This window comes from Mustela nivalis, assembly GCF_964662115.1.
Source record: "Mustela nivalis genome assembly, chromosome: 8".
In the NCBI taxonomy this organism is placed as follows: Eukaryota; Metazoa; Chordata; class Mammalia; order Carnivora; family Mustelidae; genus Mustela; species Mustela nivalis.
The window spans coordinates 48,277,591-48,420,839 of NC_139027.1; the positions used below are offsets into that span (position 1 = coordinate 48,277,591).

A 143,249-nucleotide genomic window follows, 5' to 3' on the forward strand; every position below is an offset into this window, starting at 1 on the left:
GTGGATGGAATTATAGAGTATTACGTTAAGCAAAGTAAGTCCATCAGAGAAAGACAATTATCATATGATCTCTGATATGAAGAATTTGAGAAACAGGGTGGGGGTTCGTGGGAGGAAGGGAATGAAACAAGATGGGACTGGGGAGGGAGACAAACCTAAGAGACTCTTATTATCAGGAAAATAATTGAGGGCTGCTGAGGGGGGTGGTTGTGAAGAGACAGGCTGGCTGAGTGATGGACATTGGGGAGTGATGGACATGGTGAGTACTGTGAATTGTGTAAGACTGATGATTCAGATCTGTACCCCTGAAATAAATAATACATTATATGTTTAAAAAAAAGAAAAAAAGAAAAAAAATTATTTAAAAGTATAAAAACCATGAAAAAGTGCTCCATATCACTCAGCATCAGGGAAATACAAATCAAAACCACAATGAGATATCACCTCACACCAGTCAGAATGGCTAAAATTAACAAGTCAGGAAATGACAGATGCTGGCAAGGATGCGGAGAAAGGGGAACCCTCCTACACTTTGGTGGGAATGCAAGCTGGTGCAACCACTCTGGAAAACAGCATGGAGGTTCCTCAAATTGTTGAAAATAGAACTACCCTATAACCCAGCAATTGCACAAGTGGGTATTTACCCTAAAGATACAAACGTAGTCATCCGAAGGGGCATGTGCACCCGAATGTTTATAGCAGCAATGTCTACAATAGCCAAACTATGGAAAGAACCTAGATATCCATCAACAGATGAATGGATAAAGAAGATGTGGTGTATATGCACAACAGAATACTATGCAGCCATCAAAAGAAATGAAAACTTACCATTTGCGACGACGTTGATGGAACCATGGTATCATGCTTAGCGAAATAAGACAATCAGAGAAAGACAACTATCATATGATCTCCCTGATATGAGGAAGTGGAGATACAACATGGGGGGTTAAGGGAGTAGGAGAAGAATAAATGAAACAAGATGGGATCGGGAGGGAGACAAACCATAAGTGACTCTTAATCTCACAAACCAAACTGAGGGTTGCTGGGGGAGGGGGGTTGGGAGAAGGGGGGTGGGGTTATGGACATTGGGGAGGGTATGTGCTATGGTGAGTGCTGTGAAATGTGTAAACCTGGAGATTCACAGACCTGTACCCCTGGGGATAAAAATATATGTTTATAGGGGCGCCTGCGTGGCTCAGTGGGTTAACCCTCTGCTTTCTGCTCAGGTCATGATCTCAGGATCCTGGGATTGAGCCCCGCATAGAGCTCTCTGCTCAGCAGGGAGCCTGCTTCCCCCTCTCTCTCTGTCAAATAAATAAATAAAACATTTTATATACATATATATATATATATATATATATATATATATATATAATTAAAAAATAAATAATTTTTAAAAAATAAAAAAAAGTGTAAAAACCTTAAAATACCCAAACCAGTCTTGGACACACTGCTGCTTATCTGATGTCAAAACTTACTATAAAGGGGGAGCCTGGCTGGCTCAGTTGAAAGAGCATGCCATCTTGATCTCAAGGTTGTAAGCTCGAAGTTAGAAAGTTAGAAAAGAATACATACCTTATGGTTCAACATAGCCTATATAAGAACAGACATAAACAACCATTTTGGATGTAGAGATTACTTAATAAACTTTAGAGAACAGAAAAAAAATTTAAATAATCAAGACTGGTATCAGAATGAGAATAGATTAATATATCATAATCAAGAGCCCAGAAACAGATCTACACATACACAATTTTTGACCAAGATGCCAAGTTAATTCAGTGGGAAAAGGAAAGTATAACTGTTGGTGGAACACTGAGTATCTCTGTGAAATAGAAAGCCTTGACCGCCACTTTCTACTCAGACATGCTTATGACATGCTTGTGCGCACACACACACACACACACACACACACACACACAATCATGGATTTAAATGTAAGACCTGGAAACAAAAGTAGAAAAAAAAATATCTTTGTCTTGAAGTAGATAAAGATTTCTTGGGTTGGACACAGAAAGCAATAACCAATAAAAAAAAATGGACAAGTTAGACTTCATCAAAATTCAAAATTTATGCAACATCTTAGATCCTCTGGAAAGTACAAATTAAAATCACACTCATACACCATTTCACACCCACTAGAACTGAAAAAGACTAACATCCACAAATGCCAAGAATGTGAAACCACTGAAACACTCCTACGTTGCTGCTGAAAGTATAAAATGGAACAACCACTTTGGAGAACTGTTTATCAGTCTCTTAGTAAAGTTAAAGATTTATTTACCCTCCAGTTCAGAATACCCATTCTAAGCATTTATGCAAGAAAATAAAAAATATGGTGGAAGGCCTGGGTGGCTCAGTCTAGCATCCCACTCTTGATTTCAGCTCAGGTCATGATCTCTGGGTCATGAGATCAAGCCCTGCATTGGGCTCTGTGCTGGGCATGGAGCCTGCTTAAGATTCTCTCCCTTTCCCTCTGCCCCACCTCTGGCTTGTACATTCATGCATGTTCTCTCACTTTCTCCAAAATAAATAACTAATGTCTTGAAAAATACGTTCACAAAAACATGGGCATACATAAGTATAACAGTGTTGATATGACCCTTAGTAATAGCTGAAAACAGAAAGGATAACTGGTGTATTCATAAAATAGAAAACTACTCAAGATTAGAAATGAGTAAGGCATATAAGAACTAAATCACAAAACATCATTAAATGAAAGAAGTTAGAAAAGAATACATGCCTTATGATTCAACATATAACAAATATAAGAACAGACATAACCAAAATAATGGAGGAATGAAAATAGGAATTTTCTGGTAGTGATGGAAATGCTCTATAACTTGATTTGTATGATGGGTACATGGGTATATTCAGTTTTTAACTAATTGAATGGAAAACCTAATATCTGTGTATTTTATTAAATGTTATAGTGATGCATCAATTTTTAAAAATACTTCATAGATCAGACAAGTGTAAAGAGTGAACAATCTCGGTTATCAACGGGCTGAGTACCATCGAAGCCCATACTAATGGCTCTTCATGATACTTTCAAAGGTCATTGGTCGATGTTAACCGAGGAAAACGAAGAGGGATATGCAGAGATCTTTTTGTTTTTGACCTATATAGTCCATTAGACTAGCAGTTTTTAAGCTCTTTGTACCAAAACAAACCTAAACCCAACAAATTTCCATCAAGAATAATGCCTTAAAACCACTGCCCTGAAGGATTTGCTGTTAGGGATTCAGGCTGATCTGCTAACCAGAAACGCCCGGGGAAGACTCTGTAAGACAATCAAAGACGAATTTATGTTGACAATATTCTCTCAAATAGTCAAGTCTCATGGAGTTAGTCTGGAGAAATGTGAATTAACATCAATAAAGGTTTACCAGGCTTTTTATTAAATGTAAAAGGAGGATTAAGTTTGACCATTCAATTGAGTACTTTCATGGAGATGGTATTGAGACAGAATTAAATAACTATAGACCCACAGTTCCCAAACTGAGCAGGAATGCCAGGGGCTCTGCTGTAACTCACAGGGCACTGCGGGGATTTTTAATTCTCAAGGGGGACAGCAGTACTCACCACCAGTCACCAACCACTGGGGCTTCCAGCTCAGGGTTGTTCAGTGTCAACATCAAATCATGTTACATTACTTATAAAACAGTACGTATTTGTTAGCTGGGTTACCAGAGGTTGCTCTTGTTAAAGGCAAATGAAGACCAGCCTTGAAAATTCCCTAAGCAGGCAAAACCAGTTTCGTTCTGCAAGCAAAACCTAAGTTAGCTTATTCTGCAAGACTGCCAAGACCTGTGCCAGTTTTTGTTTACACCTCTGGAAATCATAAACAAAACCTGAACTGTTCTAGGCTGATAGGAGGTCACCACTGACCAATTCACTATCATGTAAGAAAATTCTAATATAACAAATGACTGAGGAATAAAGCCACTGCTTTATCTATATAAACTGTTTACAACAACATACACCTGAGGGGTGCCTGGCTAACTCCCGCTGGAAGAGTATGCCAACTCTTGATCTTGGGATCATGAGTTCAAGCCCCACGATGGGTGTTGACGTTACTGAAATAAACAAACTTAAAAAAAAAAAAAAACCAGCATACACCTGAGCTTCATTGCGTGTTTTGGCTTAAGTGCTCCCAGTTCACAAACTATTTTTACTAATTACTACTTTGGTGATTCACTGGTTTTACTTCTGTTATTTCTGAACTTTTGATACTGTGATCAAGAGCAAGTACCCCATGAAATTCCATGTCGAACACAAAAGGAGTGATAGTGTCCAATCTGATTCCAAGGTTTGAGAAGTTGTGGCCAACAGACACAAACATCCCAAATAGTAATTATTATTTAAGGATGCAATTTTTTAAAAACATTTAAGTTATCTCTACACACACTATGGGGCTTGAACTCATGACCCTAAGATCAAGAATCAAACTCTTCTCACTGAGCCAGCCAGGTGCCCCTGTGTATTATTTTTAAATATCTGAACCTAATTGGTTAATAAATAGTGCTCAGTATTTCTTCTGGCCTAGGGGGTTATCTTTATTTATTTATTTTTTAAGATTTTATTTATTTGAGAGAGAGAGAGAGAGAGAGTGAACGCACATGAGAGAGGGGAGGTCAGAGCGAGAAGCAGACTTCCCATGGAGCTGGGAGCCTGATGTGGGACTTGATCCCAGGACTCCGGGATCATGACCTGAGCTGACAACAGTCAAGTGAGTCAACCAACTGAGCCACCCAGGGACCCAAGGGGGTGCCCTTTAAAAATTTCTAAAAAACTAAGTTCTCTGTTAAGTAAGGAAGAACCACTGAGAGTTTGTTCATTGAAAAAATGCAGAATCATCCTAAACACATTTGGGGTTATTTTTAAGATTTTACTTTTTAAGTAATTCCTACACCAACCATGGGGCTCAAACTTATAACCCTGAGATCAAGAGTCACAGGCACTACAGACTGAGCTAGCCAGGCACCCTCCTTTGGTCTTCTTAAAGCTAAAGAGAGAAACACATAGGGAAACCACTTCCCTACTGTGTTCAAATTTTCAGAAACACATCTAGGATTTTTTTTTTTTAAAGATTTTATTTATTTATTTATTTGACAGACAGAGATCACAAGTAGGCAGAAAGGCAGGCAGAAAGAGAGAGAGGAGGAAGCAGGCTCTCTGCGGAGCGGACAGCCCGATGCGGGGCTCGATCCCAGGACCCTGGGATCATGACTGGAGCCGAAGGCAGAGGCTTTAACCCACTGAGCCACCCAGGCGCCCCCACATCTAGGATTTTTAAGTCATAAAAGATTAGTACAGATCATTAAATTCCATAAGTATCTGCCTAGTAGGGTGACCAGCCATTGTGGTTTGTCAAGACCCAGGGGTTTTTCAAGATGCAGGACTTTTCATGCTAAAATTGGAGAAGTCCCCAGCAAACCAGGAAAAATTGGTCACTCTTCTGGCTTCACTGGAAATGACCCAAGCATTTTGGTTAGAGGCTGAAATTAGAGCAAAAATGACCTGCCTTGAATTTCACCTCAATTTTGCCGTTTCTATAAGAAGCAAAAGGTTAAGTGCACTGATTCTCAGAATCAGTACATTAAAATACCGGGAGCTTTTAAAAAACATCCCTTACCATCCCATCATATTCTGACATAATCTGGAGACTTTAAAAAAAAAAAAAAAAACTGATCTTACTTGTTCTGACTCAGGCAGTCCTAAGGTTTCACATTAGCCTCCCCACCTACCACCTGCTTACCTCTCTGAAGCCTTCTCATTTGTAAAATGGAGCAGAAGCACCCATCTCACTAGGTTTTGTGAACAAGAGGCCTGAAATGCCTTGCACAGTGTCTGGAACATAGCAGCCCTTCTAATGGGTCTGAGACTAGCCTATCCCTGAAAACTAAAAATTTAAATACATCATTTTTCTTTTCCTAATTAGAAAAACGTAACAGTTTGAATGCTGTGCATTATACAAAAGACTCAGGGAGTTACTTCTTTTAAGCAATTGTCCTACCACAACACTAATGGGAGATTTAAAAACAACACACACTTGGGCCACCTGGGTGGCTCAGTGGGTTAAAGCCTCTGCCTCGGCTCAGGTCATGATCCCAGGATCCTGGGATCGAGCCCCACATCGGGCTCTCTGCTCAGCGGGGAGCCTGCTTCTCCCTCTCTCTCTGCCTGCCTCTCTGCCTACTTGTGATCTGTCAAATAAATAAATTAAAAACAACAACAACACACACTTGAGCAAAATGGTAGAGTATGCAGAGTCAAGGTCTTGTCCTCCCACAGAACCATTAAATAACAAGCAGGAATGACCAAAACTTTTTCAGAACTCTAGAATCACTGCTTATAGCAACCAAGCAAACATGGAATCAAAAAAAAAAAAAAAGCAACTTAAAAAAGGCAGGAAGCCCCCAAAATACCAACTTAAGTCATCCCAGACTGTGTACCCCCTCACAAGAAGAATTAACAAGTACTCATGGAGAAGACACCAGTGAAGAATCCTAGGACATGGATTGGAGGCTGAGGCACCCCCTCCCCCACCCCACACAGAGACCAAGATCGCATTCAAAGAGGAAGGGGAGTATCTACATGCTCACCACGTTGCCCCCTCCTCAAGGGTGGGACAGAATCCCAACAAGAGGTCTTCCCTGAGCCTATGGTTCCCCCAGTGGGAAAAGTGAACACAAGGTGAATATCTGGCATCCCCCCAAAACTTTGGGTCACTTACTGGGAGTCCCACCCCATCTGACCTTACAGGAAAAGCCAGCTGAGAATCCCTGGAAGTTGTATATCCCAGCTGCGCTTGAGCAGAGAGCACGCAGGCAGAGCTGGTCATCCTCAGAGCAAAGCCAGAGGCACCATTCGACCAGAGAATTTGGGGTGCAAGTCAGCTTCAACCCTCTTGTTGAAACAGAACCGATTCTCTGGCTCTGCCCAGGAAGCTAATTTATACTGGCCCCTCCTGACCAGAGAGCCTGACTAGAAACATCTGAGAGGATGCTTAGAGCTGGCTTTCCTGCTTTGTCTAGACAGGGGGCTAAATCACAGGCCCAGTCACTGCTGTGTAACTTCTGGCTCCATCATAGTAGAAACGCTAAGTAGGAACACGTGGGAGGCTGCTTGGAGCTAGATCTCCTACTCTACCGGGGCAGTGAAGCTGGTGGATAGCCCTCCCCACTGCTGAGTGGAGCTCCTGAACCCCACCCGACCAGAAAGCGTGGCTGGAACACCAGGAAAGCTCCACAGCCTGTCAGCACTGATGCGGAGACTCTGGCAGGGTCTTCGGGCCCCATCTGGCCAGGGAATTCAGTGTACGGTCTTGCCTGATTTAGGTTCCCAAATAAGTTGCTGTGTAAGGACCTGGGTGGGACCTGTTCTGCTGCCCTGCGAGGACAGGGAAACTAATTTATAATCCTACCTCCTCCTGAGTATAACACCTAGTAATCCTGACCAGAGAACCCAGATGACCAAAGAACCTAGGCAATCATGGAGTCCTTCCTACATCTGCTTCATCAGAGTAATAAGCCAGCAGTCCTGACTATTCTTAGTCAGCACCCCACCCCCACCTCAGAGCTCCAGCAGCGGCCTCACCCCAAAATAGACCCTTACAGCAAGTCCCACCTGCCCAAGGATGTCACCAGTTGACAAGTCCAAACACCTAAACTGTGAAGACTAGTGAAGAATTTTCTCTGCTAAAGCAATCCTATAAAGTCTGGAAGAAAGATTACTTACTCAGACGTACAGATACTAAAAGAAAGAATCAAGGATTACAAAATACCAGATAAACTTGACAGAACCAAAGACTAGTAAAACGCTAATAACTGACCTAAAGAAACTGAGGTCTATGAACTGAACTCAGAATAATCCCCTTAAAGAAACTGAGTGAACTACAAGAATACCATATGACTAAAGGAAATTAGGGAAACAATGCATTAAAAAAAAAAAGAAGAAGAAAAAAAAAAAAGAAGAAGAAAAGAAAAAAGAGTAGTTCAACAAAGAAAGGCCAAACAGAAATCTTAGAGCTGAAAAATACAATGACTGAACGGAAGAATTCAATAGGAGCTTTAAGAGCAGACTCCACCACGCAAAAGAATCAGTGACTTTGAAGAGAGAACATTTGAAATTATCCACTCAGAGGAGCAAAAAAGAAAAAGGAATGAAAAAGAGTGAAGAAAGTCCATGGGGCTTATGGGATACAATCAAAAGAAACAGTATCTGTATTCTGGGAATTCCAAAAAAAGGAAAAAGCGATAGAAAGTATAGTTGACCATTTAACAATGCAGGGTTAGGGGTGGCAACCCCTATGCAGTTGAAAATCCACATAAAACTTTCCACTCCCCCAAAACATCACTACTTAAAACCCTACTTTGACTGGAAGCCTTACTGATAACATGTCGATTAACACATATTTTGTATACATTACATGTATTTAATACAATACATACATTGTGTTCTTCCAATAAAGTACACTAAAGAAGAACTACCATAAGATCCAACATTTCCAATTGTGGGTATATATCTGAAGGAAATAAAAACACTGTCAAAGAATTACTTGGGTGGCTCAGTGGGTTAAGCCTCTGTCTTCAGCTCTGGTCATCATCTTCAGGGTCCTGGGATTGAGCCCTGCAATGGGCTCTCTGCTCAGCGGGGATCCTGCTTCCCCCTCTCTCTGCCTGCCTCTCTGCCTACTTGTGATCTCTCTGTGTCAAATAAATAAATAAAAATCTTAAAAAATAGAAAAGAATTACCTGCACCCCTGCATTTATAGAAACATCATTGACAATAGCCAAGACATAAAACAAAAGGGCAAGTAAATGGATAAATGGATAAAGATAAATGGATAAAGAAATTATGTTATGTGTGTATACACACACACACACACACACACACACACACACACATCATACCCAGAGTATTATTCAGCAAAGGAAAGGATTACCTGCCATTTGTGACAATACATATGGACCTTGAAAGTACTATGCTAAGTGAAAAAGAGAAAGACAAATACTTAATACTTATCTCACTTAAAAGTAGAAGTGAAACAAACAGATACTTATAAGGAGATTGGATTCACCGTTACCAAAGGCAGGGGTGGGGAAATTTGATGAAGGTGGTCAAGTGTACAACCTTCCAGTTATAAGATAAATGGGTACAGGGGATATAATAATGTACCACACAATGGTTATAAACACTGAACTATGGTATACTTGAAAGTTGAAAGACGTTAAAATTTCTCATCACAAGGAAAAAAACAATTTTTTCCCCTTTTCTTTTTTTGGTATATGTATAAATTGATTGATATTAACTAAATTTGTTGTGGTAATTATTTCATAAAATATGAAAGTCGTATCATTATGCTGTATACCCTACACTTGCATAGTGCTGTATGTCAACTATATTTCAATAAAACTGAACAAAATAAAATGATAGGAAATCTTTGTGGCATTTTTACTTGCCCTTTTGATATGGCAGCAGTCTTGAAAATGGCAGCTATATTCTCAGCTTTCAACTTGGGCTACTGGACTTAGTGCAAGCCTGGATAAGTGTTGAGGGAAACCCAGAAAAGAGATAGTTGGCAAAGACTGGGAGAGGTATTTGTTCTAGCTCCTGCTTTCAAGGAAATGCTATCTAAACATAAGTTAAGAGATAGACTTCAGTGATCACACACAATAAGGGATCAATCCTTTGCAAAAATACTTTGGGAACATCAGTAAACAAATGGGCTATCGTCCAATAATCATAATAAAAGAAACTCTGGGGAAGGAAAGGGAATATCTGATTTCCAGAATCACATTATAATATTTACATGCCCAGTTTTCAAACAAAAAAGTCACAAGACATTCAAAGACACTGGAAAGTATGGCCATCAAAGAAACAAAGTAATTGAAAACATCCCTGGAGAACCACAGACATCAGAATTAAGACAAAAACTTCAAAACAACTGTCTTAAATATGCTTGAAGTGCTAAAGGAGCCACGGACAAGCAACTTAAAGTGATCTGAGAAGGGATATACACACAAAATGAGAGTATTCATAAACACAAAGAAATTATAAAAATGAACCAAACAAATTCTCACACTAGAAAGTACAAAAATTGAAACTAAAAGTTCACTAGTGGAGTTCAACAGCTAATTGGAGCAGGCAGGAAAAAGGCAAACTTGAAAACAGGACAATTACAGCGACCAAGTCTGAGACTGGAAAGAAAATAGAAGAAAAGCGAACAGAGCCTGAGAAACGGGTGGGCCACTGCCAAACAAACCAGCATATATGGATTACGAATGTCCCAGAAGGAAGCAGAAAGAATATTTAAAGAAATAATGGCCAAATACATTCAAAATTCAATGAAAACCATGAATTTGCAAATCCTGGAATCTCAATGAACACCAACTGGAATAAAGGCAGAGGACCGCACCAAGACCAAGTACAATGAAGCCGCTGAAAGACAAAGGCAGGGACAGTCCTGAGGGCAGCACAGGAGAAGCAGCCCCTCATAATCAAAATACCCCCAATAAAATTAACAGCCAATTCTTTTTTTTTTTTTTAAGATTTTATTTATTTATTTGACAGAGAGAGATCACAAGTAGGCAGAGAGGCAGGCAGAGAGAGAGAGAGGAGGAAGCAGGCTCCCTGCTGAGCAGAGAGCCCGATGCGGGACTTGATCCCAGGACCCTGAGATCATGACCTGAGCCGAAGGCAGTGGCTTAACCCACTGAGCCACCTAGGCGCCCTTAACAGCCAATTCTGATCAGACACCATAGAGGCCAGAATGCAGTAGATGCCATATGTAACATGTTCAAAGAATAATACAGCCAACCAATAATACAGTATCTGACAGAACTGTCCTTCAAAAATGAGGGAGAAATGAAGACTTTCCCAGGTAAACAAAACCCAAGGGCACTCACAGAAATCAGACCTACCCTATAAGAAATGCTAAAGGGAGTCCTTTAGGCAGAAATAAAAGAATAGTAGATAGTAACTGGAATCTGTGTGATACAAATAAAGATCTCCAGGAAAGGTAAATACAGGGGAAAATATAAGCTAATATTGTGTTGTATTTTGTTTTATCTCCTATATGATTTAAAAGACAAATGCACACAAAATAATTTTAAATCTGTTACTGAGCACACAATGTAGAAAGATGAAATTTGTGGCATCAGTGATATAAAGGGAGAACAGAACTTTATAGGAGTAGAGATTTTATATGCTATTAAAGTCCTTGGTATCAACTCAAAGTAGATTATTATAAATTTAGGATATTAAATGTAATCCCCACAGTAACTACCAAGAAAATATTTAACAAATACATACATAAAGAAATGAGAAGAGAATCAGTTCACTCCAGAAAATCAACTTAACACAGAAGGTGGCAGTAATGGAGAAAAGAAACAAAAATGGTATATTTAAAGGAAAAAAATAAGAAAATAGCAGAAGTCCACCCTTTCACTAACTGATTTAAATGTAAGCATATTCAGCTTGGCAAACAAAAGGCAGAGATTGTCAAAACAAATAAAAAGCAAACAAATGCACAAGATCCAGCCATATGCTGTCTACAAGAAACTCAGGATAGCACCAAAGACACAAATATGCTGAAAGTGAGAAGGATGTGTGTGTGTGTGTGTGTGTGTGTTTTCCAGTAAACTCTGCCCTCAGTGTGGGGCTTGAGCTCACGACCCTGAGATCAAGAGTCACACACTCTACTCAGCCAGGAGGTTCCCCAAGAAACTCTATGTAAACAGTATAGACGAGCAGAGGTAGCTTTTAGTATTACCAGATAAAATAGACCGAAAGCACAAAATTGTTAGAAGAAACAAAAGATATTACATATTGATAGAAATCAATTCATCAAAAAGATGATACAATAATTTATGCACTGAGCAGGGCCCCCAAAATCTTTGAAGCAGACATTGACATAATTAAAAGGAAAACTAGACAGTTCCGCAATAATTATTGGAAACATCAATATTTCACTGTGAAAAATGGATAAAACACTGAGAAGATCAATAAGGAAACAGAAGACTTGAACATTATAAATTAATCAGACCTAACAGTCATTTATAATACACTCCATCCAAATCAGATGAATCCAACACTCCATCTGATCACAATCCATACATTTTCCTCAAGTGCACAAAAAACACTCTCCAGGATATGTTAGGCTACAAGACTTTCAATAAATTTTTCAATAAATTTCAAAAGACATATGAAGTATCTTTCCTGACCATACCAGAAAGATGCTAGAAATCAGGAACAAGAGGGAAAGTGAAAAATTCACAATTATGCAGGAATTAAATAGCACCAATGGGTTAAAGAAGAAATTGGAAAGAACACTGAAAAACACATGAAGCAGTAATTACGTTCCAGAGTCTATAACTGGAGTATAAAGAGAACATGAACACAGCAGCTCAGAGAGATAACGTGCATGTCAGTATTCACTGCGGCATTACTCACAATAACCAAAGGGTTAAAATAATCCAAGTAGTCATCAATAGATGAATGAATAAACAAAAAATACAGTATATTACACAACAGAATATTATTTAGCCAAAAAAGAAAGGAAACTCTGTTATGTCACAACATGGATTAATATTGAAAACATATTTGGCAAAAGAAGCCAAACACAAAGTACAAACATTGCATGATTCCACTTAAAAGAAGTATCTAGAAGAGAATAATAAAACGTAGAGTGGGATTTACCAGGATCGTGGAGAAGGGATAGGAAGAGTTATTACCTGATGGTCAGAGTTTCTGTTTGGGATGAGGAGAAAGTTCTTGCATGACACAATGAAGGTAATTAATGCTGCAGAAATCGAACATTTAAAAATGGTTAAATAGCAAATTTTATGTTACATACACTTTAACAAAATTTGTATCCAATGCACATTAAATACATTAAGATTTGCTTTGTTTCTGGAGGAAAATTCGCAAGTATTTTAAAGATGATTTTTTAGAGTGAAAACCATGACTCACTGTGCTGTTATGAATGAGCACAGGTACTAATGAGTGGGTCCTATTTACACAGCTTTAGATCTTGAAATGGATTATTCACTTGCTCTTCTACCAAGTTGAAGTGTGTTTATTGAGGCAAAAAAATGAAAAGGCTTTTTAATGGTTGTCTTTTGACAAATTAAAGAGAAGAAAAATATTCAATATAGACTCCTGCTAAAATTTTATTTTGCAAAGCTATCTCAGCAAGTCAACCACGTATGTGGTACATACGCAGCTTCCTGAAAGGGGTCAGATGGCCACGGAACAACCATTCATGGAAAAGATCAAGGATGGGATGAATGTTAAGAGGCCCAAAGGTTAACACCTAAACATTTCTTTTGGAGAAGACATCTATTATTGAAAAAAAGGGTTACATAGGTTAATTTGTCAAATGAATTATTCAAATGACCATTAAAATATACCACAGGGAAAGAGACAGGACAAGAAAACAGACAAGATGCAACCAGTAGAAAACACTGCAAGGTTTTAATGAGACATAAAACCACAGGACAGAACAGTATAAGAAATAATCAGAACACAATTCTGAAAGTTGACAAAGCATATGGACTGATTGGCAGACTCAAAGAAAGGCCAATGAAGCCAGCAGTGGAGAAATGTGACAATCCACCTAATTCACCCTCTCAGAACTGTCCGGTCAGCAGATCCAGTCCCTTGGCAACGGGGGGTTAAGGACAGTGGTTAAAATAAGAACTTAATGAAAACTACTTGGAGGTTAAATCCCTAAAATCCTTTCCCCTACTCCTCACTGTGGCTTGGCAAGCCAAAGGAGGTTTTCTGTACTTCAGACACTGTGTGAGTAGCAAGCCAAAGTGTGCTGGTGAGGAGCAGGAAAGATGGCCAAGATGGCCACATACACATGCTGTGCCAGAAATTCCATCCTTCTTTCCCCATAAAGTTACACAACACTGGCAGAGAGCTCTTTCCCATCCAGGAAGGAGATGGAAGCCTTGACTTTGGAGAATCTGACCAAACCAAGACATTCACCTGGAGAATGGGCTCCCCCAAAAAGGTCCACCCAGATAACCCTGAAAACAGCCCTTCTCATGAGTCCAAGGCTCATAAGGAGCTTTTTAGTCCATTGTTCAACCAGAAGTAGACAGCTGATGTCCTGGCAACGCCTAAAACAGGAACACACACACACACACACAGGAGAAATCTGAAGAAAACAGATCCTGCAGAAAAACAATTAAAAAAAAAAAAAAGGAGCACACAAACACTATCATGAATATACTCAATGGTAACAGAACAAATCCACAGGCAGGGATACAGAATAAGAACGAAGAACTAATAAGAAAAGGAACAATCACAAATCAAAAAGGGATTTTCAGATTTAGAAATATGAGAGCAAAGCACAGTTGGAAGATTGAATTAAAGAGCTAAAAACCAAACAGATGGGGTTAGGGGTGGGATAGGGATAGGGATCCAGTCCTGGAGAGCCAACATCAAAGAGCAGCGGAGGGGAGGACATCATCAGTGAAGAAGATTCCGCACCCTCCTCCCCCCAGGAAGTGAAAGATACAAGTTAGCATACTGAAATGATACATCAAATGTCCACCATAATGGATAAATATAGATTCACACCAAGGCACATCTCTGTGAAACTGTATCACCTTGAGAAGTAAAACAGTCTACAAGCTTTCAAGTCACATACAAAGAACAGGAATCAAAATAGGTTTTAATTTCGCAACACAACTGGAAATAAGACAATGTTGCAATATATTCAAAATTCTTAAGATTACACCCCACCTAGAATTCTATAAAATATTAGATATGATAAACATGTAAGGTCTCAAAAGATTTATATTCGTACATACTTCCTCTAGAAGTTTTGGTAACAAAAGATATGTTCCAGAAAACAGTAACAACTAAACAGAAAGCCAAAAAATCCCGAAAACTGATCAGCACAGGAGAGAAGTGAATGCAAATCCCCAATTAGCCAAGCGCCAGAGGCTGGATCCACACAGCATGATTTAAGACGTCTTACAGGTCTTCATGAGCACTGCCCTTGTTAAGACCTGTGCTGGCCCTGTGTGGTACTGTACTCTTTTTAACCTGATGAACACCATGCTCAGGGAAGCCTAGCTCAAACTGCCCAGAGACTGATTTTCACCATGTCCTCACACGCCAGGTTTCCACTCCATTCAGCTACATGGACCAGCAAGGACACTCCCAGTATCCCACAGAAGTATTGTTTTGAGATGTCCTCTGAGCTGGAGTTTGATTCATCTTGAGGTGAAAACCAGAGCATATAGAGCAGTCTACTCCCTCCACATTTCTGCCAGGCATCTGTTACCCACACTCCGGCCTATCAGATGGCCTGCGGTGAGCCTTCTATTTAAGGACTCACGACCTTAGCCATGAACCACCTCAAAGTGATCTTATATATTCTCAGGGAAAATGCAGCCGGACTATGACAAGAAGACTTAGGTTCTCCCTGAAGCTTTCATGTAATAATGATATTGTCCTCTTGTATCTGCCAACAGGTTTCCCCAAACGAGGTATGTTGTTTTAGAGTGTATATGTAGGTAATAAACCAAAAGAAATGCAAGGGAATGACTGACACGGTCAGGATAGTGCTTACATCCAGGGGAGGAGAGAAAGATGTACTTACAGACACACAAATCCAAGTAAGTGTTCTATTTCTTAACCTTCTTGGAGATTACTAAATGTTTTACCTCTTGCCCTGAGGTATCAATGTTCACTTTATTATTATTCTTCATATCATCCCTTTCTTGTATTTACAATTTATTTCACAAACTTAAAAAAAATCATCCTACCACTTCCATGTTCAGGGTCCAAACTTGATGAAGAGCATTTGGTAATGATATAACTCTAAAGTAACAAACTGGTGTGCTCATTTTATTTATTTTTTTACAATAGTACTCGTAAACTAATGAATGCCGAGTTGATTTAATGACTATGTCCTCATATAAGAAATTAAATTGGTCCTTAAAGAAATCCTCCGGGAGTCAGCATCTCCTCTGCAAAGAACCGAACTGATTCTCAGAATCAGGACTTTTTCGATGCTTCAATTTCGTCCCATATTGCAGCTTCGATTTTTGAAGTATCATATTTCCGCATCATATCAAACTCGAGCCACGGCTGACTCCACTTCTGAGCTTCTTTGATTTGCTCTTCAGTTAAACAGAGATCAAATCTGATGCCTTTAATATTAAATTTGGGACGTTCCCAGCGTTTGGACCAGGGTTTAGGCTTCATTTTTACTTTCAGCTATGGAAGATATAAAAAAAATTAAAAAAAAAAAAACAATATTTTAAGCTGATAATCACAAGCAAATATTCTTCTAAAAGTTTTCGTTAAGATGACTCTTTCTTACAGGGAACTATCTTTCTACAGAGAACTTTCATTTCCAAAAGTACAGCTTATACCTGATTCACAGGAACATCGTGGCTAGGTTCATGTGGTACCGGCTTCATATCCATATCAAAAGTGCTGTATTCCGGAAGGGCGTCTCGTAAGTATAGCAAACTATCATCCAGCCGTTTCTCTAATTTGACTACCTGGATCTCCTGGATTCGGGGATTATAAAGTTCAAAGCAAATCTCAACACCTAAAAAGAGAAAGTATATTTTTACCCTCTAAACCCAGATGTCTGCATATGCCTCTTACAACAATAAGAATTACTTCATTACAGAACTTGCAGTTTTGCACATAGAAAATGTGACATAAATTTGTCATTTTTAAAATGATCAACAGAAAAAGAAACAAGCTAAAGTCCATGTAGACGGAAAAGTGAAAAAATCTGAGAATTTGATAGTTTAAAGAAAAATTCTTCTATAAACAGGCACACATCTCTTCACATCTGATAGTATTCACATGGAGAAAATTTGAGGAAATTCTTCACTGCCATGTTCTTGTTTATTGTTTAATTGCTTAAAAAAACCTTAATCTTTTGCATTAAGGGCAACAGGACTGATGACGTAAAAAAGAATAAATAAATTCTCAAGTTCTAACTTTGGTTTAGAAGCCCCTCTAAAGGATGGCCTGGGTTTTAAAACATGCCGGGGCCCTCTATATGAAGCAAGCTCGGAGCAGCTGAAGATATGTCTTCTGTAGTAACCAATGCTAAAGGGAAAGAGTATATTCTCAGGTTTCCTGAAATAAACTGAAGAGAAATACAAATATATGTGATCATCATTAACACCTTCTGTTTAATGCCAGGATCTAATCCATGATTTACTACACACCTGTTCTGTTCCACGTACTCGGGATTTAGGAACTGTACCTATAGTAAACCCAAAATAGGTCAAGATCCTTTTCTTCTCCTAATGCTTACATTCTAATGGATGACAAACAATAAACACACCATAATCTCATTTACAATTCATAATTTCACTTAATTTCATAGAGTCAAGACAAACAGTGATAACATGTGGCTGGGGGATAAGTAGAACAAAAATAGTTCAGTCAGGGAGAGCCTCTCTGAAAAGATGATCTAAACTGATGCGATAGGGGTGCCTGGCTGGCTCTGTCAGTAGAACATGCGACTCTTGCTCCGGGTTGCAGGTCTGAGCACCATGCTGGGTAAAGACTACTTAAAAATAAAATCCTACAAAAAAAAAAAAAAAAAAAAAAAAAAAACAAATAAACGGACACTATAAATAACCAAGAAAACTCCAGGCAGAAAAGACAGCAAATGTAAAGACCCTGGGGTCTTAACAAATTTGCCGTATTGGGACAAAACCAGAAAAAAGTCCTTCTGGCTGGAGCCTAGTGAGTTAGTGGGTCAGGAAAGTAAACCAGACACACAGCACAGGAAGTGGTGGCCATGGAGATGGAGATGGAGAAACAAAACAGGAGTATTTTTTTAGAGATTAAGCCAAGAAAAACCGATTGCCTGGATGTGGGTAAGAATGGAGAATAAATAAACTATTTACAAGCTCTTAATAAGCTATTTTTATATCTCCTAAATTTTTGGTTTCAGTAAACAGGTGGGCAGTGGTGCCGTTTCTAGACATAGAAAAAACAAAGAGGAACACACTGTGAGGAGACACAGAATCCTATTCGGAACTCATGCTTAAAAGATATCCAGTTGGAAATGTCGAAAAGCTAAATGTTCTTTTTTTTTTTTTTTTTTAAGATTTTATTTATTTATTTGAGAGAAAGAGTGTGTGAGAGAGATCAGCAGGAGAAGCAGACTCTCTGCTGAGCAGGGAGCCCGATGTGGGACTCAATCCCGGGACTCCAGGATCATGACCCGAGCCAAAGGCAGTTGCTTAACCAACTGAGCCACCCAGGCTCCCTCGAAAAGCTAACTGTATGTGCAAATCTGGAACTCAGAAAGGGTCAGTTCCCAAGATACAGATTTGGGGCCTGTCGTCATATGGATGGTATTTAAAGCCAATGGACTGAAAGAACCACCAAAGAAAGTTGTTTTTCCCTTCAACCTGTCCACAGAAAGTACTTTAGGAGAGGGTGACAGGGAGTGAACAGCCCTGAAGGAGTCGATGGCCAGTATCTCACACACAGTACTGCACACAGCTGACCACAATCCTGGGAGGTAGAATCTACTATTATCTCAATTTTAAGAAAGAGAATCAAACCAAGGTCCGTGTAAATTACACCTGTGTTTGTGTCTTTCTATTATAAGCATCTTCGAGCACATGACCTGATGGAAAGCACACATTTCTGCAACCAGCCTAGTCCTGCTGAGCCCCTCCACGCAGGGTGCCACAGGTCAGGAGAGAAGAGTCACGATTCTCACGTTGACTTTTCTTTTCTTAAAGATTTTAATTATTTATTTATTTGTCAGAGAGAGAGAAAGAGAGAGAGAGAGAGAGCACACAGGCAGGCAGAGGGGCAGCAGAGGCAGAGGGAGAAGCAGGCTCCCTGCTGAGCAAGGAGCCCAATGCGGGACTCGATCCCAGGACGCTGGGATCATGACCTGAGCCGAAGGCAGAGGCTTAACCAACTGAGCCACCCAGGCGTCCCCACTTTTCTTGAATACAATACTTCACCGTTGGGGATCATGTCCCCATAGCACACAACTCTGAAGAAGAAAACTTCACTGTCCTGCCATTTTGACTCATAGTCTTTCTAAGAGGCCACTTGGGCCTCTGTTTTACTAGGCATAAACAACAAATTCTGCCTTTTTAAAGATTCCTCTGATTCTTATCAAACTATGATGATTGTGGTGACCGTCACAATATAAAGCAAAGCAGGGGCATCCACTTTAGGACAAAGTGACTCATCCAGACATCACTGTGTTTATCTTAATGTTCTCATGAGTCATTTACTCCAGCAATGAATGTCCCCACACTGTGTATAGTCCCCTGTGTCCTCTTGTGAAGTGGCCAGAGGCTGGCAAGTCCGTTGTTCCCAGGTTGCACAAGAAGCCAACCTCCTGGGGAAGTGACTCGTGGACATCCATCCAGCGGCCTGTCCCAGTCCATTCTTGGGCCCCAGGCTCCACGGCAGAACCAGATGCCTCATCCCAGGATGCACAACACAAAATGGAATCCTGAGAGAACACCTCCCAAAAAATCAAACTAATGCAATGAAACCTACCTTGTCCTTCGATAGTATTTCTAAGGATAAAAGTAGCTCCAAGGCCAGCTCCTGATCTCTGGATACAGATCCCCAGAAACTGGCTGGTTTTCCCACTGGCGAACTGGTCGGCTGTGGTCACGCGAAGTATGCTTCCTACACATGCAGAGGAGAGGTGAACTTTGACGTGACATGCGAAACACATGAACAGCATAACCAGGCAACCTCGTAACTTCTTAAATATTTTAATACATTAGGAAGAGGTACCTCGTTTGGGCAAACCCAGAGAGGTGGAAAACAGCTCCCCTAAGTGAAGAAAAGGAGCCCTTCCCACCACTAATAATAAAAGCGCCCGGCTCTTACTGACCAACGTAGAACTCTGGAATATGGAGTACTTTTCTCCTTTCTAACATGTCTTTTCTTTCTATTTGAAATTTCAGAGGATTTGTTCTTCCCCTTGGAGGAATAAATTCAGGACTCAAGAATCTGTGAAAAATAAAAAATAAAAATAAAAGGCAAACTTAAAAGCAAACTGTTGCTTTACCAGAAAAATTAAAGACTATGATGTTGATGTGTTTTATTTGTTCTTCTCTAAAGAAAAGTCAATTCTTTATTCCTAAAATTGTTGTTAATGCCCATGAAAATAGCTAACAATTCCTGAGTACTCACCTGGCATTAAGGGCTTATGAAAACTAAAAGTATAGAATAATGCTTACAACAATCAGGCAGGTATAGGGTTATCATCCCCTCTTCACAGATGAAAATGAGGCTTGGAGAAGGTAAGTAACTGACATATTGTTATATTAACCATATACTTATCAAGTCAAGATTTAAATATAGGCATGTCTGTCAGGCTACAAAGCCTAGGGCCATAAACCACAGGCCTCATATTGAGTTGTACATGTTAAAACAAGTGACACTAGAAAAATATAAACCTAGAAATCATTAACTGCTAACTAACTTTAAAAGTAATCTCCCTATTCTCTTCTCTAAGCTAACTTCTTTAAAGCATAAATGGCATTACCCTGAAAATTCATGTCCTTATTACCCATCCCAAGAAATAAGTGATCAATATTCTTGAAGCCCCAGTGTACGCCTCCCTCCCCTCAGTTAATTACTACGGGTAATTCATTAAATTTGGTGATGATTATTCCTATGCATTTCTCCCATTTCTGTCATGTTGCTTCACTAGTCTCTCAGGAATTCCCAGGGGTACCCTGAAACTGGCCCCCGTATTCTTAAAGGAAAGGAGATACCAAAGAAGCAGGCCACTTCAGGTGAATAGGTGGCAGCTTCAGTAACAGCAAACAGAACTTACATATGGGCTTATTTTGGGCCGCAGCAAGACAAATGAATCTCCATACCCACTGCCAAATCTTAAAAAGTTATAAAGAGGCCCTAAGTGGGCTCCGTCACACATTCCAAGTAGTCATTTTCAACAACATCATCATATCAAGGCTTTGTCTTTGGAGCAGTCTCTGGGGGGCAGGAAAGGCAAGCAGAACCCACACTGCAAGAAGAGGAGAGGGGGCGAGGAGGTGGCTTCCAGCCCACATATCAATCAGTGGTCATGTCTTTTTTTTTTTTTTTTTAGTTTATTTTAAAGAGAGCCTGAAGCAGGGCTGGATCCCAGGACCCCAAGATCATTCCCTGAGCAGAAGTCAGATGCTTATTGAATGAGCCACCCAAAGTGCCCCAGTGGTCATGTCTTTTTGATGATGATGATCCCCAACACTCAATTTCCTCCTTTGAAAATTTTTAAAGCCACCAAAAATTGAAATGGTAATACAACAAACACCCATATATACATCACCTTGTTTCACCAACTGCCAACATTATGACATATGTGCTTCATATACACATGTAATTTTTTTCCTGAACTATTTGAAAATATCAAACATCAAGATGTTTCATCCCTGAATATTTTAGAAAGCTTCTAAGAATAGGGACTTTCTGCTACATTTACCATAATACCTTTATGACATCTAAGAATTTCTGCATTAATTCAATAATACAATGTTATATACTTTGCATTTAAACTGATTTATATCTATTTAAACTCATCTATCTAATTGTCCTGGAAAAGATCTTTTACAGCTGTTTGTTGCCCAGTCTAAACTATCAAAAGCTTCACACATTACACCTGGGTATTACTCCCTTTAGTCTCTTAAACTGGCACTGTTCCTCATCTTTGTATTTTTGTAACACTGACTGTTCTGAAAAGTCAAAGCCCATTGTATTATAGACAATCCAAGGATTCTGGATTTCTTGTTTCCACATGTGTAGACCAAGTTAAACATTTTGGGTAAAAATATTACACAGGTGATCATGTGACTGTCTTATTCTATCATATCAGGAGATATATAACGTCAGCTTGTATGGCTACTACGGAAGCTAGGTTTGATTACTTTGTGAAAGTGGAGAATTTCCCCTATAAATTTTATACTTTACATATGCATGTATGTCTGGGCAACATAAAAATGTTATCATACTGTATCAATTCTTCTGCAGGTTGCTTTTTTCCCTACACATCTTAATTGTGAAGTTCATCCATGTTAGCTCTAGTTCATTCATTTTTCACTGCTGCATAACACTCTATTACATAAATGTATTTGCCTATTCACCTACTGATAGATATCTCTGTGTTCATCCTTGTACATGTATCCTTAAGGGTACATATTTATTATTTTTTTCGTATTACTTTTAGTTGTGTACCAACCTGATGGAATGATATACACAACCTCAAACTTACTAAATTTTGCCCAGTTGTTTTCCAAAGTAGTTACATGATTTACATTCCTATTTATTTAACTGAATGGTATGAAGTTTTACCATTTAAAAGAGATATTCCTTTTCCACATTAAAAAAGGCTGTATAAGGAAATCTTTTTTGAATCTCTAGCTTCCATAAATTCTGTGTTATTTCGGCTTAGAACTGGATATTTGCAAAGTTAAACACACACACAGAGGCACACAGAGGTAATCCAATCAACAATAAAGAGCCCTTTCAGAAAGCCTTATATCACACCAAGTTTTTCCCGCTAAAACTGGCTTTTTATTAAGGTTGTTGTACAGTTCTATGCTTTCTGCAAATCCTAGGTTATCTAAATTTACAGGTACCTCCAAAGTTACCAGCATTCATTAAGTTGGCCAAGCTTTTAAATCATTGTTTTGCGGAAACAAAATTTAAGACGCAAATTAGCGGAAAATTTTATCGCTGCATCGCAGTTTCAGGAAACTAAAACAAGTGAGTTTGGGAAGGGAAAACAGGGTGAGTTCTGGCCAACCCATTTTTACTAAGCCAAGGAATAATCGACTGCTTAAACAGGTAAAATACGATGTGCTTCAGAGAAAAATTCTCAATACAGGCTAAAGGCCAAAGCAAAGAGCTTCAAATCGGGGGAATCCTTGATTGAAGTTCTGATTTAGTAGGAGTGCAGAGAAAGGTCAATCCTGGCTTGGAAAAAACGAGGAAGACAAAACTAAGTTGGTAGAGCTCTGCATGAGCTCATGAATTCCTGCACACAAGCTCGTGCACTGAGAGAGAGTTCCAGCTCGGCTTTAGAGTCCAGATCTCCAAAGCAAAGGCAGGTTCCCGAGCGCACAGACCCAAAACGCCCGGGCCTCACCTCCTTTCCTGAAGCGGCGGACGGCGTTTGTCCACAATGACAGGTTTCGGCGGCGGCTTGAACGCGCCGGGGTCAGCAGGTCTGGTGCTCTGCGGACGCTCCGGCCCCACGCGGGCCCCTGTAGTGCGGGCGACAGAGGTCAACAGAGCTCGCCCTGAGCTCCCGCTGAGCCCTGCAATCTCCCCCAACTCGCGGTCCCACGAGGGTTGCCCCTGACTTCTAGGCTCGCCTCCCTCGAACCTGGCCCTGAGCTCCTTCTTGGCCCCGGCTTGCAAGCCCCGCTCCACTTACGCCAGGCGATGGAGGCTGGAGCAGGGAGCAGCACCCTGGCGGCTCGAAAGCCTCGGGACAGCTCCATTGCGGCCCCGCAGGCCCCTGCAATGGAGGCCGCCATGTCGGTTCACTAAGGTCAAGACTACAACTCCCAATAATCAGTGCGACGAGGGGGTGGCTACTTGAGGTTGGATGGCGGCTGCTAGGGGACAAAATAGCCAAGATTCTCACTGCCACCCACCTTTTCCTCTGCACTCTCCCAAATAACCTCCAACCCCGGGAAGTATTTCAGGGAAAGTGCATATTTCTCTAGTTCCCTACAATGTGCCAAGTTTTGTCCCTCCATAAGGGTGTTCTCTCAGCCTAGAAAACTCCTTCTTCTTTGAATCAATTCTGTCTTCACTTTCTCAAGCTTAGCTACTTAAAAACCGCATTATAGGCTCCTAATCTTCTTAGGTAACTTCCATTAGCATCATCTACAATTCAATTTTTAATTTAATTTTTAATTACTTGTGTGATTATTGGATTATTGTCTTCTATTCCGGCTTCCTTGATTAGAACAGAATTTATCCTATAATAACAAGGAATTACACAATCAAAGTTTCATATTAGCTGAATTTTAGACTTTTTCTGCCCAGCCAAAGAGAAGAGAAAAAGGTGGAACAACTAAGGTGATTGTGACCAGTAGTGGTGAGGATTTCCTGGGCTAACTAAGCCCAAAACAGCTTGATCATCACTCTTGCTAGACTGGATCTATGGGCTAGGAGCAGAGAGATAAAAGACAGACTTTCACAGGAGGCAGGCAGGATATTCCCAAGTCATTCCTGGTGCCCCAACCTTCTAAGGATGAAAAAATGATTCTGTAGAGTTTTACAAAACTAGAAAAATGAGCCTGAAGAATCTTATCATCTTCTTCCATATTCCTATTTACCCAAAACCCCATCAGTTCACTCTGACATTATCTTAGAGTGAAGAAGAAGCTGTGGTTTTAATTATTCCCCCGAACAACTACGCAGAGCAAAATCAAAGAGCACGGAGCTGCCTCTACCATTTTGTGGGCTGATCCCAGGAATAGAACTTCAGTTATATTACTGCTATATTTTATGCCCACAGAAAGGAGAACATGAACAACATCACATGGTATTCAGCCAAGGAAGGAAAGTGTTCCAGACAAATGCCCCACTTCAGGTTATTGGTCATTATTTCATCCTCTATGCCTAGTATGGTGCCTGACACTCAATAAATATTTCCAAGGAAAATCAGAAGGATCATTCTAGTTGCAGTTAAAAAATGAATAGGAGGCAGGAAAGTACTCCAAAAGAGAGATATTGCTAACCTAAAAAAAAAAAAAAAGTTTCCAAAGTGTGGTCCGAGGATCAGCAGCATCAGCACGATGGGGGACATGTAAAAATGCAGATTCTCAGGCCCCACGCCAAACCTACTGAACCACAGACTTTGGGGGTGAAGCCCAGCATTCTGTGCTTTACGGAATCTTCCATGTGAGTCTGATGATTGTATAAGTTTGAGAACCACAGGTGTAGGGCAAGGAGATAGGAAATGGTGGTTAATAGAAATCGGTCTGAAGCAAATTCGGGCAAAGTTAGGGTCTGACATGTATTAGCTGTGAGATTTTGAATATCTTCTCTCTGTCCCAGTTTTTTTCTTGGTACTAGGATGTTGCTGTATGGATTACATTCAGACAATCCATAAATAAAGTTCTTAAATAGATGTCTGGATCACAGTATGTTCTTAATATAATTAGCATTAAACTTACCTTAAAGTTGACAAACAACTCCTAGACCCACAAGAAAAGACTATAAGTTAATCCACGTATTCACTCAAGCAAAGAAAAAAAATCTTACCTTCTGGAGAGGGTCTGGTCATCAGGGTAGTCTAGAAAACTGGTCATAACATAAAATGTTGGCCAGTCCCTGCCCACAAAAGGAAGGAGAATTCACCACGTGGTTTGGGGGAAATTCCAGGCCCATTGATGAGTTCCTCTTGGAATAAAGATGGACTCATGGGGGGTAGCCAACAATTTTGGAGTTGTCTGGTTCCACTGATGAATTATTCTTAGCATGACTTCGACTACTGCCACTAAACATTTGAAACGTATGCTTAGCTTCCATTGTTCTGATTCTACGTTCATCAAGCAACTCACTTGTTCTTATTTGACATGAAATTTTGCCTTCAGAGAAAGTGCTTGTCATAGAGACATAAGTGTTCTGGTATGCCGGCCAGCATGATTATCTTTTCTCTCATTCTAAATTAATAACTAGCATTTGGTGTTGTCATATAAGTCCCATAAATCTAGTTCATGTGAGCCTGATTAAAGATGAAGCTGTTTGCTGAGCTGACAAGTCTGTTTCTGGGCTTCCAAGTCAGAAGCCATGACACATTCTCCAAAGCAAACATATTACATGTGAAGTTCTTGTAGTATACGCCCTCCCTGGATAAAATACCCTGATATGGCCTCAGAAGCCACACAAACACACACACACACACACACACACACACACACACCCTGTATTAGCTATCTATTGCCATAGGAGAAAGTATTAAAAAATTTGGCAGCTTAAAACATTGACTGTCTCACGGTTCTGCAGGTCAGGATTCCAGCGGGGGCTTAGCTGAGTGATTCTGACTCTCCAGGCTGTAATCAAGTTGTGGGCTGGGGCTGCGCTGCTCTCACAGCCTGAGTGAGAGGGAGGAGGCCTGCTTCTAAGCTCACTCACAGGGCGGTGGCCGGTGGCAGGCCCTCGCTGGCTGTTGGCCGGAGACATCAGTTGTTCACCACATGGGCCTTTCTGCAAGGCGTCACATGGTGGCAGCTTTCCTCAGAGTCAGCAGGCGAGAGACAGAAAGTGAGCAAGGCAGAAGTCACCGTCCTCATTAGTTCTCTCATCTCCGAAGGGACGTCCCATCATTCTTACCATGCTCTACTCATTAGAAACAAGTCACTAGGCCCCGCTCACACTCCAGGGGAAAGGACCAAGGATCATAAACACCAGGAAGCGGGAATTATTAGAGGCTGCTTTAGAAGCTGCGCACCATTACATCATTTTTGTATTCAGTTGTGCAGAAGTATAATATTTGTCTTCTACAAGCAGCTCAATATTGCAGCTCAACTGAGCATGTTCCATCGGTTCCTGGAGAGCAAATGTGGAAGAAGACGCCATCCCATCTCCTGTCCATGTCCCAGTGGCCCTTCCTTGTTGCCTCCTCTAACGTCTTTCCGTCATAGATCCAATCAGGCGTGGTATTCAAATACTTAGCCATCTTATAGCAGGGGCATCAACCAGTCAGAGTGGATGTGCCAATTCTTTTTTTTTTTTTTTTACGATTATTTATTTGTTTATTTATTCATTTCAGAGAGAAAACACTTGAGTAGGGGGAGGGGCAGAAGGAGAGGGAGAAGCAGAAGCAGACTCCCTACTGAGCAGGGAGGCCAACATGAGGCTGGATCCCAGGACCCTGAGATCATGACCTGAGCCAGAAGGCAGACCCTTAATCGAGAGGGCCACCGAGGAGCCCCAGGAACATGCCAATTCTTGGTTGCTGCAGCTTCTATCAGCCTATTATCACTCCATATCAAAACCATAAGAGACTCTTAATCTCACAAAACAAACTGAGGGTTGCCAGACAAAGGGGGGTAGGGAGAGGGAGCTTGGGTTATGGACATTAGGGAGGGTATGTGCTGTGGTGAGTGCTGTGAAGTGCGTAAGCCTGACGATTCACAGACCTGTATCCCTGGGGCAAATAATACGTTATATGTTAATTAAAAAAAAAAAAGAAAAAGCTATTCAACCTATTCCCTTGAAACAATATTTGGAAAATCACTCTTTGGAAAAAAGGATGTCCTCAGGCAATGTGTTTTCTGTTTTCCAAATTTGAATTTGCTTTTCGGATGTTGCTAGGGCCAGAAGTAGGGCAGGCAACAGAATCCCGGCTGTCTCAGCTCCAAGGCAGTCCCATGATTGAGCTGTTCTGTGAACTACCCTTCCATGTTAAGACTCTGTTTCCAAAAAGGCACAGAGGCCAACTATGTTTAAGTCCACTGAGTTGTACACACTGATGTTGGGAGCTGAGACCCTGCACCAATGGAAACTTAACAGAAGACAAGACTGTGAACTAATTACTGTGTGCTTCAGAAAGTGTTGTAAACCAAGTTACCTGGGTGGTTTGCTATCTGGGCAAAAAGCCATCTTATCAAGAAACTTATTGTTTCCCTGGAAACGATAAGTCATTTATCAGGACAACATTTATCAGGACAGCTTGAGATCCTCACCTCGCCATGACCATCAATCCTAAACTATTATTATTTTTAAGATTTTTATTTATTTATTTGACAGACAGAGATTGCAAGAAGGCAGAGAGGCAGGCAGAGAGAGGAGGAAGCAGGCTCCCTGCTGAGCAGAGAGCCCACTATGGGACTCGATCCTGGGACCCTGGGATCATGACCTGAGCCAAAGGCAAAGGCTTTAACCCACTGAGCCCCCCAGGCACCCCAATCCTAAACTATTATGTCAGGAATTTTGCTCAATCCCAACCAGTTCTCTGCCTTGAAAAATCCACTTTAAGTCATGAAAGCATAGACTCCAGAACTCTGTAAGTATCTTCCCCTGCCTTTCCCTTTAACTCCATCGGGTGGTGTCTCCCTGTACTGCAGTGAGTAATAATCAGCTTTGCTTGGTCAGCAGGTTTTTAACGGAGGTCCTTGTGCAGTCAGCACTTGACCATCCATCACTCAACAAACATTTAGTAAGCTCTACTCTGTGCCAGGCACTATTCTAGGTGCTTGTCACACATCAATAAACCAAACAGGTAAGAAACTCTGTACTTCAAGGAACTTACGCTCTAATGGGAACAAAGACAATAAGCCACACATAAGTAAGTAAATAAACGATATTATGTACTAGATACCAACCAGTTCTATGAAAGGAAACAAGGCAGAAAGGAACAGGCAGGATGGGACCTGCAGTGGTGGGTTCAGTTTTAAGTGAGATGGTTTACAGGTCACCAAGAAGGTCAACTTTGTACAAAGACCTCAAGGAGCTGAGGGAATGAGCCATGTGGCTATGCGGGTGTCTAGAAGGAAAATTTTCTAGGCTTAAAAAACAGCAAGCACAAGGTCCCTGAGTTGAGAGGGTCCCTGCTCTGCTCGGTGCAGCGAGGAACAGAACAGCAAAGAGGACAGAGTCCGGCAGATGAGGCCAGAGAGAGAACGGGAGACCGAAATCTGTTCTGGCCTTGTGAGGACTTTGGTTTTGCTCTGAGTGAACAGGACAGCTGTAGAGGCACCTGAGTAGAGGGGCACCGCGATCTCACACAAGCACGATCACTCTGGCTGAAGCACGGAGCAGGGATATAGTCAAATTTATCTGTTGACTGTGCTTTTGGTCACATCCAAGAAATCATAGCCAAATCCAATATCATTATGTGTTTTTCCTGTGTGTTTTTCTAAGTTTCTTTTAGTTCTGACGTTTAGGTCTTTGGTCCACTTTGAGATAAATTGTCTCAAGAGTTTACGGTAAGAGCCCAATTTCATTCTTTTGCCCACGGATACCTGATTTGCCCTGCACCGTTTGTTGAAAGACTCTCCGTTTCTCCTTGAAAACAAAGGTTTCTGTTTGCTCCGGGTCCTGTCACAGTTCTCACCAGCAAATACACATTCCTCCTCCACCTCCTGCCACACACATCCGCCCAAACAAACGGGCCTGGGGGTGTTCTGCAGAATAGCATTAACAGCGTAGAGAGGCGAACTTGTGACTGCCTATCAACAACATGTTCGTGAGAAGCACCCCATCTTTAAAGACCGAAAAGTAATTCTCAACAGCATTCAGAATACCTCCTTGATCTCTGCTACCCGAATGGGGTGTTTTGACAAGCACCTCCCACTCCATCCCTTTAAGTCAGAGCAATGAAAAAAATTCCCTTCATTAGGGAAATGCAAATGAGTTTCCTTCCACTGAAAGGGTGCCTTGCATAATATGACCATACTTTCGGTGATATTTTTCTAATAGCGGGGAGTCAGCTTCTCCCTCTCCCTCCGCCTCTCCTGCCCCCTTCCCTCCCTCCAATAAATAAAATTTTAAAAAATGTAAAATCACGACTCTCATACAAATAGAAAATAAACATGGTGAAATGTCCTATTTAGCTGATTCATTACCGAGGAGAGCAACAGGATGCTAGGAACCAGCCCAAGGAGACCCACAGCCGCCCACATTCAGAGAAGTGCTGGAGGGAATTCGCAAACAGGTCCCATAGGGTGACCTCACGTTCCACCAAACTCTGTTTGTTTTCTGCGGACAAGAATTACTTGTAATACTAGCCCTTTTCTATAACTTGCAGGGCTGTAAAATACCACAGAGACAGGGAAGGGCGGAGGTAACGCTGATGGGTGAGCAAGTTTCAGTCTTTCCAATTTTCCTCCAGAAGAAAAGTGTACTTGAAGCTGCTCCGATGGCGGGAGATTTCACTTTTCCCTGAGCATGAAACGGCCTTTCTGACAGCCACTACTTGTCATGGATGATTTTCTTCTCTTTCCTTGGGATCAATAAGACGAAGAGAATGTGAGCTGAATGAGTACAACGGAGTTTCTAGCCTTTCTTATTTTATTTGTGAGCTTTCCAGTAAACTCTCTCGGATGTCTTGACACATGATAGCAACCTCACTCCATTGTTTGCCTTAAAAAAAAAAGTGTTTTTTCAATCACAAAGTAAAACTAAGGTTGATGACTCATACTCATCCTTTTTTCTTTTTCAAAATAGTATTTATCAAGCATCTCCTGTATTTTAAGACCTATTATAGGCATAGAGCTACAGCAGTGAGCAAAATAAATAAAATAAAAGGCCCCTACCCTTATTAAGCTTACCTTCTTGTGGGGGACACAGACAATAGGAATAACGTGATATCAGGGAAGACTAAGCACTCTGAAGGCTAAGAGAATGGAGTGGATAATGGGAGCAGGGAGGACCAGGCCACGTGAACACCTGAGAGAGGCCAGTAGCATTGGGACAAAAATTTATAAGAGCAACAGCAGCCCAGCAAAATCATTGAAGTTCATATCCATATACTTAACCACTACTGTGCCCCTACTGTGTACCAGGCACTGTTCTGGGTGCTTACAAGACAAACCATTGGGGAGGCCAGAATTGTGCTGTCCATACAGATATAGAAAGAGGAGGTATATTTCTGTCTGTTGATTTCTTGTTCCCTCTAACCACACCCTCCCCCATACATGATTTCTCAAAATCCGACTTCATTGTTCCTTCTTCCAAAAAGCATTTCCAATCACTCAAGCCAAAGTGGCCTCTACTGCATGCTCTCCAAGAACCTGGTGCCTATTCATGTTAAAGTGCTCATTATGCTTGGTTATAATCATTCCCTGCTTCCCCACAGGGCTGCCCACACCCTAGAAGCAAGCTCATCACTGTTTTCACCTTTGCACTTCTGAGGCCCACACAGAAAGCCTGCGATACCCTAGCTCTTGATAAGTACAGAAAAGCGGTGAGACTAAGGGGTTGGGGGTCTTCCCGCTTTTTAGATTTTTCCACTGAAATCTTCTGAAGTAAGTCTCTGTTGGTTTTCCAGTGAGAAAACAATCCACTTTATTTTTATTTTCCTTTTTTTATTTATTTAATAAAAGATTTTATTTATTTGACAGACAGAGATCACAAGTAGGCAGAGAGGCAGGCAGAGAGAGAGAGGAGGAAGCAGAGCAGAGAGCCCGATGTGGGGCTCCATCCCAGGACCCTGAGATCATGACCTGAGCCGAAGGCAGAGGCTTAACCCACTGAGCCACCCAGGAGCCCCTCTTTATTTTTATTTTTTAATAGATTTTTCCACTTTATTTCTAAAACATGAATGCATAGACTACATAGCTAGTTCTTACTTCCTTTACACAAATTCTTCTACAGAATAGCTGAAAAGAGGCATTGGTTTCAAATTAAGCTTATACCTACAGTGACAGGAAATGGTGAGGCTAACTCACAGGAAATCAGGATAACAATGTACTTATAATGGCTAGGGGATCATGGAATACATTTTATAGAGATTTTCATCCAAACGGCCAGGGTAGGGGGAGGAAAGTTAAGCCGCTTCTGAGCTCTCTGGAAAACAGGGCTCTGAAAGGCAAAACTCCGCAAGATTGGTGTTAGGCTGCCCTCTGGTGGATCCAGTGGCACACAGCAAGACTGGAAGTTCAAGGTCCACTCCGCAGTTCTTCAGGAGATTCCCTTCAGAAGCTTGTGTTCATTTTTTTGTTTGTTTGTTTGTTTGTTTTTGTTTTTTAAAGATTTCATTTATTTTATTTGACATACAGAGATCACAAGTAGGCAGAGAGGCAGCCAGAGAGAGAGGAAGGGAAGCAGGATCCCTGCTGAGCAGAGAGCCCGATGTGGGACTCAATCCCAGGATCCTGAGATCATGACCCAAGCCAAAGGCAGAGGCTTTAACCCACTGAGCCACCCAGGCGTCCCCGAAGGCTTGTGTTTTTACAGGTGAATGGTAGGCTCTGCAAACGCCCCAGAACAGAAGGTGGAGAAGAAACCCTGGAGTAAGTATACCAGGTTTTGATAATCCAGACAGTCCTTTGCTAACTAATCCTGTTCTTATTACTAATATGCCTAAGACACTTAGGTAAGTGATCTCACCATATCATGGGCTTGACTGACGAGAAAGCTGAGGCTAAAGGAAAGCAATGAAGGGTCAGAGGTCACACAGCACACGTGTTGGATGTTTGGTGTAGCCACTGATATTATGCACCTACTATGAGCCAGTCACGGACATGGACATAGAGAAATAATTTCCTCTGAAGAAAGCACAACAGTACAGAATGATGGCTGCTGGGATGGAGGCATACAACATGCATTTTGTCCAGACTAGGCCAGTTGGGAAAGTTTCCCAGCAGGACAGAGAACTGCACTGAGCCCTGAAGATACAATGTATATAATTGAAGAAGTCGGAAGACTAGATCAGTCAGGAGGCTAGGGAAGGATGTCATCCCCTCCCTGACACACACGCAAATATGAACTCCAGTTGGAAGGAGATTTCTGTTTCACAGGCAGTTCTAGAGTCTTCAACTGGACAAATTTTCTGGAAAGTACTGCTTTGGGCAACATAAGTATATTTTAAAACCAGTACCCCATACTTTAAAAATGTATTAGATGGCTATCTAGATGGCTATCTAGGCAACATGGAGTCACTCTGGCTAAGCAGGCCCAGGAAGGCCCTAGGGGTTTAACAGGTTTTAACGTGGAATCAGCCCCCAACACAACGGATTTGCTTTGCAGCTCAGGAACAGCGAACTGGGGGAATCCTTTGCTTTTATGGCAAACAGTAAACATGCCTGTTCTTTGTCCTGGTGAGACATGACCCTATCCCTCAAAGCAGTTTACTGCAAACTCAATTCTGAGCAATGATCTGGATAAAGAGCAGTCGGAGCTTCGCATTCTTGGCATGCCCAGTAAGACACGTAGGGGCTCCAGACACCCGTGATGGAAGATTACCCCTCCCAATAGCACTTTTTATAGGAAAGTTGAAAAAAATAAATACAGAGTAAAATATACCTCCTACTTACATTTCCCACCAACTTTGTTGTTAAGTTAGTTCTTCAGAGTGGACCCAGCTGCAGGAGGTTTATGGGCAACCATTGGAGTCACACATCTAATTCAGGGGATCATATTTTTGAAACCGTGACACAAACGCTCCTGTTAGGGATAGCTCAAACTCCTCATAAATTATCGGCCCTACTACTTGGGACTGGGATGATTCACTCAGGGAGGGTCCCTGAGGGGTCTCCATGTCCCCAATCTCAAGGATGAGATTCCAGGGGCCCCCTGAGATGGTGCTAATGTCCTTTGTCTCAGAGTGCGGTGGGAGCTTCCTCACAGACCCACGGTTGTCCACTTCCAAGCTCTTGCCTGCCACCAGCGTGCTGTCAAATTTCAGCCACTCTGCCCCAAGTGGCTTCGGATAAGGACTGATCTCTACAGCAGAACAGCACATTCAATTCTGAGCTCAGAAGTCCCCTGCTCCTCACACTTTGTCATCTTTCAGAGATCTTTACATTGCTCCATCATCTACTCATTATTTCCTTTTCATTTAGTTTATTAAATATATTTTGAGATGCTACCATACTGGGACTTCTGCTAGGCACTGAGAGCTCATGCTTCTGCTCTCAAGAAACCAAACCCGAGAAAATCTCAAGTAAGTGTATATATATATATATATTTAAAAGATTTTATTTACTTATTATTTGACAGACAGAGATCTCAAGTAGGCAGAAAGGCAGGCAGAGAGAGAGGAAGGGAAGCAGGCTCCCTGCTGAGCAGAGAGCCTGATGTGGGGCTCAATCCCAGGACCCTGAGATCATGATCTGAGCAGAAGGCAGAGGCTTTAACCCACTGAGCCACCTAGGCGCCCCTCAAGTAAGTATTTTTAAACCAAGTGTTCCTTATGATGGAGGTCAATGATGCCATGTGATTTTTGCGGGGTGGGGGGGTTGCTAAATAAGATGCTGTATCACTTTTCAAAATTAAAGTTGTGGAAAAAAATGATTGCTTGATCTGTGTAGAATCCTTGAGGGGAAACTACTGTGTATATCTTGATATTATTAGCAAAGATGCACATGTGGTGTTTAAAATGTAACAGAAAATGAATTGAGCAGAAAGTATACAAGAAACCATCCACCTCTCTCTGGATAATCTTACAAAGGAAGAAAATACTCAGATTGAGTCACTAAGTAAATAAACCAAGACAGGATCTGAGAAGACAACCACGACTTGGGTTGTGTTGTTTCCCTCTCACTTTCCCAAGGAAGAAAGTGGCCACTCACGGACAGCAAAGGCCAACCCAGCTGTCTCCTCTCAGTGTCTCCTCTCAGTCCTGGTACCCAGGGAGCTAGAGACCCAGAAATAGCAGTAACACACATTAGAAATAATCGTTCATGGGGTGGTCACGTCACTGTCCCCGACCTGGGTGACCTACTCTCCTAGCAAACACTTAACACTTTGAAACAAGATTTTTTGTGTGTGTTTTGTTTTCAAGAAAAAACTTCTTGGACTCTGTTGATTAGTATTTCTTAATGAAAATTTTAATCTCCTAGTTCCTCATTAGCAAAATCCCATTTCACAGTCAATTACAAGCCATTAGGTTTAGCCTACAGCACTAATAGTCCTTCCATTAATTTATCAAAAAGGACATGAAGGGCTGTGGATTATGGAGACAGAATTTTGTAGTGAATACCTCCATCTTTAAATGGGCAGAAATCTTATTAAATAGTAATTAATTAATGCCACTCCCAGCCCTTTCCTCTGATGGGCCTCAACATCAGTCAACAAAGGGAATGCCCTCAGGTCATGACCATACTTGCAAAAGCTGTGTGTTAGGGGTGACTGCTCCCTGTACAGGCATCCAACGCTGAGTTTAATGACTTGTTCAAAGTCCCTGTCCCTGTCACTCAGCAAAATGAGTGTTTCATTCAAGCCAGGCTGTCAAATCCCCAAATCTGTACTTTTTGGGACTTCGAGGAGAGAAAGTTTGCTGAACATGTGAGAATCTGAGGGTGAACGCCAGCCCTTACCCCTTCCCAACTCCAGCCATGGCCCCCACCAGCGATCCGGTCTACTGCATGTGTCGAGTATCTGACTGAGATTGTATTCAAAGAAATGCATCTGTTGGTTAAAAAGAAAGAAAAGAAAAGAAAAACACCAGGCATCGCACTACTCAGGAAATTTTGAGGCTGAGTTAAGTAAGACTGGATGATTTTTTTATCATCCAAACTCTCAGCCTCTAGTCATGGTTTTCAAGTCTTGGGTATGTAAGAAACAGCATAAGTATTTGTTCAGCCTGGAGATTTGTAAGTCCCAGCCTCAGAGATATGATTGAATGGTTTGGGGAGAAACACAGAAATTTGTGGTTTTAATGGGTGCTCCAGGAGAATTTGATGCAGGTGCCGAGAGAGATGCATTTTGAAAAACTAAGCAAAGATATTTTAAAATAAATACAAACTGTGAATGCAAGAAATTGTCCAATCTTCCCCATTTGATGGACGTGCCACTCCCTTGGGAAATCCCTCTTTGAATTGAAGGTCCAGCAAAGACCTGTCTTACATCCTGGAGGTCCGGATGATTTGAGGTTGGGGAGAAAATAGTAATGGCAATGGGAGAGAGAAGATGGGTCTTAGAATCCAGTATCAACTCCTTCATGTAAGACTGGGGGGCTAATGAACAAGGGACAGGTGATCAGGGTGTTCAAAGCCAGCAGAAAGGAGACCCCTCCCCCCAGTCAGAAGAACACGTGAAAGAAACAAAGGAAATGAATAAAGAAATTATCCTCCTGAATACTGCTGAGTAGATTTCTTAGAAACTCAGAGTCGGATGCATTTCTAATCTCAAATCATGGCCTGACAGCTGGCTACAGGCCAGTCCATCTCTGCTGGGAGCCATGTTCTGAGAAGCCTTTCTCCTTGGACTCGACATTGCTGACACATCCCAGGAAGGATGAAGAACGAGAATGGGAGGTGGGCGAAGCCGCTGTGAAGGGATTAGTGGCAGGCCCAGGGTTCGGTTGCAGGAGGAGTTCATGCAGCCGTGTGTAGGCAGGGGGAGCGTGAAGCTAGGTTTGCTGAGGACTTTATGAGACATTGACAAAAACTGTAATCTGCATCATATGTATCTCCCAGGTAGAGATAAGTGAGAAGGGTTTGTGTTTAAATGCCTCTCCCCAGCCACCCAACCACATGGGATGTAACTTGATGATTAGTTGATTTTATTATCTTTCCTCCCCCTGCTGTTTTCCCCAGGAGAGATGGCACTATGAAGGTTCTAGAGTTATTAAACTTGCACTTGCCAAGACTTGGTCCAGCTCACATCAGGAAGGGCGTACTGTTCCTGGGGCAGCCAGGACTATCAGCCACAGACCATCCATCCAGAGGATCCTCAAGGCCATAGGCAAGCTTCAGTGGGGGAGGCATGACTGACCTAGAATGACCAGTGGTCCGTGTGTGCTGACGGGTTGTTACCCACAGATCCTACTAGTCCCTGAGCGCCACTAGTCCCTAAAGCTGGCTGTTCCCGCTCAGTCTCTTGTGTGGGATTTTTCTCCATGTGTTTCATACATGTCCAGAGACTCCTGGCTGGCTGGGCGTCCTCATACAATCTCCCACAGGGACCTCAAATTCACCATGTTTCAAACTGAACTGATCATTTCCTACCTACCCAGATCCGCTTCTCTATTCTTACCTTGATGGATGAGATATTCAGCCACTCAGTGGCCCGAACTACAGTGTTTGGAATCCTCCTTGCCTCCTCCCTCTTGCCTACCCTGGGTCAGCCAACCAAGACCTTGTCTCGCTGGTCTTACTTCATAAATATTCCTTATACCCACCCCCTCCTCTGGATCCTTAGCCACTGCCCTGGCTTAGGTCTTCATCATTTTTTCAGTAGATGTGCATTTGCTTCCTTATTGAACATTCTTTCAAGGGTTTTCAAGGCAGGAGAGGCTATTGGCATTTGGGGAAGGACAGCTGTGCATTTGTGAAAAGTGGTTCCAGCACTCTATGACTTTCAGCTTGTGACATGTCAGTGCCCCCTCGTTGTAAGAACCAAGGTCTCCTCCCACACATGGCGCTAGAAAGGAGTTTAATGCTGCCCAGAGACCCAGGAATAGCGAGGGGGAAAGTGGAACTGTAGGAACCAGCAGGGGTGACCTGAGAGAAATCTGGAGGTGAGATCCTGTGCCCTGATGAGGCTTTTATACTCTCCTAGGGTAGGAATATGGCTCCTCGGAGGGCCTTAGATGCAGCCGACATCACATCTCTGCCTGTCTTCCTTCAACTGTCTCTTCAGTGCCCTTCTTGACCTCTGGTGATTCTATATATTAGCCCCCTGGAGACTGATTTTACTTGCAAGCCCCAGATGTCATGTAAATGTCGATTTCTGCCGCCTTTGCGTCTCTAGCCAAGCTATCTCTTTTGACTTCAGAATTGAGTATATGAAAGAGATGGCTATTCAAATCAACTTGAAAAGGTATGAACTACTCAATGAATTGTGTCTATTCTTATGGGAAAAGGTTGAAATAGGTCCATAACCAATCATAGATGTACACTCCTGAGGTCAAAGAAATTAATAGAAAAATTACAAAGTCATTGAAGAAAATAGAAAAGGCACATACCTTTTGATGGTTCAAGATGGCGACATAGGAAGATCCTGCCTTGGCTTCCTCCCACAGATGTACCAGCAGCACGGGCTGCGTAGGAAAAGAAACTCCTCTGAAAACAACCTGAAGGCTAACGAACATGACTGTGCATTGGGCAGATGAGAAGAAAATCACCTCAAAGAGGAGAGGGGTGGGGACACAATCTTGGCATAAACCTTACCCCCAGGGCAGCGACCAGCCACCGGCAGGGAACTCGAAATCTGGAGCTTTTCCTTGAGGAGAGAAGGGTTCCAACCCCACGTCAGCACTCTAAGTTTTAAGGCCTGCCTCTGAGAGATGAGCCCCCAAACATCTAGCTTTGAAAACCAACGGAGCTTGTGCAGATCAGCGATCCGACACTGGGCTCTTAAAGGGCCTGTAGGCGGAGACTGACCACCTGTGCGCCCAGGGCAAAGCAGCAGTGCTGCCCAGGCTGTAAGCCAAAGAGGCCCGTTTGCTCATATTTATATTATGTTATCTGGGTGGAGTGCTTGGGTGTGTTGGTGGGGAGTAAAGCGTGTTAGGAGTCCAGAGAGATCTAAAGGGACTTGCGCGGCCAGTGAGCTGGCCGTGATCCCCCAGGGGGGAATCGATGATCAATTCTCTCAACTGCAACAAGGAGGCAGAGGGGTCAGGAGGGGTGGGGAGGGACTGGGATATATTGGGATTCAATTTCTGCTCTTCCGATGGAACAGCAGTGCTACTGGTGGTGCGGGGTTTCCAAAGAGAAACTGAGTTAAAGCTGGATGAAGCTTTATCTGTTTCACATGAATCCGAAGACTGGCACTCTTCCCGCACAGCTCTTGTTTTCTTACCAATGCTTCACCGTCAGACTGACTTCCCGAGATACTCCTGGAAACATTCATGTTTATTCCATTATGAGATGGCCACATGGCTCCACTGTTTTCTGCATGAGGTCTGGGCGAAGAATTCTAGTTGTGGAAGGAAACAACACACTCGGTTTAAAACTATAAGCAGTAGAGGGGCAACAGGGCATGGGGGCTGGCTGCAAGTAGAGCATGTAGAAGCCTTCAATGAAGGGACCACACATCCACGCACTCTTTCCGCTTCAGTACCATCCAGAGAACCCCTCAGCGCACCCCAGAAGCCTTTCTCTTGCTTCTCTACAAGGATTTCCTGACCATGCTTCTAGACCAAATTCAAATCTTGCTTGCCCTATGAAACCCTGCCCAGCAGCTCTAGGGGAAAAAAAAAAAAAGTTATTTCTCCTCTTTGCTTCTAGAGTATTCTTTTAAATTTATGTTATTTTTGGGGGGCTTTATCGCTATGATTCGCTTCTATATTTGTCTTCCTCTGCAGAGCATGTATAAGAGAAATGCTTAGCATTGTTTAGATTGGACTCAGTTAGATTCATGATGTTAATTAAACTGTGCACGTTGACTCATGGGTAGGGTTTGAAAACAATAGATTGTAAGCAGTATATTTTAAAAATGGAGAAGAAAACAGAAACCATCAAAGTGATCCAGCCATTATAAGGATGAATAATGCCTCATGCAGTTTGTTTCTATTATCTATTTGGATGTTCCGAGTCGCAGTAAAATGTTCTTCTTATTGTGGATAATTTTAAAAAATCAAACCTTGAAGGCTCGGGCATTTGGGGGTAGATCGAGGAAGAAAGCGATGGCCAGAGAGTCTGAATCTTTCAAACTATGAGGGGATCTACACCATACAGAAAGCAATGAATCAATTGATACAAGTTCATAGCTTCAATGGGCAAATAAAATAGCTATGGGTCACATTACAGAGGTCAACGAGCTATGTCTGTGAAGACAATCAATATTTTAGGTTTTGTGGGCTATGAGGTGTTCGTCATAACTACTCCACTCTGCCATGTAGGACAAAAAAACCAGCCACAGATCATATGTAAATGAGTGTGGCTGGATTCCAATAAAATTTAAATTTCATATATATTCAGGTGTCATGAAATCTTCTTCTTCTTCTGATTTCTTCAACCGTTTAGAATGTAAAAGCCATTCTTAGCTAATGGTGTTTTAAAAATATATCTCATTAGGGGCGCCTGGGTGGCTCAGTGGGTTAAAGCCTCTGCCTTCGGCTCAGGTCTTGATCTCAGGGTCCTGGGATCGAGCCCCGCATCGGGCTCTCTGCTCAGCAGGGAGCCTGCTTCCCTCTCTCTCTCTCTCTCTGCCTGCCTCTCTGCCTACTTGTGATCTGTCAAATAAATAAAATCTTTAAAATATATATATATCTCATTAATAGAAAATTAGAGGTCTCATAAGGTCTATACATCAGATGATTGCCATTAACAAGATCGTTTGTTACTCACAGTTCCCAAGAGGCCAGGGCCCACCATGCCATGGGCTGGAGGGACACACAGGGAAGCTTTATAATCACTCTGGAGGAATGTGGGGAATTGTAGGCAAAAGCATTTACTGTGGTTTCTGTGGGAAAGAATGAGTGAGTCAGGGTAAGCAGGCTTAGGACTCGCTAGTGTGAATAATTTCAGCAGGCTCGGGGATATAGGGTCTGTCCTGGTTATCGAGTACTCGGTGCTGGGGTGATGGGGTCAGGTGGACTGTGGCCGGGAGTGTGAAAGCCCTATAAAGGGGGTGGTTGGGGCTGTAGGCTCTGGACTGGTTGGTTTACATTTGAAAAGTATGCTCATTTGTTTACTGTCTCTAAGAATTAATATATAATTCTCATATATTATAATTCTCATAATACTAACTCAGGGAAGGCCAGGCCGCCAAGGTCAGAACATCAGAATACAGAGTACAGAATATCGCAAATAAAAGCAAGAAATATAAATACAGCAAATAAAAGACATGGTTAACACCTATGTTGAAAAACAGGGTAGAAAAACAGGGGTCAGGCCAGATTGGGCCCATGGGCTGTGGACTGCCATCCCATGGACTAAGAGCCCAAAGATAATGTCCAATGTCAAACACGCAGGTGTTATGAAACATAAATACTTCATGACAAATGAACAAATGTAGTAAATCATGAAGCTTCTCGATTCCTGCCGGCGAACATGAGAGAAAGAAATGATAATTTACGGTAAGAATCACCTGCATCCATTCATACTGAAGGAAGACCTTCTCCTCGTTGGCCCATGTACTCTGTTCATTCTGCTCCTGTCATTCCCAGAGCAGGAATATATCCCCTGACCTGCTGTTTCTGTCTTTACTGAGGAGAGCCACCGCCAGAGAATGGAACTCAGAATTCTCAAAGCAGTTGTCAACACGGTCGTATCTGCACAAGCCCTCCAGGAAAATATTCGTGAGATCTCTGTCATCTCATCATTCTCCCCAGACTGAATTAAAGTTTTTGAAGTTCATGATCTAATTACCCCATTGCGAATTCCTTGAGGGCAAGGACGCTGTGCTCCTTCCCATTACTATCTTGCTCACGTCCTTTCGCAGGCTGCTCAGCGCAGTTGGGAGAAAATCCCAAGACCAACGGGGGGGCCAAGACTGTCTCCCTATCCGCCATGGATTGGACGGGCGCCTGCCCCAGCCCTTGCTGCCAGAAACATCTCTTGGCAAGTGCGCCCTCATCAGTAGCCCGGAAGGTGGGGGCCCAAATCCCAAAGGTGTCCTGCCTTTCCTGCGCTCTTCCTTTTGTGTATGGTCCCTCCTCCCCTTTCCCCCGGCTCATGCCCCATTCCAGAGGTCTCACCCTTCTCATCTCCATCGGGTGCCCTGGAGGGCAGAGGGCCTGGGACCCAGGAGCTACACCATAAACATTCAGAGAGTGGATGCATGAAGGATGGAGCAAAAGCAAATCCATGGCAGCTTGAGGAAGAGGGAGAAGTTCTGAGCGCAGTGTTAGGAGTGACCACCGCGTTTCCCATATGGGCCCGGAGGGTTCCTTCCTAGTGGTTTTGTAAATCTTCGTTCACACTTGACAGCCTTGGGCAGCAGCTGCCTCTCAGCTAGAAGAGAGCCTCCTGCAGAGACTGCGAGGGAATTCTCAGCACGCCCAGGGAGAGAGGGAATTAGAGGGAACTTTAGGGCTTTTAAAGGATGATCATAAGCGTGCCTATGGGGGCAGCTGGGACCTCTCCGTGATGCTCCTGCAGGGTGGGGAGGGGAGACACACAGTGTAGTCTGGCTAGATTTTTACTACACACTGGGGACATTTTCTTCAACAATAACCTTTTTGCCCTATTTCCTTTGCTACCACAAGTTACACCAACGGATGGCTTTACTGGTATATGTAATTGTTCTATTACCTGCCAGGTGTTATGAATAAATGAGAGTATTTACACTGGTTGGTAGATCTAGAATTCCTCCCTCTCTCCTTTATTTTCAATGTGTTCTATAATATGTACATGTTCATTTCGTAATGGAAGAAGAAACGAAGGCCCAGTCCATACCCGGCTTTTCTCCCCATCATGACCTCTGTGTAGTGTGCCTGCTGTCACGTAAGGCATGTGGGTTCCAGAGCCACAGTGCTAGGGTTTATATGTTGTGCTGTGTGTCTTTGAGCACCTCACGTAACCTCTCTGGGTCTCGGTTTCCTCCTATGGAAAATGGGGATAACAATAAAACTCATCTCCTATATTGTTATGAAGATTCAACGAGCAAACGTAGGTACGATATTCAGAATGGTGTCTGCAACACATTAAGGCCAAAGTCAATATTAATTATCATTACTGTTTGTATATGACTTTAATACCTGAAAAGAAAAATAGTGAGCCTAACGAAATGGTTATAAATATCTGTTTAAAGGGGCACCTGGGTGGCTCCGTTGGTTGCACGTGTGACTCTTGATTTTGGCTCAGGTCATGACCTCAACGTTGTGGGATCATCAAGCCCCGAGTTGGGCTCCATGATCAGTGGGGAGTCTGCTTGCTTGTCCCTCTTCCTCTGCCTTTTCCCCCTAGTCTCTCTCTCAAATGAATACACAAATAAAAATCTTAGAAAAGAAAGCCTGTTACAGTGTTATGTTGACTTACGGCACAGGTTAGAAGACTTTCCATTCAAAAAATCACAAAAATTAAATAGTCGTGTTGCTCTAAAATCCTAGGCTAGCTATGGGAACCCAGTTCTACAAACAGTGTTCTTCCAGGCTCTCGAAGGCCCAATTTGGCTCTGTTTAGACTGCTCTCTGGTGGAGACCTTGCAGGAGGGCTGGAAGCTAAAGGACCCTTACATTCTCACTTAACACAGGCCCACCACTCCCCCCACAGCTTGGACAAAATGACTTTTAATGGAACTCTCTGTCTCATTCGCCAACAGCCTGCAGCGTGGGCTGGAAGCGGCTATGTTGGGGCGTGGACTTTGGGTTCTGGTCGTCCAATACGCTCTCCTTGTGCAGTCCCCTGATCTCTACCCTGCTCTTCGGTGCACAAAGCATTGGTTCAATCCTTACAGCAACTCTTGGGATGGGCACAGGAATCCTCATTTTAATGATGAGGACACAGAGATTTATAGAAAAGCCATGATGTGCCCAACATCACACATCAGTGCCCTGGGTCCTCCGTTATTTAATCCAACAGGAGCTGAAGAATCCCCTCACAAGGGCTCCGAGTGTGCTATGAGAAAACCATAGTGGTATAGTGTTTGCTGGGGTGTAGGGGGTGGCCCAGGGGACTGGGCCATGGACTGGGCCATAAATGCTCAAAAATGGCATTTATACAGAGTTAGGCAGGAAAAGTCCTCAGAAGTGGGGCAGTTGAGCTCAGTCTTAAAACAGGAGTGGCACCTTTCCAGGGGACAAAAGTTGGGGAATGTCGGCCTCCCAACCTTGTAAAATCTCCCCTATAATATAATACCTTGTAATATACATACGACCAAGCATAAACTAGCTCGAATCTATATTTAATCTTTTTTGCTTCAATTGTGAAGTTTAAATTTTTAAAATCATCACTTTTCCACAAGCAGTTTGACTTCATTATTACAATTCTGAATGTTATAGAAACAAAAAAATAACAAATACTTTGTTTTTCAGATTTCAGATCCCTTTTTCTTTCTTTCTTTCTTCTTCTTCTTTTTTTTTTAATAAAGAACCATGTATGCAACAACCTGACAAGATGTCAGGAACACTCTCCTGGTCAACAAACATGGGCATTCAACATAGTCTGAATGTTTGCAGAGTGTTAAGCCCTGTGGTTGCCCCACCATGTACTTGGCCAATACCCTGCTGGTGGACATCAGGGCCATTTACCCAACAACTCTGAAAATAAGCAGAGCTGGGCTGGAGAATGGGACCGAGCTACAAGCAGCTGGGGACAAACCAGGTAATAATTACTCAGCGACCCACCCTTGCCTTTCTTGTAAGTTATTTGCCTTAGACAGAGCTGCAATTTTGAAAGCTAATCTGGGTATTTTGCAAGAAAAGCAAATAAGCAGAAGTACCCTTTGGAGCCTTAAAAGTCGACATGGGTTGTGCGCAGTGAAATCTCAGAGCCAGGCTGAAGTGGCCTCTGGGAGCAGATGAACATGGGAAAGTCATAGACTTTTCATCTTCCTGAGGATGCATTGGTTATGGGCGTAGCTCCTGAAATGCAGTACAAACCTGTTAAAAAAAAAAAAAAAAAGCATAGAAGATTCCCTTGTCACCTTATCTTGTTTTGAAAACGAAATTCATGTCCACAGAAGTGAGGTGTGCTTCTCTCCTAATGAAACCTTACAAGATTTTCTGAGTTCCAACAGGCATGAGTATTTTAAATACTCCCAAGGGTGTGACCTTGAAATCGACATACCTTGGCTACTTCTTCCCTCTCTTCCCCTTTTCTTCACCCTCTCCTAGTTGTTCGAATACCAGCTTTGTGCCGGGTGTGGCGCAGGCACTGGGGATACATACAGGCAGTGGCCAGAGCTGACCTCTTAGGGACCTTATTCACAGTCCCTGGGGCTGTTGACAAATCCACACATGCACATGCGAAGGCAACGTGTGTGGGTCCAGGGAAGGATGGATGTGTGAGTCCATGAAGGTCAAATAGGTCCCCAAAGCAGCTGACATTTGAGCTGCATCTTGCTAGGAAACAAAGGGGAAATGCTGGTGCAAAGGCACCAAGGGTGAAATCATTTGTCCTCCTTGTGCAGAGAGAAGTGCAAGGCTCCAGGAGCGCTGGGAGCCCACTAGAGGCCAGAGAGGGATCAGGGCTTTCTACAGCGTGGAGGCGGACAGGGCTTCTGCCACACATGGTGAGGGGGGCATCAAAGTCACCTAAAGTCTTAGTGAAGAAATTAGGGTAGGTGACTGAGCACGATCTTTCTTGGTTCCTTGCCTTCAAGCAGCCTCCACGCTGAAATGGCCTTCCCAATCCCATCTTCCTTTTATCTGGCTAACTCTGATCATCCTACACGTTTTAGCTCAAATGTCCCAAAGACGTCGCTCTTCTAGTTCTGACACTGCTACTCAGTCTCCACACCGTGACCGGTCACGATGGGTCTCTGTCACCTGTAAAATGAGGAGCAGAACACGGTCCCACGTCTAGCGAGGGCAGGATGTAAGGAGGGAGGAGAGAGGGACCGCAGATGAGGGTCACTGCTGATTGATCTGTCTCTGGAAGCGGGAGAGGAGCAGGGAGGTGACTGCGCAGCCAGGTCAGGGTCCCGAGAAGACTGTATCCTGGATGGGGGATGGGACACTCACGGGCAGAGGAGGGGTGGTGGGAACGGTTGGGGAGAGGCGCTGGTACCGTGCAGATGGTCGGGGATGGCAGTGGGCAGGGACTGCTGAGAACAGCTGCCACAGGGAGAAGAAGGGAAGTTCAGGCCCAGAACTGCCACTTCCGCATCCCCTCCTGAAAAGCATTGCCAGGCTCAGGACAGTCCCCGGAGGGTGGTGTCCTCCCGGAGCGCTTGGCAGAGCTTCACAGGGCAGGCCATCACCATGGAGTCCTCAGTGAGGAGAGGAGGAGAGAGAGAGCGAGGGAGCCTCAAGGACCTCTGAACTCAAGGGCACCCAGGCTGTGGAGATGCCCACCCACTGGACGACTTCCTGTTCCTGTTCAGTGTCCCACGGGAGGCACCAGACTCCCTCTAACAGGACGGGGGTGAGGGGCTCTCGAGGATAGAGGCTCTAGCTCCCCAGCAGGGCGCGGTGCAGAGAGAGGGCCCGGTAAAGATTTGTTGCATATGTTGCAACCTCTGTGTTGCACAAACCCAAGTGGACCATCATCAAAACACATTTTTTTTTTTTTTTTTTTTGTGCTACCATCCTTTTAAAATGTGCCTTGGACCCTTGGCTTTTTTGTTCTCATTTAGGCAGTAACTGTCTTGCAGTCACTGGGGTTGTGAACAGTCTTACTCAAACAGTTAAAAAGGTTAATTTGTGTAATAATAATAAAAAAATCAGACTGGAACTCAGCATTCAGTCTTGTGCCCTCCTCCTAGTTGTAGCAGAAAGTTGGTGAAAACCTGCTGTGTCAGCCTCTCACTTTCTCAGCTCCTGTCCCCACAACTTACAAGTGAAGGGTGGCAACTGGTTGGGGGCAAGATTATTAGGGGTCAAGACAGGGTCTCCTGTCGTGGGACTGTGGCTGAGGGAGCCTTGTCAGGGGCCAGATATCCGAAGCTAAGACTTTCACTCATCCTGCCTTCACGGACTCTGCAGAAACCCTCTCCCACACCACCCCGGGGACTCCCTATTACCACAGCCCCTGTGACGTGGGCAGTGTGTTCTCTTTGGATGTCATTCCCTGGAGCCCCTGGTTCACTGGTGGCCCACTGTGCACAGAATCTCACTGTTAGGGTCTCCCCCTCCTCTGAGGCTCTGCTTTCCCAGAGAGTTTAACACCCCTCTGGCCAGGCTCTTTGGGTCCTCAGAAACACTTGCAGGTCCTCACAGATGAGTCCTAAGAAAGCAGCCCTGTCCTGTGTAGCCTCTCCTGTCCTGTCCTGTCCTGTCCTGCTGCCCAGGCTGCCTCAGCTCTCAGAGGACTTCCTGTACCCCCAGTCTATGGGAACACAGTGGGGATGGCCTGTTGCAGCCATGGAAGGTCCCTGGTCAGGCTTGAGTGGAGGAAGCCGCCCCCTCCAACACTCCTTTGAAAGGAAATGGGCACTTGGCCACAGTGCCCTGCAAAGAAATCTTTTCACAGCTACCCCCCCCACCCCTGCCCCAGGGGCACAGACCCTTCTGTATTCTGAATGCGAGGACAGGGCTCAGGGATCAGAGAACCTGCTGGAGGAGATTTCCTCTGTGAATTCTAGATACGGAGAGCTGGCTCACACCCAACTCTGTGGGGCCCGGTGAGACAAGGACAAAAAAAGTCCCATAGGCCTGGTCTGTTACCTTGCAGCTGAAAGCACTGGCAGCTGGAATGTCAAGTTCAGACACCCTGAATTCACGGCTCTTTTGCTCTGTCCCTCCACCCTCACTAAATGTCTGTTCTGAGAGTCAGAAACGCGCAGCCGTGGGGAAATCGGACAGCCCTAACGTCTAAGCAGTCTTGATTCCCTTCAATTAGGATCACCTTTAAGTCATCAATTTTTAGGTGAGGCTCCTGGCCAGGGCTAAAGCCAGCCGAGAATGGCAGTGGGTAAGATTGCGCCACAAACTTGCTGTGTAAATGTGGGCCTATCTCTCTCGTATTTCCACCGAATGGCAAGCAACCTGCACCTACTTAACAGAAAATCAGCACCTCCTTGAGGTTCCCGGTCTCACCCGTCCCAGATGGTCAGAGAAGGTCGGTCTGGGTGGGCGCGGGACCGCCCTGGGATCCGCCGCGGCCGCCGCTGTCGTTGCCCGGCGCTGCCACACGGTGGCGCCGTCGAGGGACGCTCAGTCTCCACAAAGCGGCTTTTGTCCGCGTCCCCGTGCCGCCGCTCAGGTTCTCCCTGGGAGGATGACCCCATTCCCTTAGCCGTAACCTCAGCCAGGGGTGACCCCCGCTTGAGCTCACGAGGTTGCAGCTCAGCTGAGCTCTGCCTCCAGTGTTTTTTCACAGCCGCCGTCCAGGTGCCAGCTGGTCCCAGGAGCCCCAGGGCCGCACAGCCTCCCAGGAATCCTAGCGAGCCTTTGTTTTCCACTCCCCGCACAAAGCGAGCTGTTACCCTCCCCGTCTGGACAGGGGGCTACTGGCATCCATCTAGACTTCGGAGAAAAGTGCCCTCGGTGACTCGTTAGGGGAGTTCAGGATGCCCCAGCTCTCCCCGCCCCTCCCCTCCACCTGGGCTTAACAGCCCGTGAAGGCCGAGTGGGTTTTCCGTCTCAGTCTATAGGCCAAAAAGAGAAGTTGGCACTTTCCGCAGGAAAGCAAGGGACTACAAGTGTAATCTTTTAATCTTTTCGCCGGCAGCCCTCTTGTAAGTCACTCTGCCTCAAAGTAAAACTGTGTCCAACATGCTTTAAGATCTAGAACAATCTGCAGCCCTGACCTTCAGAGCAAACCTCTGGGAGCTCATTTGAAATTGGTGCAGCGGTCCAACCTCTTGCCCTTAAGGAAGTGACTTGAAATTCCAAGGGCTTGCTCATGCAGGGCAATTCATGTTTAAAGCTTCCAAGAGCAAAGGGTAGACTCTGTGGAGATGCAGAGTGGGGAACCCGGAGTTACAGAGATGGAAGTCCTTGAGTGCTGATGTCCCACCAGTACTAAGCCACCTCTTAACTTTCCTGAGTAGGAGCCTGCACTGAGGGGAGCAGGATGGGTTGATACATCCCACAATCCAGGATAAGAGCGGCTGCCATCTTTGAATATGGGCATAACTCAGAGCCCCTGTGGTGGCGGAAGGGGGAGGGGTAGGTATTCTGCATATGTTATTTCTATCCGCATGACCAGTTTATTTGGTTAGTATTTATTACTCACCCCCCCCAAACAGATGAAGAAAGTATGGCTCAGAGAAGTTAAGTAACCAATCCAGTGTCACACAGCTAGTAATTGGTGGAATTGGGATTCAAACTCAGATCTTAGGACTCTACAGTTTATTTTCTCATCCTAGCACGCTATGCTGCCTCTCGAGAATGGGGTCTACCTTGGAAGAGGACGGCAAGGAGCAGATAGCTGATGGATCTTGCCATGTTTCAGGCTCCTTGTGAAATTCCAAGGTTAGACAAATAATGGCTTGGCCTATGAGTCAGCCATGAAAATCATTCTGACTTACAGTCCCTGGCAGAAAGAGTGGGAGGGAACAAAGGGCACAGAATGAACGTGGCCACTGCTTTTTCTTGGTAGCACGTGGGCTTCTCATTAATGTGCATCCCCTTCGCATATCAGTCTTTGCTCCCGCTGCTCCTTTGCTTGGAGCTACTTGTGCGCTCTACCCTGCTTCCTTGGGGGAAAGTCTGTCTCCTCTGCAAGAGAAGGCTTTCTTTCCCTGGGGTTCCCCTAACATCCAGGTGGAGTTAGGCACTCCCTCATCTGTGTTCCTGTTGTTCTCGCTCAGGCCCCAGTGCCAAGGACATTATTCAGGACTGCTAAGTTGGGAGGAGAATTCTCTTTTACTCAAAACGAAAGCAAAGAGGGGGAATGCGCCCCAAACATTGAAGAATAAGGAGTCCATGGTCAAGGGGGAGGGGAACTGGGCCAGGAACCAGCACCTAGAGAGGGTGGTGGGAGCGAGCCCAGGTCAGGTCCCAAGGTGCACGTGGCACGGTGCCCACACTCAGATGGCCCGTCCTCCGTCAGCTTGACGAACGGAGGGAAGGCTGAAGTGATGAGCAGCGTTACGAAGCCAAACCAGAGGCCGTGTTGGTCATGGGCAGTGACCGCAGTCTGGCAGTCTGGACCAAACTCGTCATGCTCCTGGAACTTCCCCCGGTGTTTCCCAACTGGCTTCTCCACTGGTGTGACCAAAGACCTGGACTGCTTGACTTGGTAAGCCACACCGACCATCCCAGCCAGCTGCATTCCGAGCCCTGCTTTCCTCTGCAGGCGCCTGTTTCCAGTCCTCCATGGAGGGCTCAACCCCCTCACTGGGGGGCCAGCCCCGACTCCTGGCTGTGAATCTGTGTCCCACACCCCCTTGTTTTTCCAATTGGGTGTTGGGAATTTCCTCCGTTAAGCCTCCAGGTCGTCCTTCCTTCTGGATTTAATGAGCTCATTTATTTTTCTTTTTCACTTAGCAGGTTTTAGGGCTGGTTAATGAGTGTTGGGGTTCTCTTTAAGAGCCAAGTTGGGCCAAGCTCAGGGCACGTTTCTTGCCATTTCCAGTCCTCAAGTCCCCAGTGTCTCTTGCAGTCTCTCCCTGGCTCTGGCAGTCACTCTCCACGGGGCAGTTCCCATCTGTGGAAATTTCTGGAATACAGTGACACATCAGCCTCAGGGTTTTGTTTCTTCACATACCTCAGCTAGGGCAGTTGTTTCAAGATGATCCTGTGCTTTCTAAAAAGAAGAAGCTGTTGAAGCGCCAGGGAAAGAGATCCATTTTTTAAATGCAGAGTTTCCTCGTTAGGTTTTGTCTGAAGCTTTTGGTAGATTTTGGGGGTGGGGGGGTGGCGGCTGTGAATTCCAGGGAGACTTGCCAGAGGCTATTTAAACCTCCTTTCTGTGAAGTATTGTAAAGAGCTGCCAGGAGGGAGCACTCATAGAAGGGAACTTGGAAGCCTTGCTGTGGTGATTGGCACTTGGGAGACTTTCAGCCCAGAGAGAATGAGAAAGAATGCAGGGTCCGTGTGGCAAGAACAGGGATCCGCAGGGACTCAATGGCTTACTCGGTTCCCAGAAGCAACGTGAGGTCATGACTTCACAGCTGCTTTGGTGAATCATGTACCCCAGGAAGTTTAGCCCAAGGGATCCCCTTGCCTGTTTTGTCCATTCATTTGTCCATCCAACTGTCCATCTGTCCACCCATCCGTCCATCTGTTCATCCATCCATCCATCCATCCATCCATGCAATAAACAGAGATTAAGGACTTGCTGTGAGGCAGACACTGGGTCAGGCCCTGCGGTGGCAGGAGGAATAATTGGACGCAGTCCTATCCCACAGGTCATCTCCACACATGTCAGAGAGTGAGGATCCTGTGCAGGAGAGTCAGAGAGACAGTGGGAAGGTTCTAGAGGGTAAGTCCCGGAAACCCCAGCATGCTGGGCTTAGGCAGTTTGTAGAGCTGTTGTTGACTCCTAGTTTCCAGCTCCCGAAGCTTGGCACCACGCTGCCCTCCTGAGCTCCACTGCCCCCCCAAGGAAGTCACAGCCCTCATCCTGCCTCTGAGAAGGGTCTAGGCTGGGGGTGGCCATGGGCAGTCTGAGGGGCTTCCCTCCCAGCTGAGAGCGAAGCTCTGGGGCCAGTGTCACTGTGGCACAAAACACATTTTTTGAAGCTTGTTGGGATCGACCCCAGCAAAGATGGAGAGAGGGGAGGCAGGGTGCTGTCAGCTGTGTCTCCTGGGGGTATTAGTTTGCTAGGGTGGCTGTAACAAAGTCCCACAGAATAGGTAGCCTGAGGAACAGGAGTTTATTTTCTCACAGTTCTGAAAGCTAGAAATCCAAGATGGAGGTGTCGGCAGGGGGATTCCTTCTGAGGGCTGTGAGGGAGATTCCGGTCCCAGCTTCTCTCCTTGCTTCCAGTGCTTGCTGGCAGTCTCTGGCACGCCTTGGCTTTGAGCAAGACCACCCCAGTCTCTGCCTTCATCCTCATAAGGTGTTCTCCCCGTGCTGTGCCTCTGAGCCTCAAATTTCTCCTTTTACAAGGATACCGGTCCTGTTGGATGAGGGCCCACTCTAATGACTTAACTAATTACATCTGCAATCACCCTATTTCAAAATCAGGTTCCATTCCGAGGCCCAAGGGGTTGGACTTTAAGGTAGAAACTTTGGGGGAACATAGTTCCAACCATAACACATGTTCCTGACTTTATTGTCCTCCTGCTACCATCAGCAGTGCCTATGAGGAGGGGCCCAGCGTGACTGTACCTCAGGAAGGGTCAGGAGTGGTGCCCCAGGGAGAAATCAAAGGGAGGTCTGGAAGCAGGGAAACATCTGCTGGAAGGAGAGCGTTTGTGCTGAAAGCAGCGTGGCCTGTGGAAACCCCCTGGGCGGCTGCGGGAGGGGCAGCTAGCCGTGCAGGGATTTGGTCATCTGTGCCTGGAACTGGGTAGGACTCTGAATGGAAGGAAAGCCCCCAGCAGGCAGCCCTTCGGCCTGGGACAGAGTTGCAAAGGGGAGCAGGGACAGGCTGCCCCTAGGATCTGGGTGAAGTGATTCCTGGAACCCGCGGAAAAGGGAAGAAAAGCAAGCAAGGTCCAGAGTTCTGAGGTACTTTCAGGTAGTGTGGTGGCAAGAACTGACCTGTCGGGCTGATCTCAAGGGTGTCTGCTGTGACTGAGGCTGTGTGAGTGACTGCGTGTTCCTTCGTGCAACCAGCCAGGATTTGCTGGGACTCTGTCAACCACAGCCTCTTAGAAACACAGAGGAATTTAATTAAAAAGGGTAATTATGGCCTGTGATTGTAATAGAGCACTTGTGGACTTCGACAAGTAATTTTGAAAAAGAAAAATTGGAAACATTTACCTCAACCAAATAATAAAATTTGAGATCAAGTCATTGTCATTGAAAACATATATTTTGGCACATGAATAAATAGCTCAGGGAATGGGCTAGATGTCAGGAATGTAGACATATGGAAAATTTGATAAAGGAGACATTTCAATTCAGTGGAAAAAAAAAAAAAAAGATAGATTCAAGAAATGGTGTTGACCTAACTGGGTCTCCATCTGGAGAAAAAACCAAGGTAGACACCACCTCCTATCTCTTGCTCCTATATACAATAATAAATCTCAGATGGGTTTGGTTTAAAGATCTAACTGTAAGTGAACAAAGAAACATGTAACATATTTGAGGAAGATCTAGTGGAAAATTCACTTTCCAAATTTCCAAACTGCTATAACTTTGGAGTGGAGGGGACATTTTTAATAATTGTGGAAATCCACAAAACTGAAAGGGGAAAAGGAGGGTGCGTGTCTATGTGGGGTTTTTTTTTTTTCAAATTTTAAGAAAAAAACACCCTAAGAAAGATCAAATGGCAAACTGTAGGTTCAGCTAAATGTGGGTAGACTATATGAAAAGATGTTATACTTACTTTACCCAAGGCTCATATAAACTGGTAATAAAATGGCAAAAAACAATAGGCACGTAAGGAAAAAACATGAACAGGCAATTCACAGAAGAGAAAATGAAGATTTAAGTGGATCCAAAAAGGATTGGTCAGAGAAAGTCAAAGGTGATGATTTATTGGTCAGATTGGCAAAAATTAAAAATACCAATAACATCTTGTGCCTGAGAGCATGTAGGAGGACGAACACTTTTACACCTAGCTGATCATATGAACAGCTGAAACCTCCAGGAAAAAGAATCTGGCAATGCTTATCAAACTTCAAAATGCCACCGGTGATTCAGCAACCCCATTTTGGGCAGTTATTGCAGTAGATATAAAGACACTGGTACCCAAGAGCAGACGGACATGGAGGTTTATGGACCGCTGTCTGGTGCGGCAAAATATCAGGAGAGGCATAGTCATCCATCAGCAATAAAGTAGCGGAATAAACATGGCGCTCGCGTGCTGCGGGACCGTATGTTGTGCCACAAAGAGATCTGTCAACATATTCATCTGGGGAGATGCTAATACATTGAGAGCAAAAGCAAGTTGTGAAAAGTATGTATAGTATGATCGCTTTTTGTAAAAAAATTGACTAAAAGCACATTACACCTAGCACCCATGCCCGTGTGTCCTGTGTATTTATTCCAGTGTCGAGAAGCATGTTCACTGCGTGTGTTACCTCCAGGCAGAGGCATGAAACAGAGTGGTTTTTAATTTCTTGTTTTTGTATCTTTGGCTGTTATGCTAATTACAAGAATCATGTTTTTGCTTTTTTAATTAAAAGCAATTGGATTAAGGCAATTTTTTTTTTAAGAATTTACTTATTTATTTGACAGAGAGAGATCACAAGTAGGCAGAGAGGCAGGCAGAGAGAGAGGAGGAAGCAGGCTCCCCGCTGAGCAGAGAGCCTGATGCACCGGGACTCCATCCCAGGACTCTGGGATCATGACCTGAGGCAGTGACTTGATCCCCTGAGCCACCAAGGCACCCCCAATAAAGGCAATTTTAAAGGGGAGGGGGGAAAGGGCAAAGTGTTTAAAAAACATCTAAGACTCACGGGCCCTCAGGGTGAGTTGGCTCTCTTTAATGGACTTACGAGGCCCCTGGGATCTGGTAAAGATCTGGGATCTTTTCCCTCTGTTGTGCCTTTCCCCCTCTGTTTTCCGGCTGTGCAGACCCAGAAACTTTTTTTTTTTTAAAGATTTTATTTATTTATTTGACAGAGAGAGAGATCACAAGTAAGCAGAGTAGCAGGCAGAGACAGAGGGGAAGCAGGCTCCCTGCTGAGCAGAGAGCCCGATGTGGGGCTCAATCCCAGGACCCTGAGATCATGACCTGAGCCGAAGGCAGAGGCTTTAACCCACTGAGCCACCCAGGTGCACCCCCAGAAACATTCTTGACAGTACTCTGCTCTCACCACACACCTTGGGCCTCCTTCCATGGGCTCAGCAAAATACCCACCTACCGATTCCTATAGCTCCTTCTACCCCTGTCCCTGGTGGTGTTGTGGGCTTTCCCCTTAGTCACCTGTGAACTTAGTTTTATCCCCAGTGGACGGTAATTCCTCAGTGGGCAGGAGTAGCATTGGTCATGGTATCCCCAGGACCTTGTCTAGCTCATTGGAGGTACTAAATCCAAGAGGAAATCAGGATGGAACAAATGAATGGACACCAGGCCTTAGAGACACAAAGGACAAAACATAGTCTGCGCCCTCAAGATTGCTCGGTGCCGAGACAGGCATGCAAACAGCCCAGTTATAATAGAAGAAGATAATTACCATGATAGGACTGAGGGAACATAAGCTGCCCAAAATTGCCCCAGGGGAAGTCTGAAAGGTTGCACAAGTGAGAAAACATTTAATCAAAGATTTGAAGAACGTTTACCAGGAAATAAGGGGAGGGGGTGAGGTTTCTGGCACAAGGACAAGCCCCTGCAAGGGCACGGAGGCATCAAAGAACATGGGAGCCTGAAAACCTCAGCAAGCATGAAGTTCAAGGTTGGGGAAAGGAGTAAACAAGAGAAGATAAATGGAGGCCATTGTCCTGGAACAGATCATTCCCAAAGGTCCCTGTGGGCCAAGCCTGGGAGTCAAGGGTTCAGAGGAGGCAGTGCGGAGCAAGGCTAAAGCCGGGGTGTGACATGAGGGGGCTTAGATCATACCAGCAGGATGTGGAGTGGGGGCACAGGTGATGTCAGATGAAGGGCCACTGGCCCAGGGTGCACAGCAGGAGGGGAAGGCTCCAGCTGAGCCAGCACGGGGACTGGTGCAGTAAAAGGGGGTCGAGCTGACATGACGGAGTGCTTGATGGGCTGGCGTGAGGATGGGGAGGGGGGAGTCAAATTTCTGATTTGGCAGCTTGTTTTCTTTATTAGGACTCAGATGACCCAGAAGAGAAGCAAGCCTGAGAAAGGCAGAAAGCCGAGAACTGGGTGTGGGCCACGTTGAGAGGATTCCTTTCCTAGGGCTGCTGAGTGCCCTGAACTGTGTGGCTTCAAACAACAGACATGGAATTCTCTCAGGGCTCTAGGTGGTGGAAGCCCAGCCTTGAGGCATCGGCAGGGCTCCCTCTGAGACTCTGGGGGGCGTCCTTCTCTCCCTTTCCTCAGCTTCTGGCTGTGGCCCGTGATCCTTGGTATCCTTGGCTTGCGGTGGTGTGTCTCTGGTCTCTGCGTCTGACCTCACTTGGTCTTCTCCCTGTGTATCTTCCTGGGGCATTTTCCTCTTCTTTTGAGGACAGCAGTCATAATGGATTAGGGCCCACTGCCATGACCTCATTTTAACCTGATTATATCAGCAAAGACCGATTTCCCTAGAAGGTCACATCCACAGGTACTGGGGTTTGGACTTCAACACAGTCTTCTGCGGTGGTGGTGTGGAGAGACTCGATTCAACACACAGCACCGAGTTTGAAGGGCCATGGGACCTTGGGTGGAGACGTCCAGGAGGCTTCTGGAAACATGGGAGTAGGGGTTCCAGGGAGATGCCTGGGCTGCATCTTTATTTAGGATCTGCCGGCAAAGAGACAACAGCATGAGGTCATCACAATGAGCAGCTGAGGGGCCTGAGTAGAGAAACCTCGAGGAAGCTCAAGGTCAAGGAGGTATGCAGGGCAGAGGCTCCCACAGGCAGGAGTGTGTTGTGTGTGTGCATGTGTGCACGTGTGTGTGTGAGGGACTCTGTGGGAGTGACCAACCCCGAGCTGGCCTGGGTCCTTCCTTTGCTGGGCGTGCCAGTTCTTTCACGCCTGAATCTCCGCACCACATCTGACACAGCTTTTTTCCCTTACTCAGGAAGCACTGGAGCCCTGCAGCCATCCCCCGTAGGAGTCCGTGGGGACGTTCTGAGATGCTGCTGGGGCAGCCGCCTCTCTAAGCTCAGCACACAGTGCAGCATTGATAAAGCAAACAAGGCTGGCTTGTTTGTGTTTTGTGTTTCTCCAGAAGTGAGCTGGCAGTTTTGTAATAACACTGAGGAATAACACTTTACTGCATCACCAAAATATTCCCATATGGCCATAAAAGTGTTGTCCAGAGCCTATGCAGTCTTGCCCCTCCCCTCGCGCACACCCACTCAGCCGTCGGAAAGGCTGCAAAGCCGCCTCTGGGGTGTCAGAGAAAGCTGCAGATTCTCGACTGTGAGAGTGAAAGTCAGAGCAAGACCAGAGCGACTGAGCCCAGGGTCCGGAAGGTGTCCTCGCTTGTCCCTGCATTTGATATGCCTATGGTAGACACCCAACAAACATCTCCAGGCTTGGGTGGCCTAGGACGTGAGGTGTGTGTGTCCACACTGTCATCAGTAAATGAGCAGGAGTGAGACGCTTGTGTGTCCCCTTATCTTTTTCCCTATGGGACTCGGGCCACCAGTGGCCAGGCCTACTGCAGATCAGTGGTCCTGGGCTAACACTGCTCATTCCAGCAAGACCCATGTCCTCTGGTTCTGCAAAATGCATGACAAATGATGGCCACAGTGACTATTTGCATTAGGACTTCATAAAAACAATGGCTAATATTTGCCAAGTGCCCGCTACGGATGGGGTTCTGTGCTAAGGGTTTACTATGCATTATTTCAAGTAGCTCTTGCAATAACTCTGCGAGACAGGTGCTATCTATATCATTGCACTTTAAAACAAATATGGAATTTAAAATGATGACGTCATGTTCCCCAAGTCCCCGCAGCTAGAATGCGGCTTTGGGGGTGTTTGAATCTAGACCGCCTGGGACTAGAGCCCACCTACTGTTGTGCGTGTGAGTTTTGCCTACCTCCCATTGAGATTCCTTGTTCAGTTCCTGCATGTTTAACTTAGGGATTATTGCCCAAGAGATGGGGCAAGATCGGTGAGCACAGTCAGATGTCCTCAGGGCAGCTGCTGTCAGGTTTCAGGAATTAGGACACAAGTTTGGCTCTGGGAAGGAAAGCAGCAGTGAGTTTAGTGGGAAATGCAGAGGAGCCTGAGTGCCCAGGGTCATGGGTGCCCTGGGACCCCAGCCTGTCTGTCAGGCTCTGTTCAGCTGTCCCCACGCGCCAGTTTTCAAAGGGCACGGACTTGAAGCCTGGGCTTCTTTGTCTGTCAGTAAATTATGCATCAGGTCCAGTGACTCATAGCCTTTGGGGATTAGCAAGGCCCTCAAAAATAATCCGGTTTGACTATCCGATTTCACAGGTGAGAAGCCTGAGCCTAAAAGGCAGTGCGAGGACAATGTCAGATTAAAGATGGCTGAGAATCCTTTGTCACTTCTCCCACGGAGAGGAGGACTGTATCCCTCCCCTCGAGTCTGGGCAGGCTCTGTGACCGCTTAGCTTATAGAAAGCTGCCCAGGTGACACCGTACCAGTTTCTGGACTCTAGCATTAAGAGACTAGAAGGTTCTACTTCCTGCTCTGTGCACATGGACTCTGGGGACCCAGATGCCATGCCATGAGGAAGCCCAAGTAACACCTTACAGACACACATGGAGCTGGGGTCCCCAGTCAACAGTCCCTGCTGAAACTCAACATTCTGGGGCCAACTTCAGGTCCAGCCAAGCACTCCTTCCTGGAAGCATGTGGAACAGAAACAGCCGTCTCTGCAGAGCCCTGCCCAGATGTAGATTTTGAGCAGACGAAATGCTTGTTGCAATTTTAAGTCACTAAGTTTGGGACTGGTTTGCTATGCAGCAACAGAAAATCAGAACAAGGACCAAGTAGTGGGTGTTATTCTGACCCTCTGCTGGTACACCTTCCACTCTATTGCTGTGCTGCTCACGGCTCGCTTTGGGTCGCCCTGGTTACTCACCAGCCTGAATGGTCTGTGAGGTTGGGAAGGCTGGTGCGTTACCTTGCATGAGGACTGATGGATTTGAATGCCTTCAACAAAAGTTACCAAATCTAATGATCCTGAGAATCCTGGGGCCTGGGGGTTCTGTAGATAGATTCCAGGATCTATTGAATTAGAATCTTTGGGTGTGAGACTCAGACATTGCCATTTTTACTTGTTTGTTACCCAGGTGATTCTGAAGATCAGCCAGCTTTGGGGGTCACTGATCATGAATTGTTTGCAATTAGGAGAAATGTCCCAGCATCACCTATGTGCACAGATATTATATCCTAGACTAGATATTAGTGAAATGTTTCCATTTATGTTAAAATTCCTGGGTGCGATGAGTTATGTCTCTTCTCCAGTTAAATGAACACGGGGATTCCAAATTCTTAAAATACTTACCCTTCATTTAACTTGGTGCTGGCCTGGATGTCTCTGATGCCACTGGACCGGGCTATTGTGTGCAAATAAAAGGAAGGAATCCATTAATCATTAATGTTGTTCACTAAATATTTATGACTTTCTGCTCTTGTAATAGAGTAAGATTGGATCCCTGGATCCCTGTGATGGAGTGGGACCATGTAAATAACTCGGGTTAAGGAGCAGAAGTGATATGTGTCACTTCTGGGCCAGAGCATCTTATTACAAGTGCAAAACCCTCCAGAATTCTCTTGCTTAACCTGTACTGTGAATGACAATGTCTGGTAGTTATTATAGCAGCATCGTCCCCTGAGTGACAATGAATGTTTGGGGCTTCCTTGCTGACCTACAATGGACATTTGATATCAGCAAGAAAAAATTGTTATTGTTTGAAGCCCCTGAAATTTGGGGGAAGACTAGTGTAAGATCATCTAGCTAGCCAAATGATAGAGCCAGAGATGGTAGGCTTATCATTCCGAAGCCTCTTCTGTGTTTCCTGGGAAGATTCATGCCCCATAGCCAATTTGAATTTTCTCGTTAAAGACTTACAATCCCAAAGATCTATTCCCATTCTTGTGTAAATGAACACTTTGCCCACCAGTAAACTTGTCAGAGACCTGTCAGTACTCAGAACAGCGAGTAAGTGTTGAGAACATGATGTTATCAGTTGAAAGGTAATGGATTTTGTTTGCCTATCACATGGGACTCTGATAAGGATGACTCCTGGGGCATAAACCAATTTAATGAAAAATCTAATTAAATGTATAAAATACACTATATAATAGTATCTTTTCAAAGGGCTGTCTTACAAAAATAAAAAACTTAAAAAACAAAGGGCAGGGCACCTGGGTGGCTCAGCCGGTTGGGGTCGACTCTTGATTTTAGCTCAGGTCGTGGTTTCAGGGTGGTGAGACCAAGCCCCATGTGGGGTTCCGTGCTGGGCGTGGAGCCTGCTCGGGATTCGGCCTTCCTCTTCCTCTGCCCCTCCCCCTGCCTCCTTCTCCAAAAACATAAAAATAAAAAAGTAAATAAAAGGCTGTCTTGCCAGGCACGTTTCTTGACTTTTCTGAAAAGCCACTGGTGTGAGATATTTTTTTGTCAGTGAGATGAGTGTGGGTCTCCTACACTCAGCAAAGTTGTGCTCGAGGATAAGACTTGATTTTCAGAGATGATTTTTCTCTTACTTGTAGTAGAGAAGCTGAGAACCCCAGTATTCCAAGAGAGGCAGTGCTGCGTTGTCTCCTGAGCCTCCACGCAGTCCCTCATGCAGCCACGACGGGCCACCGATCTGTATTCCTTCCCTTAGGAGAACAGGAACCTGGGAGGAGCTTTCTTCTGTCTTATTGGCAGAGTCTCCAATGCTTCCTGGTATCCTGGGTAGTGGATTTATTTTACCGTTTAACAAATAATGAGGTATCTTCTTATTTGACCTATGTTTGAATTTGGTTTCTGAATGTAGAAGCTTTATTGCTTTATTCAAGTCATATGCATATATATTGTTAATAGGTAATTTAATTATTGCAAATAATGCAGAAATCCCTCCTTGCTAACTCCCGTTTCCCATTCTGCTTTCCAGGGTGGGTTACTGCTATCAAAATTGTGATATGTGATATGTGTATCCCTTCAAGTTTTTATACATGTGTTTACATCCATATATGTTTCTGTAACATTATATCGTATTTGAGGATTTTATTTTTTACATACATGGAATCTACCGTCTGCAAATTCCTTTCTTCACTTAATAACATACTTAGAAAGTTTTCCATGTCAGTGAAAAATAGAGAAATCTCATTGTTTTCTATGATAGGGATGTGCCATAGTATATTTAATGATTTCTCTATTTAAAGACATTAAGGTCATTTCTAAGATTTTGTATCCAAATAGCGTGGCCACAAGCATCTTTCTATGTGATTTGTGTACATATGTGACTGTTTCTTTAGAGTTTATACAGAAAAATGGAATGGTTTTGTCAAAAATTCTGGAACTTTCGATTTCTTTTTTGCCTGTTTAGTTAGTTAGTTTCAGAGGTAGAGTTTAGTGATTCATCATTGTGTATAATACCCAGCGCTCATTCCATCAGTTGTCCTCCCTAATGCCCATCACCCAATTACCCCATCTCCTCACCCTCTTCCCCTTCAGCAACCCGCAGTTTGTCTCCTATAGTTAAGAGTCTTCTATGGTTTGTCTACCTCTCTGTTTTCAACTTATTTTTCCCTTCCCTTCCCCTATGATCCTGTTTTGTTTCTTAAATTCCACATATGCATGAAATCATAATTGTCTTTCTCTGACTGATTTTGCTTAGCATAATACCCTCTAGTTCCATCTACATCATTGCAAATGGCAAGAATTTCATTCTTTTGATGGCTGCATAATATTCCTCCTTTCTCTTTCTCTCTCTCTGTCTCTCTCTCTCTATATATATATATATATCAATATCACATCTTCTTTATCCACTCAACTGTCAATGGACATCTGGACATCTGGGGTCTTTCCATAGTTTGGCTACTGTGGACATCGCTGTTATAAATATTGGGGTACAGGTGCCCCTTCAAATCACTATGTTTGTATCCTTTGGATAAATACCTAGAAGTACAATTCCTGGGGTATTGTACCCCACACAAAATCATAGGGTCGCTCTCATTTAAACTTTTTGAGGAATCTCCATACTGTTTTTCAGAGTGGCTGCACCAGCTTGCATTCCCACCAACAGTGCAAGAGGGTTCCCCTTTCTCCTCATCCTCACCAATATCTTGGAACTTTAATTTTAATAGATACTCTTTAATTTCCCTCCAAGTAACCAGATCATGACAGAAAAAATGGCCATATCCCACTAATTTTGCCATCACTTATATTAAGGCACTTTTTTTTCAAAGATGAAAATATTTTATTTGCATTTATAATTAACAGTGAAATTAAACTGGTTTTGTATTTTTATTTCTATGAATCACCTCTTTAGAATCTTTTCTCATTTTCCTATTGGACTGCTTATCTTTTTCTTATTGATTTACTGATGTTCCTTATATTTTCTGCCTACTCTTCCTTTATCTGTCATATTCATTGCAATGATTTTGACTATTTCTTTCAACTTTGTTTGGGGGTGTTTTTTCCGGCTGCCTCATTGCCTCTGTTATCCATTAGTCAAGTTCTTGTATTTCTTGTGTCTGGTAGCTCTTTTTGGAGGCACAGATGTTTTGTGACTGTGAGCAATTCTGTGTGTATGTTCTTGTCTGTTAATTCCGATGCATGTATAACCTGCTCACTGGCCTGCATAGGACAGGGTGAGAAGTAGGAGAGCCCCGCATCGCTGGCTGCTTGCTGTGTTTATACCCAAGTGGGCCTAAGGCATGCCTAGGTAGGAGCAAATTGCTGCTCTTAGGTAGAAGTGCTCCTCATACTGGCTGGGGGTTGTGAGTTGCCCGAGGCAAGAGTCTGCTTCTCTGCCCGTACACAGGCTCGTGGCTCCTGGATAAGCACAGATAGCTCCGTTGTTTGCTGTCTGATCCCAAGGATCCATCTAAGCTGGAGGCATGGGCGGGAGCAAGGGAAGATAGAGCAGAGGAGGAAGGGTTCCACATGCTTGTGGCTCTTAGTGTGAAAGCTTATATAAGAACCCTTTTAGTTGGGGCACCTGGGTGGCTCAGTCAGTTAAGCGGCTGCCTTCAGCTCAGTTCATGATCCCAGGATCCTGGGATCCAGCCCCACATTGCGCTCTCTGCTCAGCGGGGAGCCTACTTCTCCCTCTCCCTCTGCTTGCTGCTCCCCCTGCTTGTGTTCTCTCTCTGTCAAAAAAATAAAACCTTAAAAAAAAAAAGGCCCTGTTAGTGATTACAGGACCCTCCTACTCTACCCTCTTGGTAGGCTGTGCCCTATTTTTGCTTCGCCTTTTGTAGGTGCCCTCTCCTGTGTGCACGTTGGTTGTTGTGGTTTTCTTCAGTCCAATCCTATCTGTGTTCCCTGTTTTAGCGACTTTTTTTTGGTTTCTGGTCTGCTAATGGTACATCTTACTTTCCAGCTTGGACAAGACTTTCTGAGAATTCGGGGTGAAAGATTGCCATGTGAAATCTGTGAGCTGTCTTGAATTAGACGATCAGAAGTCATCCTACCTGATTTACATGGCACTCTTCCAGCACATTCTTCTGAAACAGTAAATGCTTCTCTTGAGCAAGAGAGAACAGGGTAAGATGGGAGGGTTTGTCTCGTTAATGTAAATATTCTCATCTAGCAGTAGTTACACCAGACTATTTACATAAACAAAACAGATAGAAGCAGATAGAAGGAAGGAACCCAGACAGTGTAAGAGAAAAAAAAAAAATCTATCTTGGGATTTCTCTCTGACAGTATTGTCTACTGGAATTTACCCGAAGGCCCTATCCTGACTTACGAGTTGCATGTGTCCATTGTTTTTGGATGTAATTTACATATTCATATCCTAGTTAGTTTTCAAGTTGCAACACGTCTACAGCCCTCATTAATAAGTCCCCTGGGAACAAAAGTGTCCTCCAACAAACCTGGCTGAGTGAAGTAGAAACAAACAGACTGTAAATCTCACAAAACAGCCTTGGCTTTGTGGCTTGTGGCTGGGGGCAATATTTTTATAAGTTGCTCATGCCTGTGACAAATACGTGCCCTTGCAACTTATCCTTGACTGGGCCTTGCCTCCGGAGAACAGGGGAAATCCTGCTCACGGACAGTAGGCCTCCGTGAGCAGCCCGTCATTTCTTCTTTCCCTCTTCCTCCTTTTCCAGAGCCCAGGTCCTGTGTTCCCTCCCCCTGTCTATGAGTGAGGGACAAAATGAGAAAGGACCAACTCTGTTATCTCTGAGTTTCGATGTGCTATCTGATCCTGGGGTAACACTGGGTTTTGCCCCTCCCTACCTATATACACAATCCCTTGGAAAAATTTCGTTCCCATGTCACAGATGGGCCACCACAAGGAAAAGTAGACGGGGCCTCTGCATATATGTTAACAGAGAAGGTAGGTGACTGCAAGATAGTTTCCATTAATCTCTCTGGAAATTTTCTCCTGTTGAATGTTGATAACTGTGTTCTTACAGTTGAGATGGAGAAAGTGAATGGGCTGACTTTTCTTCAGGACTGTAGTTTGAGACGTATTTGAGTAAGTTGAAGCGGAGCATAAAAGTTTATTTTATTTAAAGTAGTCAGAAGAGGTTAACTGACTTTGTTCTCCTATCACCAATTTGAGGAAATCAAATATATCCCGAGATACCCCGTCTATCAGGCTCTCAGCGGCTCAGAGAATTTTACATCCTTGGTGGAATGACAAGACATGAATACACTAACCTTGAAACTGCAGGGGTAAAAAGCCAAGAGGACACCTAATTTGTTGAAGGAAGTAAAGATATTCAGTTTCAAATTGTACATATTTTCCTTTATCAAACTGTACTGAATTCAGAGGGAATATAGATTTGTGGAAATTGCAGATATTTGATGGAAATGAATTCACAGTATTAAAAGAAAGTGTCAGATTTCTAGAATGCATCTGAATCATCCTTTATGTTTCTGTAGCTGCGCTTGGGATGGAAACTTCAAGATATTCAGAATGGGGGCGCCTGGGTGGCTCAGTCATTAAGCATCTGCCTTTGGCTCAGGTCCTGATCCCAGGATCCTGGAATTGAGCCCAACACCGGGCTCCCTGCTCAGCGGGAAGCCTGCTTCTCTCTCTCCCCCTCCCCCTGCTTGTGTTCCCTCTCTCGCTGTCTGTCAAATAAATAAATAAATCTTAAAAAAAAATGATATTCAGAATGGCTGAACACTAGTGCCCAACAGTCTGACTGTTTGGGTTACAAGTGTATTGTATCCACCAGGAAGAAGTCCTAATCCTGAAGTTTGGAGATAGGATATACATACTAAACTATAAATATATTCCATATTCCATAGGTTTGATAACTCCTAGCCTGTTGATACCAGTTCTGTAATTAACAGGGATAAAATTGAACTTATACTCTTAACAGGCCTTTAAATGCTTTATGGAAACAGAATTTATTAAAATATGTTTTAAGGGGCACCTGGGTAGCTCAGTCAGTTGTGCGACTGACCCTTGGTTCCAGCACAGGTCCTGGGCTCTGCCCTGCGTTGGGCTCCAAGCTCAGTGGGGAGTCTGCTTGTCCCTTCCCCTCTGCCCTCCCCCACTCGTGCATGCTCTCTCTCTCAAATAAATAAACCTTTAAAAACTAAAATTAAACAAAATAAAACGTGTGTTTATTTGTTTTGGTATTAGAGCTAAAAAGCCCGTATTCCTGGCTAACAAATGGAAGATCAGTAAAACTTACCTGCCGCTCACAACCGACTGTGGCCCAGCTAGTAAATAAAGTGCCCAGCTAGGCAAGGTCTCTCTGGAGGGATTCTGACTCACGACGGCTCTCCACCACAGTTTCAGGACTTTTCGGTGCCCGAGGATGATTGTGCAAGACGGGTGCAGGTGCTGGTATCGTTTGGCCAGGCTTTTCCCCCATATGAATGGGATGATGCTCTTTTTCATTTCTGTGCCTGAGGTTCTGTTTCCATCTGCCTTCTGTAAGGAGCCCTCAGCTGGGGAACGACTGGCCCATCCAAGTAAAGGCTGTCCACGATCCAGTGCGATCCCTCTGTGCTTGGTGTTTTGCCTGGGGCATTTCAGCCCCCTGATTGGGATTTTTTATAGGTCTTTTTGGGATGGTTGCATGACGCATTGTTGGTAATGAAACTTACATCTTCGTTCTGGATGAACGCCGTCCTTAAATACACGCTTTTCAGCTTGGATTATCGCCATACTTATTTTACAAACATTTGTCTGCCCTAAAATGTAATTTTAGGTTTTTGTCCAAGATGTGTGACAGATTCTAATCCCCCCACGCTCCCAGCTTTGTTTTCCATCTTTACATAAGGGACGCTCCTATCCAGTTGAGGTATCTTGGACCTCCTTTTCTATCTTGCTGGCCCTCTTTCCTCTAAGCCATTGTGACTGCAGACTTTTTTTTTCCTCCCAGCTCTAATGGATTAAGCCATAGTTCAGGTTCTAAAAAAAGTCCTTATGAGTGGTTTTATGCTGTGCAATCTTTAGATGTTAATTCACAGCCCTTCAACATTGTCTCATCAGGCAAAGCCTAAGGGAGAGGGGAGAGGTTGACTTCTAAACTGCTTACGTAATGAAACTAGCTTGAATCTTTTTATGGAATTTTTCTTTTTTATTATGGAAGTCATACAATACCTATTTGAGGAAAAACAAAAACTAGAGTGAAAGAAAAGGAACCCAGTATCCAGAGAAAATGAGTATTCATTCTGAGTGTCTTTTTTTCCTCTGCACTTAAATTGCCCAGCCGTTAGGGCTATTACTCAGATTGGTGTCCGGCTTCTATATTTTGTATTACATCATAAACATTTCCTTATGGTAATACTAACTTCATAAACATGTGTAATGGCTTCAACACATGGAATCACAGAGACGGATCATCATTCAACAGTCCCATAGTTTTGTTTCCAAATTTTAACGTGTATGCATAATGATATAACGGGCATCTTTGTGCATATGGCTATTAAAGGTTATGTTCCCAGGCTGGTAGTTTGCTGCCTAGAACTAGACTCAAAACTCCAGAAAAAGTCTCCCCAGCATGAAATTCTAATATTTAAAAGAGAAAAAGAGGGAAATCTGAATTAACCTCTTACAGACCCAGGGTATATTGAACGAAAGAAACTGATCTTGGTTCCACACTCAAGAGTAAAGTATAGACTTTTTCCAGATGTCTTTTTTTCTGTTCTATGGTGCAATCCAGGATATAGCTTTTAAGATTCAACTTTTAAAACATGGTCGTAGTAGTTTATTCAGAAAAAGAGCTGCGTTGTGTATTTTCTGGGTCATTGCATTGCTAATAATGTCTCCCTGACTCTAACTCATAGACGGCAGCCTTGTGGGTAGGATTCTTGAGTCACAATCCCCCCCCTTCCCATTTTTCTCCTCTACTATTATTTTTTAAAGATTTTATTTATTCATTTATTTGAGAGACAGAGAGCAGGAGCAGGGGAAGAGGGACAAGCAGAGTTGGTGTTGAGCACGGTGCCCAACGCAGGGCTTGATCTCACGACCCTGAGATCATGACCTGAGGCAAAACCAAGAGATGGATCCTCAACCGACTGAGCCACCCAGGTGCTCCTGTTTTCCTCCTTTAAATATCTGAATGTAATTATCGTGTTCCTTTTACGTTCCTTTTTCTTCAGTCTGGTCATTCTGGGTCCCTTGAGTTTTTCTCCTGTGATCTGGTTCCTCACATGATCTTGCTCCTTGTGTGATCTTTGGCAAGGCGTCACGACTCTGATTGCTTACAGCTTGTCCAAATCTCACTGGTGGCTTGCTGTCTAGCACTGGATCAAAACTCAAGAAGTCTCACAGACACACAATACAGTAGAGTTGCCGTCTTCAGCACTTGGCTTTGGGACACACAGCCCATGGCCATGATCCCTCCTTTGGCAGCTAGATCGCTTTGTTGCCTCAGACTGAATGTCTGTTCACATAAAGTGTTAATACCAAATAAAAAGTTGGTAATAACATGAGCAAATGCTTATGATATCCTCTGAGTTTGAATATTGCCTGTTCAAATAAAATAAATGCATGGGTTATTGATCTATCTTAACCCATGCCTTCTCAATGGGAGTGATTAGTGGAAAAATCTCTACATGACAGTGGTTTATGGTTCTCCAAAGCTCAGCCTCACCTAACAAAATCGTATTCCTTAGTACTTAATTTCTTTGAGGGAGAGATTAAATCAAATTAAAATGTTTTCCTTAGGGGAAGTGATAATGAAAGCTGTACAGTTGTTATCTTCAACAAAATACGGATGGCCCCAATCTGGTAAATTAATTTCAAATCTAGGAAGGCCTAAATGTTTAAATGTCTTTACTATGAATTGACCCAAACCTTCAAAAAACAGTAAGCTATTAAATGAGGCAGCACCTTGGTCATAAACAAAATTGGTGCCTTGGTACGGTTATTAACAGACCAAAGATTCCTCCTCATAGGTAACATATCATTTTGAATACAAACATATAGTATAATGAAAGACTCTGCTATAATAGAATGAAGACAGATTGGGGATAGTGGTACTTCCTTGGTTTATTTAACCCAAGTTAAACAGTAAAAGAAATCAGTCTGGAACAACTGCTAACATATCTTTCCCCGTCCTGCGTGATGTTTGCATTCTCTCTCAATGGCTCCAAACCAGCACCACCACCACCACCATCATCATCACTAATTTTTGTTGAGCAACTGGCAGGTGTAGGTGCCATGCTTACTGTCTTGCATTCATCACCACTTAATGATCTTCACAAAAAGTCCCGTGGAATAAGTATTAATGACCTCAGTTTACAGAAAAGGAAACGGAGGTTCAGGGAAGATAAGCAGATTTTCAACTTTGTATTTCTCTTAAAAGATGAGGCTGGCCTTCAAGGTCTGCCTGATTCCCAAACTCACATGAGCATTGCCTTTCATTCATAACATCATATTTTTATTTCACAGTCACGAGTAGGCTCTAGACTCCATCTAATTGGTGTCATTCCTGGGATCCACCTTTTCCCCTGTTTGAAACTTTGGATGTTATTTGGTCCATCTCCACTTTGATTTCTTGGGAACTATAACTACTTCCTTGATCACGGTCTGCATGTTCCTTTGGTAAACTGGCACGGTAGAGATGTGGGCCTAGAGAATTAACTTCATGGGGACCAGCTTACCATTGCTAGCACAATTAGGATTAGAGTTTAGTATAGAATGAGTTTGGGAACCATCCAGATTAGGTAATGAAATCCCATGGGGCTGAGCTTTTGCTAAAGAAAAAAAGTACCCCTTACCAATCCTGGTTCTGAGGGAATTCTGCCGGGAGAATGCATGTTCCAAGTTTCAGAGTTAGTAAGGCTGCAAATTTTATGAATCACTTGGCTCTCTACTCTCTGAAGCTCTGGTCTGGTTTTCCTAAGTTTTGGCCAGGGATTGTCATGGCCATGGTCAGCATGGGAGGTAGAAAGATTCTGGGGACAAGAAGACCCCTTTAAGGCAGCCGACGTTGACAGGTTGGTGGCATACGGCATGGCTCTGACCACCTCTGGGTTGCCAACTTCATTATGGTGGTCTTCTCTTACAAACTCTGGGGCTTCTAGGTTAGCCCAGCTTCAGTGCTATTCTGTTTGACTCTTAGTGCATCTTCAACATAGGAACACAGGAAAACGTTAAAACATTTTGATGGATTCACACGTTCTGATAGAAGGGCAATAGGTCTTTGATCTCTATTGGGGAAAAAATACAAAAGAACCACAGAGGATGAACATTAATGTGCTGAACTCCAAAAACAAATAAAAGGAGAGCTTTTGTCCTATTTGCTTTAGTTTCTTTTTCTTTGGAAAGAAATAAAATGTTGCAGGACACCTGGGTGTCTCAGTGGGTTATGCCTCTGCCTTCGGCTCCAGTCATGATCTCAGGGTTCTGGGATCGATCGAGTCCCGCATGGGGCTCTCTGCTCAGCGGGGAGCTTGCTTCCCATCTCTCTCTGACTGCCTCTCTGTCTACTTGTGATCTCTCTCTCTGTCAAATAAATAAATTAAATCTTAAAAAAAAAAAAAGAAATAAAATGTTGCAATAAAGTTGAACTGTCTTTTGCTTTCATCTCCAGCTCCATTCACCTCCTTTCCTCCCCAGAAGAAAGGACTACCAAGAATCTGTCATGTGTAAATGTACATACATATATATATATCCACAAACAATATATATTTTTCATAAAGTGTGCAGAAATGGTCTCATATGATACACAGTGTTATGCAACTTTCCCCACTGATATTGTTGTTGAAATTTGTTTTTGCTGATATATAAAATATAATAATTCAGTCACTAATTTTCTTATTTTTTTCTTCCTGTCAGTATTTATTTATTTTCCTTCTGATGAGCATTTAGGATGTTTTCGATATTTTATAATTGCAAACAGAACTCTTTTCTAGAACACAGGGGCAGGACTATACCTGAGGCATTAACCTACGGTTAGTATGACTGGGTTGTCAACTTCCGGGTTCCAGTTTTTTTGGAACAATTCTCCAAAGTGGTTGAATCAAATTGTACTTGCATTTGCAGTTTTGACAATTCCTGTTTTTCTTCATCCTAGCCGACAGGAATATGTCAGACTTTCAGCTTTTGTGCTGTTAAGAAGTGTTAAATGGAAGCTCAGTGTTATTTTGTTTCATTTTCCCTGTACTAGTATTTCATATGCTAATCATCCATTCATCTTATTCCGGGAATACAAGAAGGAACGTTGGTCCCTCTCAAAAAGTGGATTTATTATACTAAAGCTTTAGTTTTGATTTAATCAAACGAATCGTGCTTTTATGATTTTTGCTTTTTGTATTCTGTATAGGAGGCCCTTCCCTTTCCAAGGTCATATAGATACTATGATTTTTCAGTCAATCTGAAATTTATTTTTTGAATGGCATTAAATGGAAATTCAATGGTACTGTTTTAGCTACAAAAATTTCCATGTGGAAATTAAGTTGTCGTAGTTCAATATATTAAATAAGTCTTTTCCCTCAATGATTTATAATGTCTCATCTACTTTATAGCAAGGAATTTATATATCTACTTTATACTGGGTCTATTTCTGGACTCTCTATTCTATTCCGTTGATCTGTTTGTCCATCTCTGGGCTGTTATTCTGGCTATCTTACTTTATGGTATACATATATAGCTTATAAAGTAAGATCTTTGTTCCAGAATTATTTGGGCTACAGCTTGGCTTTTTGTTTTTCCATATGCAGTTTAGAAATGGACAAATTGCAATGAAAATCCCTTGTGAGGTTTTGATTAGAAATGCATAGAATTGGGGCATCTGGGTGGCTCAGTGGGTTAAGCTGCTGCCTTTGGCTCAGGTCATGATCTCAGTGTCCTGGGATCGAGCCCCACATCGGGCTCTCTGCTCAGCGGGGAGCCTGCTTCCTCCTCTCTCTCTACCTGCCTCTCTGCCTACTTGTGATCTCTGTCAAATAAAATGAATAAAATCTTTTTTTGAAAAAAAGAAATACATAGAATTTATAGATTAAGTTGATAAGAATATTGTTCCAGATATCTTCAACTTCTTCCGTCAAACTCACCCTTTTATTTTTATTTTTTAAAAGATTTTATTTATTTATTTGACAGACAGAGATCACAAGTAGGCAGAGAGGCAGGCAGAGAGAGAGGGGGAAGCAGGATTCCCGCTGCACAGAGAGCCCGATGAGGGGCTCAATCCCAGGACCCCGGGACCATGGTGGCCCAAGCCGAAAGCAGAGGCTTCAACCCACTGAGCCACTCAGGTGCCCCAAACTCCACCTTTTAAAATAAGTAAAACATTACAATAAATTCGAATTCCTTTCTCTTTTACTATTGTATGCTGGAAGGCTGACTTTTACTCAACTACCTTCCAAGGTATATATTTTATATATATATACCTTAAAATAATACATGCTAGCTCTATATATGTTATTAAACAAATGAATACAATATCTAAAGAGTCAAGGAATTTGATAATACCCATAAAGAAGAACAAGGGATTGTGAAATAAAAACATTTTAGATGTGAATCCTGAACATAAGAAAATTTTGACATAAAATAAAAAAAAAAAAAAGAATCAGAAATCCTGGAAATGTCAGGAAATTCTCTGAAATTTAAAGTACAAATCAATACATAGAATAAGCTCAAGACTAGGAACTCTTTCGAGATAATTGGTGAATTGGGATATAATATGGTAGAAATCACATGGAAAGCTATAGAGCTAAAGAGATAAAAAATATGAATGTGATGACATGGAAGGCAGGCAAAAAGGTTCCAACACAAATGAAATAGAATTTAAAGATGTACAAAATAAAGAAAATGGCATACAGCAAAAAATCAGTATTAGAAGCAATAGAATGTTAGAATTATAGAAAAATATGAGTATTAAGACTGTAAGAGCAGGGCGCCTGGGTGGCTCAGTGGGTTAAGCCGCTGCCTTCGGCTCAGGTCATGATCTCAAGGTCCTGGGATCGAGTCCCGCATCGGGCTCTCTGCTCAGCAGGGAGCCTGCTTCCCTCTCTCTCTCTGCCTGCCTCTCCATCTACTTGTGATTTCTCTCTGCTGTCAAATAAATAAATAAAATCTTTAAAAATAAAAAAAGACTGTAAGAGCAGACAAGGTTCTGAGCAGGATGAAATAAACTCACAACTAGATATATTAATGGAAACTCTAGAACATGAAGGATATAAAGAGAAACTGTTACCAATTAATAGAAAAGAAAAAACTAGTTAAACTGACAAAAGACATTTCATTAGCAGTTGTAGATGCCAGAAGAGAATAACATCTTTAAAGTTATGAAGGAATATTTCTGCCAACCTAGAATTCTGTACCCAATCAAGTTATTGTACAAGAGGAGAGAAAATAAAGATATTTTCAGAAAACTAAAAAGCACTTACCATTCATAGACCCTTGGAGAAAGTTACTAAAGGATGTACTTCAGCAAAAAGACAAGCAAATTCATACTGAAGACATGGGATATAAAAAATGAGGCAAAGCTAGTAAAATTAATTGGTAAATCCAATGAAATAATTTGTGGGAATTAAGAAGATGGAACTAATATAAGAAAGCTGTGGATTTCAGTGAGGAGATAATACAAGGAAGGCCTTTCTCTTCTTCAAAATGTGGATGGGTGACAATCACTTGGAACAAGGCCATAGATATTTCACTTTAATAAGCCACAATCCTAAGTGTGGTCTCAGCTTCTGGTAGCCTTCTTCCTTGTTTTAGGTCAAACTGGGATGTCAATAGTCTAGATGGCTTAAACAATAAACATCTACTTCACAGAGTTCTAGAGTCCAACATCAAGGTGCTGGCAGATTGGGCTCCTGGTGAAGGTTGGCTTTCCGGCTTCAGATGGCTGCCTTGTCATTGTTTGCTCACATGACCTCTTTGTGTGCTCCTGGAGCGACTGAACATGGTTTTCTTCTTCCTCTTGTAAGGGCACAATCCCATTATGGGTACTCCGCCCTCCTGGCTTCAGCTAAACCTAATCAACTCTCAGAGATTCAATGCCTAATCCTATCACATGGGGATTAGGGTTTTAACACATGAATTTTGAGAGGATACAAACATTCAATCCATAACACCCATGAAGGGGTAGAATTCTAACCCTCTCTGTCCATTTCTGAATCCAGAGGTTTAGGGCTTCACCCCTGTTGATTGCTTTCTCATTCATGAAAGTGTTTACCTTGTTGGTGAGCATACCTTGTCCTACTTAAAAAAATTTTTTTTTTATTTTATTTATTTATTAGAGAGAGAGAGAGAGAGCATGAGAGGAGAGAGGTCAGTGGGAGAAAGAGACTCCCTGCCAAGCGGAGAGCCCAACGTGGGACTTGCTCCCAGGACTCCAGGATCATGACCCAAGCTGAAGGCAATCACTTAACCAAGTGAGCCACCCAAGTGCCCCCACCACCAAATTTTAAACTGTTTTTACTGTCTTTGGAGCAGGAGGGAGAATCTCAAGCCAAAATGCATAGAATTATTATGCAAATTTCATTGACTGAAAAGCCCCCAAAGTTTTGGCAGGACTATCTGTGGGCAGCACAGCATCACTGTCACCAGCTTTCCCCCATGGATTGCCGGCACCAGGAAGGAGAGGCCAGAAATGACATTTCTTAGAGTTTCCTTCTGTGTTCCCAGGGTAATGTCAGTCAATGAAAGGCATTTGCATGAGATTGGAAGGCAAAGGAGTGGGAGAACCCACACCCACTGGAAACCCACCTGAGGTTCTCAGCAGCTCAGGGCTATTCACCCATGAATGAACCTCTTGGAGACAGTAGTTTGCTAGAATGGCCAACAGTAGCCTCTAGACAATCTCTTGCTTCAGAGTTGCTGGCCAAGATGGATGGTAGGAATTTCTCAAAGTTTTCTCATATTTGAAGCAGCTACCAAGCAAGCTCTTCAGACCCTCTCATGATGGTGATGCAGGCTGAAATCATCACAAATAGCCTCCTTGACCTTTGCTCTCTTGTCCTGCAAACATATGTGAAAGCCTCAAATGTCCTTGTTTAAAGTCTTTCATACTTAGATTAGGTCAAGGAATGTGGTAGCCAGCCCCCAGAGACAGCCCCAGTGATTGCTTTCTCCCACTCTTTATGACTTGGTGCAGTCCTTGCCAGCCCGAGTCAGGGATGGGCCTGTGCAAGCCTTCGAGTAGGTGGGAGGGATGGTGTGTGACTTCTGAGACTAGGTCACAAAAGGCATTGTGGCTTCTGCCTTGACCTACTGGAAGACTTGCTCTGGGGAAAGCTAGTTTCCAAGTCCAAAGGACACTCAAAGAGCCCTCTGGAAAGGCCTGTCTGATGAGGAGCTGAGACACCCCATCAACAACCAGCAGCAATCTGCCAGACATGGGAGGAAGTTGCCTTGCCGGGGATCCCCCCAGTTCCGGGCAAGTCTTCAGATGACTAAAACCCCAGTCAACCTCCTGAGAGGCCCTAAGCTGGTATTTCCCAGTTGAGCCACTTCCAAATTCCTGGCCCTTAGAAACTGTGACAAATAATAAACGGTTATTGTTATTATAAGCCTCTAATATTTTTTTGTGGGGAGGAGTGTGGTTATGCAGATGGAGATAACTAATACAAGCGGCTTCTATTTTCCTGACCAACCCCTTATTTAAAAACTTTTCATTCTTATGCTTCCTAAATCATCGTAATTGCCTATGCAGTCACTGAATAATGGAGTTAGACTCATGGCCATTTTTTTGCCTGGATCTTGATGAGCCCAGGCAGCTTGTGTGTTTGTGTGCATGTTTTTTAAGTAAGCTCCGTGCCCAGTGTGGGGCTTGAACACATGACCCTGAGATCAAGAGCTACACACTCTACAAACTGAGCCAGCCAGGTACCCTAGCTTATGTTTTTCAAACTGGTTGCCAGTTTCCAGCTGCAAAGGTTGTTTGTGTCTCCCCAGATCATCAGCGTGCCTATTGCTTTTTCTTCCTGCAGCAAGAAGACAGCAAGTTTGAGGGTGGTCAGATGTGACTGGTTGAATCCCATCGTTGCTATTCTATGGCTGTATAATCTTGAGCAAATTTCTAAAGCTTTCTAAATTTTCATTTGTTTGACTTTTAAATAAGAATAATAGTTCCTACCACATAAATTTAACAACTGGTTACATTTTAAGAATATATTAAGAATTTATAACATAGTGTCTGGCACATAGTGATCATTTACTAATAGTTTTGATGATGATGATGGTGGTGATGATGGTGATGAAGGATACATTTTGGTGTTTGGCAGTCAAGGTCTCCCATAAGTACTTTCCTGTTTCCATGATCTCTCTCTCTCTTTCTTTTTTTTTTTTTTTTTAAAGATTTTATTTATTTATTTGACAGACAGAGATCACAAGTAGGCAGAGAGTCAGGCATGGGGTATGAGTGGGAGGGTGGAAGCAGGGTCCCTGCTGAGCAGAGACCCCCGATGCGGGACTCGATCCCAGGACCCCAAGATCACGACCTGAGCTGAAGACAGAGGCTTTAACCCACTGAGCCACCCAGGTGCCTCTCCATGATCTCTTCTTATATAAAACATCAGTTCCAAATTTGTATCTAACAGCAAGGACCATTTTAGTGTCTCTTATTGTTCTCTGGGTTGACTGGGATTCCTTGAGTGGATCTTCTGCTCCATGTGGTATCAACCATAGGCATCTGGAGGCTTGGCTGGGTTGGAATATGCAAGATGGCTTGTTCACATGGCTAGTCTTCATACTGTCTGTTGGCTGGGAGTGCAGCTGGGGCTTTGATCAAAGAGCCTACACATGGCTTCTACAGATGGCACTTCTCACAGCATGGTGTCTGGGTTCTAAGAGACAGTGTCTCAAGGACAAAAGTTCCAAGAAGCAGGAAGCAAAAGCTACCGATTCTCTTAAAGGCTAAGGCCCAAACTGGCACCCCATATTTCTGTTATATTCTATTTGTTAATCAGTCATGGAACCAGCCCACATTTGAGAATAGGAGAAGTAAAGTCTATCTTTCCATAGGAATAGTGACAAAGAACTTGGCATCATCGTATTCCCCAATTTCCTGTCCAAATAGCTCCCCAAATTCCCCTAAGGGGATCCTAAGGAGCCTAAGTCTACTCTCATTGCCAAAATATATCTGGTTGCTCTTTGTCTCTCTGTTCAGAGCAAGCCCCTTCTTCCCCATAAAGTTTTCCCTCAGATCTACCCTCTGGGGGACCCTTGGAACAGACTGTCAGGATCAGCCATTGACTAGGGCCTCCTGCACGGTTTTGTGACAACACATGTACCCGTTACTTGACACCTCCAGACTTGAATACTAACGTTGTTTGTGGCTTCCCAGTGAGTGGGTGTTTCCACTTCTTGGCTTTCTGTGTCCACCTGGTACAGGTCTTACCATTCATCAGTGCTTAGGCAATAGTGTCTTACGTGAATGAGATACTGTGTGGAGACAGTGGGGGAAGGGAAATGACATTTATTGACTACTTGGGGTCGAGCACGCGAAGTGTACATGCTATCACTTTATCGGTGCTCCCTGCCTACCCTGTAAGATGGCATTATCATTCCCTTCCGACAGATGAGGAAACCGAGTACCAGCCTCACTCACGCAGAGTCGGCAGGTGAACCAGAACTGAACACAGGTCTGTTTGACACCAGGGCCTGTCTTCCTCTTTCATGGGTGTTGGCCTGCCTACAACTCCCTTGGAGTGAAGCTATCTGGGAAAAGAGGGGAAAACTCTGTAACTGCGGACTGTGGTTTTCAGAGCATTTGAACCATAAACTCCCCATGGCAAGGGCATGTTCTCATCAGCCTCTCTGTGTGCAGGCATTTACCCCCACCCGGGGCCAAAGCTAAACATTAACTCACGCCAGCTCTGCGTTTTCTCTCCGTTCCCAAACCCTCACGGCTCCCAGTGGCTTTGGTCCTAGACCCTCTCAATTATTATTCCCTTTGAAACAGCTTCCGGGCATCATGATGACATGTTTGGAAACACCGTGGCATATTTGCAGTGATTTAGCCTCGTTGAAAACTCCCAGGTCCTCGGCTTCCACAGGCCTGCGGGCTCCAGCCACTCCTGGGGGCCTCTGCTCGTGCCTCCGTTTGAGGAAATCTCCAGAGAGTGCGTGTGGCTCCTTGTCCACAGCCTCGGAGGGAAGAAAAAAATGCTGGCCACGCATTTCCAAAGGGTTTCAGGGGATCAAAGAGAGAAAAGCAAACACTGAGGGAAAATGTGCTATTTATTCTTGGAACAAAGTAACATTGGCAGCTTTCTCCTCGCCAGTAATGCTTGTTTTCCTGAAAGGATTACACACGCGTTTGCTTCCTCCCCTAGGGTTTAACCACCACTCTGCTCCTGACCTGCAACTTCTGTCTCCCACCCCCTCCCAGCCGAGCTTTCAGTTTTCTCCCAGGCTGGGCAAAAATTAAAGAGATTAAAATCATCCATGAGAGAAAGTGGGTTAGTGCAGGGGCTGTAAATGCCCGTGTCAGCAGTCCAAGTCAGCGGCTCCAATAAACACGGCCATGTGAGCAGTGTCCTGGGCCGCAGACGGGAGGACCTCAGAGATTCTAGGCCTCCTTCTCTGAGGAAGGAAAGGGAGACCTCATCTGAATGAGGAGGGCTGCCCGGTGGACGTGTCTTTCTTTGGGAGAGCAAGTTCATTCTTGTTGTTTTTCATGGACATTTCTACTTTTAATTAAGTGATGAAACAAATTCACTGAAGGCTGTGTGGCAGAATCATTTATTGAGATGTTCTTTTACGTCTTGTTCTTTTTGCGGTACTCTTCTCTCCTCTGCCTCAGGAAGGTGGGAAGACCCTGGTGTGCCCTTGTTTTGGGGGGCCTTTGTCTTTGAAAACAGACTTTCTGATAGGAGAAAACATCCTTACTGCCTATGTTCATTGGGGGTGAGAAGTTGGGGGGTGGGAAGAGAGGGGGTGTGGTGGGGGGAGGGGTGGCTGTGATTATCTGAGGGTTTTTATCCTGACTGGAAGCTAAGGGAGTCCCTGAGCAGGAAACTAAGGATGGATTCACTGGAGTGTTCATGACATCTGAACACCTGGACCCTGCTTTCCCAAGGCACCGACAATGGGTACTGCTTGGGGCAGGAGGGATGAGGGGGGCTGTAGAAATAACTAGACGTTCAGGCTGTGACCTTGGGAACCTCTGTGGGGAAAAAGTTCCAAGGCCCAGGCCTCAGCAGACAGAACCTGCCTCCAGGTTCCATGCAGGCTTGGACAATAAACCCAGATGTGGTGACAAGTATGGACCGTGTCTGGAGGACCCTCTTTGCATCTGCGTTAATGGTCTATGTCACCAGGGACCTTCTTCTGGCGCTGGGAAGCTGGCATGCCTCAGTAATGACTGAGCTTGCACTTCTCCATGGGGAGAGTAGGAAGCTCAGGGCAAATCAAATTCAATGGGAAGAAATAAAACAAGCGTGGGTTGTCTCTTGCACCCTTATCATGCAGTAGCCCCTGCTAGGTGCTGGGCACGGTGCCCAACTCTGGAGCCAGAGGGACAAGCACATACCGTGCTGGTGGGACCGGGATCCCGGTGAGGCAACGGCGCACAGCTCACGAGGGAGACATGTCCCCGAGGCTGCAGATTCTCAGGAGGGAAGCTGCCTCTATTGGGGGGCAGGGAAGCCTTCGCAGAATGGCTCACCTTTGTTCTGGGTCTTAAAAGATGAGTTGGAATTCCTCAGGGGAAGATGGGGGTGGAGTCGAGAACATTTTGTACAAAGGTACAGGAGCGTGAAACAGCGATGACATGTTTGGGAGTCTGTGAAGAGGCTGATCCGGTGAAAGCGTGACAGGTTGTTACCGGATGAGTGGGCGAAGCAGGCAGAGGCTGCCCCAGAGGGCTTTGCATCCCAGCCCAAGGAATCTAGACATCATCCTGGAAGAGGTGGGAGACCCGGAAGGATTTCAGTGATGAGGATAAGATGTGTTCGTTGAGGAAGCAGAACCAGCTAAGGAAGATCACAAAGGAGGAAGGATCATGAAGGTAGGAGGGGGTGTAGGAGAGGGACAAGTGTGGAAGTGGGGGGGGAAGAGTGTGCAGAGGGAAGGGGCCAAGAGTGGGCAACCCTGCAGGGAGGTTAGCAACACCAGCTTGGGGGCAGCCCCTGGAGTTGGACATTTGGGGTCTGTTGGTGATGTGTGTGGTGAGGACAGTTTCAGTGGAGGGCTGCGGACAGACCAGATGGCAGTGAGTGGAGGACTGAATGGAGGTTAAGGAAGTAATGATAAGTAAACACACCCATTTGTTTGAGACATTTGGTTATGAAAAGAAATATATGGAAAGGTATCAATACATGGGGATATAATGTAGAAGGTTCATTTAATAGTAATTTACTAATGTGCTTTAAATGATAGAGCAGGTTCAGGCACATTCAGGGTTGAAGGGAAGGAGGCAGTGGGAAGATCAAAGACAAGGGAAGAGGAAGTAGCGTGAGGAAGAAAGTTCTGGCAAGCTGGGGCTTGAAGCACAGCAAAGACCCGTGACCTGACCAAACTTCCCATGTGCCCTGGGGGGTTCAAGCTCTGTTTCCTTGCCCATCTTATCACAAGTAAACCCTATGCTTCTGAGAAGTGCAGTAAACCACTAAAAATAAAGCAAATGGATTGTATGTTAAATACATTAATCAAACTCACTAATTTAAAGAATGCCAGGTGTGGACATTTAAGTGAAGCAAATGAATCAAGCCTTTCATTTATTATCACTTCTTCTGTTAGGACCATAGTCTTACACTCCTCATGCACACACAAAGTAGATCTCAAACTCTATCTGCTGTGCCCAGATACAGAGGACTGATGGGTCACTGGTGGCAAGTATCAGTTTAATAATAGAAATCACTCCAACTTAAGCACCGGGGTAATGAACAGACTGCCATCCATTTGGTCCGATTGCATCTAACACACTGTGCATAAGGACACAGTGTTCCAGAACTTGTTACCATGAAATTTATGGACCAGAGAAGGGATTAAATGGATGTGCTGCGGGTTGTATAGAAGTTCGGGACCCCTTGACCATCCACCTGGCTAGTGCAATCTCTTCAGGGAAATGAAGAGCTGGTACGTCTTGTCGTCTGTCCTGTGTTTGCCCGTTTATCTTTCAGACCATCTCACTCTAATTTGTCTCTGAATTTCCAAAGCTCACACCTTTTGATCACAGGAAGCAAGTCTTGGAGGAATTTTGGAACCGCTGCAGGCAGTCTTGTAAGGGGACTCTGTGTCCGGTTCAGTGATGCCGGTAGGTTGAGCTGCTTTAATTTAAAAATGTTAAGCATTTACTTATTTATTTCAGAGAAAGAGAGCAAGAGCGAGCGCACAAACGAGCAGGGGAGGGAGAGGTAGAGAGAGACTCAAGCCGACTCCAAGCTGGCCGTAGAGCATGATGCCGGGTTCGATCCCACGACCCTGAGACCATGACCTGAGAGGAAATCAAGAGTCCACACAGAACTGACTGAGCTAAACTTTATACTTTGTTCGGACACTCTACTGTTTTTTATTCCTCTAAAAATGTGACTTTTTATTTGCCACAACTGAAGTATAATTTTTTAATAGGTCATGAGTCTAAAATTATAGTAAGATGTCTCTGTCTCATAATGAGTCCATGGTATTTTCAACAGAAAAGTAGAAAGATATTTGCTTTCTAGATAACTTTTTAGGGTCAAATATAGCGGCCAAAATATAGTGGCCAAAAGATCTAACTTGCCTTGTCTTCGAGATTAACTATTAGCAATTTCATTTAGGCATGCTTCATAGTTCCATCTTTTCACATTTTTATAATCGAAAACTCTTACTTTTACAGTGGCTTCTTATTGGTTAGAGAGAGAGAGAGAGTTGGTACAGATGATTTATTAAAGTTCTGTTCATGTTTATTTGACCCTGTTGGCCGAGATGAAGAAGGGAAAGGACGTGTCAGCCTGTGCATGAGAATCTCCCTATGGAAAACGGAGGGAGGAAAAAGATGCAAAATTTATACTAGCTAGGTTTATGGTTTAACTGGTGGATATGTTTTGATTCAAGACCCATGACTTATCAGAGGTAAGATTGTATTGGGCAGCAGCCACTGGCTAGAGAAATATTTTGATTTCTACTCCAGGACTCTGAATAAGATATAGTGGTTGAGCCAAGAGTATTTAGACTTCAAATCTTCTGACTGGGGCCCAGGAGGAAATAATTCAATGGGAGAGAAGCTTCCACTTTGAAACAGAAGAGAGACCAAGCTTCACTGATGCTCGCGGCTCATCCTCTCATCCCTTCCGAGCACAAAGCACTTGAAGCAAGGTGATCAGCATGTTGCGGGCAGGAGTGAGGGGGACCCATCTGTATGGTTTATATTCCCTGGGGTTTTTTCATTCTATTAAAATTTCTTTGAAACCATGACTGGTGGGCCCAGCATATCCTCATATGCCTGTGTACAGGTCAAACTTCACTGGGGGAAAAGGAAGAGGAAGGCCAGTTATGTGGATTTTTTTTTAAAGATTTTATTTATTTATTCGACAGATAGAGATCACAAGTAGGCAGAGGGGCAGGCAGAGAGAGAGGAGGAAGCAGGCTCCCTGCTGAGAAAGAAGCCTGATGTGGGGCTAGATCCCAGGGTCCTGAGATCATGACCTGAGCTGAAGGCAGAGGCTTTAACCCACTGAGCCACCCAGGCACCCGGGACTGTGGATATTATAATTCGGTTGTCTGCATCTGGAAACTAGAATTTCAGAGGGAACATAACCGTCAACACTGACTGATTTGGTGATTAAAAGCATCCATCAGACCTTGTAAAAAGCTGGTGAAAGGTTGGCCTGGACGTGTTCGGTGTTGCATTCTCTGACATTCAGTGTCTGGGAGGTGTTAGTAGCTAATACTATCAAAGGAGTGGTTTCATCTTGACAGGCTGTTATGGAATGGAATGAATGAATTGAAATGCCATCTGGTAAAATGAGTATCCATGGACCTGCACAGATATCCCATTACTTTGTCAGGGAATGTAATGGCAAAAGTGAGACAGTAGGTTCAAAAAAAGAAGAAGAAGAAGAAAGAAAGAAAGAAGAAATCATCCTGCTTCTCTAAACTATTATTTTAAACAAGTGCACATTTTCTTTTCATGCTCACTTTTGTAAGACGAGTAAATGTGAAATGACCATAGGGCAGAGCATTTAAAAATAAAAAAAGAATCTCGGCCTCCCGATTTTCCCAGAGTGACATCATTAATGGTGACACATTGGTGTCTCTGTCTGCACATCCATTAGCCTCTCATTGGGCCATGAGGCAATTTCCTTTGTCTTTCATTGTTAGGTTTACACGACTGCCTTGCTCTGACGCTCCTGGAGAACATTTACTACTTCTGGAATTCATAAGTGCTGGGCTTCTGAAGGCTTCTTGTAAATAGCAGTGCCACAGGAAAAAGGGCAAGGATTCTGGTTTCAATCATTTGTACTTTCTTGGGACAGAACCAGATTTCCTACTCTTGACCATGTGGGGATGACCTCACTCACTCAAGGCTGAGATAAATCTAGGGATTTTTGTCAGTTTGGAATTGTCCTAACATGCTTTAGACAAGGGAGTGATTTCAATATTTTCCTTTTCCTGATGACTTTTGGAAACCATCCACTACTCAACTGAGCTACTTACTGTTTTGCAAACTTCTCACCTGTGAGGACCTAGATTTTGTCTCTGCATTTCCTACAAAAGTGGTTCTTAAAACTGACTGCATATTTTAGTTACCTGTAGAAGTTAAAGAAAAAAAAAAAAAAAGCCCACCTCTCGAGATTCTGATTCAGTTGGTCTGGTCTGAAGTCCAGATTGTTATTTTAAAACACTCGCCAACTGAGGTCTGAGTGTCAAGTGTAGGTTGCCTACAGTGTCTGGGCAATTTCCTGTGAAGGGCCAGTGGTCTCCAGGAACTTGAGTTAACTGAGCTCATGGATAGGTACATGGGCTACATGGGGACACCGGTTTGGGGTGAGGACTTATCTGGACATACCTCATTGCAGCTTGTTTTCAGGTAGAGCCATAGGAGCCTGAAGGTCTCACCAGGTCAGCTAGTAGCTCAGCTTCATTCGGTGTCTTCCTTTAGGTGTTGGGCCTCAGTTTCCTTATCAATAAAATGAGGATAATCAAAGTCTGAGGTTGTATTTTTGTTTGAGGCAACACCAGTGGTAAACATTTGTCACAGTAAACTTTGTGTAAAACGATCATATTGCTGTTCTAGAAACACCGATGGGAGTCTGGGAAGGGGCAGCAGCAGGAATGTGTCTGGGGATCTGGCCAAACAGAAACGAATGAATGGGGCTCAGCGAGGACCGAGATATAGGGATCCTCCTACCCAATCCTGGCATCACGATGTTGTCAAAGGAATGTCACAGCCCCCCTCACTGATGGATGAAATGACCACATCTCCTCTGGGCTAACAGAGGGGACCTGGTCCTGAGTGGGGTGAGCTGTAGCCCACGGCATCAGGGTGTGGGGTGGTGGAGCCCCGCTCTGAGCCCAGGGCCTTGGGGGCCCCGTGAACTCTCCAGGGAGGACCAGGAGAGTCTGTGCCAGGCCTGCCAGGCCTGCCAGGCCTGCTGGCAGCCACACCAGTGAGGCTGCTCACACTGGAGCCCAGCTCACAGCCCAGGGCTGGACCATACCGTGGTTCCTTTGGGTTCTGGTTTCCCGGGATGAACCTTTTTCTTTTCCTAACTGCACACTACTGGCTGGAACTAGAGCTGACGCTGTGCGTGTGCACGACACCCTCCTGTCTCAGCCTCTGGCCAGCTAGTCCTCTGGATCTCAACCCTGTCTTGTGCTCTCATCCGCCTCCACCCTTCAGGCCAGTCCAGGAGGCCTTCAGGGACCCAGGAGAGCAGCTCTGCAAGGCGGCCACTGAGCATCTGCCCTGGCCTAGCACAGGGGCTTCAGGCCTCTTCCTCATGTCTGACCTAAAGGCTAAAATGCTGCCTCATACTCTTCTCTTCCTCTTCCTCCTCCTCTTCCTCTTCTTCTCTCTCTCTCTTTTAAAGATTTATTTATTTGGGAGAGAGGGAGAAAGCAAAGGGGAGAGGCAGAAACAGGTTGCCGAGCAATATGGATCTTGATCCCAGGACGCTGGGATCATGACCTGAGCTGAAGGCCGATGCTTTGCCCACCGAGCCCCCCAGGCGTCCGAGTGTAATGCTGTTCTTTCCTTATGTCCTCCCAGAGATGGAAAATAGAGCTCCTCCTTTATGATAGTCGTGCTGTTACTGAAGCTCTGGAACTTCTCATCTTGGGACAGAAGCCCCACTTACTTTCAATCTCTCTTAGTCTACAGGTTATGTCCCCGCACCTGCCCTCAGGCTGTGGGGTGTCAAGCCACACACAGGGCCTTGGTAAAAAGGCAATCACGGACAACTATTTTATAGGTGGGAAAATGAGGCATAGAGGGGTTTGATGATGTGTCACTATACAAATGAATGGGACTTGAAGGACTCTCTTCTCCCTGGAAGGGGCAGAGTGAGGGGAGGGCAGGAGTGGGGGCGGGGATGGGGACAGCAGTAGCAGCGGCAGTCGGGGAGCTGCGGGGACCAAAAGAGCTTCCCTTCATGATGCCTCAGTATTCTCGTTTATAAAATAAACAAACAGGAGCATTTCATCTGTCAAGACTCTGTGAGGATAAAAGGAAATACAGGTGAAGAGGCTGGGTGCGGGGTCTGGCTGCTGAGACACTAGTCCGTGGAAAACGCACGCACACACAAAGGTGCACATCTGGCCATGAAGCCAGCAGCTTCCAGAACTCTCAGGCCTAGCCCGCAGGCTGCCTGGGGTAGCTTCTGGGTGCAACTACTTCTGTAGGCCCCTGGACCAGTCACTCCAAAGCCATTCCTTCAAAGCCGCCCTCTACGTAAGGACGTATGTTCTGGAAAATCACCCATGGAAGACCTCAAGAGGGCTCTGGAACCTCCTCTGTTGAGCTGCACAACCAGAGGCGGGGGGTGCCTCGGACAGCAGCTCTCGTCCCTCTATGTCTGTGGTGCCTAAGACCAGCTGGGGTGCAGGGGCTCCCCAGTACCTTCCTCATTATCATGAAATGAGGTGATCCCCAAGCAGGGTATTTAGCCCAAGGCCTGGTGTGCACGAAGTAGTCAGCAAATGTTAGCAGTTCTTTATAGCCGTGGTTTTAAATCCAAAGCTAGGTTCATGGGTCTGAGTATTTCCAAATGTCCTTCCTTCAGTTTAGGGGGACAAATGAATAGGTCCTGGATTAGGGCCAGATACGGTAAGTCTATACCATCTCTTGGCATCAGTGCACTTACTTATTTATTCGTATATTTGGCACACATTACCAATTATGTGTGTGGCCCTGTGCTCAGCACACAGTCCTTGGATCCCTCGTGTTCATGCATGGCTGTGCACGGGCCGGTGTACATAAGACGAAAACCACGAAAACCCACTTGTCAACATCGCCTTCCATTTGCCTGCAGATAAAGCTGGGGAGTTAGGAGAAGCTCTTGGCACCGCGCAAGCAGGGGATGGGGCGGGGGTGGAATCTGGGGTTAGTCAGGTGTTTCTTTTAGAGATAGGGACACTGAGGCCTGAGAGGGGAGGACATGCCCAAGCACAGAGAGTAATTTAGGGACCATCTGAGGCTAGAATCTGCTTTCCTGATTAACTTTAGGGAACAAGGGCCCTTTCCAGCATACCAGTCACCTCTCTCTGTGTGAGAGTGAGATAACTAGTCTTATATTTTCTTTTCTTTTTAAAGGTTTTATTTTATTTATTTGACAGACAGAGATCACAAGTAGGCAGAGAAAGAGAGAGAGGAAGAAGCAGGCTCCCCGCGAAGCAGAGAGCCGGATGCGGGGCTCGATCCCAGAACCCTGGAATCATGACCCAAGCCAAAGGCAGAGGCTATAACCCACTGAGCCACCCAGGCGCCCCTTATATTTTCATTTATACGTGGGTGTTCTTTTCCTTTCTGAAGAGGTGCATTTCAAGGTTAAATGAAGTAGCTCTCGAATGAGTCTGGAACAGTGGTTCTCAACTCTGACTGTATTAGATCATCTGGAAAGCATTCCAGAAATACTGATGTTGGAGCCGCACCCCGAACCAGTTAAATAAGCATTTGTGGGGGTTGCGAAAAGGGTCTCATACTGTTTTTTAAAGCTTTGCAGTCTAATACACAGTCATTCCAGTGTACGGCCACTGGTATAGAGAGAGGAGCTTCCAAAATTCTGGTGCATATTTGAATCTCTGGAGATCTTGTGAAAATGCAGATTCTGATTCAGTAGGTCAAATGAGACTGGCAAGTTCTGATTTCTAAGCTCCCAATCGGTGTTAATACTGCCAATCTCGGGGACACCCTTGGGTAGTAGCTCCAGAGGGCATCCTGGATTCTGATCATTGTTTACTCCAGCCTGAGGTCTGGAAGTTACCTCTTCCCTTCATCTTCTCCTCATTTGCCCCTGGCAGCTCTTCTCACCAGGTCCTGTCAGTTCCACCCCAGTGCTCCCTGCAGCTCTTACCCATTCTTGATGGACTGATTCAACATTCTCTTTCCTGTTTCCCCACCACCGCTCCCCGCTTTGGCCACATTCTCTGTCATACGGCCTCCTCATAGGGCTTTTTCATTCCTTCTTTCCTCTGCCCATGTTGTTTTTATGACACAGAACGCTCTTTCTGTCCCCGACCTCTCTCTTAAGAGACCACAGCATCCCTGGACCTCCTCTGTGCTTCTACTTGTCACCAACGACGACTGTCTAGGAACAACCTGCCCTTCTGGTTCAGTTCTGCGTTTCCAGCGCCCAGCTCATTGTCGATCAGGCTCTCAGTAAATACTTGCTGAATTTAACAAACAAAACCTCAACTTTGAATGAGCAAGGCCAAAGACCTCCGCAGCTTTCCTGGTCAAAATGAACATTCCTTTCAGATTATGCATCAGGTTTAAATACCCCACTGGAAAACAAGACAAAACAAAACAAAACAAAGTCGATCAAAATTAACAAAGTAAGTACTTATATCCTGTCTGGGTTGGGTGGTTTAATAGGGGCTCAAAGCAGGCGACGGGACAGGAATGAGAGGATGGATGCTGGCAAGAGCTCGGAGATCTGCATTCAAATCTGGACTCGTCCCAGCAGGGGGAAAGGCTAGAGCTCCGGGACAGGGTGGAGACGGCCGGCCGACCCGGGACCTTCCGGGGCCCTGGAGAGGGTCTGAAGCGCGCGGAGGCAGGCATGAGTTGAGGAGCATAAACTAACTTGGCGTGGAGGGAGGCGCCGCACGCCGCCACCGTTCAGGTTTCGCGTCTTTCCAGCGCCCACATGGGCCGCGGGCTTGGGGAAGGGGGCGGGGGAGAGGGAGGGCAGGTCCGGAGCCGAGGGGGTGGAGGAAGGGGGAGACCGAAGGAAATGAGACAACCTTTTCCTCCCACTGACTCGCGCTGCTCCAGCGTCTGCGGGGCTCGGTGCGACCGCCCGTGAGCGCCGAGGCCAGCACCCCGCGCCCCGCGCCAGCCCCGGCGGCTCCTCCACTGGGATTTCTCTCCGAGGCGCCACTGCCGTCCCAAGTCCGGGGCGCCTCTTTGCTGCTTCCTCCCCTCGGCGATCGGCTCCGGGTCCCCCGGCTTGGCCCGGCGCGCCCCGAGCGCAGCCCCCGGAAGTGCGCGCCGGCGGCCCCGGCGAAGGTAAGCGGCGCCCGAGAGCGCGCCCAGGGCGCAGGGGACGCCAGGCATCCCCAGCCGACCTGGGTTTCTCCGGAGCGCCCCCTCTTCGGAAACACCCAGAGCACTTCTGACCTGAAGCCGCTGCTTTGTTCCTGAACCCTCTGCCCAGGTGTTGTAGGCTGGGTGCCCCAGGGAACTCTGCTTCCCAGCGCTTTCTTTTTTTGCCTCCTCTTCCTCCTGTTTTCCTGTTGCTTCTGCACGCCCTACCCCCGCCCCGCTTCTTTTTCTCGATCCGCAAACTCTCAGCTCTCTGCCGTTGCAGCTTGGCTGCGGAGAGCGAGTCCTGCGCAAATCTCGGCGCTTCTCTCCTCCCCCGCCACGGGAGCCTGGGCTAAGCGGGTCGGCCCATGGCAGTAACTGCCTTTGAGCCCAGGCCTGCCGGGTGCGGACCTGCCCGAAATTTCTGTGGCGCGCGTGTAAACTCACGGATCTCGCTCCTTTTGGAGGCACCCAGCTCGCCGTGCGCTTTTGGCGACCCCCAGGACCCCGAAATCAGCGCGCACTGGGGAGTGGAAAGACTGTTGGCGCCCCCTAAAGCCTAAGTGGGACGCTCTGCTGTTGGAGAGCGACGCAATCAGCTCCTTGCCGCTCTCCCCCGGTTCCCCAGGATTGAAAGGAGTTGGGGGAGTACTCGATCCCAGGCGCGAGGGAGGCGGGGAGGTGATGATGATGCCTCTCTGAGGGAGAGGAGGGCCAACCGCGTCGTGCAAGCTTGCCATCTTGCTCTTATTATACCACCTGAGTTCTCACATCTAGCCTCTGAGTAGGGACTCCCCCTGTTCTACAGGGGGGCAAAATGAGACGCAGAGAGGGTAAGTAATGTGTTCAGGGCCACACAGTTGGGAAGGGGCCCAGCCAGGATCTGGGTACCAGCTGGTTTATACCACACATCCCATGTCTAGACGTATAGAGGGTTTTCTCGATCCAGAGTGAGCAGGAACCGGCCATCTCCCGCTGGCTCATGCCGTGGAGAAGCTTTTTCTTTTTTGAGCAAATGCATCTCGAGCCTATTTGCACCCAGATGATTTATTTAGTACCTACTGTCTTCACAGTTCAGCGGGAAGCACCGAGTTTTCACCTTTGAACCTCACTCTTTTATCCTCTTCTCATCAGCCAGTCTCTCAAAAAAATACACAGTTCTGCCCCAGAGTTATTTCCAGACAGGCAGTTCAGCTCAGCGGCTAAAGTCCAGGCCCTGGAGCTGGACCACCAGCCTGGGAGTCTGGCTGAGGCCTTCCTGTACCTTTCTTTCTGCAGCCGGAGTTCCTCATCTGTAGAGTGGGGATGGGAGGATTTAAAGCAGTTGTTCTCAACCAGGGTTTCCATTTTTGCCTCCCAAGTGACATCTGGCAATGTCTGGAAGCATTTTTGGCTGTCGGCATGTAAGTGGGGGAGAATGCTGTTCATCTGGTGGGCAGAGGCCAAGGATGCTGCTGAGTAGCCTGTAAGGCACAGGACAGCCCCCCACAGCAAGAATTCTCCAGCCCCCCACGCGTCGGTAGTGCTGAGGTGGAGAAACCCTGGCGTCATGTCTCGGTTCGTGAGGGGTGCTCTTGTGCCCAGCTCTCAGCCTCTTTTCTGCTCCAGTTAGGTTGATTACACCAGCCCCGTCCCCAAATCTCCTCTCAGTCCACTGCCAGAATTCTGTTGCTCAAACCACAGCTGGCCCTGCGACTACTTTGTCTTAATACTGTTGTTGGCCCCCCGGGGCTAACAGAAGGGGTGGGAAGCTGTGCATGTTTTGCAAGCACCAAAGCCAGCTCTTGTAAACACCCAGGCTTGGGAATCGCTGTCTTGCAGGGTAACATCTGACCTGCGGCATTGGCTCACACGGCTGTTCATGGTAAGGCCTCACCTTACCTTCCCAGCCTTACCTTAGTTCACATCTGGAGGTGCCAGGCATACCACCCAACTTAGGATTTTGGTATTCTGGGTCCTGACTTTCTGGAATTCCCTTCCTCCTCCTTGGCACATTCCTCGTCATTCTTTGAGGCTAGAGCTCCAGGCTCCTCCTGAGAGGAGCTCCCGAGACTAGAGCTCCTGTCTCCTCGCTCCCTGCTGCCTCAGCGCAGGCCCTCCTCTGCCTTTATCTTTCAATATTTCTTCCCTGTAGGGGTGACTATATAGGGATCCCTTGCTCATCCCCACACTGGTCTCTGGGTGCCTCGAACCTAGCACAGGGCTGGACTTGAGGTGGTGGTGAAGCTTGTGGGCTGCCAGCGTTCAAATCCCAGCTCTGCCCCTTATTAATTCTGTGACCTTGAGCAAGCTGATTCAGTCTCTCAAAGCCTTCTTTGGTATAATAGGAAGAAATCATCTGTCACCCCTGCAGACTGGTGTGACGAACTAATGAGATAATACTGACGGCCACTCCATCCATGCCAGGACAGGGTTCGAGTTTAGCATTTTATGTTGTTACTCATTCAGCCCTCCCAGTGAGCCTTTAAAGTTAGAACTGGTATTGCCCTATTTTCCCAACAAAGAAGCAGAGGCAGAGAGAGGCTCAGCTGTTGGCACAAAGTCAGCTAATGAGTGGTAGGGCCAGGACTCACACAGACGTGAGGACTGTGGCACACAACACGCTTCACGCTCTGTAGGTAGAGGCCTTAGCTCGGTCCTCCCCCTAGAGTAAGTGCTCGGTAAAGATGGGCTGAGGTTTGTGGTGTGTGTTCATTAAGAGCCGAAGTCCGTTGGATTTCCCACCCTCACCATACCTGTGATCTACCACTGTGCCATGATTTTCACGGCTTCTGTTCTTTTCCTCTCCTCCTTGCCTGGAGCCCAGCCTCAGAGAGGCAGCACGTTGGGATCAGTCCTCTGGGTCATCACCAATAAACTTGATGCTAAATGCAGCCGTAAGTGAGCTGTAGGTTAGGGTCGGAAGAGCACGAAGTCTTGGGGGAGGAGGGTGTGGAGTTCACCTGCCAGTGGGAGAGAGAGATTTAGACTTGGGGTCAGGAACGGACTCCAGCTTTGCCCTTCCCAAGACCGGACCCCTAGCGGTGTGCAGCGAGCACATAAGTACGGTAAAATCCATCAATGAATGTGTGATGGGGGGGGGGGTCAGTGGCGCCCTCCGGGTTCTCCACCTTATCCTGATCAGATGCAGAGTGCGCTTTCTCTTCAAGTTTTATAAGGACCGTTTATATAATAAAGGCAAAACCTGCTAAGAGAATTTAATGCCCTATACAGGGTTTTGGGGAACTGGGTTTGGAACTGGTCACTGACCTCCTATTTGTGCTGTGTGTGATCCTGGATACCAGGTTTACAGGTGGTCACTCCACCGACTTGGAATCTTGTATTGCTGTGAACGCAGCACTGCCTTTGAAAGCTGAGCCCCTTCCTCACTGTTCCTTTAGATACTTGCTCTGTGGGCCAGACGGCCTTGCACAGATACCCGCATGTTTGTGTGTTCTGGCTTCTTCCACAGCTGACCCACATAGCTACGGCCCCCCTGAGTTTGCTTGTTTTGGCAGCTTGTCCCCCAGACTTCAGTGGGATGAGGTTACCTGGTATGTGCAAGGCCTTGCATTTTGTTAGGGGTCACAGAAATACTCTGATAAAGTTGCTTTTGAGGATACAGCAGGGTGAGAATCTTCCTATCCATCAACCCGTTAGAGACCCCTCAGATTACCTCCCCCCTTTCAGACACCACACTCTTACTGTCTCCTGGCAGTAGCACCTCTCTCGGGCCAGCAGCTGGCTGATCTGAGAAACAGATTCCCCTGGGTGCTGAGGACTGCGGTAAGGTCAGACTCAACATCTTTGGGGCATCCCCTGCATTTTCACTGAGGCCCAGAACATCGCATCTCGGCTGCCGTCTTGAGTAGCCCTTCGTCACTGACCAGCAGGCAGATTCATGAAGCTCCCTCCTGCTTGGGTTTGTTTCTAGGGAAAGCTACCTCTCCCTGTTTTGGTCTTGGACTGTGTTCCCCGTGAAATCTACTTCCACTGTTGGCCTCTAGGTGAAAATCTGTTTGGTGCTGTAAGGGGCATTTGGTTTAGACTAAATTAGATGGGATCATAAGTGTCAGGGTGGGTTTGGACTACACGTGGGGTGAGTGGCTGGTGCTGGCTGCCAGAGACACAAACATGAAGAGGACATGGTCCTTATCATCATGGTCATAGTCCGCAATGTGTGAGGGACACACGAACAGATAGATCATCAGTGTGCGACAAGTGGAGAAGAGATAAGAGCTGAGAATTGGGGGCCAAAAGGCAACAACCACTATGGAGTGAGGTGAGATTTCTGACAGAAGAGGATATTGGAGTTGGGTCTTAATAGAGAAGTAGGAGCTTGTTGGGTTTGGGGGGACTATTGAGCATGGGTGTGACAGACAGGAAACTGCATGTATGTGGTACAAAGCCAAGGAAGGTACTGACAGAGGCCAAGGTATGTGAAGAGATGGGAGCTGGTGATGGAGCCTTGGTCGGGGGGGTAACTAACTTTTCAGCCGGGCAGGAGTCTGTTCCTCTTTGTTGGGAGACAGTGGAGGGGGAATTTTAAGCTCAGGTGTATTGAGCTCTTTGAATGATGGCTCTCCCTCCTGTCTCTACTGGCCTGATTCCTTTAGGGCAATGGGACCAGAGCCCAGGGGCCGTGGGAGGGACACTGTCTCCAGTAAGCAAAGAAACCTCAGTCACAAACAAAGCTGCATTGGTGGTTGTGGGTTGTTTTGTTTTCTTTTCAAAGCTCTGGCTGATGAACTGTGTGGATGGCCCCTCTTGAGTCTGGGTTTTGAATGTTACCTTTACAGCATCCAAAAGGCTGAAACAATTGCTAAACTTAGCGGGGAGGGAGGAGGAAAGGAGAGAGAAGGGTGATGGGGGTTGTCTCTCAGCTCTGTTTTACATAAAATCCAGCCTGTGACCTCCTAGATCAGACTCCAGGGCTGCCAAGTTCCCTGGGTGGGAGCTGTCTTCACAGTTGCAGTGCTCTTGGACCCCAGAGTCTTTTGCAAGAGGCTCACCACAGATGATGGGTACATATGCTTGCTGATGGGACCCTGGATATAAGTGTTTCTGTAGGTCATCCCAAGATATCCCTCATTTACTCGCCATCAGTGACCCCCCCCCCCCAGCATGTAGGAGGTGCTCAGTAAAAGAGAAACGAGTGGATGAATGCCCTAGCATGTAAGACTCATCCTGACCTGCAAGACGCCCTTTCCTGAATGGAGAGAAAGACAAGATACCCAGCCAACACAGCACAGTGTGCTAGTGCCGCGACAGAGAAGGCATGGGGGCGCAGAAACAGGCTCTATTATAGGGTCAAGGAACAGAACCCAAGGGGCAGTGGTCGCTTGTGAGGAGCAGCGTCACCCCAGGGCAAGTGGCTGGTAGGTGATGGCAATAGTAACGACTGGGGCAGGTGTCAGTCCCCTTGATAAGGACTTGACTTGCTTTCCTGGCATTGCCCCTCACGACCACCTTCTGAGATGGGTGTTGGAGGAGGAATCGGGATCCCACCCACAGATGACAGGCAAACTTAGGATCCCAGCAGGCCCCCAGACTCCAAGCCCTTCACCATGGCCCCAGACAGTTTGGGGACGGTCATGTGATCCTTGAAGATGCTGTTAGGAAATCTAGTTTGCAAGAAGGCAAGACCAGGTGTGTGGGTTGTGCGGGGTGGGTTGGGGGTGGGAATGACCATGTCCTCCTTGTTTATCCCCTTTCCTCTCCCCTGCCTGGTGTCTGAGGCCTTACCTTGTCGGGAGACTGAAGCAGTTGTAAGCTCTCTGCTCTGGGGATCAAAACGGCTGTCCGCCTCGTCTTTGATCATCCAGGCAGCTTGCACTTTGTCCTCTAAGGTGAAAGCAGGCGGAAATGCTGCTCAGCAGAAGAGTAACCGTAAACTTGTATGGGAAAGAAGGCTTTTTACAAAACACCTGCTGTAACGTAAGCCTCTTCCCCTTTGCCCTGTGCCCTTCTGCCCGTGTCATTCTGACCGTCAGTAGCTGCAGGGAACAGATGTCGGGGGATCTTGTTTCTGCACAGGGGCCCCTGATCAAAAGGGTCTGCCTAAAGCTGTCTTCCTCTGGCACCTCCACAAACACAGCTGACGGGTCCTTTTACTCGCTCACCTTGTCAAGACAGGCCACAGCAGCCCATGGGAAGGGATGGGAGGGGGTCTCTTACTGGAAGACACATACATCATTTTCCGGAAGCTCCTATCCTTTGTGCACTTGGGAGAGCGCGCTCTGATGGCAGCTCCTCTCCTTGCTCTAGTGAGATGTGCTGGTGAACCTGTGGGTGGACAGAATGAGCACTGGGAGGGGAGTCAGTACTGACACTATTCTACTACGTGGACCTGGTCCCTTACTCTCTCCATGGGTCAGTTACATGGGGCAGGGATGGTCAGCCTGAAGTTCTCCAGCATTAGACCCTGCTGTGTGTCAAAACAGGGTGAGGGTGTTGCAGAGGTACCGAAAACAGTGACTTGGGACATTTAGAGTCTGGAAAAGATGCCCGTGAAAGTGAAGGTTGTCCCTGGGGGTGTAGGCTTGCCTGGTCACAGAGACAGCTTTGTGGCTTTGCTGTGTCTGCTCAGCTGAAGCTGTCAGTGTTTGCTGACACCCTTTGCACCAGTGTGAGGTCCTGGGAACACAGAGAAGAACAAGATACTCTTTTTGCTCAAGAGCCTCAGCAGTCCAGCATGGACACAGGACACTCAGAGATAGGAATACAGTATTTTGCTATCCATCTCTCTCATTAAAGCAAGTGTTCTGAATGCAGGACTTACGTCTTCTTGATTCCCAAATTCTTGGAGGCTGCCTTGAGCTCTCACATATAGTAGATGCTCGGTCAATGACTGTTGTGCCTCTAAAATTCTGTGCTAGACTCACTCACTGAGTGAGATAGCCATCAAGAGGAGGGGCACCTACACCGGGCTTGGATAGCAGCTGAGTCCAAGAGGACATGCGTCCAGGAGGCTGAGATGGAGGGATCCAGGCTGATGAGAAAAGAAGGACATCACAGTCAGAGAGGCCAGGAAGAAGGACCGCCCTGCCAGGTGAGCAGGCAGGGTGTGCTCCAAGAAAGCAAGGGAGTGAGTATGGATGGAGAGAAAGGAGGCAGATCTATAAACGGGCAAAGGGACCACATCAGGAAGAGTCTTGCTGAAGAATTGAGATTTTATTTTGTATGCACTGGGGAGCTACTATAGAATTTCACACAGAGAGAAGTCAGAGTTTCATTGTAAAAATAGACCCCTCTGGCATAGAGTAGACATTGGAGAGGAATAAGATAGAAGGCAGGAAGACCAGTTAGGACACCATTCAGTTTTCAAGAGTGGGGAAAAGCCCGGTGTATGGAGTCAGACAGACCTCCGTCTGTGTCCCCGCCCCACAACGTCTTTGCTTCTTTGTGTAACAGGCTCTCTATTAAACCTCTCTGTGCCTCTGTCCTCTCATCTGAAGACAGGGACTCCCAAGTTCTCCCTCATGGTTGGGTGATGTTCAGGATTATGTAGATGAAGTAGGTGAAGTGTCTATCTTCGTGACTGAGCCATAATCAGTATGTGATAATAGTGGTGGAAGTTATTTTTAATACTATTGTTACTTATTGTCATCCAGGTGAGAAATAATGAGGCTCTAGAGACATTGGCCATAAGGGTGGGGAATTGGGCACAGGCTCAAGAAATACTTTGGCAATGAAGTTGACAGAGTTTGGTGACTGATTGCGCGGGGGAGTAAGGGAAGGGCGGGAGTCTAGGATGACTCTGGGGTTTTGGCCTGGACAACCAAGAGGAAAGATAGTGGTGCTATTCATTAGGAGACTTCATGGTGAGGAGGAGAGGGGCAGGGGAAAGAGAGGAGGGGGTGGAGCAGAGGGAGGTGGGCTGTGGACAGGGAGAGCAGCATTTGCAGGAAAGATGATGAGCTCAGTTTCAGACAAACCGAACTTGAAGCATTTTAGGGACGGCCAGGGAGACATGTGTAGTAGGCACATGGTTTGTAGATTTGATGGTCAGGAGAGAAGTCTTTTTTTTTTTTTTTTTAAGAGTTTATTTATTTATTTGACAGATAGGTCACAAGTAGGCAGAGAGGCAGGCAGAGAGAGGAAGGGAAGGAAGAAGGCTCCCTGCTGAGCAGAGAGCCTGATACCAGGCTTGATCCCAGGACCCTGGGATCATGACCCGAGCCCAAGGCAGAGGCTTTAACCCACTGAGCCACCCAGGTGCCCCCAGGAGAGAAGTCTTAAAGAAGGTTCAAGGGCAAACTTTTAACAAGAGGTGAGGAAGTCATGGTATGGCTCAGTTGCCCAAGGAGAGAGAGAGCATGGGAAGAGGAATTATGATGGCTAATGCTTATTGAGTCTCTACTGTGTGTTCTAAGTACTTCATGTGCCTTAATCCTCTCAACAGCCATTGCCAGGGAAGGCCATTATTGTACCTGCTTTATAAATGAATAAGTGGAGGCACAGGGACAGTACATCACTTGCCCGAGGTCATACAGCTGTAAGTAATAGACCTGGGATATTAGCCCAGGCAGTCAGATCCGGGCCTGTGCTATCTGTCTGTACCAGACTGCCTCCGAGAGTGGGTGGCCTCTGAGGGAGGGGAAAGGGAGGACCCAGTGTAGGCGACAGGGAGGGGCTGGGCAGAGAGGCAGGAGGAGATGGGAGACTGCCATGTGGAAGACGAGAGAGTCCGGGAGGGAGGAATCTATAACATCAAGTGACGTGGAAGTCCACTAAGAAAAGAAGTGGAATAGCCATGGATCTGGGAATTAGGGAGCTATTGGTGATGGTGAGGGGAGTTTGAAAGATGAGGAGGCTTAAGGAACAAATGTGAGGTGAGGAGGTAGTGATACCAAGTAAGGCAATTCTTTCCAGAAGCTTGGCTTTGGAAGTACCAGGAGAGAGGGAGTGTTTCAGAGATGGAAAGACCCGTTACTATATGCAGGGGGAGGGACAGAGCCAGAGTGGGCCCCACAGAGTGGCTGTGAATGCACTATACACACCGGCGGCAGTATCTCTGTGTCATTTTTCTTTTTCACACAGATTTTTAATACTTCTCCCCATGTTCTGGAAAGCTTCCATGTGAATGGCTGGAAATCACTCATGAAGCTCCTGATCGGTGTTTCAGATCTTTAGCTTTTGGTAGGGGCAGTGGAGAAAATGTTTTTCACAGGGCCCAGCGTGAGTCATCACGTGTGGTCAGATCCAGATCATATCAGATGCATGTGTAATACATCATCTACTGAATTTGTCTTTGAAATAGTCTGTGAGAGAGCACAGTGCGCTGGGGCCCGACGTCCCGTGTCTCTCGTCCATTTCAAAGCCAGTACCCTTCCCCATTCCCACACTGCGCTGGAGAAGGAGATCAGGGCTGGAGGTGAATCTGCAGAAGGAGACAAAGAGTTGCTTGGGTCTTAGAGAAATTGGAAGACGCATTATCAGGTGATTTGCTGGGGTGACAACCCTACACTTAGAATGACTGTAGGTGATTGGGCTACTGCCGCTAAAGTTCTTAATAATAAACAAGACTGACATTTCCTTATAAATGCTTTTTACCAGGCTTAGAGGACACAGGTCCAACAGGCCCTGAGAAGATACATTTATCTAGAGCCAAAGACAATCTCTGTGTTTTAATACATAGGATTCTTTTGTTGTTCAGACCAGAGGTAGATGCCACAGAGGGTTAAAAGCTTGACTTAAACAAGAAATTCAGCTCTGCCTTTTTTCACAGTGCTGACATCCCAAAGGCTCAAGGCTAGAATTAGGGTTCAGCTGCCAACTTCATAAATTTGCCTTGGTTGAAATGGCGTCTTTGCTCTTCTTGGATACATCTCAGAGAAATGCACTTACCTTCACAGAAGGCCTTTATGGATGGGGCTTTCAGAGAGGCGCTGTCCAGAATGAGAAAGGCCACACAGGAAATGGCCTTGGGATATTTTTTTTCCCCACACGCAGCAGCAACTCAGCTGAATAACTTCTTGAACTTGAGCTTTGAATGTCAAGAAAAGTGAATAGTGTGTCTTTCAAGAGTCACATTTCAACTTCGATGGTTCCCTTGGTTCTAGAGGACGCGGTATGAGTGATTCAGGGAAGGTTCATTCCAGCCTAACCCCCTCCCCGTCCTGTCCCACCTGGGTCTCTCACACGGTGGCTCGGTATGAGTGTGAGGGACACATAGGTCACTCTCCCTAGAGACAGAGGGAAAAAGCTCTTGGAGTCTTGCTGATCTTTCCTCAATAGACAAGGAGTAGAGGACGTTTCTTCAGGAAGGAATGGCCAGGATTCCGAATAGTTCAGTGCAAACGTGGACTCAGTCTATATCCTATATATGGCTTTCTTCCAGTTGTACAGAATCTGAATTTACTGATATGGGAAAGGGCCATGTACACATTGCATGCTGATTCCAGGAATGAGGGTTTGCATATGATCCAAACATCCACACAGCTACCAGTGCTGCTGTCACCTACCCACCCTTCTGGGCCACGGGAGACCTGAAGGGTCTGAGAGGCAGGATCCTGCATGTTCAGAAAGTAACAGTTTTGATGTCTTCGGTTCTTTCATTTGCATTTGATTTATTAGCAAAATCTTTTTTTTTTTTTTTTTTAATTTGTTTAGTCATTTGCTTATTCAGCAAACTCAACAACCACCGTGTGGCTGGCTCCAGGCCACACAACGGTAATGTGGTGTTGAATCCACCAAGTCCTAGTTGCTGCCTTCTTAGAGCTCACAGTTGTTAGGGCACAGACATTAAAGCGATAAAGACACAAAGAAATGCATGATTACAAACTTTGGTAAATGCGGTGCGGGGAAAGAACAGAGTGCTCCAGGAGGGGGAGAGAGAGAGAAGAAAGTTTAGCATGGGGGTGACCAGTGAGGAAGACAGATAGGAAGACCCATAGTGTATACAACCATTTATCGGTGGGATATCATTTCCAAGGAAGGAGTGCCTTTGGATAGGGCTGAGGGGGCAATGCTAGAAGGCTTCATAAAGGAAGGAATATCGAGGAGTAGTTAGAAGTTTTCTAAATGGAAAGGGAATAGAGTTGCTCTGGGGAAGGGACCTGGCGTGTTTGGAGGGTGCTCATTCAGTGAGGATGGAGATTAGGTTGCAGGGGGGAATAGCGAGAGGTGAGCTGGGAGAATAGAGAAGGGTCAGCTCACACCACATAGACTTTATCTTGGAGGCAATTGACTGAAGAGAGCGGTGAGTTACCCAGGGGAGTGTTCTAGAACAAGTTACCAAGGGTCTAGCAAAATTTTTCTGTAGAAGACCAGAGAATAAATATTTTAAACTTCGCAGGTCATACAGTCTGTGCTACAGCTACTCAGCTCTGCCGACAGAGTGGCCAAAACAGCCATAGACAGACATAAACGAGCGAGCGTCACTCTGTTCCAGTAAAACTTGAAACACATAAACAGGCAGCGGGCTGGATTTGCCTGCAAGCTGTAGTTTACCAGTCCCTGCTCTGGAATGACATCCTGGTGGCCTGCTGGAGGTTGGACTGGAGGAGGGGGAGACAATGGAGGTAGGGAGGCTGGTTAGGAGCCATTGCTTTAATTCAGGGTAACTAGATGAGAGATCCTGGGGAGAAATGGTTTGTGACATGCTTCGAGGTAAAAGTGACAGAACTGCATGGCCCATTTGATGGGAACATGTCTCATTGTTTCTTTAATGCTCAGTGGACTAATTCTTCCAGTGAAGAAAAAAAAAAAAAAATCTCAGACATTCTATGTGTGTGACTCAGAAGCAGGCATATGTCCTGGGAGGTCACCTGCTGGTCACAAGACACCGTGCTGGGGGCATGACATAGATGACCTCATTGTTAAGCATAATTCTTTAGGATATTAAGTTGTATTTCCTGTTTTCCAAAGTGAAGCTTAGAAATCTGAATTCGCTTGCCCAGAGTCACAGAGCTGGCACGTGGTGGAGCGGAGATTGAACCCAGGTCTCCTGTCAGATGTGCCTGTGCCCTTCCAAATGTAGTCTTCTCCCCTCCTTGCGGGGTGTGGCACAAAGCTCTACTCCCTGAGTCTCCCAGCTCCCTCCTCTCCCTCTTTCTGTCCCTGTGAAGACCTATTCCGCCCTTTACGGTTTTCTATTAGCCTCTGGCGCAGCAAGGACGGGATGTATGTTTAAGCTGCAGAAACCTGGGGGTGAGCTTCTGTGTTCGAAAAAGGCTGTGCAGCAAAACTCAAACCCAGACGTACAGGTCTAGCCGGATGATCTGTGCGTGTTACCGTGTGGAGAAGTCGGTGTGGCCTTAGGTTATGGATGAGGAAATCCCTGAAAGTAAGTGCCTAGGTTAAAATACCGTCTGGTTCACTGGCTGATGTAGATACCAGGAGATGTTTGTCCCATTGAGGTAATAGTATCAGATAAGGGAAAACTACAGGTTTAAACCCAAGAGGTCAAGGTTAGCCTCTGAAAGGACAAACCTGATAAGGTGTGGTCAAGGAAATCAATTCAGTTACCAGCTCCATCAGGTTGTCTAGAAACCCCACTGATCATTAGTTTAGTATCTGTCCAGATTCGGCTAGACATTGTTTCTGCCTTGACTATTTTATTTTATTTTTTTAAAGATTTTATTTGTTTATTTATTTGTCAGAGAGAGCGAGCACACACAAGCAGGCAGAGTGGCAGGCAGAGGCAGAGAGAGAAGCAAGCTCTGTGCCAAGCAAGGAGCAGAATGCGGGACTCGATCCCAGGACCTTGGGATTATGACCTGAGCCAAAGGCAGCGGCCTAACCAACTGAGCCACCCAGGCGTCCCATTGCCTTGACTATTTTAAACAGGACATTGGAGACAGATCCACGAACAGCTGAATTATGTCCTGTATATACAGCAGTCCTTTTAGTGAGATGTAGTGACCAGAATTGGGTCACATGGTAAGTGGAATGACAAGAGACCACCAAGGTTGACGTGGGTCAATATAGGACACAGGCCTTGGGCCCCAGTGGATGGACACAAACAGAAGTGGGGCTCCTGTAGCAAGGAGGAGAGGCAGATGCCTTCTGGGGATTAACACAGGTGTCTGCCCCAAGTGTTGATCTGTTTTGACCACCAGCCTGTATTACTTTACTAGGGCTGCCATGTCCAAGCACTACAAAGCGAATGGCTTAGAACAACAGCCATATATTGTCTCACAGTTCTAGAGGCCAGACGGGTATCAGCAGTGCCATGCTCCTTCTGAAACCACAGGGGAAGCATTTGTTCCAGGTGTCTCCCTGGCTTCTTGTAGCCAGGTAACTTCCTGTAGCATTTTTGTCTTCTACCTGTGTCTTCACATCATCTTCCCTCTGTGTGTGTCCCCTTTTTATGAGGACACCAGTCATACTGGATGAGGGCCCACCCTAATGGCCTCATCTTAACTTAGTTAAACCTTGCAAAGACCCTATTTCCAAATAAGGTCCTATTCTGGGGTACCGAGTTTAAGACTTCGCCATGCCATTTATTTATTTATTTTCGGATGGACACAGTTCAACCCCTAACACAGCTCAGGAGTTCAGAACTGCTTCCCTCAGGAGTTCAGAACTATTCCAAGGTGACGGATCCCACTCCAAGGTTTCTTCACCTATGGTCATCTTTCTGTCTGCTAATGGGGACATATGGATTTTGTCTCTAGTTACTCCTCATTTATCATATTTCAGATGGTTCCCATTCTGACGTCTCAGCCTTTGCCTTGGCGGTGTTCTTGAGACCATAGTCAGCTGCATTTGTCCTCTTGGGCTCTGCTTTCCCTACTTTGCCCTTTGCTCATTCGTTTACTGGTTCATATGATGCACATGCTGAGTTCCTGTCGCACTCCGCTGTTGTCGTTCCAGGCACGACACTAGGTTCCGAGGATGTAAAGATGAAAAAGGTGACAAAGACCAGGTTCTGCTCTCAGGGAGTTCTTGTGGGAGGCCACACAAGCAAATGGGGTGACACGATTGCGAAGGGCAGTGTGCGTGCAGATTCTGAGCACTGTGCGGTTCCCAGCACAGCATCTTCTTTGGCTCCCTAGTGCCTACAGGAAAGAGTCCAAGCCCCCTCGCAGAGTACGCCAGGCCCCTTCAGTAGCATCATCTCTTGCTGTTCCTTTCCTTTCACTTTGTGATTCATTCCTTTTGGTCCGCCTCTGTTCCCCAGCTACATAGATTTCCGTCTCAAATCCCGTCTTTCTACATGAATGCCATCTCTGTTGGAATGTGCTCCCCCTTCCCCATCCTCACTATTAGCCGCTTGATTAACTCCTGTTTCTTCTTTGAGACTCACATCTGAGGCTGCCTCTTCACGGTGTCCCCCCATCCTCTCTCTGCTCCCTCTGCTCCCTTTTGGGAACAATACTCCCCTCCCCCAGAGAGACGCTGTTGGAAGCTTATTTATCTGTGTAACCCCAGCCTCTAGTAGCTTGCTTGTGTTACTAGATGCTCAATCAATGAATGAGTAAGTGAATGAGCCAGTGAATGATTCCTAGTCTGTGTCTTGCTTCTGCTCACTTCCAGCTGCCCTTTTTCTCTGGACTCCTTCTCCCCCAAGTCATATGTCTGACCACCTCGTCTACCACAAGCCCAGGGCTCTTGATGCTCTTTCCCTTAGGCCGACGCTTCAGCTCTGCTGACCCTGTTGGTCAGTGGCCACAGGTGGATACCCATTCACTATCTCATCTCTGGTCTGCCCTGCTTCCCACAAAGAAAGACCTGTTTCCTTGGGAAGATGGATCTTCGAGAACAAGCAAAACTGCCTCCATGACCTTTTCTGGGTCTCCATTTCCAAAACGCCTCCCTTTCCCAGTATTAGGAGTGAGGGACAGGCCATTTCTGCCACACTGATTAATTCAATAATCATCTTTTTGAACCCCAAATTTGTACCTGGGTTCTCTGCAGAAGCACACCAACTCGCTAGGTTCTGCCTTCTACTGAAGATCTGTTTCTTTAACCCCTTCCTGCTGAATATATTGGGTTTCTCCTACATATGGACTGACATAGTGACTTAAAAAAATTTTTTTAGGGGCACCTGGGTGGCTCAGTTGGTTAAGCGACTGCCTTTGGCTCAGGTCATGATCCCAGGGTCCTGAGGTGAGCCCTGCATTGGGCTCCTTGCTCAGCGGGGAGCCTGCTTCTCCCTCTCCCTCTTCCTGCTACTCCACCTGCTTGTGCTCTCTCACTCTGTCAAATAAATAAATAAAATCTTTAAAAAAAAAACTTTAAAAAATGTTTTAGCATTAAAACTCTTTATCTGAGTTTAAATGGCTTATCCATGAGTGAAACAGAAAAAAAAAAAACCCAATATTTTGTTGTATATGTTATTTTATGTGATAATTCTAGCTTACGATATAAAGTTAATTAATGAAAGCAATGAGACTGTTATGATGGATGAACATGAAAATTTGAAATGGAAGGTTTGGGATAACGGTTGCGGCCTCAAAGTGTCCTTGCCATTAATACATCATTGTGTTTTGTATTAGCTGTAAGGCCTTGAGAAAATTGTGACTGCCAACATTGGAAGTAATAACACTTTTAAATAGGATACTTTGCAGATTCAGGTTATTCTGATTAAGGTGACCCAGAACCTTGAAAGAGGAATATAGAAAAAATTGGTTTTAACATTGACTCAAACACTATGTGACAACTGTTTTCATTCCTTAATTATAAAGGAGCTAATTGAAAGGAATAAACAGGTTCTTCAATCAATTTATATCTTTGTTTGACAGAAAAACATGTTGTATCATTATGAAATATTATGTTATTAAAATTATTTTCAACAGCTTTCAGTGCCTGTTTCTCTCTAGTATCATTTAAAGCCTTTAACACAGAAAAAAAAAAAAAAAAAGGAAAGAAAAGAAAAGAAAGAAATAAAAAGATGCATTTACCATGTTGAGCCCAAATTTCAATTCTCACTTTCACTTTGTCACCTATAGGAGGAATGAATGGTAACAGCATGTCCCTGCATTACTGAGTTGGAATTTTTGTTTCACTTTATTTTTATTTTTAAGATTTTATTTGAGATAGAGCAAGAAAGAGAGCACAAGCAGGGGGAGAGACAGGCAGAGGGAGAAGAAGTAGGCTCCCCACTAAGCAAGGAGCCTGATGTGGGACTCCATCCCAGGACCCTGGAATCATGACCTGAGGCGAAGGCAGATGCTTAACCGACTGAGCCACCCAGGCACCTCTGAGTCGGAGCTTTAAAAGCCTGCCAAGCACTCTAAGAATAAAACAAGCATCAGCGCTACCCACATTCCCCGGTGCAGCGTGTTGTGCGATCACTCGTTACTACACGGTGCACTATTATATCTTTATTAGAGCGTGCACTCTCTGCATACCCCTGAGGCTTGCCTGACATTTAATTGTGCACAGCCCACATGAGCCAGGGTGGTGGGAGTGTCCTTGCACACATGATTTTAAAGCATGAGGAGACTTGCTTGGGTCTGATGGTTAAAAGACATTTTTGGAACTGCGGCTTTCCTGATTAACTACATGTGTTCAAACATAGGCACGGTTTGGGCAGGAGAACCTTGTTTCCGAAGTGGGCATATCAACCTGCAGCTCCTGAGGTCTGTGATCTCTCACATTTGACCTATCACACACTTGACTGTATTTGCTTATGGTTTAAAAAACATTTTAAAAAATGTAGCTGGTCTCAAACATGTGTGGAACCTTTGGAACTCCTCGGTTGAGCCCTAGCATCTTGGAGTGAGGTGGGAGACCGCTGGGGCGTCAGGGAGGCTATGGGGCTGAGGCAGGCCTCCTTGCTGCAGTCAGAGAGATGTCTGCCCGGCTCAGGAATTTTCACCTTCCAGATGCTCAGCGTTTGTCTGTGTGGACTTGATTTGTCACAGAGCAGGTCGTGTGTGGCTGTGGGACCAGCTCCCCCTGGCAAAGAGCCATCAGGAGGGTCTCAGGGGGAAGCTGTCCGCGTCCCCAAGGATCGATGCGGTTCCTGCGGAGGAAGGCTGGCGTTGCCCCACTTCAGATTTCTCTTTCCCGCAGCTCCCTGAGGGATGGCACTGGACTTCCAGACTCCCTGCCATCAGGGTGTTTGCTCCGCCCTTCTGACTGATGCTCTGGTTTTAATAATTGTAGTGGACCAAGAACTCAGCTTGGGGCCAGGAGGCCCGCGGAGACCAGATGACTAGGAATGCTTCTTGTTCCCACTTGCGTGCTCCTTGGTGGGGCATGATTTCTGTGAGTCCCCACACTTCTGGATGCCTCAGAGAGACTAGACTTGGGGGACCCTACCGGTGGTGGACCAAAGTCTCTGCTTGAGGAATGCTGGTTAGGAATACAGTGGCAAGTGGATTGCCTTCTTTCATGGGCTTCCTTAAAGGAGCCACAAGTCTGCCAGCCTGTCCGGTCCTACTTGCCATTCTGAAGAGAAAGCCACGCAGGATTTGGTCAGAATTACTCAAGCACATGCTGGTGTGGCTGACCCACAGGGTTGGAATCCTTTTCCTGCCCAGTGCGGTACGCAGTGTGATTCTTATGACTTCCTGACAGTCCCCGTGACTGTTTCTTCTCTTTCCAGCAGACACTGGCAGGCTCCTTTCCTCCAGAGTTGTCAGTGAGCCTTCTCCTCTCCATTTGGTCTACTCAGTCAGGGCACACATCAGCCGAGGACTCCCACACACCAGCAGTTAGCACTCCAGGATCACTGCACGCCTCCAGCCTTCCTTTCCAATGGGATTCCCCCAGACACTGCATTTCATACCTTCTGGCCAAACTCAGTGTTCCTGGGTCTTCCTGTGCCTCCTCCATGAAGGAGAATATGATGTAAGGCCCCTCTTTTCAAAGAGCTTGTAGCCTAGTGCAAAATATTAAAAGCTCACACTTCAGCTATATGCAGAAGATTGGCATGCAGGGTTACAGGAGTCCCAAAGAGGGAGCAATTACATATGCAGGGGTGGGTCAGAGGAAGTCCTCACGGGAGGTGAGGTGAGGTCAATCTTCAAGGATGGGTAGGACTCAGAAATGCAGTAAGTGGAGAAGTACATTCAGCACAGTGAAACCCAGAGGTAGACCCCATGGGGAAGTATATGAGGGAGGGAATGACTCCCATTCGCTTGGACGTTGGGTCGTGTTGGAAGGAATGTGACTGTGTAGGTGGTGATTTTAGCACAGAGGAGTGGCATTGCTAGAACACGGCTTCCAGGTGCTCAACCTGGCACCAGTGTATGATGTTGGGGTGGGGGGGGGTGGAGGAAAGGGAGGTTTTTCTGAGTCAGGCAAGTGGCAGATGGCATGGAGAGTCAGAAGGGATAGGAGGTAGAATTTCCAGGACAAGGGAGAGGAAGAGCCCACCATAACCCCCAAGTCTGATCCGGAGTGACCGGGAGGCTCGGGATTATGCAGACTGTAGAGAAAAGAGGAAGCGTGTGGGCGGGGAGATGGATTTAGGACGTGCTGGGCTGGAGAGATATCTGGCAAATCCAAGTGGAGACTCCCATTTCCCCTAGTCCAGCCTCAGCTCTGGATTCTCCTTGGAGGTCAGGCTCCTGTCCCCTCTCCTCCTGGTGAGGATGACCAGCCCCACTTTGACACCAAATACTGACCCCCTGATGGACTGACCTCAGGCTGATGATGAGAAGCTTGGTGTCCATCCCTAGCCCCTCAAAGGACCAGCCTTTGCTCATTTCCTTCTCAAATGCCTATCCCCTTTCTTATGTTCTTACTAACTAATGTTCTTACTAACTAATGTTCTTACTAACAGAAACCCCTGCCTCCTTACCGCCCCCCCCCCCCGCCCCGGCTGGTGCCAGAGCTCTGGTGTCTGTGGACAGAACCCAGAGGCTGAAAGGCAGTCTCTAAAGATAACTTCCTGGGTTTTCTCTTTGTCCCACCAGTCTAGGGGACACCTTGTGGCTTCCACTTTTTTGGAATGGTTGGTGACCATTTTTAAGACCCATATGAGTGGCTCCCCTCTGCTGTCTGCAAGGCCCAGTCTTCAGGACGTGTATGGTCCTTAGAGCTGGGTCCTGCCCCCTCTCTCCACTCCTAGGTGCTACTTCAAGTCCAATAGCACACCTCAGCAAGTGACTTCCAGGAAACGGGAGGTGTCCAGCAGGCACACAGCACACTCGGCGCCTGGCACCCACCCGCGACCTTTGATGAAAGCATCTTTCATACTGTGCCCTGGGGTCTGAAAATTCCTTCTGGATTCTCACCTCTCCCTCTGTTCTACCCTGGTTATCCTCCCACAGCCAGACACCTGGCCTTCATGCTGCGGGGAGGTCTCCGCCCTGTGGGTGCTGATGCTTCCTGTCTTGGTGGGTTTTGCCGCTGGCTGCATCCGGGTTCTGGCAGAGCCATCATCCGGTTTCTTGGGAGCCTCCCCTGTGTGTATGGTTTGGGCCTGCAGAAATAAACTGAAACTGGGGAGGGATCTGGGAGCGTCCAGGGCCTCTGGGACTGATTTAGTCAAACATCTTCAGTCACTTTCTTCTCATTCTGAAGACTTCACATAATTAAAACCACTCCTGGCCAACACTAAATAAATTTTGCACATGCTGCTTGAATTACTGTGCAGTCTTACCCCAGTGTGGCTTTCTCAGAGATTAATATTTCACTGAAACTATTCCTCTGGGTAGGCTGAAGCCAGCAGCTGTGGAAATTCAACATTTGCTTTATACAATGAAACTTTAGGACAGGGCTGCTTTTTGCATTTCTCAGATATGTAGCTCATTTGGAGGGAAAAAAAAAAAAAAAGCATTCTTGGTAGAGTGCACGTGGCGTGAGTCAGATAGCCCGGCTTGTGTTGCTATGTATTTGGATATAAAGTGATGAGAAAATGTGATTTTAAATGTTTATCATACAACATTGGTGCATACAAGTTAGTTATACCATTTATTGAGCACCTACTGTGTGCCAGGCATCAACATGTTCTGTATTCTCATACACACCTCAGGAGGGGACCAGACCTGGGCCTATTTGCCTTCTGATCCCTGTTCTGCCCTGAATAGCGGGGTCTGACCGGGAGGCTGCCTTTCTCAGAGTCCAGGGTGCTCTGGTTTCCTGCTGGGTTTGGCCTATGGAGGCACCAGTGGGAGGTTAGAGGAGAATGGAGGAAGCCAGAGTATTTCCTCACTCTCTGTCTTCCTCAAGCATCTCTTCTAATAGTGCCCACATTTCTATGGTTCCAGATTCTTCCTGGTGACCCTGGCTCCTGGGTAACATGCCTCTTCCCTTTGTCCCTTCAACCGTCTGCTGCCCATTGTTGCTGATCTCTTGATTGCTTCACGGTCCCATCCTTATGTCAACTAATTTCATCTTTTTAAAATGATGTCCATCTGAGAAGTTCTTTAACTCTTGACTTTGTCATCTATCATGTCAGGCTTCATCCCTCAGCTTCTCCATCACCTTCCACCTGTACGTCTATCTTCATCATTGCAATCCATTCCCTGCACTCGATTCTGTTTCTCTGCTTAGATGCTGATTGATTGACTGATTGAGGTAGGAACCAGCCTCATTTTAATGAGGAGGAAACAGAGGGTCAGGGAGGTTCAGCTAACTTGACCAGTCTTAAAGATAGGGGCGGATGGAGCTTGGTTTTAAATTGAGGTCTGATCAGTCCTGAAGCTTGTGCGCCTTCTCTGACATTAGCCTGTGTTCTGTTTATTGGTGCCACATGAACCAAATCTAATTTCTCCTACATAATCCCTTCATATTGTAGAAGAAAACTCTCACCATCTTGTCTTTCCCTTCAACTGTTGCTCTTAAGAACGAATTGTGAATTTCCCCTGATGTCCTGGTTGAGTCTTTTAGATGAGTTCTTCTTCTTTTTTTTTTTTTTAAGATTTTATTTATTTATTTGACAGAGAGAAATCACAAGTAGATGGAGAGGCAGGCAGAGAGAGAGAGAAGGAAGCAGGCTCCCTGCCGAGCAGAGAGCCCGATGCGGGACTCGATCCCAGGACCCTGAGATCATGACCTGAGCCGAAGGCAGCGGCTTAACCCACTGAGCCACCCAGGCGCCCTAGATGAGTTCTTCTTAAACTTTAATGTGAAGATTATGGTTCAGGATGACTCTGGAGACAATTTTAGATTTATATGCTTATTGTTAGAAATCACAGGGAGAGCCTGTGTTCCATTTAACCAGTTTCCCTGATGATAACATTTTGCAGGACTGTAGTACAATATCACAGCCGGGATGTTCATTGTGATAGAGTCAAGAAGCAAAACATTCCCCTCACCACCAGGATCCCTCTGTTGCCTTGCACAGCTGCACTCACTTCTCTTCTGGCCCCATCCCCTCCTTAACCCCTGAAACCAATTTGTTTCTCACTTCCGTAATTTGACATTGCAAGAATGTTATAAAAATGAAGTCATACAATACACAACCTCAATCAAAGATTGAGGTTTTTTTTCCACTTGGCATAATTTTTTGAAGTTTCTTCCAGGTTGTTGCATGAGTTAAAAGTTGGTTTGCTTTTTTCTTGTTCTGATTAGTATTCCATGTTATGGATGTACCACAGTTTGTTTAAACATTCACCCATTGAAGGAAATTTGGGTTGTTTCCAATTTGGGGCTATTACAAATAAAGCTGCTATAAATATCTATATGGGTTTTGTGGGAACCTAAGTCTTCATGTCTCTAAGATAAGTGCCCAGGAGCAATGCAGTTGCTGGGTTGTATGACAATTGCATGTCTAGTTTTTGAAGAAATCGCTAAATTGTTTTTTCCATAGTGGCTGTTCCATTTTACATTCCCATGAGCAATGTATGAGTGATCCATTTTTCCACACCCTTGTCAACATTTGGTGCTGTCACTATTTTTGAAGTTTCTTTACATATTCTAGATACTATTCTTTTTGGTAGATAAATGATTTGCAAATAATTTCCCCCACCTCCACTTTTTTTTTTTTTTAAAGATTTTATTTATTTATTTGAGATGGAGAGAGAGAGAAGGGGGAGGGTCCAAGGGAAAAACAGACTTCCTGCCAAGCAGGGAGCCTGATGCGGGACTTGATCCTGGGACTCCAGGATCATGACCTGAGCTGAAGGCAGTCGCTTAACCAATTGAGCCACCTAGTTCCCAACCCCCCGACTTCTATAGTTTGTTTTTTTCATCCCCTTAACACAGAAGAAATTTTTTTTTATCTTGATTATATCCAAATTATCAATTTTCCTTGTTTTGAAATTTGATTTTGGTGTCACGGCTAAAAAATTCTTTGCCTAGTCCTAGATCCCAAAGATTTTCTTAATAAGAAGTCTGAGGTCTCAGAGAGGTTCCTTTGACTCCACGGGTGAGAGAAGTAGAAGATAGAAGGTTCTGGTTGGAGAGTGGGATTTCTGAGTGTGAGTCAGTCACCCACAGTCTCTCAACACTGGCTCTGTGATTTTAACTGTGGGAGGCCCTGGGAACAGAGAGCAGAAGGAAGACATGGTCCCTGCCCTTAAGGAGCTCGCACCCCCTATTCGATGTCAGAGGTCCAGGATGTGTCGCTGGAAATGGTTTGCTACGTTGGAGGGGAAGTTGGAGGCAGCAAAGGAAGCAAAGTGGCTGGCAGGCTAGTATGTTGGATGTGTCACTCACCGGTGTTTATCAGTCCTGTGGAGAAAAGCAGGTTTCTTTCTACCACGTGTATCCTCTTCCCATCCTGTGGTCTGGAAGCTCTTTTTCCATTCAAGCCTTTGCCTCTCAGATGCCATGTGGCCACCCTGGGGACAGTTCTTGAGTGGTTTTCGCTAGTGTAGAGGGAAGGGTGAGTGGGTCTCCAAGACCTGTTTCCACGCTTTGGTGCTCGAGTCTCTAAAGAACTATCGATCCTGTGCTTTAAGTTTCCTTTTCGTTCTTGCCCTTAATTTCGTCACCAGGAAAATGGAGATAGCAAGGTGCCACAATTCCTTTGTGAGGCTGAGGCAGCTGGGACACGTATCTGTAAGACACGGAGAAACAAGCAGAAGTCAGATGCTGCAAGAGTCAGCAGGAAGTGTGTCCAAAGGACCGCATGTGTATGAGGGGAGCCGGGGGACTGCTCAGCGCCCCAGGAACTCTGGGATGGATTTCATTCCTTCTATACAGTTTTCAGTGAAGCTGGCAACATCAAGAAGTTGTGCAGATCTAGTTGTTCAGAGGCCCCTGGTGGCCTCCCCAGCTGGGTTGAACATAGCTTGAGGCCTTGCGACTCTGGCTGTGGGATTCCACGCATCAGCACTTCTGGGTTTTTTGTGCCTACACAGAGCTGCGTGAGACTTCATTTCATGGCCATCTAGGCACTGCTGTCTGGGAGCCAAATTCCCTCCCTTCCTGTTCCAAAGAGACTGGCCTGAAAACTTCACGGATGAGGGGCCACGTGGACACATCCCACGGTAGCTGTGGTTGTGGGCTTTGGCTGCGGGAGGGAAGAGGAAGCCTGCACCGCTGGTCCTTTACCCCTTGCTTCCCTTTCTGCTATGAACTTGGGAGTTTGGTGTCTCTGGCTGTCTGGCTCAAACTCTGTATGAAACTCTGGCAGCAGGCTTTACCCTCTCAGGAGATGCTACTGCATCTTTTCAGAGGTCCAAGTAAACCTTGCCTGGGTTTCTCTGCTGGGTTCATGACGATGTTAGGTCTAAGGCATGACGTGATCTTCTGAGCACGTGATGGCTTTCTGATTTTGTGTGTGTGTGTGTGCCATTTCTCTTTTCTTTCAGAGCCTGAGAAGCCAATTGGGGCCAACCAAGTTTCAGAACCTCTACTGCTTGGCACCAGAATCACCAGGGATGAACTGTATTTGCCAGATGATCCTCTGTTCCTGACAGCACATCCCTCCCCAGGTAACTAAGGGGATAATGAGTTTTTTACCCCCCTCTGCATGCTGCGTAATGAGATAGTCACTTGCACAGCAGCTTATGCACCAGGGCCTACTCACTGCTGCTACTGAAGTATAAGATGAAATCTGTCAGCCTTGGGCACATTTCATTTTATACACTCAGTGATTACATGCAAGATAAATGAGTGGACTCAGAGTTCCAGAGAATATGATTTTGCAGCACTGGGAGTAAGGTTACCTCTAAAATGGAAGCCAGTGAAAATAATGTCCAATGCATATAATTAGCCATTCCATCTAAGAGATGGTGCTCATAGGCTGTCATCTTCATCAAGAGACTAGCGTGTGTTTAGGGACACAAAATTATGGGATGTAAGTGATGGACAGAAGCTGTGTTTTTTCAATTGTGTTGCAGTTTGTCAGTAATTAGTTGAAGGAGCTTTGAGTCAGGAATGAGAGAAGGCCATCGGAGAGTAAGATTTGTAAGAATTGGTGGGTTCTGTCCAAAGAGAATGTGCTGTGATGTTGGTTGACTGGACCTGGAGTGTCCTCTAAGCATGACTTCCCCTAAGTAGTGTGGAGTTAATCCAATGGGTTATCACCAGGAGAAAGCCCTAGCTTTGAAAATATGCAGCTCCATAGTTGTAATTTTGTCCTTGCCAAGATAATCCCAGGATCCGGTTGTCTACAAGAGGACCTGCTTTAGCTCTGGTGCTAGCTGACTCCCCAGTTATGAATTAATAAACTGCTACTGGTAGATGTATTCCCCTTGAGGGCTTCGTTACTGTGAGCTGTTCTGGTCACTGGGAATATTGAGTTACTGGCCTAGAGCTTGGACGCCTGTCCTGATCAAGGCCTGCCAGCCCTCTCTCTGACACTGTCCCAACAGTACTGGTGATGCATACATGCTTCACAAACACTGAGAGTCACCGGTAAATGAAGTAATGATGTTTGTTTTAGAATCGGGTTTCTCCACCTTGATACATTCACATTTTGGACCAGATAGTTCTTTGTTGTGAGGGACTAGGCTGTATGCTGTAGAATGTTTAGCCTATCCTTCCCTCCTGCCCACTAGATGCCAGTATTAACACCCACTGCAGTTGTGACAACCAAAAATGTTACTGCACATAGCCAATGTCCCCTGTGGGGGGCTAACTGCCCGAAGTTGAGAATCACTGATTCTAGGAGCTAGCCAGCGGTAAGGGACTTCCCTGAAGAACAGACCACAAAATTGTACTTGGGGGTGGATGAGTGCTTCATGCCCCTCACCTTCATATTGGTAGGTGAATTGGTGATTGTTCTCCAGAGAAACAGAAGCAGGAGGGAAGATATATCCTACCACTAGGAGATACATAAGAAGTCCCAGGGTCTGCCATCTGCAAGCTGGGGACCCAGAAGAGCCTGTGGTATCATTCAGTTCGAGTCTGAAGGCCTGGGAATGAGGGGAGCCGAAGGTGACAGTCTAAACTGAGGCTGGAGAGGAAGAGATGAGCTGTCTCAACTTAAGCAGTAAGATAGGAAAAAGGAGGCAGATTCCTCCTCCCTCCAGCTTTCTTTCCATTGGGCCCTGAGCAGCCTAGATAATGCCCACCCACAGTGGGGAGGGTGGTCTGCTTTTGTGAGTTCACAATTTCAAATGCTGACCTCATCTGGAAACCCCCTCACAGACACACCCGGAAGTAATGTTTAATCTGGGCACCCCACGGCCTGTCAGATTGACTCATAAAATTCATCACCACAGTAAGAGATGCAAAAAGGTTTTAATGATAGGGCAGATCACCAGGGGGAGGTGTCTAGAGCTACTTGGACTTCTCATCTCTATTAAGGGAGAGTCAAGGAGAAGGTTTGGATTTAGAGTTTGGCTCTGGTGTTGATCACTTTTCTAACTTCTGAAGACCATGCTGTCCTGAGCAGAATCTCTTCTGCCGAGCCCTGCCCTCCCTCTGTCTTGGTCTCCTCACTAAGGTGTCCTGTAACCACCTGGAGAACTGCCTGTGCAGCAGGGCTGGTGAGGACTCGCCCTTGTACTCTAGGTCAGCTTTATAAAGGAGGCACTAAGTGCTCAGGCTGAAGGGGATCACAGAGGTCAGGTAGAGCACTTTGCAAACTCTACTGGGCATTTTATAAAATGGGAATTTGATTCTAAAAATCTCAGGTGGTGTCCAAGATTATGTAGGTCCAACAAGCTCCCAAGTGATGTCAATGATGCTGGTCCTTGAACCATACTTTAAGTAGTAAGACTTTAGACCAGAGGTCTGAAAACAATGGCCCATGGACCAAACTGGATCCACTACCTATTTTTGCAAATAAAGTTCTGTTGGAACATAGCCACACTTGTTCGTGTACATTTTGGCTGTGGTGGCTTTTGTACTGCAATGGCCAAGCTGAGGAGTTGAGACAGAGACTCCATTGCCCATGAAGCCTGAAATAGGTACTCCCTGGCCCTTATAGTAGAGATGCTCTGACCTCTGCTCTAGGCTGACTTGTGCCACGTGGACCGACTATGGAGGATCTTCCTGGTCACTCCTTTGGATGGATCATCCAGAGGTTACCTTTCCTTACCCTTGGCCTGTCTTCTTCATCCCTCTTCTTCTTACCTCTGGCTCCTGCAGCCCTCCCCGTTAGTGCCTGGGGCATGACTCAGAAGAATTTCTGTGCCACAGTGAACTTTCCATCTTGTATGTGATCTTCTCATTGTCCTGACAAAGTGTTCTGCCTGGCACCCCACTCAGAGCCTGTCAGCCCTGGTGTTCTTTGGTCGTCTAGGTGAATCACACTCAGACCTGTTTAGAAACACCCTCAGAGACTTATGCATATAAAGCTCATGCCTGAATGCTCTATTTGTTTCTCAGCCAACCAGCATTTCATCAGGCACCATGCTAGATTTTCAAGTGACAAGGATACATCAGATGCCTCTTCAGTCTAGGGGAAAAACCTGTAAACTGATCATTCAATTACCGTATCGTGGGTGCTATATTAGAAGAGTATTTGGATACTTTGATTGCCAAAGAAAAAGGTCTGGGTGATGTAGAGCTTCACTGCAGTGGACCTTTCTTTTTTTCCCTCTCAGTCATGAATTTTTATCAAATTTTAGACAAACACATTTTTGCATCTGGTGGTGTGATACGTTTTTCCTCTTAATCTCTAAATGTGGTAGATTACAATTATTTACTCTCCAATTTTAAAAGTGAAATAACTTTTTTAATTTAAAATTAAACTACATTTATGTGTAGATATACATTGGAATTTTATTTGCTTCAATTTTAATATCAGTATAAAATAATTCTACCACCATTTCTGTTAACTTAAAACCAGAATTGGTTTGCAGGATTCCCTAAATGGAGCAACACTTTTAAAATTCACTGTTGTACCACATGAACACCTTATTTTTGTTATTATTTTAAAATTGTGCTGAAATACACACAACACAAATTTATTAGCTTAAACGTTTTAAACTTACAGTTCAGTGGCATTAAGTGAATTTACACTGTTGTGCAACCATCCATTTCCAGAATACTTTTCATCTTGCAAAACTGGAACTTTGTACCCTGTACCCACTAAACAATAACTTCTAATGCCTCCTTTCCCCAGTCGCTGACAACCACCATTCTGCTCTCTGTCTCTGAATATGACTACTGTAGGTATTTCACATACGTGGAATCATACAGTGTTTCCGTTCATTACAGTTCTTTTGTGACTGGCTTATTTCACTTAGCTTAATGTCCTCGAGGTTCATCTATGTTGTAGCATGTGTCACAAATTCCTTTCTTTGAAGGCTGTGAATAATACTCCATTGTGTGTGTGTGTGTGTGTGTGTGTGTGTGTGTACATATATATGTATACACACACCACATTTTGTTCATCTGTGGATGGAATGTCAGTTGCTTCTACCATTAGGCTGCTGTGACTAATACTTCATTAATAATTGGTGTGCAAATATCTTTTTGAGTCCCTGCTTTCTGTTCTTTTGAACATGTACCGAGATATAGAATTGCTTGATCTTATGGTAATTTTAGGTTTCATTTTTTGAGGAACTGCCACCCTGTTTTCCATCGTGCCTCGACCATTTTACTCTCCCATCAAAAATATGAGGGTTCCAATTCCTCTCAATCTTCTCCAACACTTGTTATTTCCTTTTCCTTTCTTTCTCTCCTTCCTTCCTTCTTTCTTTCTTTTTTTTTTTTTTTTTCTTTTTTTGGTGCTAGCTATCCTAATGGGTGTGAGGAGGTATCTTGTTGTGGTTTTGATTTGTAGTTCCTTAGTAAGCTTATTGATCATTTGCGTATCTTTTTTGGAGAAATGTCTTTTCAGGTCCATTGCTTATTTTTTTAAATCAGGTTGTTTTTTGTTGTTGAGATTCTAGGAGCTCTTTATATAATCTGGATAGTAACCTCCAATCAGATATATGGTTTGCAAATATTTTCTTGCATTTTGTGGGTTGCCTTTTCACCTTGTTAATTGTGTCCTTTGACGCATAGAAGTTTTAAGTTTTGATGTAGTCCAGTTTATTTTAACATTTGTTGCCTGTGCTTTTGGTGTCATATCTAAGGAATCATTGTCAAATCCAATGTCATAAAGCTCTTCCCATGTATTTTCTTCTAAGAGTTTTATAATTTTAGCTCTTGCATTTAGAACTTTGATCCATTTCTAGTTAAGATTTTTTTTAAAGATTTTACTTATTTGACAGAGAGAGAGATCACAAGTAGGCAGAGAGGCAAGCGGAAAGAGAGGGGGAGGCGAGCTCCCGGCTGAGCAGAGAGCCTGATGCAGGCCTCCATCCCAGGAACCTGACACCATGACCTGAGCTGAAGGCAAACGCTTAACCCACTGAGCCACCCAGGCACTCCTCTAGTTAAATTTTAATATGATACAAGGTAAGGGTTCAACTTCATTCTTTTGCATGTGGAAGCTCAGTTTTCTCAACACCATTTGTTGAAGGGACTGGTCTTTCCTCAATGAATGGTCTTGGCTCCCTTGTTGAAAATCATTTGACAAGGGGTAAGGGCTTATTTCTGAGCTCTCTGGTCTATTCCATTGGTCCACATGCCCGTCTTTATGCCAGTACCACACCGTTTTGCTTATCGGAGCTTTGTAATAAATTTTGAAATCAAAGTGTGAGACTTCCAACTTAGTTCTTTTTCAAGATTCTCCTGGGTATTTGAGATTCCTTGAGATTCCATATGAACTTTAGTATGGATTTTTCTATTTCTGAAAAAAAAAAAAGTCATTGGGATTTGAGATTCCTATAGGACTTTTGAATTTCTTTAAAGGAAATGTTGCCAAACCGATAAGGGGAGGCGGGGGCATTTTAAGCAAAAGGAAAAGCGTGATCAAATGCATGAAAAGATAAAAGAAGTTGGTGTCTTTGGGGAACTAAAAGTAAGCTGGTAATGTTGGAGCACTAGGTATGCCTACATTTCTGTGCATATGTGTATGGGTGTAGACTCGATTAGGAGATGAATTAGGAGCTAAGGTAGGGGTCAGATATTATGGAGGTGGCTGTGTTTTGTGCTAAAAAGTATAATGGGGATTAGTTGAACGGTTGGGCTGTGGAGTAAAGTAATTAGATTTGTACTTTATGGAGATGACCCTGTTGGTGAGAGCGTGTGCTAGATTGAGCAGGAAGAAGGCGTTAACAGAAGGATTTGGTGTGCATTGTGGCAAACCTCCCAGAAATGGAATGGTGAGACCTATGCTATAGAAGTAGTGGGGAATGATAGAAGGGAATGGATCCGAAGTAGCTTTGCACCACCACATCCTCAGACATTTTCCAGTGACTCCACTCTCTTCCTTGGTCCCAAAGTCCTCACATCTGCAGAACAGTGTCTGAACTCAGAGTGGCGGTTCCAACTCTTCACCTGCATCACAGAGTTGTGACCTTTTAAGAACTCATATGCTTGTTGAAGAAGGCCTGGGGCTCTGGCCCAGAGAAGCAGAGTCCCTCAGCAGCAGCGGGCCCCTTTTCAGAGCCCCTGAAGCTCCAGCTCTTCATCCTGCTACTCTTTTTTTTTTTTTTTTTTTTAAAGATTTTATTTATTTATTTGACAGAGACCAGAAGTGGGCAGAGAGGCAGGCAGGGAGAGAGAGAGGGGGAAGCAGGTTCCCCGCGAGCAGGGAGCCCAATGCGGGGCTCGTTTCCCAGGACCCTGAGACCACGACCTGAGCCGAAAGCAAAGGCTTCAACCCACTGAGCCACCCAGGCGTCCCCATCCTGCTACTCTTGGGCCTCTAGCCGTTCCAAGGACCTTGCCATCATTCCTCTCTTACCTGTGGGTTGCGCTTTCTTTCCTTGCTGTGGTTTTCCCTGAGCCCATTGGAATCCACCAGAATGTGAGTTGTCTTCTCTGTTGTGACCCAGTCTCTTCACTTGCGGAATTGCAGTTCCTCTGGCCCTCTTGTGTGGTCCACGTTATTGAGACCATGTCCCACCTGAGAACCTGTGTCTTCTCCAAGGACTGGAGCCTTCTGCTTCTTTAGCTTTCCGCATCCTGACATCCGTCCACTCGCTGTGACTTAGTTCCCCGTCCTTAGTTTAGAGCTGAGGAGTTCTTGAGGTCATTGCTGCTTCTTCCCATCTCCATCTCAGCGAGAGCCTCACTGGGTGAACTGGGTAATGACAGTGCTGGGTCTGAGCGGCCGCAGCAGCAGCTGGGAGAGGAGGTGCTCCGTCAAGCACAGGCTGAGCCGCTTAACATGGAGCAACCAAGTCCCTCTTCTGAACCCTGGTGGGACGGTTCTGCAGGCTGTGTGTGTGTGTGTATGTGTGTGTGTGTGATTGGCCCATCATGGTCACAAGTGGAGTCATGGAACTGGGGGCAGAGAGTGGGCTCAAGCTCCCAAGTTCCTGTGGGCATTTAAGAACCGGAACCACTTTGGTAGTTCTGGAACAGCCAGCTCTGACCCACTGCCAAAGACACCCATCTGGTGATCTGTGGGATGAGGCAAAGTGATCAAAGTACACCAGTGCTGTCCGTGCTGGAGAAAGCAGAGCCAGGAAAGGAGTGCGCTGCCACTTGGGGTTACAGTGAGTGATTAAAGTGAATGATGGGCTGTGCCTAAGAGGCGAGCCAGACAGAATGCAGTAAGAAGTTTCAGGGAAGGTGAGGGGGAAGTGTTAAAGGGGAACTGGGGAGGAGACGGGGAAGAGAAAAGGGAAAGTCTGGAAAGAACATAAATGGAAGGAACTGCTCCTTCCTTGAAAGTCAAGAAGCGGGCTAGAACAAAAGGGACAAGCGCCCGGATCCCTGGCTGGAAAGGCTGGCCGGCATTTGGGAGACTGGTTCTTTGTTCTCGAGTCCAGCGTACCTGGAACGCGGCCTCAGGAAAGCAGAATGTGTTCTCATCACTCACTTTGTGTTCCCAAACAGAAGAGAAGAGAGGGAGGTGCCGCCTTGATCGGGCTCAAGCATTTCCAGGAGGCTTCCTCTGGATGCCGCGTCGAGGCCGCCCTTCTGCCGCCCTAGCACGGAGCTGCTGATTACCGAGTGCGTGGACATGGCTTTGCTCAGCAACATCCTAGCGGCCTATTCCTTTGTCTCAGGTAGTTGTCCAGTCTTGGCTGGGCCAGGGCTGAGGGCCGAGGCTATCTCCTGGGTGGCCATCAGTGGCCTTGTTCTCGGGAGAGAAATGTTACGTGGTTGTAGCAGAGGGATTCTGCTGTGCCCAGTTTTGAGATGAAAGATCTTCTGGTCTGAAAGTTAAGCTTGGCATTCTCTAATCTGGCAGTGGGTGGTGGTGTGGGGTGTGGGAGGACTCTAAATACTTTATCTTGCTAAAGATGTTTGGTTTCCTTTGGGCTCACCCGAGTGAATGAGGTAGCCTGGGGCTGGCTATTGTGTGTTGGTCATTTATTTGACTCCCTGTGAGAGAAACTCTTGGAGTAGCCTCCCCCTGCTCCTTTTCGTGAAGTGGTTCTCAGTCCCACCCAGTGCGCACACGCATGCGCGCTCCCCTGCAGGTGCGTGTGCCTGTGTGTGGGCTGTGTTTGTGGGGCTGTATGAGATGTGTGATAACCTCCTGGGAGACATGAAGACACAAAAACACGTGAGTCTGAGAGAGCCTATTTGTCCCTTCCTTAATGCAAACTTATATGTGCTCTTAGGAAGATGGCTGATTGTCTCTCTTCAAGATCCTTTTTTGAGAACAGATGCTGTTTATATAAGAGGAGCCATTTAAAAATACCTGAAAATATCCCTCAATCAAGCTGAAATTTAAAAAAAAAAAATACATGAAAATGCTCAATGGTTTCAATGACCAAACTGATTTTCTGCTGCTTGAATGAGTTTTTTTTTTAAAACATTCTTCAAGTTTTATCATTTATTTAAATGATATTCCTCAAACAAAGATTGAGTTTTTGAATACATAGAAAATCAGAGTATAGTGCAAATATACATTCAGATGACAGATTGACATATATTTTTAAAAATGGGTTTAGTTTTTGGGTCCCCACAGTATAAATCCATCTCCTGCAACCTTGATGTCAGGGGCTTGTTTATGACAAAACTGGGTGGAAATATGGTGCTTATGTGGAAAATCCACATATAATTCTATGATGTCTTTTGGAGCCTACTATTTTTTTTTTAATACTTTTTTTATTAACATATAATGTAATATTAGTCCCAGGGGTACTTTTATAATTTTTTTTTTTATAGTTTGCTTTCACTGTGTTTTGTTTTGCCTATTGTCTCTGGATGTTGTATAAAAAGGAAGAGGCTGAGGTTCTGATTAGAATTCCTCTAATCAGAGGACTGATTTTCCTCTCTGGCTCTCTAGCCAGGGTTGGTATGTAGTGACCTCAGAGTTCAGATATAAAACCTGACATTTCTATTTACAGTGGCAAATCTGAGCCAGGATAAAGCTGAGGATAAAGCAAGCTAATGGCTTCTTTTTGAGAGAGGATCTTAGATGACATGCAACCTGATTTTAGAAAGGTCTTCTCAGGGGTGGCAAGATGCAGTATGTCGTCTGCACAGACCTCAAGGCCCAGGGTTCACCCTTCCTAGGTCATCAAAGGCCTGGCCATCAGTCAACTCCTCACCTCCCTAGGAAGTCTGGTCTCCGGGGCCTCCTTCCCTGGGCAACCGCACATCAGAGGAATCTCAGCTTTGCCCCTTCTTCAAGGCTGTACTGGTATCATGTTTCACAAATAATTGAATGTTTACTCTCAACTCTTTAGTGAATATATCCCCAAAATGAAGTGGTGGCAGGGAGGACCTGGAGGTTCCAAAGCCTCCAAGGACACTTGCAAACCAGCTGTTGCAAGAACATATCTGGGTGAGAGCATACAGGCTCCTGGACTTTGGAGTTCTGCTTGGCACAGGAAGTACCTGGCAGTTTTCCATTTCAGCCGGCATGACCCTGAGTAGTGACCATTGAATGTGGTAATTCATTGAATGGTCTGGTGTTTACTGTGGTGTCTTGTGATCTTGCTAGGGCTGAAAGAGGGCATGGCCCCGTTTCTCTGCCCCCTCCTCCAACCTTTCTCCTTCCCACCTCATATTCTAGAATTAAATAGTGGTTGGGACACAGGGAGATAATGCTCCTTTTAAAAAAATATGGGATGAAATAAAAAGAGAATTCAAGGAAATGGAAATGGAAAATAAAATGGGTTAGATCCAGTAAATAGACTTGCTGGCTGAAAATGAGTTCTGAGTGTGATGGGTAACAATCCTAGCTGTAAAGAAAATGAGTTAAGAGAATTTAAAATATGAAGGTGAATATAACAGATAGAAAAATAATTGTTTTAAACGAAAAAGATAGAACAAATGGATTGAAGGCAATAATAATAAATATGTTCGAAGAAAATTGTAAAAAATGTCCTGATCTTGTGGCTCTCTCGTGTTCTCACTCAGCTGAATCTGGTCTTCAACTACGCAGAGGCCCCTGATTCCTCCTAATTTCTTCCAGAGCATCAGTTGCCTCTTATTTTGTCCACGTGGTCCATCATTTCAGCAGCATACTTTTAATAAATGCAAATTAATGCTTTATTATAGAAAATTTAAAACATAAACAAAAGTAGGTAGAAAGCATAATGAACCCCATGGGACTCATCAACCCATCAATAGCCTTTCTCTTCCCTACTTGTTTATTTTAAAGCAAATATCAGAAATTATATCATCTTTTTTGTTTGCGTGTGTGGTTGTTTTTTTTTTTTTTAAGACTTATTTATTTATTTTAGTGGGGAGGGGCCGAGGGAGGGAGAGAGAGGATCTCAAGCAGTCTTCTGGAGTCAGCAGGGTGTTTGCTAATGCACACAACTCGCTTCTTTGTCCAGTTCCTGATTAAAACAACTCCAAGTACATCCCACTTTCTCCCCTTTTGCCCTCGGAGCTGAAGTAACCAGATGCTGCTACAGCTTTGCAGATTGAAGCCATTAGAAATTCATGGCATCAAACCTCAGCTGAGCCTTTCAAGTAGTACTTCAGTCTCTGATTGCCATCTCGTTCCCACTCTTCACAACAGCCATTTCAAACCTTGACAATTCTAATAATTTTACATACCTGTTTATCCAAATGTACCCTAAAATTAAATGGCGAATGCAAACTAAGAGAAAAATGCAGCCTTAGTGAAGAAGGGTTAACATTTATAACATATAAAAAGCTTTTACCAATCAATAGAAGATCGGTGTCCCAAAGAATAGTAGAGAAGGCACGAGAATCAGCAGTTTGCCAAGGAGAAATTACAAATTGCTGATAAAACATACACGGCCCGAGTTCTAGCAATTAAACAAACGCCAAATAAAAGCAACAGCGAGGTTAACATTTTTATTTTATAATTTTTTTTTAAGACTTGAGTGCTTATGTATTTAATTCCAGTTTTACAGAAAGTGTGGGGAAATGAGTTCTTGCACACAGTATTATGGGACTGCAGATTGCTACAGCCTCTCTAGAGAGTGATTTGTGAACCTCTATCAAAAACCTTAAAAACATGTATACTATTTAGCCGAAGTTCCACAATTAGGAATTTATCCTAAGGAAATAACTGAGGATATGGACAGAAATTTTACTATGAGGACAATTGATCTCAGAACTGTTTATATAATAAAAAATCAGAAAAATAGGTGAATATTAATTGAAGTAGAAAAATAGGTGAATATTAATTGAAGTAGAAAGATGTTTATGGTGTGTTTTTGAGTAAAACCATATAGCCTGTGCAGTATAGGGCTATTTATGTTTGTATATTCACATGTATATGTAAGTACATTTTATTGCAAATTATATCTGGATGCTGGGATTTTATAAATGTGTCTGTGTATTTTTAAATTTCTTTTGCTTAGTTGTATGTTTAAATATTCTATACTTCATTGATACCACTTTTGTAATAAATAATGTTATTTTACTGAAATTTAAAATTTAGAATTAGGGCGCCTGGATAGTTCAGTCAGTTAAGTGTCTGCCTTCAGCTCAGACCATGATCCTGGAGTCCTGGATTAAGCCCTGCACTGGGATCCCTGCTCAGGGGGAAGTCTGCTTCTCCCTCTCTTCTACCCCTCCCCCCGCTTATTATCTCAAATAAATAAGATCATTAAAAATATAAAATTTAGAATTATGTCCTACATATATTTTACAAATTACCACTCCCTTGTTCTTTGCTGACTTCTAGACCTGTGTCTCTAAATGCCCTGAAAGTTACCACTTGTGTGTGCCATAATCATTTCAGATTCAACCTGGCTGCAATGGAATATGTCTTTCTCTGTCAGTTGCTCTTTCTCTTACGTACCATGTAGGGCATCACCCACGCCAGAAGTATGATGTATCTTACTCACTGTGTATATCTAGTTGCTTAGGGTCAGTCCATTTTGCCTCTCAGTGTCTCTCAATGTGACCCCTCCATTTTATTCCCACCATCATTGAATTAATTGATCTGATCCAAGCCCCATTCTGCTTTTGCTTATCTTGCATAATGGCATTTTCCATGATCTATCTGCCTCCCATCTTGCTTCATAGCAAAGATTGTGTTTTGTGGCAAAATGATCTTTCCAAACTGTAGGTCTGATGATTTTATTCTTTTTTATTTTTTTTTTAATTTTATTTATTTCTTTGGCAGAGACAGATCACAAGTAGGCAGAGAGGCAGGCAGAGAGAGGAGGAAGCAGGCTCCCTGCTGAGCAGAGAGCCCGATGCGGGACTCGATCCCAGGACCCTGAGATCATGACCTGAAGCTGAAGGCAGAGGCTTTAACCCACTGAGCCACCAGATGCCCAATTCTTTTTTATTTTTTAGAATACTTTAGTGGATCCTAATTATCTCTGGGATGAAATCCAGATACTTTTGTATGGTTTAATAGTTAGGATTGCTTTCAGCTGCAAATAACAGAAAACCTCAGGCCTTTGAAGGCCTAAACACATAGAGTTATCTTACCTTCATAACAAGAAGTCTGGAGGCACGTGGTGCGTTGGCTTAAAGATGTAGGGACCACCATCTCTGTGATTCTCATGTCCTTTCTGTTTATGTTTATCATCTCATGGCTGCAAAGGGCTGCTGTTGCTCTTGCTCTCATTCAAGATGGTTGAAAAAAGGAAGGACAATCCAGTAGATCTCATATTTCATTGACCCAAACTGTGTTACGTGACCATCTAGCTGAAAAAAAAAATGACAAAGCTTTTTCATCCTTTAGACCAGTGCTTTGTAACCAGGGATGATTTTGCCCTATGGGGGATTGCAGGAAGTATCTGGAAAAACCTTTGGTTGTCACAACTGGGGTGGGAGGGTGGGGTGCTGCTATTGGCATCTAGTGGTGGAGATACAGCCTATAATGCACAAGACAACTTGCTACAACAAAGAATTAACTGGTCCAAGAGGTCAGTAGTGCTGAGGTTGGAAAACACGCTGTAGAGGCAAGTAAGGGAGAAGAGAAGGGGATTCTGTGAGTTATCCAATCTGCAGTTTCTTATGGGGCTTCTCAGGGCTTTTAGTGTCTGAACTTGACTTCTTGCTGCTCTTATTTAGTGGTAGAGCTCCCTGATCAAGACCTCACTCCAATTATTTTAAACCACTTGCTGCATCTTTTCTCATCTCTGCTTTTTGCAGCCATTTCCTTTTCCAAGTATTCTTCCCTTCAGTCCTGGAGGGGCCATTGCCCTCACAGTCTTCAGGGTCTGCCATCCTCTCTCCTCACTCCCCAACCCTGGCTTAGGTGCCACCCATGTACTCTTGACACACGTTTTGTTTCCCTGTATCTCAGTACTGGGATTGGAGGGGTTAACATTTCTTGTCTCAACTCTGTGCAAGCAACCCCTTGGGATCATAATATAATAATTTATGATGAGGATAATAATATCATTTATAGTAATAACCTCATAAATAACTTCTAATAGGGTTGTTAGAAAGATTAAATGGAATGATTGCTCTTTTATTTAATGTTTTGAATTGATAATACATTCTCTTGGTCACTCTTCCATTTCCTTTCATTTCTTCCTTAAAAGTCACCTTCTTGGTTAGATTCCCTTTGGTCACTCCACCTGCCTGCTCTCCTCCAGCACACATCTCACACTTTGTATCCTCCTTCCTATTTTTACTGTTTTCTTCTCCTTATCACCTTATTGCCATCTAACATATACCCTGTTTTATTTGTTTATCTTGTTTATTTACTGTCTCGTCTAGTAGAATATAAGCTTCCAGGAACACTTAGATTTTTCTTTCTTTCCTCAGCCTCTAGAATAGTGTCTGGCACCTTTTAGGTGCTCAACTAATCAGTGAATTAACATGGCTCAATGATCAAACAATATAAAGGGATATATAGTAAGAAGTCATAGAGCTGCCCCCTCCATCCAGTCCCCACATTTGAGCCATCATCAGGCCTTTCTGCATCCTTCCAGAGTTCTTTGTGCGCAGGTAAGAAAGATGAACATCTAATCTCATCCTCACCCCCTTTTAATTCACAGCTAGCATTTTGTACTTTGTACTCTTTTGTACTTTGCTTTCTTCACTGAAAAACATTATCATAAAGATGTGTTATAGATGGTATTCAGTGTATGAGGGCTTCCTCCTTTTAGATGACTATATACTATTCCTTTGCACAGATGAACCATAATTTTAACCAGTCCTCTGTTGGCCAGAGGTAGTGGTTCAAATCTTTTCCAGCAGAGTAACAGAGTTGCAATAAATCCTGTGGGCACACATACATGTTCACGTGCATTTGCAGAGTAAGTTCCCAAAAGTGAGACTCTTGGATCAAAGAGTGTATAAATTATGAGTTAAGGTCCAATATCACCAAAGTGCCACTTAAGGAGTTTTACCCATTTACTCTTTTTAAGCTGCATCAGAAGGTCCTGCAAACTATTTTCAAACTGTTGGATTTTTGACAATCTGATAAATGGAAAATAACATCTAAATGCCATTTAATTTCTGTTCCTCTAGGTCACAGGTCAGCACATGTTTTCTGTAAAGGGTCAGATAATAAATACTTTTGGCTTTGTGAGCCATACAGTCTCTGTTCTATTGAACTCCTGTGCTGTTATCATGAAAGAAGACACAGACAGAATGTATATGAATGGGCGCAGCTGTGTGCCAACAACAAAACACAAAGTGGTCAGGTTTGGCCCCTGAGCCACAGTGTGCTAAGTCCTACTTTGGGTGAGCAGCTTTTCATACATTGAAGGGCCATTTGTATTTCTTTTTCTGTGAATTGGCCGTATCTTTTGCCCATTTTCTTTATTGGTTGTTGGTCTTTTTTTCTTAATGCTCTTTCTAGGTGTTCTTTATATACTAGCCCTTTGTCTCTGTGGCCTATTTAAAATATTTTTCATAATTTTGGCAAATGCCAAGAACTTTAACTTTGTTTACAGTAATTTTTTCCAGTGCAGATATGCTGGGGGATCACTTTTTTTTTTTTTTTTCATTTAACCAATATTCCTTTTTAAAAAAAATTAAATTCAATTAGCCAACATAGAGTACATTATTAATTTCAGATGTAGTGTTCAATAATTCATAAGTTGCATATAACACCCAGTGCTAATCACATCATGCACTCTCCTTAATGCCTATTGCCCGATATTCTTTGAATGTGTAACATTAAGTACAGCGGTGTGAACTATGTAATAGTCAGCTAGAATAGGAATCACTTTTTCCTATGAGATTGGCTTGAGAGAGGTGGTCTCTTAGCAGTGAGGGAGCCTAACCCAGCATAACTCTATTGATAGTCACAAATTTGGGGTTTGAAGAAAGTACCATAGTTTCTGTTTCATGTTATTCCCATTATACTGGTAATCCTTTGAGAGTGAGAACTTTTGTGTTTTTAGCCTGAAAGGCACTGTAGACTAACAGTAAATTTTTGTGGAATAAATAACCCATTTATTGACCTATCATATTAGAATAAATTTTAGCAGTTGAACTATACTCTCCTGGAGAGGGTTTGATAAGAGTAGTACTTTCACACGCAGCTGATGGCAAGAAAGTATAATGTATGACTTTTGAAAAGCCACTGGCAATATGTTTCAAGAGGTTTAAAAATATGTATGCCCTCTAACACAAAGATTCCTTTTTTGAGAATGCACTACAAGGCAACACGTGAAACAAGCAGAAAAGGAAGTAGCATTATACACAAAAGTACTCTGACTCTGCACTTGTCCAAACCCATACAATGTGCAACACCTAGAGTGAACCCTAATGTAAACTATGGATGCTGTGTGATTATGATGTGTCAGTATGATGTGTAGTTTCCTGAGTTATAACAAATGTGTTGCTCTGGTGGGGGATGTTACTAAGGGGAGAGGCTATGGGTATGTGTGGGTGAGGGTTATGGGGAATCTCTGTACTTCCCTCTTAATATTTTTGTAAACCTAAGACTGCTTCTAAACATAGTCTTTTTTTTAAAAGATTTTATTTATTTGTTTATTTATTATTATTATTATTTATTTTATTTGTTTATTGGTTTGTTTGTTTGAGAGAGAGATCACAAGTAGGCAGAGGAGCAGGTAGAGAGAGAGGGGGAAGCAGACTCCCTGCTGAGCAGAGAGCCTAATGCTGGGCTCAATCCCAGGACCCTGAGACTATGATCTGAGCTGAAGGCAGAGGCCTAACACATTGGGCCACCCAAGCGCCCCATGCTTTTAAACATAGCCTTACAAACAAACAAAAAAGGTATGCAGATGAAAACATAAAATGCAACCAAGTAAATATAAATAAATATGTACATATTTATAGGATAGGAAGAAAGAATAGAGGAAAATTCACTTCACTACATTACACAGTGTGTAGTTATATTCAGGTTGTGGGCTTAAGGTGATTTTATAAATTTTTTTCATCCCTTACATTTATATGTATACACACGTATATACACATATATACATATTTATCCATATATGATAAGTTTATTAACTGGACTTTTAGAAATTGTATATTCATGATTTAATTCAGTAAATATTTGTGAGATGCAAACAATGAGCAAGGCAATGTGCTGGATGTTCTGGAAATCCAAAGTGAATCAGGTGGATTCTGCCCTCAAATTTCTCACTGTTGTATGGGAAAGATAGTCATTACATAACTAATTATCATGCAACTACATAAAGTGCTGCCTAGATCAGAGGGGCTAATTAATCATATTCTTCCTCCCTTCCAGACTCAAGGAACCAGAAAAGCATCAGAATAGGGTATCAAGTGCACCATTGGTTACACCAGGGCAGAGAATGTTCAGGGCCTTCTACAAGCTTCTAAGCTCCCCTTAGTCCTAGGGTCATAGGACCATAGGTCTTTCCTGCTATAGATGAAGGAAGGTGAGCAGGGTGGTTTAGGATGATGGGTAAGGTAAAGGAAGCCCTCTTTTGGGGGTGCTTATGGCCTGGATAGGTGGTAAGAGAAGATGAAAGAGGCGGAAGCGAAAGAGAATCCTCCAGAGCCAGCCTAGTGGGGGAGCGATGCTCCCATAGCCCCTCTTCCCGAGGAAGAACAAGCCAGGGCTGGGAGAAGGAGGGCAGCTTTTTCCAGCATTTCGTAGAGGACAGAAGTGTTAGTGGGGGTTTTTGCTTCTTTATGGGGAGGGGCAGAATCCCATAAAGAGGAATTCTAACAATGCTTTAAGAGTTCAGAGAAGAGATTATGCTGAATGCTTCCTGATTCTACAAAAGCCCCAGTACTCTCTTTAAAACCTATTTGCAAAACATTTTTCTTTCCAATCAAGAGATTGCAAGTTTGGGGCACCTGGGTGGCTCAGTTGGTTAAGTGTCTGCCTTTAGCTCAGGTCATGATCCCAGGGTCCTGGGATGGAGTCCCAAGTCAGGTTCCCTGCTCAGTGGGGAACTGAGCAGGAAACCTGACTTCTCCCTCTCCTTCTGCCTCTGCCTTGCCACCTGCTCTTGCTCTCTCTTAAAATAAAATAAAAACAAATAAATAAATACAATCTTAAAAAAAGTGGGGGAGGATTGCAAGCTTTGAGGTCAGGAGTCTAGGCAGGGGAACCAGTTACACAAGCACAGAGACCAGCTGATCAGGCCTAGATGGATGCTGCTGGGCATGATCTGACCCCCAAGGGTGCAAATGAAATTAGCTCAGGACCTCCACATAGAGCCTCTTCCTGCCCATGAAAACAATGACCCTGCAGGAAGCTAGATACAGCAATACATTTATTTTTATTTACTGAGGGAAAACAACTGACAATAGCCCTCCCCACTCTACTTCCTGGGCAATTAACAGCTGTCTGGATCTGGCCAAGACCAGGGTGGATCATTGGCCAAAAGGAAGTGACCTGGAGCAGAGACTAGAAAAAACAACCATGATAGAGCTACAGTTTCGATTTTTGCAGAAGCATGATGAAGAAAAACAAAATAAATTATATCAGCTGTGAAAATCAGCCCTGAGTCATCTCCTCAGGAACCAGTGAGGCCCAGTCAACTCCCTTGCCCGCTCTCATTGCTTTTACTGGGCTTTTTTCTGGAGACCCTTGTCTGAAAGCTGTAGGTAAAAGAGTATGTTTTCTGGTTAGAGTAGCAGGATGGATGCACTAGTTAAGCTAGAGGGAGAATAGTGATTCCCGGGATCAAGTTGAGTAACCATCTTCAAAGTTAACCTGTGTAATAGCGGGGTGGTGAGGGCAGGGTGCAGAACATGGAGACACACTCACAGGGAAGAAAGGGTGGGATGAGAAGAGAAGGAAGTGAGGATGAGGAAAATGGATTAGATGGATGGAGGGTTGGATGGAAGGGAGGCAGAGAACGTGGAAGGAAGGAAGAAAGGGAGAAAGGAAGGAAGGAAGAAAAAAAATAGAGTTATCTTTTATTGAATGCCTATCTCTGCCACGATCTTGGATAATCTCTTTATGCTGGTCACCTGCAATCCCTTTAACCTTTACCACAATTGAGCAGGGTAGGTAAGTAGTGTTTAAAAGATGATGAGATGAGGCTGCAAATTAATGCTGGTCTGCCCAGTGGTTTTCCATCCTGGTGAAAGCCCGGATTGGGATATCCTTTGGGGAAAGCCTTCTCAGACCCACATATCTGAACTTGAGCTTTTCCACTCACCTTTGTGTTTCTGGAGATCCCTCTTCAGGTTGCTACAGAAACTCTTCCTTTTGGTATGGGAATGGGTGGGTCTTCTCCCCTGCTGGACTGTCAAGTTCCTCAAGGCAAGAGCTCCCTCAATCCTCTTCCTTTGCTGGATATCAACGAGACAGAATTCAGTTTTATTCTCTTTCACTGCTTTCTTGCTTATTTATTTATTTATTTATTTACATCAAGCACTCAATTAATTTTTATTGAGATATAATTGGCATATAATATTGTATAGATTTAAGGTGACAAGGTGTTGACTTGAAACATTTATATATTGCAGTATGATTACCATCGTAATATTAACTACTTTCACATCACCTAATTATCTTTCTTTTCATGGTGAGAACAATTAAGATCTTATGTCTTAGCAACTTGAAAGTCTATAATACAATATTGTTTTCTATATTCAGTAGGCTGTGCATTAAGCCTCCAGGACTTATTTATCTACTGGTTGCAAATTTGTAGCCTTAAACAACATATACCCAATTCTCTCTCTCTCCAGCCTTTATTAATCATCACTATACCCTGTTTTTAGGAGAAGGTCTTTTTTAGATCCCATGTGTTAGTGATATCATACAGTATTTGTCTTACTTTGACTTAATCTCAATTAGCATAATGTACTTAAGGTCATAACACATTTTCTTTATGCATTCATCTGTTAATGTACACTTAGGTTGTTTCCATGTCTTGGTTATTGTAAATAATGCTGCTGTGAATACAGGAGTGCAGCTATCTCTTAAAGACAGTGATTTCATCTCCCTATGTTTCCTTGATGATCTTAATAGATGAAAGAGAAGCATTTGACAAAATACAACTTCCTTTCATGATTAAATTCCTCATCAAATTGGGTATAAAAGGAGCATATACCTCAAAATAATAAAGACCATATATGACAAACCATAGCTAACATTATGCTCATTAGTAGAACATTGAGAGCTTCTCAACTGCATACAAAAGCTCCACACTTTTATTCCCCTCTTTAGTTCTGATGACACCATTTACCTCTTTTTATACATTGTGTTCATTAACAGACTGTAACAGTTACTGTTACTTTTATTTTCCTTTAACCTTTATACTATAGTTTAGTGGTTAACATACCATTCTATTACACATTTAGAGTTTTCCAAATCTGACTGCATACTTAACTACAGTATACACTTTACAGTTGTACACTTTCAGAGGTTTTCATGGCACTAATTAGCATCTTTTCACTTCAGCTTGATGAACTCTTTTCAGCATTTCTTATAAGGCAGGATACCTTCAGCTTTTGTTTCATGGAGAAAGTCTTTATTTCTGCTTTGTATCTGCAGAATAACTGCCATATAGAGTGTTCGTGGCTGGTACTTTTTTCCTTTAATTTTTTTTTTTTTTTTCACATTTTCACTATGTCATTCTACTCTCTCCTGGCCTGTAGGGTTTCTGCTGAGAAATCCGCTGATAGCCTAGTGGGGGCTCCTTTATAAGTTATAATTTTTTTTTCTCTAGATACATTTAGGACTCTTTTTCTTTGATTGTTATCAGTTTCATTATAATGTGGCTTTGAGGTTTTTTTGCATTACAGTAACAGGGTGATCTATTAGCTTTGTCAACTTTGATGTCAAAGTCTCTCCTCAGTTTGGGGATGTTCTCTGCTATTATATGTTAAATAAACTTTCTGGACCCTTCCTCCTCTTTTCTCCTTCTGGAACCCTGATTATGCTAGTATTTGTACATTTGACTGAATCCCATTGCACTGGGTTATTTGAAAAGCACTCTCTTCTAGGTCACTTATTTAGTCTTCCATTTGTCCTACTGTGCTGCAGATTCTCTCTCTTGCATTTTGCATTTCAGTCATTGAATTCTTCAGCTCTAGAATTGTCTGGTTCTTTTTTATGGTTTCTATCTTGTGAAATATCTCATTTTGTTCATGTATTTTTTTCCGATTTCATTGAATTGTCTCCTATGTTTCTTTGTAGCTCATTGTTTCTTCAAAACAGTTACTTTGAATTCTTTATTTGCTAGACCATAAGATTTCATGTCTTCAAAATTTTTATTCAAGGATTTTCTTTTGATGATCACACTTTTTCTTTTTTTATTTTCCTAATCAGAATTTTTTTTTTAATTAACATATAATGTATTATTTGCCTCAGGGGTACAGGTCTGTGAATCATCAGGCTTACACACTTCACAGCACTCACCATAGCACATACCCTCCCCAATGTCATAACCCAGACACCCTCTTCATACCCACCTCCCCCTGGCAACCCTCAGTTTGTTTTGTGAGATTAAGAGTCTCTTATAGTTTGTCTCCCTCCCAATCCCATCTTGCTTCATTTTTTCCTTCCCTACCCCTGCAAGCCCCCATTTTGCCTCAAATTCCTCATATCAGGGAGATCGTATGATAGTTGTCTTTCTCTGATTGACTTATTTCTCTCAGCATAATACCCTCTAGTTCCATCCCCATCATTGCAAATGGCAAGATTTCATTTCTTTTGATGGCTGCATAGTATTCCATTGTATACATATACCACATCTTCTTTATCCATTCATCTGTTGATGGACATCTAGGTTCTTTCCATAGTTTGGCTATTGTGGGCATTGTTGCTATGAACAGTTGGGTGCATGTACCCCTTCGGATCACTACATTTGTATCTTTAGGGTAAATACCCATTGGTGTGATTGCTGGGTTGTAGGGCAGCTCTATTTTCAACTTTTTGAGGAACCTCCATGCTGTTTTCTAGAGTGGCTGCACCAGCTTGCATTCCTACCAACAGTGTAGGAGGGTTCCCCTTTCTCCGCATCCTCACCAGCATCTGTTGTTTCCTGACTTGTTAATTTTAGCCATTCTGACTGGCGTGAGGTGGTATCTCATTGTGGTTTTGATTTGTATTTCCCTGATGCCAAGTGATGTGGAGCACGTTTTCATGTGTCTGTTGGCCATCTGGATGTCTTCTTTGCAGAAATGTCTGTTGATGGATGACACATTTTCTTAATTCTTCATGTTCCTTGTAATTTTGTGTTGCTGCTTTGCTTTTTAAGTAAAGGATACCTCCCTAACTCCTCCCTAGTTGCTTTCGGATGGGGTATATTGTTTGTTGGTCCTATTGTATATGGGGTTCTCTCAGACCTTGTTTTTATACACCTGCTCCACATTTCTTGCTCCCTCTTGTGGCAGAATTCTTAAGCTTTTATGTCTTCTCTGGATCTTCCAGCTCACCTGGCTGGCTCCTGGAAACCTCTCTTTTTTTTTTTTCCAGAAGGTGGTGCTACAGTTCAAGTTTGTAGTTTCTCTCCTGCCCACAGAGCCAGGTCTGTTTTTCCGATAGCATTCCAGTTTACCAGATTTTTGAGGCCAATCTTGGAGCTGGTAAGGGAAGTGAAGGAAGGTATGGGTCTAGCACTTGGGGTATTAAGGATGTCTGCCTGGTAGGAAGATCCTTGGCTGAGGTTCTCCCAGAGGCTTGTGGGACTTTCTCCAGACATCCTGAGCTCAGTCAGCACAAACCATGTCCCTTTATAATCCTTTGATACTCTTACTTACCACTTTCCAATTTCTTCCCTCCCCTCAGTCGCGGAGGTCCCGCTTTAGCACTCTGTGTGTTGCTGGAGGGAAAAGGGTTTCCCATGCAGCATCCAGCACAGCTAGGGTAGCCAGGCACTCACATACTGCTCTCCTTTCCCCCCACGGAGTGGTGCCATGGGATAGTTCAGTTCTGTGCTATGTCAATTTGGCAGGGAGGGACACTGCTGGAAAAGTTCCTTCAAACTTGTTTTGTTTGTTTGTATCCTTCAGTGATGTGCTGGAATTCTGTTTCATCCATGGGTATTTGCCCAGGTCAACACTTATCAAGATTTTCCCCAAACACAGCTGGGAAGGATCAGGGTTGTGGTTGCTAATTTCACAGTCCTAACTGAAGTCTGTCTGCGGTCTGTCTATTACTGGATGACCTGGTAGGCGGTTGGGTGAGACTCCTCCTGAGCTTCTTGGCTTATGCTTTTGGGTCAGAAGACTCCCACAGAGACACTTTTTTTTTTTGGTAGATGGATGTTTAATTAGCTGTTAAAAAAAGGGACACCAAAAGTTGGGATATTACACCACCATGATATTGATGTCACCCTGCTTTCACCACATTTACATTGTTTATTGACTACTCATATCTGCTATTAGTGTCTTCTATTTTCTTCTTGCCTCTCCTCTTTGTACCTATAATTTATGTCTGTTGTATTCATATCACTGTCATTTTGGTAGGAGTTTCAGAGGGAAGGAGGTATCATAAACACATGCATTCAATATGCTGTGTTTAGACTGATAGAACCTTTTTGGGGTACAATTTAGAATGCATAAAACTTCAAAATGCCTATGCTCTTTGATGCATTTGCCATATTTCTAGATAACTAATCTGAAGAAATAATTCTACATGTATATAAAGAGATGTGTACAAGGATACAATCATCTTGACGTTAGCATTGCTCATCATATTGAAAAATTATAAACCATTTATGTGATAGTAATAAGGAGATAGTTAAATAAACTTTGATATGTCTGTACTACAGAAGACTATGCAACAGTCAAAAAGAGTGCTGTTGGCATATCTGGAAATCTCTCTAAGAAATATTCTATTTCATGAATATTAAAAAAAAGGTTATTATATATAATCCCACTTATATTCTTTAAAAACCCACAAAACAATGTATGTTTTGAGTCATACTAACCAGTGAATAGAGATTATGGAAAACTAATTTGCTGAAAAGCCAATTTGAGTCCTGTCAGATTGACCATGCCCTGGGACCCACGGCCAGGAGTGCCCCTATGTTCTTATACTTACCCACAAAGGGAAGGCTATTCACCCAAAGGCTCTCATCCTGTGGAGCACATCAGAGATGTGGGCCCACGAAGCATACTGCACATTAACAGAATGATTATTTTCTTTTCTTACCAAAGAAAACCGCAGATTTCTCCCCCACAAAGTCACCAGATGAGGCCATCACAAAATACCGACACTGGTTTTCCAACTGTGATCGTATAAGTTATCAATTACTGTGCAGCAGATTACCTCAAAACTTAGTGACTCAAAACAACACACATTTCTTATCTTGTTTGTTTGGGTCAGGCCAGGCCTGCACCAGGAGGGCATGCTTCCCTGCCAAACTCCTGCACATGGCTGTTGGCATGGTCCGTTTCTTTGCAGGCAGTTAGCCAGAGGCTACTCTTTGTTCCTTGCCATGTGGGCCCCTCTGTAGAACAGCTCAGAACATGGCAGCTGGCTTCATCAGAGCAAGGGAGTGAGAAAAGCCAGAGAGAACGCACAAGCAAGTTGGAAGTCGGTCTTATGTAACCTAATCTTAGACTCATCCATCAATTTTGTCATATTCTGTTTTTTAGAAATAGATTATGGGGTCCAGCCCTCAAAGGAAGGGCTTGGGTAAGATTTGGAATACTAAGAAGTGTGTGTGTGGGGGGGGGGGGCATCTCAGGAGCTAACTACATGTGTTGACTTGGGCCTGTGATGGTATAGTTACAATAAAGGAGGCATTGATCCTTGATTTTACCCATAAATTTGTTGCTCCCCCCCAAATGCTGCTTACATCTGTGATTAAAAGGTTCTTCAGGGGTTGCAGGAACAAATTCAGAAGCCAAGGATCTTTCCCTATAGGCAAAAATAGGTTTTAAACACATACACACCTTCTAAGCAAATGACATCTAAGGACAGTTGCTTGCTTATACTACATCCTAAATAATACTTCTCTTTCTTTTATCTTTTCATTCTGAAATTATTTCAAATTTAAAGTTGCAAGACTATAGGAAAATGATTTCACACGCCCTATACCATTTGTTGATAATTATGTTTTGAATCCATTCTATAGTTTGTCCCATGGGAAGGCAGTATTTGTAACCATCCGAGTTTTGAGGTGTGATGAGAGCTGTGCAAGGCGGCCGGGAGCCCTGGGTGCTCCCCGCATCTAGAATCATCATCTCTCAAATGCCTCTTCTTCCTCCTTCTGCAGAAAATCCCGAGCGAGCAGCTCTGTACTTTGTCTCGGGCGTGTGCATCGGGCTGGTGCTCACCCTGGCTGCCTTGGTGATGAGGATCTCTTGCCACACGGACTGCCGGCAGCGTCCCCGGAAGAAGTTCCTGCAGGACCGAGAGAGCAGCAGCGACAGCAGCGACAGCGAGGATGGCAGCTCGGACACGGCGTCTGACATCTCGGTCAGGAGACACCGCCGCTTTGAAAGGACTTTGAACAAGAACGTGTTCACCTCGGCGGAGGAGCTGGAGCGCGCGCAGCGGTTGGAGGAGCGGGAGCGCATCATCAGGGAGATCTGGATGAATGGCCAGCCCGAGGTTCCGGGGACCAGGAGCTTGAACCGCTACTATTAGTGGTGGGAGCCGAAGCCCGCGCGGGGCAGGAAGCCGCCGGCGAGGGCCAGAGTCCGCAGGGAGGGTGGGCACAGAGCCGAACGCAGTTCTGCTGAAGTCCTGGGGGCAGAGATAAGCAGGACATGCCCGTTTTCTAGCCAGGAGACCTCAGCTTTCCTTTTCGACTAAATTAACGGAGAAGTAGAAAAACCAAGCCTGTTTATCAACCTTTCCAGGTCGTGGAATGGTGCTGAAAAACCCCCTCCAGAAATGTGGATGGAGATTAGAGAAACAGGACTGTGGTTTCTCTTGATTTCTGAGGATCTGAGAAGTTTCTGCAGACTTCAGTGCTATGAGTTATTCCTTTATAAAAGGAAGATTATCATGGCATGAAGGCTAGGAAAAGCAGGGTGAACTTAACCCAGTAAATGCAATTTTTTAAATGACCCCGTGCTATGGAGGTGGTACTCATCCAGATAGCATGATTTATGATTATTATTTAAGGCTGATTTTTAAATCTTGTGTTGCAATGGCAACCTTGTCCATTTTAACTGGCACCTCAGGGATTAAAATCCTATTTTTTAGTATAGTTCCCACCTCATTCATGAAAATGGGTAGAATTAATGTATTATGGGAGATGTGTCAGTGTGCTAGAAAATATCAATAACCTCAAAGGATGAAGGGTTTTATTTTAAATAGTTTATAAAATATATATTAACGTGCATATTTGAAGATGCTGCATAAGAAGAGCTGTGTTTTCCCTCATTTGGAGAGAAGAAATTTTGTTATGAGTCTAGATGATGATGATTTTAAACATTTTGTTAAGAAAAAAAACAAGTTTGGATTTCCAAGAAAAGAATGAGAGTGGGAGATGAGGAATAAAGCCAAAATTAGGATGAGATTAAAAAAATAAATAAATATTACATAAAGGGTTTTTTTTTGTTTTTTTGTTTTTTTGTTTTGTTTTGTTTTGTTTGTTTGTTTGTTTCATGTCCATCTCTGTTTTATACTTACTTTAAGTGGCAGCCCTTTTTCATAGGTGGCTATTGTCTTTTGACAACTTGAGAACTGGGAGGAATGGAAAAACTGGAGAATAAAGAAATGGCCCCTGTGTGACTAACCAGGGACCTGTTATTTGCTGTGTGTTGTGTGTTATAGTTACAATGTGGCTGAGTGGTTGTTAAGCATGGGATAGATGTGCCCAAGGCTAGAAATAAGATGGTGGCCTCTTTGTGACTTACTTCACTAAGCATAATCTCCTTCAGAGGAAGTCAATTAGCATATGGTTTCACTTATTTGTGGAACAGAAGGAATAGCGTGGAGCACATTAGGAGAATGGAAAAGTGAAGGGGGAGAAGTCGGAGTGGGAGAAAAACCATAAGAGACTATGGACTCCGGGAGACTAATAGAGGGTTTTAGAAGGGAGGGGAGGAGGGATGGGTTAGCCTGGTGATGGGTATTAAGGAGAGTATAGATTGCATGGAGCACTGGGTATGATGTGCAAACAATGAATCATGGAACACTACATCAAAAACTAATGATGTACTGTATGGTGACTAACATAACACAATTAAAAATAAATAAATGTGGGGCGCCTGGGTGGCTCAGTGGGTTAAGCCGCTGCCTTCGGCTCAGGTCATGATCTCAGGGTCCTGGGATCGAGTCCCGCATCGGGCTCTCTGCTCAGCAGGGAGCCTGCTTCCTTCTCTCTCTCTCTCTGCCTGCCTCTCAGTGTACTTGTAATTTCTCTCTGTCAAATAAATAAATAAAATCTCTAAAAAATAAATAAATAAATGTGACGAACTTAAATAAATGATGATCACCTCTTATGGAGAAGGGAGGTCAGTAGGGAAAAAAGAGAGCGAGGCTGAACCACTTAGAAATGGGTCACAGAGAAGGAAGCAGTATCCTCTGGCCTTCTATCTCTGTCAGCTCCCTTCTCTTGATATGCAGTGGGTTCCTTATTCAGCCTGTCGGGATGCTCCTGAGCCTTCCTACTGGGAGTATTTCCATTGGTGTCCATCGGTGTCATCATGGGACCTGAAATGTTGGTCAGAAGACTTTATCTGATGGGGTCGCTATTGCTTTAGCAACTCACTGTCTACCCTAAGGGCTTGGAAGGCTGTCTTAAGAAATGAACAATCACAAATCTGTGTGCCCAGGGGGCAATACATTTGGCTTGAAACCTTGGTGGATGGTCTGATTATATCAATTTGGGTTGCCTCATTGGGTAGTAACAACGGCCAAAAATCTTGTTAAATCAGTATCTTTGAATTTGGGTTCCCACCCTTGTGATTTCCGTCCTAGGCAATAATTGCCTGGGCTTCAGATTAACATCATCTTGGTCTCTGTCTCTTAGAAAAGTGAAAGAATGAGGTGTTGCCTTCAACCCCAGGATTCATCCAAAGCTGGTAACAGGGAAGGATATGACCCTTGTCAGGATGGAAGTGTTTGGGAAGGTTCTGGGTCATCTGGCTTTCTCACCCCAATAGCCTGATGCCTTTACCAAGTCTATGAAATTCCTATTTTTAGGGTGGTGGGGATTTCTCTAAGTCACAAAATACTAGATAACAGTTTGACCTACTGCTTCACTTCCATATAGCAAGGATTTCAGCTTTTCAGCCAAAGATAGGGAGACTTCTACTGTTACCTTCCTTATCTTGACCCAAGCAGTTCTACATTTAGGTCTGTCCCTCCTGGTTCCAGTTTCTGCCTTGGGTCACTTTCATTTGAAACAGAATAATATCCAACTTAAGAGCATTTATTTCATATAACTGGGGAAAGAAGGGTTGGATCAGGCGTCATGGATGACGGGGTCCAAATGCTGAAATGCTACCAAAAGTTCTTTCTTTCTCAGCTCTCATCTCTGCTTCTCTCTGTTGCTGGTCTCATTTTTTTTCTGTTTCAGGTGATGCTATGTCCTGTGTGTACCACTACAGTGTATTGGATTCATTGCTACTCACTGAGCTTCCATACAGCTCACAGGTCGTGGGGGACGGGGGGAGGGCAGTTTCACTGTTTACTTAGCTCAGAGGACAGCATACAAAGTATGCTTCTGTCCAGCTTCCCTAGTCTTCCATGGTTCCTCAGAGAAGCACTGGCTGACAGTCAAACATCTGAGAAGTTGTTAGAAGTACCGTTACCCTAGGAAGCTCCCACCAACTTCCTTTGAGGGCCTCTTCCTGCACTGTGAGGCACAGGTGGTCACCATCCACTCATGGGCATATCTGAACCCTCTCAGCTGAACCTTCAATACTGGCAGGAAGTGTACCTTGGGCACTTTTGGACTTAACATCATTCCAAAATGACACAAAAGGAAAGAAACACCTTGCTTCAGGGTTGAAAATTAAAATCACAGGGAAGGAAATCTAACAACAAGAACAAAAAAATGGGACACCTGGGTGGCTCAGTGGGTTAAGCCACTGCCTTCAGCTCAGGTCATGATCCCGGAGACCTGGAATGGAGTCCTCCATCAGGCTTCAAGCTCTGCGGAGAGTTTGCTTCTTGCTCTGACCTTCTCCCCTCTCATGCTCTCTCTCTCAAAGAAATAAATAAAATCTAAAAAATCAAATCATATCAAATCAAGTCAAATCACAGGGAAGGAATCCTTGACCTGGCTTGTATACTGTGCCCTTCTAGGATTTTCACCATTTCAGATATTACATTTAAGTCCATTTAGAAAGGAGTTGTTTACCTACTTGAGAGAGGAAGAGAGAGAGGAGTGGAGGGAGAGGGAGAAAGAATCCCAAGCAGACTCTGTGATAAGTGCAGAACCAATACAAGGCCAATCCTGTGACCCTGAGATCACTAGCAGAGCTGAAACCAAGAGGTGGATGCTCAACCAACCATGCCACTCAGGCACCTCGACATTTAAGTCATTAACCCATTTTGAGTTAATTTTTGTAAGTGGTGTATGACGGGGTTCAATTTCATTTTTTTGCATGTAAATTCCCAATTTCCCAGCACTATTTATTGAAGAAACAATCCTTCTCCTATTGAGTATTCTTGGCTCCCTTGTCAAATATTACTTACTTATATATGTGTGGGCTTATTTCTAGACTCTCTGTTCTGTTCTTTTGGTCTTTGTGTCTGTTTTTTGTGCAATACCAGACTGCCTTGATTACTACTAGATTACTAGATTTGTTATATAATTTTTCTTTTTTATTAACATATAATATATTATTAGCCCCAGGGGTACAGGTCTGTGAATTGCCAGGTTTACACACTTCACAGCACTCGCCATAGCACATACCTTCCCCAGTGTCCATAACCTAACCACCCTCTCCCTAATCCCCTCCACCTGGCCACCCTCAGTTTGTTTTGTGAGATTGAGAGTCTCTTGTGGTTTGTTTCCTTCCCCATCCCATCTGTTTCATTTATTCCTTTCCTACTCCCCAAACCTCCCATGTTGCCTCCCAACTTCCTCATATCAGAGAGATCATATGATAATTGTCTTTAGATTACTAGATTTGTAATATAATTTGAAACCAGGAAGTGTGATGCTTTCAGCTTTCTACTTTTTGCTCAAGCCTAATTTGACTATTTGGGGTCTTTTGTGGCTCCATATGAATTTTGAGACTATTTTTTTTCCTATTTCTATAAAAAAATGCCTTTGGAATTTTGATAGGGATTGCACTAAATCTACAGATGGCTTTGGGTAGTACAGACATTTTAATAATATTTATTTTTCTAATCCATGGGATATCTTTCCATTTACTTGTGTCTTTTTCAATATCATTCATTGAAGTCTTATAGTTTTCTAGGAATAGATCTTTCACCAACCTGGTTAAGTTTATTCCTAAGTTTTTAATGTATTCAATGCTATTGTAAATGGGATTGTTTCCTTTATTTCTTTTTCAGATGGTTCATTATTAATGTAGAGAAATAGAACAGATTTTTGTATTTTGAATCCTGCAACTTTGTTGCATCTGTTTATTACTTTTAAGAGCTTTTTGGTGGAGTCTTCTAGGTGTTCAATATATAAGATCATACAACCTACCAACAAAAACAATTATACTTCTTCCTTTCTTATTTGGATGCATTTTTTTCTTTTTCTTTCCTAATTTTTCTGGCTAGGACTTCTAGTACTATGTTGAATGGGAGTGGTGAGAATTGGCACCCTTGTCTTGTTCCTGATTTCAGAGGAAGAGTTTTTGACCTTTCACTGTTGAGTATATTATTAGCTGTGGGCTTGTCATGTGTGGCCTTTATTAAGTATTTATTGACAATTGTTACCATAAAAGGATACTTTTAAGGTATTATGCTTTAATTAGACCTACTTTATATTCATTGAGCATTTTCATCCATTTTCCTTTGTAATAATTCAGGTTAGATTCAAAGTTAACTTGTTTCTGCCTTTCTTGATGCTAAATATTTTCACCTTTATTTATATTTCTTATGGTACCTTTTCCCTTTTGTCCTAATATTTTATTTACATGTATACATTCTAATATTCACTGTGTTGAAGTAAAATGGCAGCACTTCCTGCCTGTTGCCATGGCTTTCACAGTTCCAACATCATTCTTAACAGAGTGGCTCTTTTGATAAAAACAGCTAGACTTACTCTTCTAATCAGCTTTGGGCAGAGCAAAATGAGGCTCATTTATTATGTCTTTTCTCATCTTCTCAGCCTCTACTGCAATAGCACACATTGACACATGGGCTCCTCTTAAAAATTGTGGTTGAAAAAAAACTGTGGTCAGAAAAGGGTGTCAATCTTCTAATTGCCTGCCATCCCAAATCAGTTTTTATAGGTCAGGGTATATTCTTTCTTTGCCCTAAAGATTGGATTTAATATTTAACAAATTTAGTACTGGTAAGTATTAGGCTTCAGTGTAAGAGTCTCCCTAGGTCTTGCTTGGGAATCTGCATCATGACCTCACGTTAGCCTCATTGTAGATTTGAAAATCCATGAGTTTTTCTTTAAGTTTTAAATATATGAATTGCTCTTTCACCATGAGATAAGAATATCTTCTTTACATTTTCCAGCTGGAATCAAACCTTCCATTGTGTCCCCTGTGTTGCTTGCACACTCACACTTTATGTGATTTTTCTGCACCTGCTGATGTGCCCTAGCCTTTAAGCCTCTGGCCGCTGTACGATAACCCTACTCACCTCTGTACTCCCAGTATGCATGCAGGCCTTGGATCACAGTAGCTTCTCATTAGATAGTTTTGAATAATAGAATAACACAAAGCCTCAGAGCATGGGAAATAGGGCCAATTGCAGCATCCTGTTCTACAGAGCTTCAAAGCCTTAAATGGTTGCAACAAAGATGATTTCTCTTAAGTTTATGAAGGTTTGCTTTATCTGCCTTCTTTATTCCTTCTTCTACAGGTGAACATTTTCATGTCTTTTTCCAATTTAGAATCTCTTCTTTCTTCTTCTACATTAACTTAGATGTGACCAGGTGGGAGGGCTCTCAGGGCACTTCCCACATTTAATCCAGCACTGAGAGTCATACACAATTTTTACAGGTTCATAAGGAAGGGGTATTCCTTCTTGAAATTGCAATAGCTATTCTTAACCTCACTGATGGCCAATTTTCCAGTCCCTCAGGCTTGAGCCAAATAAAGGGAAACTTTTATATTAGGTTTAAGCACTGGGAGTGTGCTTCTTGTGCCTCCAAAGTCATTTGATCATCTATCCTTTAATTATTCCTACTTTCAAGATCATCTTGGCCTCGCTTGATCTGAGGCACTTAACCCTCAGATGCATTTTAAAATCTCCTTTCCATAGGAAAAACCACTGTTCAGTCCTTGAGAGAGGGAACTGTCATATGAAAGTCTCTTTCTCTAGCTCTCTCTTCCTTTTTGTTTTCTTCCTTTTAGCAGTAGTCAGAGATCAGGGCCTAAGAGTGGCATCAATGAAATAAAAAATGACCTTCCCTTCCGACTCCCTTCTGAAGAACACAAGGAACTTCTGAGACTCTAAGAAGAAATACTTCTCTGGGCTCAAGACCAGGCCCCCTATTTGGGAACCTGTTCAGAGTCAGAATTTTGCCACCAGCTCCACATAGTCAAAAAGGTGATGGGGGTGCCTGGGTGGCTCGGTGGGTTAAAGCCTCTGCCTTCAGCTCAGGTTATGATCCCAGTGTCCTGGGCTGGAACCCTGCATTGGGCTCTCTGCTCAGCAGGGAGCCTGCTTCCTCCTCTCTCTCTCTCTGCCTGCCTCTCTGCCTACTTGTGATCTCTGTCTGTCAAATAAATAAATAAAATCTTAAAAAAAAAAAAAAAGACGAGGTGATGAACCAAAATCTGTCCTTTGTACTCCCCCAAATTTGTGTTTTCATCCATAGTCTCCGGTCTTTTCACAGAGAATATTTGATTCCTTAGACTGTGTAATAACACCAAGGCTCATATATGTCCTCAAAATGGAAAAACTGTTATCACTCAGGATGATATGTGGATAAACACATACCTTGAATGGGAAGAATGCATTTCTGCACCAGGAACTTTTGATAGGAAGGAGAGATATATAAACAGAAAGATGTTTTCTCTTTAGGATATTACTGTTATTTTGCAGAATTAGACTTATCCGGGACTCAAGTGGCTCTTCCTACCTTTTTGAATACTTCTCCAGGTGGGCAATTCATCACTCTTCATCAATGAAGAGTGACCAGGATATCTGTAAGTGACAGAGGCAAGATAAAGTAGAAGTGATTTAACTGAATGGCATGGGCCTCTAAGGAAGTACTTCCTGAGAGCTTATAAAGCAGAATTTTGCAAATTTTAGCTCATGGGCG

The 143,249-nt window shown here is 44.4% G+C and overlaps 3 protein-coding genes and 2 long non-coding RNA genes across 18 annotated transcripts; 1 reads left to right on the forward strand and 4 right to left on the reverse strand.

Moving 5' to 3' along the window:
- Positions 1-15,855: 15,855 nt before the first annotated feature.
- MRPL19 (mitochondrial ribosomal protein L19) lies at positions 15,856-23,585 on the reverse strand. Its single transcript, XM_082743680.1, has 6 exons — positions 23,444-23,585; positions 23,153-23,270; positions 19,892-20,010; positions 19,546-19,680; positions 16,407-16,588; positions 15,856-16,248 (listed from the first exon to the last, which is right to left on the reverse strand). The coding sequence occupies exons 1-6, from the start codon at positions 23,544-23,546 to the stop codon at positions 16,027-16,029; spliced, it is 879 nt and encodes a 292-aa protein (XP_082599806.1). The 5' UTR covers positions 23,547-23,585; the 3' UTR covers positions 15,856-16,026.
- Positions 23,586-23,939: 354 nt separating this feature from the next.
- LOC309871030 (uncharacterized protein) lies at positions 23,940-47,660 on the reverse strand. 8 transcript variants are annotated; one of them, XR_014314972.1, is made up of 7 exons: positions 47,225-47,660; positions 43,966-44,125; positions 41,982-42,128; positions 38,440-38,556; positions 37,601-37,675; positions 29,595-30,111; positions 23,940-23,996 (listed from the first exon to the last, which is right to left on the reverse strand). XR_014314972.1 is itself a non-coding variant. In XM_082743686.1 (6 exons), the coding sequence occupies exons 3-6, from the start codon at positions 42,036-42,038 to the stop codon at positions 29,948-29,950; spliced, it is 273 nt and encodes a 90-aa protein (XP_082599812.1). In that variant the 5' UTR covers positions 42,039-42,128; positions 43,966-44,125; positions 47,225-47,660; the 3' UTR covers positions 29,523-29,947. The 8 variants fall into 8 exon arrangements, 6 of the variants coding, with proteins under 6 accessions (XP_082599812.1, XP_082599807.1, XP_082599809.1 ...); XM_082743686.1 differs by lacking the exon at positions 23,940-23,996 and having other exon boundaries at positions 29,523-29,971; XM_082743681.1 differs by lacking the exon at positions 23,940-23,996 and having other exon boundaries at positions 29,523-30,111.
- Positions 47,661-54,829: 7,169 nt separating this feature from the next.
- On the reverse strand, positions 54,830-82,768 carry LOC309871875. Its single transcript, XR_014315540.1, has 5 exons — positions 82,306-82,768; positions 59,494-59,682; positions 58,292-58,343; positions 56,854-56,996; positions 54,830-55,602 (listed from the first exon to the last, which is right to left on the reverse strand). It is a non-coding gene; the product is annotated as an uncharacterized lncRNA (long non-coding RNA).
- Positions 82,769-86,310: 3,542 nt separating this feature from the next.
- On the forward strand, positions 86,311-136,323 carry EVA1A (eva-1 homolog A, regulator of programmed cell death). 7 transcript variants are annotated; one of them, XM_082744327.1, is made up of 4 exons: positions 86,311-86,512; positions 110,571-110,693; positions 118,054-118,226; positions 135,153-136,323. In XM_082744327.1, exons 3-4 carry the CDS (start codon positions 118,181-118,183, stop codon positions 135,524-135,526), a joined length of 420 nt encoding a protein of 139 aa, XP_082600453.1. In that variant the 5' UTR covers positions 86,311-86,512; positions 110,571-110,693; positions 118,054-118,180; the 3' UTR covers positions 135,527-136,323. The 7 variants fall into 7 exon arrangements, with proteins under 7 accessions (XP_082600453.1, XP_082600458.1, XP_082600452.1 ...); XM_082744326.1 differs by lacking the exon at positions 86,311-86,512 and adding an exon at positions 86,521-86,967; XM_082744328.1 differs by lacking the exon at positions 86,311-86,512 and adding an exon at positions 86,988-87,115.
- Positions 108,788-123,246, reverse strand: LOC309871368. The gene is made up of 2 exons (XR_014315242.1): positions 123,046-123,246; positions 108,788-109,813 (listed from the first exon to the last, which is right to left on the reverse strand). It is a non-coding gene; the product is annotated as an uncharacterized lncRNA (long non-coding RNA).
- Positions 136,324-143,249: the final 6,926 nt, after the last annotated feature.

Excerpts from the sequence above, each read along its gene's own strand:
- MRPL19 (XM_082743680.1), bottom strand. The coding sequence starts at position 23,546 with ATGGCGGCCTCCATTGCAGGGGCCTGCGGGGCCGCAATGGAGCTGTCC. Across the intron at positions 23,271-23,443 it reads TCCAGCCTCCATCGCCTGGC|GGGCCCGCGTGGGGCCGGAG; the intron begins GTAAGTGGAGCG and ends CCCGCACTACAG. Across the intron at positions 16,589-19,545 it reads AAATACTATCGAAGGACAAG|GTGTTGAGATTTGCTTTGAA; the intron begins GTAGGTTTCATT and ends TTCTCTTTTTAG.
- LOC309871030 (XM_082743681.1), bottom strand. The coding sequence starts at position 42,038 with ATGCCTTACGTGACAGCAGGCACACTACACAGAGGTCATGATGGGGAG. Across the intron at positions 38,557-41,981 it reads ATGATGGGGAGAAAAGCCGG|AATTCTTCGCCCAGACCTCA; the intron begins GTATGGACTGGG and ends TTCCACAACTAG. Across the intron at positions 37,676-38,439 it reads AGTCTGACGGTGAAGCATTG|CCCGTGCTGCTGGTACATCT; the intron begins GTAAGAAAACAA and ends TTTCCTACGCAG.
- EVA1A (XM_082744327.1), top strand. The coding sequence starts at position 118,181 with ATGGCTTTGCTCAGCAACATCCTAGCGGCCTATTCCTTTGTCTCAG. Across the intron at positions 118,227-135,152 it reads GGCCTATTCCTTTGTCTCAG|AAAATCCCGAGCGAGCAGCT; the intron begins GTAGTTGTCCAG and ends CTCCTTCTGCAG.